General features: G+C 36.9%; 4 protein-coding genes and 1 long non-coding RNA gene across 19 annotated transcripts; 2 read left to right on the forward strand and 3 right to left on the reverse strand.

Annotated features, from left to right (window-relative positions):
* Positions 1 to 1,063: 1,063 nt before the first annotated feature.
* On the reverse strand, positions 1,064 to 14,253 carry cip2a (cellular inhibitor of PP2A). Of its 2 annotated transcripts, none has more exons than XM_051882368.1 (21): positions 13,818 to 14,253; positions 13,012 to 13,159; positions 12,812 to 12,927; positions 11,914 to 12,008; positions 11,018 to 11,114; positions 10,780 to 10,902; positions 10,497 to 10,642; positions 10,335 to 10,410; positions 9,155 to 9,382; positions 8,549 to 8,708; positions 7,947 to 8,088; positions 7,327 to 7,426; positions 7,114 to 7,232; positions 4,046 to 4,235; positions 3,790 to 3,864; positions 3,594 to 3,704; positions 3,199 to 3,395; positions 2,938 to 3,051; positions 1,992 to 2,074; positions 1,742 to 1,860; positions 1,064 to 1,574 (listed from the first exon to the last, which is right to left on the reverse strand). In XM_051882368.1, the coding sequence occupies exons 1-21, from the start codon at positions 13,917 to 13,919 to the stop codon at positions 1,422 to 1,424; spliced, it is 2,694 nt and encodes an 897-aa protein (XP_051738328.1). In that variant the 5' UTR covers positions 13,920 to 14,253; the 3' UTR covers positions 1,064 to 1,421. The 2 variants fall into 2 exon arrangements, with proteins under 2 accessions (XP_051738328.1, XP_051738329.1); XM_051882369.1 differs by having other exon boundaries at positions 12,812 to 12,924; positions 13,818 to 14,252.
* A 4,977-nt stretch (positions 14,254 to 19,230) lies between these two features.
* On the reverse strand, positions 19,231 to 30,596 carry si:ch73-264p11.1 (uncharacterized protein LOC100000923 homolog). The gene is made up of 4 exons (XM_051882715.1): positions 30,078 to 30,596; positions 21,196 to 21,259; positions 20,840 to 21,020; positions 19,231 to 20,498 (listed from the first exon to the last, which is right to left on the reverse strand). The coding sequence occupies exons 1-4, from the start codon at positions 30,209 to 30,211 to the stop codon at positions 20,455 to 20,457; spliced, it is 423 nt and encodes a 140-aa protein (XP_051738675.1). The 5' UTR covers positions 30,212 to 30,596; the 3' UTR covers positions 19,231 to 20,454.
* A 3,502-nt stretch (positions 30,597 to 34,098) lies between these two features.
* plcxd2 (phosphatidylinositol-specific phospholipase C, X domain containing 2) lies at positions 34,099 to 42,787 on the forward strand. The gene is made up of 4 exons (XM_051882066.1): positions 34,099 to 34,598; positions 36,645 to 37,111; positions 39,978 to 40,219; positions 41,466 to 42,787. The coding sequence occupies exons 1-4, from the start codon at positions 34,499 to 34,501 to the stop codon at positions 41,617 to 41,619; spliced, it is 963 nt and encodes a 320-aa protein (XP_051738026.1). The 5' UTR covers positions 34,099 to 34,498; the 3' UTR covers positions 41,620 to 42,787.
* Positions 42,788 to 46,437: 3,650 nt separating this feature from the next.
* phldb2b (pleckstrin homology-like domain, family B, member 2b) lies at positions 46,438 to 89,902 on the forward strand. Of its 13 annotated transcripts, XM_051881998.1 has the most exons (25): positions 46,438 to 46,750; positions 54,504 to 54,566; positions 54,635 to 54,758; positions 56,718 to 56,900; positions 62,094 to 62,213; positions 64,332 to 65,488; positions 68,806 to 69,147; positions 70,836 to 70,973; positions 72,227 to 72,364; positions 75,313 to 75,441; positions 76,816 to 76,971; positions 77,226 to 77,336; positions 77,452 to 77,541; positions 77,842 to 77,976; positions 78,599 to 78,772; positions 79,268 to 79,444; positions 79,523 to 79,666; positions 80,493 to 80,598; positions 80,734 to 80,748; positions 83,000 to 83,198; positions 85,782 to 85,872; positions 86,213 to 86,359; positions 87,988 to 88,207; positions 88,287 to 88,372; positions 88,581 to 89,902. In XM_051881998.1, the coding sequence occupies exons 1-25, from the start codon at positions 46,727 to 46,729 to the stop codon at positions 88,719 to 88,721; spliced, it is 4,410 nt and encodes a 1,469-aa protein (XP_051737958.1). In that variant the 5' UTR covers positions 46,438 to 46,726; the 3' UTR covers positions 88,722 to 89,902. The 13 variants fall into 13 exon arrangements, with proteins under 13 accessions (XP_051737958.1, XP_051737960.1, XP_051737959.1 ...); XM_051882000.1 differs by lacking the exon at positions 75,313 to 75,441; XM_051881999.1 differs by lacking the exon at positions 80,734 to 80,748 and having other exon boundaries at positions 46,439 to 46,750.
* Positions 50,923 to 59,354, reverse strand: LOC127505973 (uncharacterized). Of its 2 annotated transcripts, XR_007927857.1 has the most exons (4): positions 59,222 to 59,354; positions 55,023 to 55,213; positions 53,937 to 54,057; positions 50,923 to 52,380 (listed from the first exon to the last, which is right to left on the reverse strand). It is a non-coding gene; the product is annotated as an uncharacterized LOC127505973 (long non-coding RNA). The 2 variants fall into 2 exon arrangements; XR_007927856.1 differs by lacking the exon at positions 50,923 to 52,380 and having other exon boundaries at positions 53,699 to 54,057.
* Positions 89,903 to 101,822: the final 11,920 nt, after the last annotated feature.

Here is a 101,822-nt window from a genome sequence, read left to right on the forward strand (position 1 = left end):
ACTCAAATGATAAAGGAAATCATACCTTTAACCTGAAACAGAGACACACCTCCAGCACAAAGATAACAACAGTGTTTCGAACTCTCCATCATACGATTAATGTTAAAAATAAATCAGAAATAGGTGACGGAAAAATTATTCTTCTTAAATTCTATGAAATCTTTTTTTTAACAAGTCTAGGAAAAAAGTCTGAGTTTATACCCACAGGACATTGTTTTACAGGAAGCTTTTCACTCCAAATACAGCTTTAATATTTAAGAAAATCTGTTGTTTGTGGTTACTGATTTATCAGTTAGTGCTCTGAATCTGAGAGTATGTTCAAACAGAACTCAAGTAAGATTAACACATGTCTCTTAAAGAAACTTTCACACTCAGTTGTCAGAATATCTGTCAAAGAGCCAATGTGTGGTATGTAGAGCACAAACACATGGCCACATCCATCTGATTGGATGACAAAGTATGTAAGTATGTAACAAATCAGGTTCTACCAAAACAGAAAGTTAAAGGCTACACTGAAACTAATGTTAAGTGTGAAATAATATTAGTTTTAGTAACATTTTATAATTTCTGAGCTGAATCAAGTAATATGCCATTTTTTGTTTTTCTATACACTAAAAAATATTTTGCAAAGTTGTAAATAAAAATTTATTGGAGAACATTTTACAAAAAACAAAAATACTATTTCAGTCTTTCATTTCAGAGTTTTGCATAAGTATACCTGCTCTTGTTCTCATTTATATGCACATTATGTTGTTTTCTACAATGGAAGAGTGCACTTATGAATTACACAGAAATTCCTAAGTGTATTTTTCCATGCCTAAAGGATGATTTCATTTTAACAAGGAAGTCATGCCATTGGAATGGCCCTAATAAAACACGTACTTTCTGCTGTAAAACATTCTTATCAAAGTGAAACTTAGAGAATGATCACTAAACATTTTCTCTGTTGCCCTAGACGTCTCACCATTAACCCAATTTTGTAATCAATCGGTGTCAAAACATATTTAGAAACAGAGGTCAGGATACCTCTGACAGACATTCTACGCTGATGTGGATAAAGCAATAAGGGGAAAAAAAATCTTGTTTATTGAAAAATAAAAAGGGGAAAAAGTTTAAAATAGTGTCTCAAAATCTTTAAAAAGTTCATACAGTGCCCTCTGGTGGCCAAAGATTGACATTTTTAAATTCTACACATTACATTAATAGCTGAATAATTTCAGTCTAAAATAATTTCAAATGAATTTAATCCAAAATGGAAGCAGATTAATGTTCTGTCGACAGTTCATTCATTCATACATAAGCACATGAAGGTAAGAAAACATACAAAGTGTACAGATTAAAAGTAACAAAACAGATAAAATAAGTTATTTTCATTTCATTAAGCATGTATTTCATGGTGTGTACATGAGAACGTGTGCATATCACAGAGAGAGGTTGGCGGTGACGTCGCCCTTGAGTTTGCCGCTGCTGAGACTGTGTATCATGGCGATCATTTGCGTGTGTTTGCTCAGCTCTTCCTCCATCTTCTCCAGCTTGGCCTCTAGCTGGGACTTCTGCAGCTCCAGAGAGGAAGCCTACAAAATGAGTGCAACAACAGAAAACACACTGGATCATTATGTGGCCTACATGATGTTTATATAGCAGGTATAAAATATTTAAAGCTAAATTATGACTGTTTTGTTTAATAGTGAAAGTATTAATTGAGACTGATGGGAAAGGTTTGAATGAGTGTTGATGGCACCTTGATGCTGGTGTCCTTCCTGGCTTGCTCTGTCTTATTAAGCTCTTTCTTGAGAATTGAAATATTCTCCTCCATCTCATGAATCTGCTCTTCTTGTCTTCTCATCTCATTCTGAAGACCTGATATAGCACAGCAAGACACTCAAATGTATACTTTACACCAAACACACACGTGTAAAACTGAAACAGCACAAAGTTCATAAAACCCATGTGACAAGCTAATTCCACTGCTGCTTAAACCTTTTTCTCACCTGCTATATTTTTGTCTTTCTCCAACACGTCTGTCTTTAGGCCCTTTATCTGCTGTTCTTTTTCTGCAATGTCTGCAAGAGTCCTGAGCAGATAGAAGACCAAAGATTTGAAGATCATTCAATCATTTTCAAGTTATTCATTTTCTATCAACAGTCAAGTTTATTATTATTGTGGGTGTAGTAATACAATTTTAAAACAATTTGTTATATTAATATATTTACACTACTACTACTACTACTACTATAATAATAATAATAATATTTCTGACTCATTTGGGTTGGTAACCAACTACTATTACTATTATTATTATTATTTATTATTATTATAATTATTATTATTATTTTTATTATTATTAACAACAACAACAACAACAATAATATAAATCATTTAGGGCTGGTAACCCAACTCCCATTAATAATACTACTACTACTACTACTACTACTACTACTACTACTACTACTACTAATAATAATAATAATAAATTATTATTATTATTATTATTAATACAATGATACATTATTATTTGTTTTTTATTGTGAAAAATATAACAACTATTAATTATAATAATATTAATTATTATATTGTCTAATATAATAATAATGATAATAATAATAATAATAATAATATTAACTTAATAATAATGGCACAATCTAGCTTCAGTGAATAATAATAATAATTATTATTATTGGAGTTGGATTATGCTTCATAATATAATTTTACATACTATTACTACTAATAATATTATTAACTCATTTAAGGGTATCATAAAGCATAGTCTAACTTTAATAATAACTAATAAAACAATAATAACTAATAAAAACTTTTTAATAATAATAATAATAGCAATATTTAAAAAATTATGATTATTATTATTATTATTAGAGTTGTGTTATGCTTAATGAGTAAAAAATGCCTGACATTCAAACCACCGTTTCAAACACTGACCTCTCCTGTTGGAGTTTTAATCCCTCATTGGTCTTTCTCAGCCCCTCGGCCTGCTGGGTAAGAGAGATATGGGCAGCCTGCAGTTCCTTCAGCATCCCTTCACTCTTGTCATACCTAAAAAAATAAATAAATAAATAGTAAAAATAAAAAAAAAAGGACGAGGAGAAAGTAGAAGTTGCTTATCTATAACAAATCATTTGACAGATCCATTCCAGAAGGGCTAAAAAGTATTATTCGAGTGTGAGAGAGAGGGACACTGACCTACTGAGCAGCTGGTTGTAGGTGCCCTTCAGCTCCTGATGCTGGTCAGCAACTGCCTGCAGACGGCCATTGTGCTCCAGGAGCTGCTGGCTGTCAGATTTCAGCCTCTCGACCTCCAACAGCTGATCATTCAACTCCGTCTGCAGATCCTCTTTCCTCCGCTCTGTGTCTTTCAGTAGAGAGGCTAATTTACGTGCCTAGAATGGGGAAAAAAGATTAAAAGAAATTAAAACTTTGAAAAGAGGCAAACAGCAAGAGAATAAGACAGTTGTACAAATAAAAATATAGTCAGTTAAAATAAATGTGCAACTCAAAAAAACATGCATAATTAAAAGTGGTGTAGAATGTGGTCAGCGCTGTAGAAAGAAAAAAAAATATATATCTTCTTGTGAAACCTCAGCTTCCGCCTGAGCTCTCTGACAGCGGTACTGGGCAATAAGTCGATCAGCCTGTGACAGTGCGAGTGCTTTGGCCTCCAAAAGATCCTGCAGACGGCTCTCTTTACACTACATAGACAAAAGTACATACAATTACAAATGTCTGCATAAGTTACATATACACAGGAAATTTCTATGTAACTTGGTCACTTACCGCTAGTGCAGAGAGCTTCTGCTCATACACCTCAATGATCTCTGACATGTGTACATCTTTCACTTTCTCCTGTAACTGTAACACCACAACATTAGGAACAAAAAATGAGTACCTCTGACGATGTTTGGTTCATTAAATCAAGCAAGCCACCCACTTACTAGCATGTTTCTATTGTCAATTCGGAAATACATGCAACTAAACCCACGATGGAACATCTGCGGATATTGTGGTCACAGATCTAATATGTTATTGTCACCTCTACTCCGTTCTGAAGCTTCTCAATGAGGCTGTCGATACTGTGATAGGCAGAACCAGAGGGTTCGGCATGCGTCATGGGGAAACTCTTCCCTACGAAGGACACATCTTCACTAGCAGAACTGCTTCGGATCGACAACTCGCCGTCCCTCTGACGATATGCATTATTGGCAGCAATACTGTCCCCTAGACTTAAAACAATAGCGAAAGAGGAGCATAAAAGGGTTAGCTCACCCAAAAATGAAAATAATGTCATTTATTACTCACCCTCATGCCGTTCTACACCCATAAGACCTTCGTTAATCTTCGGAACGCAAACTGAGATATTTTTGTTGAAATCCGATGGCTCAGTGAGGCCTGCATAGCCAGCATTGACATTTCCTCTCTCAAGATTAATGCACTAAAAACATTTGGCGCACCAAAAATATTCTCGTCGCTTTATAATATTAATATTAAACCACTGTACTCACACAAACTGATTTAAATATGTTTTTAGTACATTAATGGATCTTGAGAGAGGAAATGTCATTGCTGGCTATGCAGGCCTCACTGAGCCATCGGATTTAAACAAAAATATCTTAATTTGTGTTCCGAAGATTAACAAAGGTCTTACGGATGTGGAATGGCATGAGGGTGAGTAATAAATTACATTATTTTCATTTTTGGGTGAACTAACCCTTTAATATTCCAGGATTTAGTATCAGTGTTCTAAATACACTACTGTTCAAAAGTTGAAGAAAATAAAAACAGTTTTATTCAGGTAGGATGCATTACATTAATCAAAAGCGACTATGTATAGACAATGTTACAAAAGTTTCCTACTTCTATTCATCAGTGAATTCTGAAAAAAAATGTATCATGTTTTTCAAATCAGCATATTAGAATGATTTCTGAAGGATCATGTGACACCCTCTACGGACACACTGAAGCTCAAGTCGCCATTGGCTAGTTTTTTATTTTACTCACCAGACTTCTTACATGGAATGCAAGAACAATGCAAATGAAAAAATTCTACATAAATATAATATAAATATAAAACATACATTTCAAACACTATTAAAGTCAAGTATACAGTCTAATAAAATAAGAACAAATAATCAAACTACAATACTGTATCAGTGTATAAATTAAATATAGATGAATACTTAAAGTTACAAAACGGATTCAGTCAAGAGCATTGAGTGATTTTTTGCAACTAGTCTGTTGTTTAACATTAAAAAAACACTGTCACTTTAAGACATAATGCAAGGATCCAATATACTGATACTGTACACATGCATTTTCTTTTTCGACTGTTTACGTTTACTTAAGATATAACCGACTATGTTTACTATGATGCTCGCCAAGACGGGCATTTTGACAATTTTGCGTTAAAATTGTCTGTTCACGTGCAAGAATACGAGAAAGAGAGCTCAATTCAGTACTCACCTGCTGTCAGACGTAGCTTTCTGGGCGAAGTGCAGTTTGCGTTTACAAAACTTCTCAAATAGTGTGCGCGAGTTATCTTTCGCATCTTCTTGTGCTTCGTTAAATTGCCAAGGCTTAAAAACGCATGGAAATGATAAACTTTCATGACGACGCAGCACTGGCCCAATCAGGACAGTCACAGTTCTGTCACCGAGCCCTGCATGTGCTCTCTTTCTCTCACGTTGAGTGTGCGTGTGTAAGAGAAAAGTGACAGATGGTGCGTAAAGCTCAGCAGGCAATGAGCATAAGAGATTTCTTTTAAAAACATTAAAATATCTTACTAATCCCACTTTTAACTGATAGTGTACAATTTGGTTGCTGAAGGATCTAAAGATTTTCAATAGCAACCTTTGTGTGTTACTTTAAGGGTTTTTTTAATGATTTAATTTCATCTATCATTTAACTATTTTTTTCATTTATATCATTTATTCATACTATTATTATTCATTTACATCATTTAACCATTTTATTCATTTATATCATTCATTTATTCATTGTTATTATTCATTTACATCTTTTATCATTTATTCATATTATTATTATTATTATTCATTTATGTTTTTTTTTAAATATTTTATATTACTCATTTCTTTTCCATTGCTTAAACCTTAAGACTGTGTGGTCTAAAGGGATGTTTGTCTTCACAGGTAGGAGATAAGAGAATGTCTCCATTTCAAGGTTTTTAATGTCACAGGATGATGGTGTGAAGCTGTAATTTTCCATTGTTTTCCCCTTGGCATAATAACACTTGTTGGAATTGTACTGGCCAGACGAAGTCTGAGCATTGATCCATACGCAACTAAGACTATTCAATAAACTATGCTCTTTTATTATCATTACTTCGTCTCCTGCTTCTGCTCTTCTCCTCTCTGGCTTTACAGTCAACTCTCAGGCTGATAAAAGACTGTTAATAGAGTTCTTGAGGTACCAGACAAGACTTTCTGTTGACAGGTTTGCTGGGTTGCATACACCAGACAAATAGATATCATTTGACAAGATCCGGCGTCCAGGGCTGGATTTTATATTTCTGACGGGAAGATTTCATCAGATCTAACATTGCTAAACAACATTAATACATTTTTTGATGAAAACATAGTACTTGCACATGTAAAAATTTCCCACCACAACGCTAGGTGCATTGTGGGCGGTCACCAACAAGTGGTTTCTAAAAACTTCTCAGTGGTTTTTAGCATGTTCCTATGTACATTCAATCATTAGGCAGATGCTTTTATCCCAATTTACTAATAGATTATTAAAATCAAGAGTTGTATTTGTTAAAATTAGCTAATGCACTGTGAACTAACATGAACAAACTATGAACAGCTGGATTTTTACTAACATTAACTACATTACATTAACTAACATTAACAAAGATTAACAAATACAGTAACAAATGTATTACTCATGGTTAGTTTAGTGTTAGTTAATATATTAACTAATGTTAACAAATGAACCTTAATGTAAAGTGTTACCAATGAAACAATTATTTTACTTAGTCATTAAGGTGGCGGTCACTATATTTTGCACTTCATATAGTGGACTGATCATTTTAACACCTCAAAGAAGTAGTTCACACTGTGGCAATGTGTTCTGTTTACTCACATGACAGAAGGGAAGTCAGGGAGAGGGGCTGCTTCAAATAGTATGCGAAGCGCTACCTGCACATGCTCTCTGCAGTTCGAGGTCAGAGCTAATGAGAGAGGTGTCACCATGCGCTTATCCTGCATGCAGTGCAAAAGAGGTCATGTATAAAAAAGAGCTATAAAATATAAAGTGATCAGAAACTCTGAGGGGAGGGCAGAATAAGTCTAGCACCTGTAAGATTCTGTAGAAGGAAGTTTCCATGTCTGGCATCTGCTGCTTGAGGTGGCTCATCAGTTCTAGAGTCTTCAACACCACTTCAGAGCACAGCTGACTAGAGATACACACGTTGACAACTTTAAAAATCCATTATACCAGCAATATAGTGTTTAATGGAAGAAAAAAAAAAAAAGTTTTACATTTTTCACTTTCACTCCAAAAAGGAAGGTAAAAAATTACTTCTTTTATTCAGCAAGGATTCATTAAATTGATCAAAAGTGACAGTAAAGACATTTACATTGTTATAAAAGATTTCTGTTTCATCTATTTATCATAGAATCCTGAAAAAAACATTGATAATAATATGAAATGTTTCTTGAGCAGCAAATCAGCATATTAGAACGATTTCTGAATGGTCATGTGAAAATTTAGCATTGCCAACACATACATAAATTACATTTTAAAATATATTAAAACAATATGTCACAATATTACTGTTCTGACTATTTAAATGCAGCCCTGGTGAGCATAGGAGACTTCTTTCAAAAATATTTAAAAAATTAAAACATTTTGATCAGCAGTGTAAGTGTCAATACTTTCTCACAAATGGTATTACTTCCAGAATATGTAATTACCTGAACTGGTGGTTGGAGGTAGTGCAGGTGGACCCAGCAAGGTCCTGACAGTATGATACCAGAAGCTCCACCTGTGAGACACACACTTCAGGACTGAGCCGCCGGGATACCAGCATCCTCAGAGCATCATCGCCGCAAAGCAGTGAAAGAGTCAAGGATATCTCTACTATTGCACACAATACAATCACATTGTTACAATACAACTATAAAATTACTGATCAATTCATATATAAGCCAGGATAATAAATTAGCAGATATCTGCCATTTTGAGATTTTATATCGGTAAATAACTGTTCACATACTGTTATTTCTAAGTCCAGATTTTCTGTCCTGACAGCAGATTTTTGGTTGTAATTATTCAGTTGACTAAATATTCGAATTTATTTACAAACTGTCTATACATTTTCGTTTAATATCAGTAATTTTTGGCATGTCTCATCACTATATTTGCCATCGGCTATTCTGCTGTTTAGATATTGACACTGGTGGTCATCGAAAAGCCCATATCGATTGGCTAGTACTAACACTATTAATGGAAACAGAAGGCTTGATCTGTGATGTGTGTTGAAGTGTGATTATTTGTGTTTAATAAGTGAGGATATCTAGCAGAAAGTCAACGACACGGCCTGCACGCAGACAGTGTTTCTTTAGCAGCTGGTCTCCTTCAGTGGAGTCTGGAGACTGCAGCAAAACCAACACTTCCTGTAGTAGCAGCTCCACAAACGACTGAGCTGAGCTGCACAGAGAGGAATCAATCGCCTCCTGGATGAATACAAGCAAAAATTAATTAATTAATAAGATGGAAAGTCTCTAACATGACAACAGGTCCCAATCAAACTATTTGAATTGTGCATGGATTCCTAATTTATTATAGAAAAATATGAAAGAAATGAATAGAAAAATATCATTTATATACAAAAAAAATATTCTTTTAAATGAATGGCATGCAAAAATGTAATTAAAAATGTTGGCTAAATTATATATATTCAAAATACCATCAGTCTATTCTTTTTGTATTAGGGATGCACAAATTTTTAAATTTATCAGTAATGGTCAAAATTGGATATTTAATCGCGCATGATCATTTCCCTTGTTTTTACACTAAGACATCTAAAGGAGTTCTTTGTAAAGGCGGTATTCTTTGTAAAGCTGTTTTGTAACAATAAGTATTTTTAAAAAGCATAAACTGCATTGAAACACCAGCATACTTCAAAAAGCTCAGTCAGCAGGGACAGAGCCTGCATGTAGCACTGATCTGGACCATCCAGAGGTGAAGTGACCCAGTGGACGAGTGCTAAACTTGGTTCGGACCCTCGAGCCTGGACACCTTTTCTAGTACCAGGCTGTATTCGAGGGGCTGGAGGTCGGAGCACCGTCTCGCAGACGAGCTTACGCAGGACAGGGACTGAGCACAGAGAAACCAGCAACTCCATAACCTGCACAGAAAAGAACTTATTATTATCGTCACCAATTAGGACTAGAATTTATGACTCTCATTAACCCCTTTCACACCTGCAGTCTTTATTGGTAATTTAAATATCAGTAAATCAGTCATGGCACTTTGTGGCAATGGCAGCTGTAACATTACCTGTATGACACTATGTGTGAACTTATGTGTGAACAAAGAATAGGATTACTGGTATGAGCAGGATGTGCTGACGTAAGAAGTTTTCTTTGGGCCAGTCATAAAGCTCGTTGCTAGTGTGAACAGCACATTTGTGTACTAAAAAAGTCAATCCGGTACTTTATGGTAATTTACTGGGTTTAATCAAGTGTGCTGCACACGTTCTGAAAAGTGAAGTCAAAACATTTCAATCTCCTCCGGTGGCTGGCTGGAGTATAGGTCATAAACCCCGCCCCCTGCCATGTAATCCAATGGGATACAAGCCAAACTAAAAAAAATCCAATTACACTTCAAATAATTTTTTAAGAAGATGGCTTCTGTCATTTTAGGTAGTCCTTATCATGCTAACGTGTGCTCAAGTGTTAGTTTTTCCAGTAAGGTTATTTGATGTTATAAAAATGGGGTGTAGCATCATGATTGACAGCTGTGCTTGCGATTCAGTCTGCGGGAACGGGACTATGGGCGGGACTTCAATAACGCGGCACCAGCTCAGGCTCACTGCTGCGCAGACTCAGGCTCTAAATGATGTTGCTTGGATATTTTGGCTTCAGTTTTCTACAGTGGAAGGAAGTGGAGACGGATTGTGCATCTTTTTTTTTATATAGTCTGTGGGTTTAATGTGTAAAAGGGGCTATTTTCTTAAAGACCTTTTAATCTACAAGCTAATGTCTAATGGCTTGAAATTAAATATACATTCTGCATAACAAATGTATTTCTTGACAAAACTAAAAATTAACAATAATGATAAAAATGGCGTATTTCACCTTTGACGCAGTATCAGGATCTTTGCTGTGTAAGAGCCCGAGAACCTCAGACAGACAGACTGATAGGTGTTTATACCTACCGTGAGAAAAAAAAAATTTGTTCAGACAATGCTACTATAAAGCCATTTCAAACAGCGCCATCAAACTCCCATTAACACATACTTGGTCAGGTAATCAGCAATTTTAGGGTTTTTCAGGAGATCCACTAACAAGTCCACAGCATAATTCCTGGTTAATGTGCCATCTCCGTTGACTGTGATATTAAAAATTAGCTGGAAGGTCTGATGGATGTTCTTTGCATTAAACAGCTGCAAAAGAAAAAAACACAACCTCAATACCACACATGGAAACAAGTTTCCATCCACAAGACAAGATGACGAAAAAGATAGGTGAGCTAACCAACAACAGCTTTCTGTATCTCGAACAGTTGAGCATCTTGACCTACCTTCTGCCCAACCTCTTCATTAAGAGTCAAACTTGATAAAATGGAGAGCGCAAAGACGACCACAGTCAGACAGTTATGACCCAGGAAATTAATCAAGGCTCTGTAGAAAGCCTTCACATTACTCTGCAAAAAAAGAAAAAGAAGCAGCCATAATATTCATCAGCAGGTTTGCTCACTAAAAAAAATATAAAAAAGTTAATTTTGAGAGTTTATATGCAGAGCTAATGTCGATTCTTACCTGAGATTTGATGTGTGACTGCACTGAAATGTCGTGTCGACAGAGGTTGGCCATCAGGCCCAGGCATGCCTTTACAATGTCATCATTACTTGACTGGCTAAAGACAACCATAAAAGCATTAGGATTTCAGTATTTTTTTTTATTTTTTTAGTTAATAAATATAGTAGTCAACATTTGAAGTGGATCAAAACCTTTCATCAAAGTTGTCCTAAAACCTTCTTCTTATGACAACTTTGACGAACTTTTTTGATCCACTTCAAATGTTGACTACTGTACATACTTAAAAACAAGTAAAAAGGAACAACCCGTTTGTTTTAGTATAACTGCTCTAGCGTGTCAATCTCACAATTCTGTGAATTTTTGCATGCATAAACATTTTTGTGCTATAGTTTATTACATCTTGCAAGTTATAAAGGGCACTACTAGACAGACAGCCTACTGTGATTAAAAGCTAAAACAATGCTTCAGTTTAGGGTTGTGGTTTTCCACTACACAAGCCCTCGCATGCCTGTTTCCTCTTAACGAGACACCCAAAAGCTATTCACAGACAAGTATTGTGACCACTTGTCAATATCATGATTTTATTTGTGGCTCTTATTGACAGCACATCCCTCAAACATGATTAGCTTGTTGCCTGAAAAATTATCATAGTACCATAGAAAGTATTGGCGTATTACTATAAAAACGCCTCATGCTGAAAAATACATTGCTTTTTTCTGGAATTGTCTATTTCACCACTAGTTTTATTAACCCCAAACTTTTGAACAGTAGTGTAGTAATATACACCATCTGTACCTTTATAAACATGAAGACTGCTATGCTAAAAAGTATCCAAGCCATCTACATCACACAAACATCAACACACAAAGCGGAAAAGCGAATGTTGTGGTTCTTACACGTGATGCATCAGAAAGCTGATGAGTTCATGGATGTGAGAGGCACAATGCAGAGTCCTCACGTTGTAGGTCAGTCGCTGCAGCACATTAAGGCACTGTGGAGACCGTTAAAGACATTATTCACATGACCAAATAATCTTTTTTTTTTTTTTATTCCAGTCCGTTTGGATAACTTCAATTAAACAACATGAAATAAAACCACCTTGGAAAAACATCTGTGCAATTACATGGCATTTAATAAAGTGATTCACCATTCAAAAGTTTGGGGATGTGTTAAAAGAAATGAATACTTTTCAATACTATTCAGCAAGGATGCATTAAACTGATCAAAAGTGACAGCAATTATATTTACATTGTTACAAAAGATTTCTTTTTTACTTTTTATTTATCAAAAAAAAACAGTTTTTGACATTTATAATGAAAAGAAATATTTCTTGAGCAGCAAATCAGCATATTAGAATGCTTTCTGAAGGAACACTGATGACTGGAGTACAATGATGCTGAAAATGTAGCTTTGCCTTAACAGGAATAAACAACATTTTAAGATGTATTAAAATAGAGAAAACTGTTATTTTAAATTATAATAACATTTATAATAACCTATTACTGTTTTTACTATTTGCACTTTGGTGAGCATAAGAAACTTTTTTCAAAAAAAAAAAAAAAAAAAAAAAAAAAAAAAAAACTTACTGACCCCAAACTTTTGAAAAGTAGTGTAAGTCACATTAAATATATGGGTCAAAACACAATACTGGCCTGATTGTCCATGTTAACAACAAGCCAAAATTAGTATTGTGTTATGAGTTATAACTCATTTAAAAGTTTTTTTGACCCTTTATAAAAAGTTGCACTTCAAAAGTCATGGTTGGTGAAGTGCAGACTTCATCAGTACTCTCACCTGCAGCACAAGAGGCTCTTCTGGTGTGGCTCTGTTGCAGTGAATTATGGATGACAGAGTGCCAGTGAAGTTGTAGCTGCTGTGAAGAGCCTCTTTGGCCTCACCATCAGAAGCTGCTGGGCCATTAAGAAAAGTACATGCACAGGTAAACAGTGGGTGACTATGCAGCGACTGTATAACTATGTTAAAGAGTTTAGTACCAAACTGTGCCAGCAGGGATATAATGGTCCCCGTCAGTGTGTGATTGGTGTTGGGGTCTCCAGCTACCTCCATGAGTCCACTCAGACACTCGCTGGGCAGCACCTGACCTGAGAACAGCACTCCACCACATTTCAACCCACAAACATCCTGCAGAATTAAAAAGAGAGCAATCAAATATAAACTTCCTTTTCCAGTTTTTTGTTATTACAGAATTGAGAGTGCATTAACACAGAGCAATTTATAGAAAATCAAATATCTTTTTAGAGCACAGGTTTTCAAACTGTGGCCACAAGAAACTGCTAAGGGGTCTGTGGGTGTAAAAAAATAAAAATTAACTAACAAAAAAAATGTGATAAAAATAAATAATTTAAGTAAAAGATTTAAGTAAGTAAATAAATAAATAAATAATGCATCTAACAGTACAGTACTATAGTGACTAGAAAATAAGATACAATAGATCAATAGAAACTAAATATTATATATACATATATATATATATATATATTATTTTTTTTTTTTAAACTAGAAGAAAATTATAATATTAAAAAAATTATTTATGTCCTTCCAAAACACTAAAATGATTAATGACAGCCTCAGCCACCATTCACTTTCATTGTATGGAAATGATGAATGAAAGTGAATGTTGACTGAGACTGTCATTCCCCAGCATCTCCTTTTGTGAATTAAAAGGAGAATTCATGTGAGTGAACATCATGTGGGTGACAAAATGATGACAGAATTGGACAGATTACACGAATAAAACAGATTGTTTTGAATAACCGCATAGAAAAATGTTCTCACTCACTTCAATGTGTTTCTGCAGCTGTGATGCATTTAAAGCGCTTTTGTTATTTCTGTACTGACGGATGGCCAACAGAAGAGACTTCAAACAGGTCGATACATCCATCTTTACCCACAAGGACGGTCAGTGGCGGCCTTGAATGATCAAATAACTATCTGAATTGTTTAGGTTTTGTAAACATACAGTAGGCTATGCTAGTTGATAATAGACGATGTTACTGAGATTAAAAAAACGGATATATCTTAATCTCTTCCATACAGCTTTTTCATCAAGCATTAAGGTGTCTTATATTTTAAAATGACATTTTCTAGTATTTTATTTTAGGTAGTATTTACTCAAAAGTTTATAATAAGTTCCCCACAGCACTGTCCGCTTCAACAGTAACTTCCTCCCGCTAACACTTCGAATCGCCGGAAGAGTTCATTATCCGAAAGGGGTAGGGGGGGGATGCTGGCGACATTTACAAATGTCTAAATATTTACGTTTAAAATATAGGGTTAAACATTTCACGAAGTAGCAGATAGCTAAATGAATAAACTATTGGATTATTTTTATTTTAATGTTTATAATAATCTCTTTTTTAAATGTTCTTAGGAAATCTCACAACCCCCAATCTGGAAAGAATGGTTAAGAGCCAGAATGCGACGTCGCACTGACGTAACTACGTTCATTGACCCGTGTACGTCGTATTTGGATATAGAATTTACAGGGGTTGAACAATGAAACTGAAACGCCTGGTTTTAGACTACAACAATTTAGTAGGATGGTATAGAGCCTCCTTTTGCGGCCAGTACAGCATCAATTCGTCTTGGGAATGACACATACAAGTCCTTCACAGTGGCCAGAGGGATTTTGAGCCATTCTACACCAGTGGCCCGTTTCTATAACAGATATAATATAATGTTATAACAGAGTATAACATTTAAACTCTGTTATTATTGCATCCTATTCATGTACAACAATACTGAGGTTGTACATAGTATGGTGCAAATAGTATGGGAATGTATCTGCCAGTATAAAATATAAATAGCATCTAATTACTATTTACACTTATTGCAAAGAACTGCTACTTTTAGCCTGCATGGTAAATAGAACATAATTTGCTAAATTAAAAAAAAAAATTCACTTAAATTATTTTTTTTATTTTTTTTTATTATTATTATTATTTTTTTATTATTTTTTTTTTTTTTTTGCATGTGGGATACCATGAAAATGAATAGTAGTTCAATAACTTACTGTTCTGTCAGTTTTCACCTCTGATATTACAAACCCGATTCCAAAAAAGTTGGGACACTGTACAAATTGTGAATAAAAAAGGAATGCAATAATTTACAAATCTCATAAACTTATATTTTATTTACAATAGAACATAGATAACATATCAAATATTGAAAGTGAGACATTTTGAAATGTCATGCCAAATATTGGCTCATTTTGGATTTCATGAGAGCTACACATTCCAAAAAAGTTGGGACTGGTAGCAATAAGAGGCCGGAAAAGTTAAATGTACATATAAGGAACGGCTGGAGGACCAATTTGCAACTTATTAGGTCAATTGGCAACATGATTGGGTATAAAAAGAGCCTCTCAGAATGGCAGTGTCTCTCAGAAGTCAAGATGGGCAGAGGATCACCAATTCCCCCAATGCTGCGGCGAAAAATAGTGGAGCAATATCAGAAAGGAGTTTCTCAGAGAAAAATTGCAAAGAGTTTGAAGTTATCATCATCTACAGTGCATAATATCATCCAAAGATTCAGAGAATCTGGAACAATCTCTGTGCGTAAGGGTCAAGGCCGGAAAACCATACTGGATGCCCGTGATCTTCGGGCCCTTAGACGGCACTGCATCACATACAGGAATGCTACTGTAATGGAAATCACAACATGGGCTCAGCAATACTTCCAGAAAACATTGTCGGTGAACACAATCCACCGTGCCATTCGCCGTTGCCGGCTAAAACTCTATAGGTCAAAAAAGAAGCCATATCTAAACATGATCCAGAAGCGCAGGCGTTTTCTCTGGGCCAAGGCTCATTTAAAATGGACTGTGGCAAAGTGGAAAACTGTTCTGTGGTCAGATGAATCAAAATTTGAAGTTCTTTTTGGAAAACTGGGACGCCATGTCATCCGGACTAAAGAGGACAAGGACAACCTAAGTTTTTATCAGCGCTCAGTTCAGAAGCCTGCATCTCTGATGGTATGGGGTTGCATGAGTGCGTGTGGCATGGGCAGCTTACACATCTGGAAAGGCACCATCAATGCTGAAAGGTATATCCAAGTTCTAGAACAACATATGCTCCCATCCAGACGTCGTCTCTTTCAGGGAAGACCTTGCATTTTCCAACATGACAATGCCAGACCACATACTGCATCAATTACAACATCATGGCTGCGTAGAAGAAGGATCTGGGTACTGAAATGGCCAGCCTGCAGTCCAGATCTTTCACCCATAGAAAACATTTGGCGCATCATAAAGAGGAAGATGCGACAAAGAAGACCTAAGACAGTTGAGCAACTAGAAGCCTGTATTAGACAAATATGGGACAACATTCCTATTCCTAAACTTGAGCAACTTGTCTCCTCAGTCCCCAGACGTTTGCAGACCGTTATAAAAAGAGGGGATGCCACACAGTGGTAAACATGGCCTTGTCCCAACTTTTTTGAGATGTGTTGATGCCATGAAATTTAAAATAAACTTATTTTTCCCTTAAAATGATATATTTTCTCAGTTTAAACATTTGATATGTCATCTATGTTGTATTCTGAATAAAATATTGAAATTTGAAACTTCCACATCATTGCATTCCTTTTTTATTCACAATTTGTACAGTGTCCCAACTTTTTTGGAATCGGGTTTGTATAACAGTGATAAGAATTAAACTTGCATTGACTCTGAAGTATGCGGACGTCTTTTTGTCTGGTGCTGTTGTCATGGTGAATCGAAATGTCGGAACTCCATTGATCATGGCTTTTCATAGTCGTGGTGCACGCGCTTAACTCAGGCTGCGTTCCCATCCACTTTTAGACATGCACTCTCAAACTTCCCTAAGCACTTCCCCTCGGGGGAATTCCTGCCGCCATTTTGAAGTGCGTTTCACCTCGTGAAGTGGACAAGGGAAGTTTATATGGACAGACCCTCGCTCCCTCGTTTTTGACCGATTTTGTTCGAGCACATGAACTTTAATGACATCCCATTCTTAATCCGTAGGGTTTAATATGGAGTTGGCCCACCCTTTGCAGCTATAATAGCTTCAACTCTTCTAGGAAGGCTTTCCATAAGATTTAGGAGTGTGTTTATAGGAATTTTTGACCATTCTTCAAGAAGCGCATTTGTGAGGTCAGGCACTGATGTTGGACAAGGCGGCCTGGCTCGCAGTCTCCGCTCTAATTCATCCCAAAGGTGTTCTATCGGGTTGAGGTCAGGACTCTGTGCAGGCCAGTCAAGTTCCTCCACACCAAACTCGCTCATCCATGTCTTTATGGACCTTGCTTTGTGCACTGGTGGGCAGTCAGAGTTGGTTGAACCTCCTTATTGAAATGGGCCCCAGGTCACTATGCTGGTGGTGGACATTTTTTGACTTGCTCCCCTTTTGGCTCAAAATTTGTCCACAAATTATGACATAATATTAAAAATGCAATAACATGTTTTTCTCCATGGTATCAATGTCAAAACTGCGGCCAGTGAAAATGCTGAGTGGCTAGGTAACTTTGGAAAACCACTAGCCACAGTGGATGGTGAGCAAAAAAGTTAATGTCAGCTACTACTACTAGCCTACTGCCATTGGTTGTGGTTCATCCTACATGGCGGTATGCCAACATTACCATGGATACTATCAATACACCACAAAGACTTGCTGTCCTGCTCACTGTCACTCCAGGCCACACATATAGATGTGAAACCAACACTATATTTGCCAGTGTTTCAGTTTCATTGTCCAGCCCCTGTATTTGGATGCTATATTTGCAGTCATCAGTATTTCAGATCCTCAAACAAACTTGACTGTAAGAAAGACAACTGTCTACAAATGAGAGCGGGGCACAACCAAACACTTTTTGACTTTCTCAGTTTGTGTAAATTCATATGTGGTTCAGAGTATTTATTTTTCCCCACATCCATTTCACACATCTAGTACAATTATGTGGTATTGTTTCATTAATACAGTGTATATTTTTTTCCTTCATTTACCATTAAAGAACATACTAACATCATAGAATAGCATAGTTCTAATAGGGGCACATTGTAACGCAATGTTACAGAGTGCCCCACCTGCGCAACTGTCGTGCTATCAGAAATTTGATAATTCCCACTTCTGAAGTCTCGATTACCAGCTTTTTGCATTCAACATTCGAAATGGGAGGGCATTCATTTGCAATTTAAGTTCGGCCTAAATGCACTTCTCATTTTCATGCATGTTCATGTTAGATGCATTTTAAATTATATTTGAAGATCTAGCTGGCCTTCAGCACTGTCATTGTTAGATAGGCTGCTTAGATAGGCATGCGTGTTGGTTGTTTCACATATGCATTTGTTGGGATTGGGGTACATGTAGATAGTAGCTTCATACACTCTTTAGATTAGTTTACCTAAATTTACTGCCTGTGAGTCATGTAACATTTGCAGATGCTATTTCCGTGAGGTGGCATTGGGTACTGGGAACTGTTGATATGGCAACTAGTAAATACACTAAGGCCTGGTTTCACAGACAGGGCTTAGATTAAGCCAGGATTAGACCTTAGTTCATTTAGGATATTTAAGTATCTTTTATAAATGTACACTAGAAAAAAACATTACTGGTGTACATCTTGAGACAAAACAATGGCACTAACATATTTTAATATGTCAGTGTAAGTTGCTTTCAGTTAAAACAGCTCAAACATGCATTTTAGTCTATAGACTAGCTTTGTGTGTGAAACCGGGGGTAAGTTTGTCATGCTGACATATGTGGAAACTTTTAAACCACATGAGTTACAACTAGCCCTGCGTTAGGATGTACGCTCACCCTTCAGGAGGCTGCAGTTTCTACACACTGTCAGTAAATAAATTTGTCTTCATTAATAGCAGTGTTATTGTGCTTGTTTTTAGTCGGTTTAAACCATTAATATAAGCATTTAGATCAGACCCACACCAACAAATATTATGCCCTATAATTATCTAATAAATCTAATTAATAAACTTAAGTTATCTGTGGCTAGTAGCATTTTTTTCTTTAATATTGGTTGTAAACTTAAGTCAGTTACAGTTACATAAAATGTAATCAGTTAAATAAAATCTGAAAAGTCTGCTAGTTGCTCAGACTAGTTCTTAAGGCACGGTCTTAACATGGCTGTGCTTATGCAACTGGCCCCTGCTCTTTTTAAATAAAATCTTTTTTAATTTATGAGAAATTAAGCACTTTGAGAAATACATGGCAAACAAGTTGAGATATTTAAACTGATTTATTAAAAGACACCAACCAACCAACTTAACCTTAGGCTGTGACATCAGTTAACACTTTATATGGAACAGTGCAGTGGAAACTGTTCTTATGTGGGCCTATCTATTTTAATTGGTAAAGAAAATAGTATATATATTTACATGTAAAAATCTCAAGACAGCACATTCATTTGGAACAAAACATTTACACAGCATTATAGACTTACAAAAATAAAGATTTTACTTATAACCTGTACATATATTAAACAGATAAACATCTAACAAACGTTAGATGTTTATCTTACAAAAATTTTTACAAGATTTTTTTTTTTTACAAAAAAAAAAAAAACGTTTGCATAATCAAAAATCTTATGGAAGCCCGTTTCCACCACTAAATAAAAAAATAAAAACAGTAATTGCGACTTTTTATATCAGAATTCTGACCTTTAATCTCGCAATTGCGAATTTATATCTCACAATTCTGATTTTTTTCTCACAATTGCGAGTTATAAAGTCAGAATTCTGAGATATAAATTCGCAATTGTGTGATATAAAGTCAGAATTGTGAGATATAAATTCGCAATTGCTGTTTTTATTTTTTTATTTAGTGGCAGAAACGGGCTTCCATACTTTCTTCTGCTATTAGCAGGTCATCAAACACAAAATATGAACCTAATATTTCTTTCCCAACCAGATTAGTATTACAGTATACTAAATAGCAAGACTTTATTGGCCAAGTACATACAATTAACTTAAGTCTGTGGCTACATTGAAACTTTGAGTTCAAAAACTAAAATTCTAGAATGTTGTGAAATAAATAATATTTAATATTTTGCACCATTTCTAGATTTTGTAACACTGACCGTGTGCAATCCTTCATATATATTAAAACTTTTATCATTAAAGCAAAATGTAGCACACATTAAGACATTCTGGAAACCATGTTAATTTTTCAATTCAACTTTTCACTCAAATAATTATGATCAAATCCACAATATCACTGAGTTTCATTGAAATTGCATTGAAATTCACATCCACGATTTACGCATTTACCATGCACAAAATCATACGCTAAAATGGGATTCATGTAATGCGATTCCACGCCCAATTCCCATATCTGAGGTGAAAATGCTCAGAAAGTTCTTGGAAACATTATGAGAATTTCACAGTTATATCCTTTGTATTGCCTGATCCAGTTATCCAGTCCATACGTCACATTGTGACTAAATCAGTCTGGCAGAACAACAACATAGTCCCCTGTGCACTCAACATCTGAGAGAGAGAAAAGGTTCACAGTTAGTTTGGATAAGGGAACAGTTTTGGTTCTAATTCAAAGATAATTCCTGCTAAAATATGACCAGTGTTGGAGAAAGATACTTTTACAATATTGCATTACTCCCTAAAGCAACTTGCATTACTTATTTGAAAGAGTAACTTAGATATTTTGTTGTAAATGTAAATGCATTACTTTACTAGTTACTTAAAAGAAAGAAAGTAATCTGATTACCTAACTCACATTACTTGTAATGCGTTGAAACCCCAACACTTGACATTAATGACAAGGCAATGTCTCATGATTGCTAATCTCTTAAATTGTAACAGTCGAAACTCACTTTCATAATCATTTTCCTCATCAGGCACTAGTGGTTCTGGACATCGCAAAGGCTGTTCTTGCAGTGTTTTTCTTTTCAGCGAACGGTGTAAGTGTGTTGCAAGTCCTTGATTCTTTTTCTTGTAATGGCGAATAAGATCCTTCAGCGTTGTGAAAAACTTCTCCTCTACACCTGAGCTAGCCTGAAACAAATTTTGTTATATTTTAATGACTTGTAAATTTTTTTAATTTACATATTTCTTCATATCATTTAATGCTAAATCTTTTATGCAAATTATTAGTTTAGGTCTGTATTGTTATGCCAATGTTATCCACCAAAGTTCTTATTTCATAGTGTAGAAGTGAAAAGAATCCTACCTGTAAAGTGAAGGATCCAGAGTGGGTTTGAAGGATCCTATATGTATAGACCACTTTTTGTTTGCTGTAAAAATGCATAAATAAAGTCACAATGAAATCAAAATTGACCATTCTTTTTTATAAATATATATATATATATTTTAACCATGCAGATCATTAAAAAAATCCATGTGCCCTTATAATCTTTTATCACCACCCAAGCAGTGACATAACTTCCAGAAAGCAAGTTTCATTTACCGTCACATATACCCTGAACTCTCGGTTGATTAACCCAAACCTTGTTTACTTGAGGTATGCTGGTTCCAAAACCGTGGTCTAGCGCACCATTCTTTCTTTTTCTTTTGTTTAATGCCGATTTACATTCTTAGCGCATATCACCATGCACCTACAGGGCAGTTGTGCAATCACTTTTTTTAAATCTTATATTTAATCTTTTTTTGTTTTTTTTTACTGTGAACAATAATTATATTGTTTTATGCTCATTTTTAATTTAAAAAGAAAGATTGATTGAACTAAAAAACATTTTTTTAATATTTTGCTTCCACATTCCTTGTAAGGTGAGATGTATCACATATGTATTTTTATTATATAAATATATTATATATAAAATGTCCCATTGCAAAAAACAAAACAAAAAACAAACATTGATTGCAGAATGAGATGAGAATAAATTAATAAATTAGAGTAAAATAAACATTGCTATATATATATATACATATATATATATATATATATACATATACAGTGGGTACGGAAAGTATTCAGACCCCCCTTAAATTTTTCACTCTTTGTTATATTGCAGCCATTTGCTAAAATCATTTAAGTTCATTTTTTTTCCTCATTAATGTACACACAGCACCCCATATTGACAGAAAAACACAGAATTGTTGACATTTTTGCAGATTTATTAAAAAAGAAAAACTGAAATATCACATGGTCCTAAGTATTCAGACCCTTTGCTGTGACACTCATATATTTAACTCAGGTGCTGTCCATTTCTTCTGATCATCCTTGAGATGGTTCTACACCTTCATTTGAGTCCAGCTGTGTTTGATTATACTGATTGGACTTGATTAGGAAAGCCACACACCTGTCTATATAAGACCTTACAGCTCACAGTGCATGTCAGAGCAAATGAGAATCATGAGGTCAAAGGAACTGCCTGAAGAGCTCAGAGACAGAATTGTGGCAAGGCACAGATCTGGCCAAGGTTACAAAAAAATTTCTGCTGCACTTAAGGTTCCTAAGAGCACAGTGGCCTCCATAATCCTTAAATGGAAGACGTTTGGGATGACCAGAACCCTTCCTAGAGCTGGCCGTCCGGCCAAACTGAGCTATCGGGGGAGAAGAGCCTTGGTGAGAGAGGTAAAGAAGAACCCAAAGATCACTGTGGTTGAGCTCCAGAGATGCAGTCGGGAGATAGGAGAAAGTTGTAGAAAGTCAACCATCACTGCAGCCCTCCACCAGTCGGGGCTTTATGGCAGAGTGGCCCGACGGAAGCCTCTCCTCAGTGCAAGACACGTGAAAGCCCACATGGAGGACTCCAAGATGGTGAGAAATAAGATTCTCTGGTCTGATGAGACCAAGATAGAACTTTTTGGCCTTAATTCTAAGCGGTATGTGTGGAGAACACCAGGCACTGCTCATCACCTGTCCAATACAGTCCCAACAGTGAAGCATGGTGGTGGCAGCATCATGCTGTGGGGGTGTTTTTCAGCTGCAGGGACAGGACGACTGGTTGTAATCGAGGAAAAGATGAATGCGGCCAAGTACAGGGATATCCTGGACGAAAACCTTCTCCAGAGTGCTCAGGACCTCAGACTGGGCCGAAGGTTTACCTTCCAACAAGACAATGACCCTAAGCACACAGCTAAAATAACGAAGGAGTGGCTTCACAACAACTCCGTGACTGTTCTTGAATGGCCCAGCCAGAGCCCTGACTTATACCCAATTGAGCATCTCTGGAGAGACCTAAAAATGGCTGTCCACCAACGTTTACCATCCAACCTGACAGAACTGGAGAGGATCTGCAAGGAGGAATGGCAGAGGATCCCCAAATCCAGGTGTGAAAAACTTGTTGCATCTTTCCCAAAAAGACTCATGGCTGTATTAGATCAAAAGGGTGCTTCTACTAAATACAGAGCAAAGGGTCTGAATACTTAGGACCATGTGATATTTCAGTTTTTCTTTTTTAATAAATCTCCAAAAATGACAACAATTCTGTGTTTTTCTGTCAATATGGGGTTCTGTGTGTACATTAATGAGGAAAAAAAATGAACTTAAATGATTTTAGCAAATGGCTGCAATATAACAAAGAGTGAAAAATTTAAGGGGGTCTGAATACTTTCCGTACCCACTGTATATAAATATATATATATACATACACACACATATATATGACCCACATATATATGAACACAAAACCAGTCATAAGTCGCACAGGTATATTTGTAGCAATAGCTAACAATACATTGTATGGGTCAAAATTATCCACTTTTCTTTTATGCCAAAAATCATTAGGATATTAAGTAAAGATCATATTCCAAGAAGATACTTTGTAAATTTCCTACTGTAAATATATCAAAAATTATTTTTGTGAGTGGATATGCATTGCTAAGGACTTCATTTGGACAACTTTAAAGGCAATTTTCTCAATAATTTGATTTTTTTGCACCCTCAGATTCCAGATTTTCAAATAGTTGTATCTCAGCCAAATACTGTCCTAGCCTAACAAACCATACATCAATGGAAAGCTTATTTATAAATCTTAATTTCAAAAAATTGACCATTATGACTGGTTTTGTCATAATGTATATATATATGTGTGTGTATATATATATATATATATATATATATATATATATATATATATATATATGTGTGTGTATATATATATATATATATATATATATATATATATACACACACCATTATGACTGGTTTTGAAATCTACACACACATATATATATATATATAATATATTATATAATATGTGTGACCCTGGAACACAAAACCAGTCATAATGTATATGTATATATGTATGTGTATATATATATATATATATATATATATATACACACATACATATATGTGGCTATTTACATGCCCTGAAAGTTACCTCAGGTTTGGAAACTGAAAGGTAAGGTTACAATCTGTCACTCACATCACAGCAATAACAAGCCACAACAATTAGCCAACATTTTTCCTGACAGACAAAATCAAGTCTCACTCTTTATTTATTCTTGTTCATGAAGCTGGTTCACTCGGATAGGCTACACATCACAAAAGGGAAGACTATTGCAACTTCCATTTCATGTAGATTTTAAATAAGAATTATGCAAGAATTTATACTATGACCATGGGGTTTTGATTTTATGAAAACACAGTAGGGCTGAGTAAATATGGGTAGAACTCTTTACTTCAGAAATCCCTATAAAAGTATACAGTCAAACCAAAATTTATTCAGACACCGTCAACATTATCACAGTTTATTCACTCTAGGTCAACCAATTACCAAGCAATGGTTAATTTTGTTCAATTTGTGGTGTAAAAAGGTCGCATTAGCAATTAAAGAAAAACACTTAAGCAAAACATGGTCAGGTCAAAGTGTCTGAATAATTTTGGTCCCAAATTTTTATCAATTTTAATGGTAGTTCACTGTATGAAGAATTTTTGGGTATAATATGTCACAGTTTACTTTATTTTGCTATCCTCACTTACATAAATGAACTATAGTGTCCTGCACCCACTAGTAAAAAAATATCAAATTATATCCGGTGTCTGAATAATTTTTGGTTTGAGCCGTTTACACCTCAATGACACATCTGTCATTTGCTTCACAGGACACATGTGCTTTCCACTACATATAATTTATGTACTAGTATGTTCTTACATGTAACTATGGTCTACTGATGCTACTGTTTACCACTCCTGTTTTTAAAACACTTTCAAATCCTCCTGTGCGTTAATCATTGTAGCCAATCATAGACATATCTGATGAGCATGTGAACACAAAGGTCAATCAGAGGTGTTTACGAATCCGCTCAACAGCGCTCAAAGCTTCACATTTTAAAACCCTCTACTGCACACGTTGATGGCACATGAAAAAAAGTATTGAGCCCCCACCCTCCCCAAAATGTTTTTTTGTTGCCTCAGGGCAACGTTGTGCAACAATGGTACAGAATCATAGAGAAAATTATCACCAAAATCAAATTTTTTTTTAAAAAATGTCAAGAAATCATTAAGTAAAAAGGGAAAAACACTTGAAAGACATTGATATATTGAATTTGATACATGCATAGGTCTGTATCATGTAGTGTGTCATGCCATATAATGTACTTCATGTAATAAGATTTCACTCCGTACGAAACTTCAAAAAGCACTTCTTCTCTGCTGTGAAATAGAGGTGTATGTTACAATTTTTTCACATCACTTTGGGTGTTTCTGCACACCCAGGAACCCTGCATCTTCCCTTCATATAATACATTATGGCCAATGTGAGGTATTGTCCAAAACATCCTCAATCCTTATCGCACAACGTTGCTCTGAGGCAACGAAAAGAAAAACTGAATTTCTGAACATGCAAAATAAAAAAAAACTTCATAAAACCTGACAAAAAGGCTTCTCTACACCTTCGTACACACACACATATTTTTTTGTACAGTTCATGTCATTTTAAATAAGATTACTAAAGCAAATTATCTTGCCGCCTTCTCACACCATGTGCTCCTGTGACCATGTGTCAGAAAAGGACGTCCCACCTTTAAATGGTGCTCGATAGTGACTCCAACACCTTACTGGACTGTTCTTTGGTACTTTCTCAAACTTTGAAATTGGATGTAATCATTTAAAGAAAAAATTACTAAACATAGGGCTTAAGAAAACTTTCCGTTGCCTGAGGGCAACGCTGTGCTGTAGAGGGTTAAAAATGTCAGTAACAACTTGGTATCACGGTCGGTACTTTTGACAACACTACTATGGTCTCATCTGACAGCTTATGAACTGAACTGAATGGTGATAAACTTAATAGAGATATTAAATCCTGACAATATTGAAACAAAGTTATAATGACTTTAGCTTATCTAAGCGTTCAAGTTAAATCCTGTTTTCCTATCAGTTCTAGGAAAGACTTTTACCTTTAAAGAATAACAACAACTTTAATGTAGTCAGATTAATTATATTGGAGTCAGATAAATAACTGAATTAAGCTGCTTTTTGTTCAATTATTGGTTCAAAATAGCAATCATTGGATCCTTTTTACAGCTTTTTAAAAGAAAAGTCAACATGGGTATAGTAACTTTGACATCATAACTTCTTGAGTAGGTGTGTAAATTCTTGATATTCACTGTCTTAGTAAATAATCTTCAGGAAATGTCATACTCGATTTGGGTTGCTAGAATCACTGATAAGCGTTTCCGTTCTCACTCCGTTGTTTTTTTTATTAGCTTTTAAAAAGCTTCTTTTTTTCCAATCCTTCTATCTGTCTACAGTACATTCTGTACACTATCATATATAAATGATCACTGCATCAATAAATAAGCAGACAGCTAAGATGTTGCCAACAGGAAATGTCAACATGTAAGGCTTCTTTACCATCACTGCTATATCTACATGCTTTACTGCTATTTTCAGAGTTCCAATACATACTGCTGTGTTATCAACATTTATTCACCATTCAAAGACTTCTGAGCAATTATGTTTGGAGCTAATTTCAGTCTTGGCATTTACATTCATTTAAAATATTCAGAACACACTCAAATTAGAAATGGTAACCACTGGATTTGTTATGCAACTGATATATAATAGCACAAGATGCATTCTTTTCAGTGCAACAGAATGGGAAAAAAAATGTAGGGGTCTTGAGACACATTTTTCTAACTTCATTAAATATGTGGCATTCACTGCATGAAGCCCAACTTCAGCAATTAAACATTAGTGCAAGCAGAATTTTTAATTTTTTGGGAACAGCCAGGGAAAAAGGTATTCCGAGGCCCCTGACTATACAGTAAATTGCTCTGGGCCCCTTAGATTTTTATACAGGAAGTTTAGAAGTCATTCCCAGTTTTAACATAACAAGAGACAGCCCTCTGAATGGCCCCAAAATGTGCAGTACTATTAGCCACTTTAAGATTCTTCTTTATAGTCTAAATTTTATATCTTGCAGTGTAAAGTCTCTATACTGTGACTGATTACATCTACCACTTCTCTTTTACCACTGATGTCTAAAGAGCTGCTCATTTCTCCTTTTTATGGAAGTACATTTGTTTAACATTACACTGAACCCCACCAAAAGCATCTGTAGAATGTAGTTTATAACCAATTTAGGCCATATTTAAATATTTTTCTTTTTTAGGAAGTTGTGCAAAATTGAGGAAGAAACATCTAAATATTTATTGTGTTTGTGTATTTCCACTAAGACAACTTCTCACAATGATTTGGTCATTATTTTCCACTTCATGTATGATACTAGCCCTTAAAATGTTTCAAAATGTTGGTACAATTTTTATGGAGGGGGGTCAAACTGACCCTAAATGGATTCAATAGGATTTACCATAAATCACACGATGACAAGCAAACAAAATTCAGATAAAAACTGCACATCTTTAATAAACTTCTCACACATTTAAAACAAATACACGACAACAAATGATTTTTAAAACTGTATTTAACTATTTAAAAAACGTGTTGATAGCAAGATAATAGGTTGTTTGCAATCAGGTGGTTCTGGTGACGCGCGAAATTAATGTGGCAAGCAGTGAAAATTAGAATGGAAGAGATGGAGAAAAGTCCATACTGTGCTGATTTAGAAAGGTATAAACAGAAAATCACAACATATTTTGGACGCGAACCTTATGTTATAAAAAGGAGCGATTTTTCTACTGAATTAAAAGACTCGACTGCCATCGAGGAGGTAGATGTAGAGAATGTGAAGCTGCCGTCACGTCGCGTTCAGTTCTAGTCTGGTTTGTTTATATCGTGCTGCCATTCTGCTAGTGAAGTTAGGGTGGTATTTTTGATTTTCTGTCGTGATTGTGAAAAATGTTGCCATTGTAGGTCATTAGTGCTGAATCGAGAATTGCAACAGGAGCTCACATCATCATTCAGGGAAAAAAACTGGACAGTGTAATACAATTTTCAAAGCAGGTTGAGGTGGTGACAGGGAGACACCATATAGCAAATCAAATAATGTCACTGATTGAACCCAATCCCTATCACTCAATAAAATAATCACATAGCTGAGTGTTTTTGAAAGTGTTGTATTTTTCATTACATTTGCGAGTATGACTCTCGCTCGGCTTGTGAATGAGTATAACTTGCACGCAGCCACTTCAAAACTGTTCACAAGCTTCTATGGGTTTGATTTTGGTTGTCATTTGTTGAAATAAATACAAAAAAAAAAACAAAAAAAAACAGTGTGTCGGTGTCTGTCATAGACTGTGAAAAGGGTGTCAAAACGCTATAAAAGGTGACAACTTTTAAAGTTAAAAACTACATAAGTTACGTAAATGATAAAAGCTCATTGTGGTTTCTCTATTTGATAGATTTGAGCAACCATAAACGATGCAAAACATAGGAATGACGTCATGTGCAAAAAACCTGTTGGTTTGATTCCCAGAAAACCAAACTGGCTTGAACTGATAAAAATTTGACTTCAATGCAATGACTTCAAAGTTTCTGGCAAATGTATAAATGTAAATACCCTCAGATGATATGAGAAACTGACATAAAATATGACAAAAAATATATATATTTTTCTTGTTTGGGTCTGTGCAGCTGCCTGAAATATGAAAAATATCATATTGACCCGCAAACATCGTAATCGTAATAGAAATTTTGTGTGCACGTTCCACAAAATATCAGCGTCAACGTTTTTCAGGCATTTTCATTACCTTAAATGATAAAAATTGACAAAATTATTTCCGTATTACAGTATTTCCGAGGATTTTAATGCATCAAATTGGTCAACTGGACCAATTTAAAAATAAAACTGGGGTGAAAAATGCACTTCTATATATATTGAAGAATTACAAATACTTGTATACAAATTACACATAGATTCACTGCTTCATTATCCATACATATTCTAGTTATAAGAGATAGAAGCTATATTTAAACATATTTAAAACAAAATATATTCCAATTTACAAGATACATTACAATTTACGTACCCTTAGTTTTGAAAATAACATTTCCACTTTGAATTTAATTAGATATAATCAGTATAATATTCCTAATATATCTAACCATGTGCTTTGATTTTCTCTTTATTTTATAAAATATATATGAATTTACATTATATTATCACTCACTTCCGCAAAAACCACACATCAGTTCATACAAGATCACATTTCACTAAAGTCCTCAAATAACCCTCGCTGTTTTTCAGCTCCGTTACATATTATTAAAAAAAATTTTTTAAAAAGGTAATATCAAAGTCAGCCTTCATTCTAAAAGACTGCGTTCCATATTTGACCTGCTACGAATAAAAATCACACAGGCTTTATGATGTTTTTCTTTGTTTTGTTGTTGTTTTTAAAATAATTTTACACAACCATATATCATCTCTGTCCAAAAATGTATATTATTTCCATAATTAAAGTAGGTATCTTAGTAGTAACACACATAGCTACTGCATTTAATACATGTGTGATATGCAAAAAATATAGCTATTTTTGTCAACACTGATGTCAAACATGATGGTGGTGACAACTCAACTAATCAGAAAATCAGTTTGAAGCATCCAGCAGTCTCAATTCATTCATTCAGTCAGTCATTGTGTGATTATACCCAAAAGAACACATATATCCAACAATATTCTTTGATAAAGTTCTCAATAACCAGCCAGTTCCTTAAAAAAGTGAATAAAAAAACAATATACTCACTATACACAGAGACAGAGAGCTCCCTGAATGGTCTCACTGTCTCGAATGAGGTATGTTCCGTCCTTTCCTTTCTTGCCAAGCAGCTCCTCACATCTCTGTTTGCTTATCGGCCCGTGATACGCTGGATGGTCCATGTTTCACATCGCACGTGTGAGGACCCTGTTCCCAGCGCAAAGTCACTGCTGTTTGCTCAAAGGATACCGAGACGTCACGTCTTCTCCCGCAAGTCCTCAATTAACTTAGTGGAGGCAATCTTCCTTGATGCCCACTCAGAAATTATGATACACCAAGAGACAGTATAAGCATCTTTCCATATTGAGGGTATGCAGACGCTGACGCGAACCTACTAATGTCACACAGGAAGTCGGTTTGTGTGCGTGCTTGTGCTTACTAGTAGTGGTCAAAGGAAGTGTAATTTGTCAAAAGCAACAAGTAACCGTAAGATCACGACTGTAAAAAGTATTTTAATTTAACTTACATTAAATTATTCGTCTTTGCTTATATATATTCGGATGCATAATTAACCCTGTACAGCACAGCGTTGCCCTAAGGCAACGGAAAGTTTTAAGCCCTATGTTTAGTAAATTGTTCTTTAAATGATTACAACCAATTAGAAAGTTCGAGAAAGTACCAAAGAACAGTACAGTAAGGTGTTAGAGTCACTATCAAGCACCATTTAAAGGTGGGACGTCCTTTTCTGACACATGGTCACAGGAACACATGGTGTGAGAATAAGGCGAGATAATTTGCTTTAGTAATCTTATTTAAAATAATCGAGGATGTTTTGGACAATACCCAGGTGTGGAAATAGGGGGTAACGCGGGGGGACGGCGTCCGGGGAGTGAATTTCTTGGGGGGACGGCGTTCCAGTTCAAATTGTTTCAATTTTTTGGGGGATTTCTGTATTTATTCTCTCAATAGCCTATGAAAACGACACTAATTTAGCACATAACATAGCGCAATAAAATTGCATGATTAACCATTAAAAGATAGCGATCTGGATTCAAACACCCACGCGATCTTGCTCAGTGCTCGAAGTGGGCCGGTAGGCACCGGAACTTCTATATTTATCTGTAGCGTACCATTTTTTGCTCATTGGCTGCACTTTTCAGATGTTGCAGGCACTCTCTAACCCCCACACCGAATCAGGCTATTAATTAATTGTATACATCGTGCTTTCGGAGCTTTTATAAGCATGAGCGGCGCGCCGCGCGCGAATCACCGTAGGCGCGTTCACCAGCGCGCACCAAAAGTGTGATAAGATTTGCGCGAGCCGTTCCTATGATAAAACGGTAACACTTTACAATAAGGTTCATTAGTTAAACATTATTTAATGTATTAACTAACATGAACTAACCATGAACAGTACATTTGTTACTGTATTTACTAATCTTGGTTAACGTTAGTTAATGATGTATTTTAATTAACAAAGATTAATAAATGCTGTATAAGTGCAGCTCATCATTAGTTCATGTTAGTTAACTAATGTTAGCTGCTTAACCTTATTGTAAAGTGTTACCATAAAATGTGTAACCAATTTGATTTCTATTGAGACTGTAGTAAAACGCTATGGAGTCAAACATGATCTAAAAACAGCCAGTAAAAAAGACTGATGAAAAGAGGGGAAAACATGATAAGGATCCGGCAAGCTTTTTAAACTTCTTATGACCACCTTTACTAGAATTTATCTAGTTCTGTTTTTATTGTGGTACATTTTAACTAACTTGTTGAAGAATTTATAAAATATAATCTGTTAAGGGAATAGATTTAAAAAAGAAAGAAAAAAAGTTAACATTGCCATAAGCATGCAATGAGGAGCCATCAATGTAATTATATCCTTATTGTAACAAATGCTATGGTTAAACAATTACAAGAACTACTTTTTTATTGGCCAAGTACAAGTTAGAATCAAGAGCTTTAAAGTATGGACCTTCTTGAATTATTGATTAAACAATTGTTTTTCCCCTTGTGTAAAATGTGTTCTGCTAATATGACAGAAATGCCCATTAGGAAAAACCTGGCTGTTTTCCAAGAGATGACAGGAAATTAACATGTTCAGTATAAGAAAATTTTAAGTAAAGATAGTTTGAGTTCCCATGGTACGTTGTAAACAAGTGATTGTTATCTATAGGCTATTGCTTTATTGCAGTTGTGTTATCAACCAACTTTGCATGTGTGGACCATTTTGCAAAAATAAAGCAACAAACAAATAAATAAACCTCACGAGAGAGTAAACCCAAACTACGCCGTAGCAACCGAGGGAGACAACCAGTCCCCCATCCCAAACGGAAGCAAACAAAATAGAGTAAATCACCCTTTGAAAGTAACTTGATACTTCAAATAAAGATTGCATCAATTACATCGTTACACCAGTAGGTGGTGATAGGTGACTGTTAAAAATGTAATTCTCATTGAATCATTCAATAAAAAGATTTGTTCCAGTAATAAAACAAGTGACATCTTTATAATTGAGTCATTGAATCATTTATTCAAACCGATTCTTTCAGAAAACTCCCAGCTTACAAGCTGTAATTACGAGCTCTACGAGGACGTGAACGCTTTTTACAAGCCAGAATCTCGTAGTTACAGGAATTACGATGTGGCGTGAACGCACCTAGAGTACCTCAGGGATGACGTGTTTTTGTAGGCAAAACCCGGAAGCGAGTTAGCATTTTAGGACTTCCGGTTCCATCGCATTTTTTGAATGGGTTTTTGCTAAATCACCTGAAATAAGGTCTGTGATTAACAAAGCCTCTAAATATTTTCATGTTTTGATCCATGATATATTTCTCATGAACAGCGCAGATCATAATTAGCAAGCATGTTTTTAAATAAAGTTTGAGGAAGCTTGGTGGTGGTGACGTTGATCCGCGACCATGGTGTGCTGTAGTCCATTTATACCTACAGCTTTTTATATCTGTCGACTTTAGGCTTCAAAATGTATAAATGTTGTGTTAACTTGTAAAGATTATCTTGATAGACAAAACGTGTAAGTGTCATAACCCTTTGTTAAACACAGAGCTTATTTTTTGCGATTTTCCAAAAGTCTATATGGGGAAAAATGCATAGGCTTTCGATCGAGGGAACCCTTGCGCCGCTAACTTCCGGGTTGGCCTACAAAAACACGTCATCCCTGAAGTACTCTATTCACCTCAGCAAGAACGTTCAAACTGTGAGCAAACAAGTGTATTCTATGACAAAGATTGTTTTAGTAGCTCAGTGTGTATTTTAATAATGTTTAAATGGTGTAATATTTGTGAATCTGATTATCAACGTTGATCATTTCCTTGCGAGTGCCGCCAAGTTTAATCTCTGGTGCAGTGCGAAATGTCGCGAGAGCCCGCCCACACTGTCTTCTGATTGGCTGTGGTTTTTGATTGATTGAACAAACATGTTTTTGGTAATCATATTAAAAATAATACTTAAATAGGATAATATTCAGACTTTTCAGTGCTGGAAAAAGTTGTGTGAAGAAAGTGGGACTATCTTTTTTTTTTTTTGAAAGTGGGACTATCTTTATTATTATTATTATTATTATTATTATAACATGAAACACAGGATGACAATAATATACTACATGCCAGGGAGAAGGAAAATAATATACCTTTTAAAAAGATTCACAATTTTTACAGCTTTCTTATTGGAAGAGTCAGAAATCAAATACATACACAATTTTAACTCTTCCAAAAAAAGGTTAAAGAAAGGCTTACGCTTTTGTGTAATTTACATTTGTGTAGCCTACAAAATATTTGGCGAGAAACAAAATAAGATTGAGTAAATAACATCTGATTGTTCTCTTTCAAAATGTATATAACCCAGAATAACATTTTCGTATTTCAATGAAATTTCAGGAATTATACCACAAAAAATACTCAAAATGAAAGTGGTACTATCACTTCCAAGAGAGAAAGACTGGATGACGTCATCAGGGTCTGTCATACCTTGGCTTTTGGTGAAATGATGCCACTGTCTCCTAGCTCTTCACTGCTGCAAATGCTGAAATTGTACTCATTGGTGTGGTCAATAAAAGGTGTCCATGCTCTTCAAACATTACAATAGTTACATCCACTTGCAGTACTGGAGGTTAAGTGTCCCATCTGTTACCTGTCTAATGGAGAGAGAAAGGGCGGGGATAATCAGCCCTGACCAAGACGTTAACTCCAGCAGGGAAGCAGGGAGGAGGATAAGGATTGTAATTTCGGTTTAAGAAGATTAACTTAGTAGAAGAGCTCGCTCTCCATCTGCAGTTTGCCTCACACATAGTGATGTTATAATGAGTAAATCATTGTTATCTTGATTTAAATCGCGCGTTGATTGTAATGATTTCGCGTGGAGTAACGATGATTGCTGGATTGGCTTGGCCTGGATCGGTGTTGAATTGGCATCGTGCATGTTAGCGCTTAAACGCTTTACTAGCGGAAATGAAGACGCGACCCACAGGCAGCACCTCCAACGCCGACTGGATGGGCTCTCTGTGCCCTGCCCTCACATCAATGCCCCTCAAGTACCTGGCGGTTCCAGGTGAGAGAACTTCTCTGACCTTTGACATTTAATTTATATTTATTTAGTTAAAAGAGTGATGAAATGAAAGTTTCCATGGTCAATAGTAGGCGGTTTCCTAGTTCTATTAAAAGATATGAGATATCAGTTTTGTCTTGTCCAAGACCAGTAAAACCTGTCAACAGCAAATATTGCCTGGTACCCAAAACTCTATGAACAGTCTTCTATTAACCTGAGAGCTTGACTGATAAAACTAGGGAAGAGCAGAAGCAGGAGACGAAGTGATCACAATAAAAAGAGCAGAGTTTATTGAATAATCTTGCATGTTTTTAAATTTTTCAGTACAAATCCAACAAGTTTTATTATTTTATCAATGTATAATATATATATATATATATATATATAAGTATACTTCACAACATCATCCTGTGATGTTAAAAACCTTGAAATGGATCTGTTACTAGTAAAAAAATATCCATTGAAACCATAAAGATTAAACAACAATAGCCAGCATTGCAAGAGCAAGTAAATAAGTAAAATAATTAGTATTATAAAACGTTTAGTTCCTGTCCTTGATTCTGATTGGTCAATATCTGTGTTTTATTCACGATAAAACACGGCTATGATCGCTTCATCCAACGGTTCTGTGTTTCGCTACACAACACCCTTAGCAACCACTTTTAGCAACGTAAACTGTTCTCAGTTGATATTGTTCATTGAAGCTTACTGTATTATGAAGAAGAGTATTGTGAGAAAGTATTCCCTGCATGCAGATTTAGCATTTTCCTTCAGGTCAGTCCTATTCATAATAAAAAATATGCTTAAATGTCTGCTGCAATATCTTGTCCTTTTAACAGTTAAAGGTTTTTTCCGTGACTGACAGCTCTAGTCAAACATTTGTCAGTTGTGTCTTGCTCAGTGTTCACAACAATTCAGTCTTTTCAATATAAAAGCCTTCGCTACTGAGTGACTCACTCATAAAGACAGTCTTTGCCGCCATCTAATGGCGTAATAATGTAACTTCTGTTGCTGTTCATGTCAGGGACTATTTTTTCTGGCGGAAGGAAGGCTTTTAGTGATTTTACTTCATGAAAGTTGCATTGATATTTTTTGGTTTTAATATTTGTATTGTGTGGTAAATAAAAGTGTGAAGTGTTGCTTCGCATTGTGCCTAACAACGCCCTTCAGACTTATTCACGATACAGCACAGCCTCTCATACCTTATTGCTTACATATAAAAGCACAAATAAAGAATAATAATAATAATAAAATGATGAATAAATTATTAAATTATAAATAATATAAATCTAATAATAATATGAATAAATGATAAATCAAATGACAAGTACATAAATGACTGATTATAAATTATTATAAAATTAAATTGAATAAAAAACACAGATGTATGGTTGCTTTCTTGAAGTAACATACACACAGGTTGCTATTGAGAATCCTTTGATCCTTCACATTAATTGTTCATTTTAATAAAATTTATAATTTAAATATACTTGTTTCATTTATATATATTATGTATTTCTACTCCCTAATCCCTCCCTACTCTCTATTATTTCTATTCCCTTTTTTATATATATTATAAATTTAATATTAATATATTAATAAGATATTACATAATGAAATATATTACATAATTTAGTTATTTTATGTTTTATTTTACTTTAAAGATTTAAAATCCCCTTTATTAAAACAATGTAAAAAAAAAAAAAAAAAGTTTTTTGTTAACTAAAAAAAAAAAAACATGGTCACAATGACAGCATAATCCTTTCAGGATATGAATGTTTTCCCTTTTTTTAGGTTTTCATTAGAGGACAGTCTTAAAAGGTCAGACCTGTTCCTGTGATTTTTTTTTTTTTTTTTTTTTTAATAGTCAGCAACTGATTATTGAAAGCTGTATTTTTTAAAATAAATCTTTCTAATAAACAACTTAGTGTCATGACATAATGGATAAATTAACTGCAGAACTGTCAAGCCTGTTACTTTTTTAAATGCATCGATATATATTAAAATGTTTGAATTTGTCTTGATGCTGCCTTTGTGTTCATGTTTTAGGGTCTCATGATTCCTTCAGCTTCTGGGTGGATGAGCAAGCTCCAGTCGGTCCAGACCAGAAAGCATATGTGAAGCACCTAGCTGCGATATTCCGCTTTCTTGCCAAGAAGGTGATGAAGAAGTGGTCCATGACTCAGAACCTCACTTTCAGGGAACAGCTTGAGGGAGGAATACGCTATTTCGACCTGCGTGTGTCCACCAAACCAGGAGAACCAGGCCATGAGATTTACTTTATACATGGGCTGTTTGGACACAAAGTACGTGATGGCCTTAATGACATCAACAATTTTCTGAACGCGCACAAGAAAGAGGTTGTTTTTTTAGATTTTAATCATCATTATGCAATGAGCGAGGAGCATCATCGTTACTTAATCAAGATGCTGAAGGATGTGTTTGGTCACAAGCTCTGCAAGATTGATGTGGTGGAGGAGATCACTCTAAACTATCTGTGGGAGAACAGGTACCAGGTGAGCTCAGGATGCCACGTTGTGCACATTAGACCTATCTGATGATAATAATAAAGGCTTTACATAAAGTTGAAATCTTAAAATGTGATTTGAAAATGTAGGTGGGGGAGTGAATAGCTCTCTCTTCCACCCTCAATACCCACGACTGAGGTGCCCTTGAGGCATGTGACCCCCAATCGCTCCTCAGGCGCTGCAGCAAATTGTTTTGGGTGTGTGTGTCCACAGTTTGCAGTGTATGTGTGTTCACTACTCACTACTCCTAATGTGTGTGTTAAATGCCACACTTGGCCTTCACATCAAGTCTCTTTCACTTTTTCTCAATGATGCAAGAGTGGTATAATAATCAACAACTATATAGATACTTGTGATAACATTTAGGGCCCTTTAGATTGGGGAAAAAACAGTGACACTAATAAGAAGAGGTTGACTTTTTTTAACACTTTAAAAAAAGACACAAGACACAAGACTTCGTCATAGAGATTAGGCGCTCAGTCATACTGAAACTGACCTAAAATGAGTTGAAAAACAGCTTTTCCTGTTACTAATACAAATGCCAGCACAACAAATGACTATGGAAATAAGTAGAAATTGTGTGGGTTTGCAGTTTGCAGTTCAGACTGTTTTGTTACCAACTTGTGCCTGAATTTGTGCTTACGACTCTTTGTGTGTCTATGGTGTGCTGCACCAGAGGTCAGCAGCTATTCCTGCTGTGTACTGACCCTAATCGTTATAGGATTAATGTCTCACTTCCACTCTGATGGAGACAGACAGGTGTGCAAATGGCAAAAACTGGATACCCTTGTAAGCACTATGCTATTTGTGAACACCTTCAGATTAGCACATTTTCCTGATAGTCTTTGTGGAAATAACTGATTCTGCTTAGTAACAGAAAAGGTGGTGAACTAAGATCTTAAATGTTCTAATATTTGCTGTAGCTGTTGTTTTGCTGAGTTGCTGGTTACATATGTAGATAAATATTTTTACATCTACTTGAAAATGTGAGTGATGTTTGTACTACTGCTTGCACAGTATTAACCACCATGAATGAAGGAAGTGGTTCTCAACAACTAAATACTGTAGAATGCAACAACAACAGAAGTACGCATTGACAAGCACTTGTTATGAGATAGCTGCAACTTTAGTTTAAAAGAATACAAAGACATTTTTATTGGTCATAACTTTCTAAAGCACATGTGTCGGAAAAGTCATGGGACCATCGGATGAAGTCAAATGGCGTTGGAGTCGAAAAGGTTGAGAAACACTGCCCTGGGGTGTTGTGGATAGTTGCTTTATGGTTGCTAAGCTGGTTTTACCAAGTGGTTTCTAGGGTGGTTACTAAGTGCTCACTTGCTAGAACCCACCATCAAGTCTCTAATTCTGGGGCCAGTTGCATAAACTGCTAGGATTAGTCTTACAAGTTAGCCATATTTTTTTCATATAACTTTTTTTCAAGTCAGTTACATAAAAACATAAATTGGTCGAATTTGATACCGAAAAGTTAGACTGATTACCCCTAACTAACTGCTAGTTGGTCATACTAGTTCTTAAGACAATCTTAACATAATGGCTATGTTTATTCAACTGGCCTCTGGTCCCTAGATAAAGCTTAAAGGGATAGTTCAGCCAAAAATGAAAATTCTGTCATCATTTACTCATCCTCAATTTGTTCCCAACCTGTATGAATTTCCTTCTTCTGCTGAACACAAAAGAAGATATTTTGAGGAATGTCAGTAACCAAACATTTGATGGGCCCAATTGACTTCCATACTATTTTTTTCCATACTATGGTCCCCCAACAGGCATTCTACTGAATATAAGTAACTTTGCAATTCAACTTATTCAACTTATTCTACTAACCCTAACCCTACCAGTCTACTAATACTCTAATGAGAGTTAGTTGAAATTTAGGTGCAAGTGCAACGTTACTTATAGATAAAGGGTTAGTTCACCCAAAAATGAAAACAATGTCATTTATTACTCACCCTCATGCTGTTCCACACCCGTAAGACCTTCATTCATCTTTGGAACACAAATTAAGATATTTTTGTTGAAATCCGATGGCTCAGTGAGGCCTCCATAGCCAGCAATAACATTTCCTCTCTCAAGATCCATTAATTTACAAAAAACGTATTTAAATCAGTTCATGTGAGTACAGTGGTTCAATATTAATAATATAAAGCGACGAGAATATTTTTGGTGCGCCAAAAAAAACAAAATAGCGACTTATATAGTGATGGCCGATTTCAAAACACTGCTTCGGAGCGATATGAATCAGCGTGTCAAATCATGATTCGGATCGCGTGTCAAATCGCCATACTGCTGAAATCACATGACTTTGGCGCTCCGAACCCCTGATTTGACACAAAAGATTCATAACGCTCCGAAGCTTCATGAAGCAGTATTTTGAAATCGGCCATCACTATATAAGTCGTTATTTTGTTTTTTTTTGGCGCACCAAAAATATTCTTGTCGCTTTATAATATTAATATTGAACCACTGTACTCGCATGAACTGATTTAAATATATTTTTAGTACATTAATGGATCTTGAGAGAGGAAATGTCATTGCTGGCTATGCAGGCCTCACTGAGCCATCAGATTTCATCAACAATATCTTAATTTGTGTTCCGAAGATGAACGTAGGTCTTACGGGTGTAGAACGGCATGAGGGTGAGTAATAAATGACATTATTTTCATTTTTGGGTGAACTAACCCTTTAATATAGATTGTTGTCTAAGCTTAAATATGAGTCGTAGCAATCCTTTTGGAAGCACCACTAATAATATTATCATCATTAGAGTCTGTCATGTCATTTTGACTTCAGAATAATGGCTCGTTCATTTTCTAGTTTGTGTTTGGATTCACAGGTCCTAGTGTTCTACCATCATCCATCTGCCGAGGGCTGCTCTGTGATGTGGCCTGGTAGTAAAATTCCCGCTCCCTGGGCCAATACCACAGACACCACCAAGCTCATCCAGTTCCTGGAGACGACGCTGGGTGAACGAGCCAAATACGGCAGCTTTCATGTATCTCAGGCCATTTTAACCCCACGTGTCAAGACCATCGCCAGGGGCCTGGTACGGGGGCTAAGAAACTACCTGGTGGAGAAGTGAGTATTTAGGTAGAGGAAACATTTTCATTTCGTATAAGCATAAGTGTGTTCACACTTGTAGTTCAGTTCTCTTGGTTCTTTTGGTCCGAATCAAAAAAAGAAAACAATACATTTATTCCTGGTTTGCGTAACATTCTCACTGTCATTTTTTAGACCAAATCTAAAAATACAAAAAAACTTATTTTGCAACGGAACTTAACGAACATCCAAAACAATGGATATTTATTTATTTATTTTACTGTGTATATATGTTGGAATAATTTTAAAATCATCCACTAGGTGGCAGCCCCACATTTGGTAAGTGTTAGGTCCAGATTTAGGAACCCTCATTGAGCAAAAACATAATCTGTCATCACAATGACGGGGTCCTCTAAGGTCCTAGCCTACTCATTTGACCCAGGCTGAAGGGGGCCCCTCATAAATTTAAAGCTGGCTTTTGATCTATGCATAGCCTACAGAATACAGTATTTGCATATTATGTACAATACATATAGTATACAAACTACATATTGTATGCTATTTCGACACAGAAGTATGGAGTCTCGTGCTGTGTCTTAGCGGACATCCTATTGAGACAACCGTCTCGGAGGAAGCTGTTTAATTCTGCCTGAGTGTGGATGTTGGATTGTTTATTATTCCAGGAAAAACACAGTCTGAGCTTCCCATTTCCTGGTTTTGTCCTGGCTGCTGCTGTAGATGACTGTGGTGCTTGGGAAGTTTATTTCTAGTCGGAGCTGACTCGGCTGACCTAGAACTAACTCTGTGAATAAAACGACTTCAACAGCTACTTGTAGACAAGTGCAGTTGTGTTGATTATACATGCATGCGTATTTATATAAATCTACATGTATACAACCTCAAAAGTGTGCGGTCGGTAGTATGAAAGAAGTCTCTGCCAAGGCTACATTTATTTGATCGACAATTGCAGTAAACCAGTAATATTGCAAAATTTAAAATAGCTGTTTTTCTATTGTAATATATTTTCACATGTAATTTATTCCCGTGATGGCAAAGCTGAATTTTCAGCATCATTACTCCAGTCTTCATACTGCCACCAAACTTTGAAAGGTAGTGCACATGCTGTTTTCGACCTATTATTGAAGAGATAAAGTGGAAAATGAGTGTAAATGCAGGCTTAATTTGTGCATGAGCACCATAAATCAGCATGTTTATTAGAATATGCACTATTCAGTGCATCCTTCACATCTGTTCTTACATGCACTTCTGTTGTTTTTTGTCACAGGAACCTTCCAACCATAATGACATGGGTGGAGGCACAAAAGCCAGGCATAGATGGGGTCAATATCATCACCTCAGACTTCGTAGAACTTGTGGACTTCGCAAGCACTGTTATTAGATTAAATAACCTCCTCCTTCAAGATCGACAGGGCACATGACCTTTTCTTTGACTGAAGATGTGCTGACCACAAAGAACTGGGATCACATGGAGGTCACTGCATGTGATTATCAAGAGGTGACGGATACCATATAAGTGCCATTAGTCTGATACCCATGTTTTGCTAATTTCACTGTAAGGTTTTTTTTCTTTCTTTTTAACAGCACTTGTTTATGTACATTGTGTATTGAAAAAAACTAATGTGTGTAATTATTTATGATTAATTATAATATTTTAGAACACATTTGAATAAATATTAAATGTTTAGTCTGTCATATAGAAAATACCAATGAATAACTTCTTACTGGTACAAAAATTAAATTATAATTTAAATAAAATGTTCCATTTTTTTCCATTGTGACATTATAAATATAAAAATATACTTTTGATTTTAGTGTGAAATATGACACAAGCATGACACTCTTTGTGAGATTGACCCAATTAGCCCTTTAAATGGAATGCTGATATTCTTTTTTTTTTTTTTTTTTTAGAATCAGTAATCATCTTTAGCTAATTTCAGTTTTTTTTATTGCTCCTCAGTATTTAAAAAAAACTGTTCTTAAGAGTATTCACAGAAATTATGTGACCGGCTCCACATCCAGGACCCTGCAGAGCGCAAGAGGTTCATCCACACCTGCATTTCCATGTGACCATATCCACATTCCAGTGACTGTTTTCTGTGGACTCTGGGATGGGAAAGCCATCAGATAATGACCAGGACCATGTGAACGAGTCCACACAGAGCATTTGAATTCAATAAAGGAACAATTATGTGCTCAAAGCATGGAGGTATTTAGGAAGAGAGAAAGAAAGCGGAGACAGATCTAATCAGCACAGCTGCTCTCTTTGGCTTTAAAATCACAGGTTTCGTTCACCGCCGTTATCACAAAGGGAATGTTTCCCCTGAGTTACATATATTCATAATGAATTTTTAAGTGAGAAATGATGTCAAGTTTTGAATCAGAAGACATACCATAGGGTCTGAGACTACTAGTGCAAATACTGCATTCTATGCAATTTTTTCATTACAAATTATTATTAGCATAACAATCGAGTGAAGAGTTACACTGGGTGTCTCTGAACTGAAATAACACCTGATGATCATGTTCTCCAGCATGATTTGAGATGTTTTTAAAGAGCATAATCTTCAGTGGAGGCAAGAACATCTGACAGTCTGTACAAAGAAGTCACATGATCAGTTTCATAAATTTGCTAGTTTGATTAGTGACCTAGAAATAGTGCAGAATGTTCCATATTTCTTATTTATTTTCATCATACACTCTTAAAAACAAAAGTTCTTTATTGAATAACCTTTAACATCCATGGAAACTTTCCATTCCACAAAAGGTCCTTTACAGTGGTTTCTTTAGATTAAAATGTTCTTCACAATAAGAAAAAAAATGTTCTTTTAAGAACTGTTCATTGAAAGGTTCTTTGAGAAACTAAAATGGTTCTTGTATGGCCTTTATGAGATTTCAATGATTGTCGGTTTTATTCGGGTGCAAGATCTCAATGACGGTCGGTTTTCGGTGTCAGTCGGTTTTGTTCTGTCATGAGATTTCAAAGATGGTCGGTTTTGTGCTTTTGTTCTTTTATGAGATTCCAAAGACAGTCGGTTTTTTTCGTTATGAGATTTTTTTTCCGAGATTTCAAAGACAGTCTGTCTTGTTTCGTTATGAGATTATAATGATGGTCAATTTTGTTCAGTTACGAGATCTCAACGACGGTCGGTTGTGTTCCTTTGTTCCGTTACGAGATGTCAATGACGGTCGGTTTTCAGAATGACGGTTTGTTCCTTTGTTCTTTTATGAGATTTCAAAGACAGCCGGTTTTGTTTTGTTATGAGATTTCAAAGACAGTCGGTTTTGTTCGGTTACGAAATCTCAATAACGGTTGGTTTTCGTTGTCAGTCGGTTTTGTTCTGTCATGAGATTTCAAAGACGGTCAGTTTTGTTCCTTTACGCAATTTCAGTGATGGTCGGTTTGGTTCGGTTACGAGATGTCAATGATGGTCGGTTTTGTTCGGTAACGAGATCTCAACGACGATTGGTTGTGCTCCTTTGTTTTTTTACCAGATTTCAAAGACAGTCAGTTTTGTTCGGTTACGAGATCTCAATGATGGTCAGTTTTCAGAATGACGATCCATTTTGTCTCTTTACGAGATTTCAATGATAGTCGGTTTTGTTCGGGTACGAGATCTCAATGACGGTCGGTGTTCGGTGTCAGTCGGTTTTGTTTTGTCATGAGATTTCAAAGACGGTTGGTTTTATTTGGTTATGAGATTTCAATGACGTCTGTTTTATTCGGTTACGAGATCTTAAAGATGGTCAATTTTGTTCCTTTACAAGATTTCAATGACGGTCAGTTTTGTTCCTCTATGAGAATTCAGTGATGGTCGGTTTTCAGCATCAGTCAGTTTTGTTCAGTTACGAGGTCTCAATGACGGTTGGTTTTCAGAACGACGGTAAGTTTTGTTTCTTTACGAGATTTCAATGATAGACGGTTTTGTTCGGTTACGAGATCTCAATGATGGTCGGTTTTCGGTGTCAGTCGGTTTTGTTCTGCCATGAGGTTTCAAAGACTGTCGGTTTTGTTTCGTTTCGAGATTTCAATGATGGTCAGTTTTGTTCCTTTACGAGATTTCAGTGATAGTCGGTTTTGTTTGGGTACAAGATCTCAATGACGGTCGGTTTTCGGTTGTCAGTTGGTTTTGTTTTGTCATGAGATTTCAAAGACTGTCGGTTTTGTTTCGTTACGAGATTTCAATGATGGTCAGTTTTGTTCCGTTACGAGATTTGAATGATGGTCCGTTTTTTTCGGTTACGGGATCTCAATGACGGTCGGTTTTCAGTGTCAGTCCATTTTGTTCTGCCATGAGATTTCAATGACGGTCGGTTTTGTTCAGTTACGAGATCTCAATGACGGTCAGTTTTTGGTGTCAGTCCGTTTTGTTGAGTTAAAAGATCTCAATGACAGTCGGTTTCCTGTGTCAGTCGGTTTTGTTCTGTCATGAGATTTCAAAGACGGTCAGTTTTGCTCCTTTGTTCTTTTACAAGATTTCAAAGACAGTCGGTTTTGTTTCGTTTTGTTTGGTTACGAGATCTCAATGATGGTTGGTTTTCAGAATAACAGTCAGATTTGTTGACGTTTTGGAAGCTTTATTTATAATGAAGCCAATGTTTCTTTGTTTTAAATGTTCCAAAATATAAATTAGATTTTGAATACCTGTATTTTAGTAGTCAGACTTTTGGACCCTTCTATATCAATGATTTTATATGGAATTCCAAGCCTTAAAAAACATCTTGCCAAAATTTTGATAAGCTCAAAACATAGTGACCTGGCCAGCTGCATTTTTAAACTATGACATTCTTTGTTCTTTCAATGAAAGTGTGCACCAGTGGTCTTTTAAAGGCCTTGACAAACAAAATTCCTTTTCTCCATCCTCTCTTTCACACTTTAGGCTCTCCCTTTTTTCACTCCCACTTTATTTCTTTCCAGATCATGAAAGAATGTCAGGGGTTGTTTTTTCATGTCGGCAGCAATGCAGTAACTTAAATAAAGGGACACTAACTGCAGTGTAATTACACACCGCTGTGGCCTTGTGGGTAACGACTGCTACAGTGGACATGCTGCAATGTTTTCTCTAACTCACTTAACGCTCGTAGCTTCTGCCTTTTTGTTTGAGGGTTTTGCTGGGTTCTCCTGGGCTCCAGGGTGAAGAGAGGCTGTATGGGCAACACTGACCATCTGTGAACTGACCAAAAGTCATCCAGTTCTCCATTCCTTCTGTTTGTGCAGCTCATTTGGGGACTGTAAAGAGTAATGATGCATTTTTTGGTGGAGTTTTAGGCAAATATACATGCAGGTGATTCCAAGCATAACAGCATCTGAAACTGTATAAAACAAAGCTATTATTCTAACATTGCAGACAACCTTCACATGGAGAGCTTGCTTATTTAGTAAAAGGCATTCGTCCCATTTCTGAGATAAGAAAAGCGTGGATGAGCGTGCACTGGAGCATCCTGTTTACAAAAGAATTCAGCCACATGTGACCATAATCACAAACTGGATGTAGGGTGTAAACGACGGTGGGTGAGAATTTATGACACACATTGTAGACTCTGTATGTTAATTAAACAAATAGTTCCTCAGTGGATATTTTGAGTTGACAGCTGTAATTAACTTTTAAATAGAGATGAGGAAGCTGGTTGATTTTATCATTGTTTATATCTTATTTGATTGTCTATTTTTATTTGTAGAATCAGAATTAGATTTGATTTATCTTATTTGGCAAAGCAAGGTACACTAGTGTGTGTGTGTGTGTGTGTGTGCGTGCGTGTGTGTATGTATGTTTTTTTTTCTTTCTTTCTCAGGAATAGGCCTACCCTACATCATGGGAATAAAATGTACCCACAAAGATGGCAATATCCAAAATCCTTGTCCTTGTGGGGACATTTTTTCAGTATAAAAATCATCATGTCTATGGAATGTCCCCACAAAACCCATGTGTGTGTGTGTGAGAGAGAGAGAGAAGTTTAGCCTATACTGAATTATGGTCAGAGGGCAGGTGGGATTGGGGTTAGTAGCGAGTGTTAACATATTAATAAATTAAACAGAAAACATTAAATTGCATACATTTGTGTTAAGAATATACTATCGATAATCTATCAATTTCATACTTGTTTTTTAATGGCAGGTGAATGTTTTATCCTTTTTATCAACAAACAGTACACTGTCAGTACTGGCTGAACTGCACGCGCCGGGGGCTCCAATGCGCACGCGCACATCAGCGTACGGTCTAGTTCCAGCTGTTGCGCATTCCAAAGCACAGCGGAGTCGCCGCTGGCCAAGAGCGACAGGACAGCGCCTTTAAGTCACCAAAGAGCCACAGGACTTGTTTAATATCTTTGGAAATTAATTATTAGGATCAGATTGTTTCACTTGTTTTCGTTTTTATCAATAACTTTCGGCGGAGAGTTGGAGTTTTTAAAGAAGGGGAAATATTGGATAGGCTATCTTTTCTTTCGGTCATTTGGAAGCGCGCAGGATATTTGGCGAAGAGCGGTGCGCACCTTCAGTAGTAAGTGTCTTTGGAGTTGACTTTCAGGATGACAGACATCGTTTCGACAATGGTAAGACTTTTTATCATTACACAAATAAACCTTGAAGTAAACTTTTATTTAATGGAAGGTGACATTTTATTTGAAGTGTAATAACTCAAAATAAGCGTACACTGTCTCTATCTATAGTTGATTCTTAAATTATGGACATTTACTTGAAATATTGGAAGATGAAACTTCTTTAGTCTATATTATCCATCTATGTGAATACATTTATGGTATTTGTGATGGATTTTTGTTATTGCAGTGATAGTGATAGTGACGTCTAATGAAACTATCTGACTAGTTCGGTAATCAACAAAAAAAAAAATGGTAACCTATAAAAATAAGTCAATAATATTTAAAATATTGTGAATCAACTTAAACAAAATAATGTATACCAACAAAATTATTCCACCATAAACTTTAAAAAAAAATACTGTCTGAAAAACTGCTTGGTGTGATGGTAAAGACAGCAGTATTCTGAGTCTGTCTTCTCTATAAAAAATATACAAATACCAAATGAATTTAAAATATTTTCTTTGTCAATTGTCCCTAACTGAAGAATCACCCAGTACCTGTTTGCTTATGCCTAATGGTTAAATAAACTATAAATATGATAATATTTATTTTGGCAGCAGTCTCTAACTTAATCTATGATCGACTCTTGGCACAAGCCATTGGCATGTGTTTTGTCTTTTGAATTCAAGATGGGCACTGAATCGTGACTCTGAACTGAGAGATTGGCATCATATAAACATCAAAGACCAGAGACAATGAAATAGCCCACTTTTGAAACAACCTGAAAGAAAACAAGTAAAGAACTTGTGCCGTGAGATGTCTCTGACAATGAAATTGAATCAATAAACAATGAAAAAATAATCAACCAGATTGAACAAACTATTGAAGGTTCATAGTTGTTTTTGTACATTTTTTTTTTTTTTTACTTAAATGACCCATCTAGTGTGTAAAAACAATAGCATTAGAACCCTCAAACCAGATGTTATGGTTGTAAAAACACTATGACACTATGTGTCTATGACACTCGGCACACAGTTGTTACATGCATAAGAGGAGCAATTATTTCATGAGTCACTGCGAGAGGATGAAAAGAACATGCAAACAGACACAGAGAGGGATGCTAGATGCTATAAGTGAACCAGATGCTATGCTTGTGAAAACATTGGACCTGTCACTCAACACTTTTACAGTTGGGCTAACCTGTGATCTAGCTGACTCACAGAGCTCTCACTGATGGACAGGTGTGAAATCATTGTTGAGTATGGTGCAGATGTTATAAAGCATGTGTTGAGTGATGATTTTGTCAATCGACGTAACCCTTGCGACAAGACAAAAACAGAGTCAGGTAATTCACTATGGACCAAACTCTTGGTTCCAAAACAAGGGTTTCACAACAATGCCATAGAAGAACCACTTTGTGTTCCTCAAAGAATAGGTTCTTTTGGGTTCTAATTCTTGGGTTCCTTTTACTGTGAAGAGAATTTTAATAATCAAAAGATCCTTTTGTACAGTGGAAATGTCCCATGGATATTAAAGGTTCTTTATGAAACCATAGATGCCAGTAAGGAAACCGGTTTCACAGACAAGGCTTAAGCTAGTCTTAGACTGTTTTGTCTTAAGATGCACATGCAATAATGTTTTTTTTTTCTAGGGCACGTTTATAAAAGCTACTTAAATGCCCTAATTGAACTAAGGCCTAATCCTAGCTTAGTTTAAGCCTTGTTTGTGAAATCGGGCCTTAATTTTTTTTTTAACCCTAAAAAGACTTCAGTCATTTTAAACAGAAATTTTTCAAATTTTTACTTCATCTGAATGGTACGAAACTTGGTGACATAAACACACACACAAAAATATCTGGACATGAAAGGCTAAATGGTCTTACAATGAAGTAGTCTTTGATTATGTCTAAATATATATCCAAATGCAAAACCTATTAAAAATAAGTAATTATGTATGACAATACTATTATATGCAACTATAGGGAATACACAGCCGTATTTATATTTATATACAGGGCTATGGTATTAAATTTGCTTAATTTTTAACTTAATTACTATATAAATTGAAATCAATGATATTTTTTCTAATATTTGTATTTTATATAGAAATGGTGCATAATTTAGTAATCTAGTACCAAGAAATCCCCTCAAAATACAAAATATTAAAGAATAAATATTATTGAAACAAAATATAGAACATTAATTTTACTATATTTCACTATAATTATCGTCATGAGGGCAAGTGGATTTAGTGAGTGTTAATTTAATGTCAACATTTTCATAAAATAAACAGATAAACATGTAATCATTAGTTTCAATTTGTACTCTAGTCAAGTAAACTGACCTATTAAAGTGGCCTTACATGTAAAAAGCTCTTCATATGATGGTAATGGCTTCTTCAAAGAAATCTGTGCTTGAGAGGAACAGTGTTAGAATAATATTACGTAAGCTTTTGCAGCCTAATGTGGATTTCCTTATGGTTCTTATTCCTGCAGCCAGATGCAGCTGTAACAACATTCCACACTCTTTCATTTGTTGACTTTGGAATTTGGGGCTAAAAATTAAAAAGTCTTAATATGTTTTTTCAGACAAATTTAAAAAATCTTGCATTATAATGTGCAGGCGAATTATTTATTCAGTTCCTCAAGCCGTTAATTAAAAAAGCAAAATATCTGCAAGTCATGTTCACCCTACCGCCACAAACTGTTCCAAATAGCTGTTGTAATTACGGTCTTTATAGCTAATTATTGTTATTTTTAAACATAACAGCATTAATGTCACCCTGCTGCAACATAATGGCCTGATAGTCAGTGAAAGACTAGAAGGGGAGGAAACTTAGAACAGAGAGTGGTTTGTCTACCTAACAGATCTCGCATCATTGAGTGTGTCCAGGGGAAGCAAGGGGGCTGCTTCAACCCTTCGTAAATGAGCTGCATGCCATGAAGGGAATCCCATATTAAGCTGAGGTCTAGGCACAATGAGATCATTGTCACATGTGACAGAATGGACTATATAAGCAGCGCTGCTTCGTCACCTTTGAGAGATCAGATGAGCTTTCTATGCTGATATTGTTAAAGAGGCGAGTGTGTGACCTTTAATCAAAAGATAATGACCTCTAATAAAAGGTAAGCATGTCATGGCATCTCTTTAACATGACACTATAAATTCAGAGCCGGCACAAAGCCTGCATTCATGCCGTATATCTTGTATCTAAGGCTTTATTTTCAGAATGGATATTTATGAATATCCCTTCATTTATTCTCTGCTAAACAAGTTATAATCATAACTTGCAGTTCATTGAGTTAGACGGTGATTCAGTAACCGCTGTAATGGTTTCAGTTCAGTGAAAAATCTTCACATTGAACGCAGCTCAAAAAATCAGAATCAAGGACCAGAATTATCTGTTTTATAATGTGCTATAATGCCTTAAATTTTGAACAGCGGTGCCATAAAAGAACCATTTTGGATTCCAAAAAAACATTTCAGTGAATAGTTCTTAAAAAAGCATTTTTTCATAGGGTGAAGAACAATTATTAATCTAAAAAAACTTTAGTGTAATGGAAAGGCTCCATGGATGTTAAAGGTTCTTCATGGAACCATCAATGTCAACAAAGAAATTTTAGGAGTGGCAGTACACAGTAAGTGGTTAGTATTCCATTCTGAACATAGCCCCTATACGTAGGACAAAAAGATGAACCCAGCTATCACAACCCGAGATCAGCCTACGCCAAATGCATTTGGAAATGACATGGAAAGCGTCCGTGTTTCTGCCAGAGTTCTTGTTAGATCTGATGAGGGAAAGGAATGAAAACAGAGGGAGGCTGACAGACAGTTTCCCATTTTAAATCTCCCATCCGTCCGCCGAAACGCTAAACTTGTGTGTGGCTGTCACCACCCGTCCTGGGTGAGACTTTGAAATGTGTGATCCCTCTTTGATCGTCCCATGTGCGTTACAGCTGAGATGATGGAGTCGCCAGGAATGTCCTCCCACATCATGTCTTGCATAAAGCACAAGGACTCAAAAAGCCCTTTGTGTCAAATTTTGGCCTTGCCTGCTCCTTCTGTTTCTTCATCATAGATCTGACGTCTCAATGATCTCATAACACTTCTGTCTTTCTCTCCACAGTCTTATCTTTCATCCTCTCTCAGTGGCTCATAAAACAAATGTTGTTTTCAAATTAACACTCTCCCCCTTTTCCTTCCCCCATTTGATTTCTTTCCTGCATGTTAATAACCCACTGCAGTCTTTATGAAAGGTCTGGCCTCTTTGTTTGTTGTAGATGTCTGAACATGCCTGAACATTGCAGCTTTTACCTGCATCAAGAGGTCTTGATGATTAAAGCCATAGTCAGGGTCATCTAACAAAGATCCACCAGTGTGTAAACAGCAAACCTGCTCTTATCGCCCCACAGCAGCCCACATCTTTAATCCTAAGAGCTGATTGGACAGAAAGGTGCTAGAGAGGAATGTAGCTGGTATTTTCATCCTGGGGTGACATACCTAAGTAGTTCTCAAAAGCAAAACACTGGGACATTCCTGCAGGAACACGTCTGTCTACCTGTCTGGAAAGAGGGCAAAGAAAGTTGAGGAAGGGGTTTATGGTTCATGTGCAGTTGTTGTTGAGCTATAAAATAGGTCATGTTATTATCAAGTGCCCTCTTGGGATATGGCCAAACGTGAACTTAGGGTCTTAAAGTTCTTAAAGGACTTAAAAGTTGACCTTTTTTCAAGGGAATTAACCTTAATTTGAAAGCAGTGAATGCAGTACTGTTTCATTTCTGTTTACTTTAAATTATTTATAGTATAAATAACCTTATCTACATACACTATCGTTCACTACAGTGAAATAAATTAATACTTTTATTCAGCAAGGATTATTTAAAAAAAATTTGACAGTATAGACATTTATAATGTTACAAAATATTTCTATTTCAAATAAATGCTGTTGAACTATCAAAGAATTGTGATAAAAATATAATGGTTTCAACAAAAACATTAAGAAGCACATGTGTATTCAACATTGATAATAATAAGAAATGTTTCTTGAGCACCAAACCAGCATATTAGAATGATTTCTGAAGGATCATGTGACACTGAAGATGTCTGATGAAAGTTACAACATTCTGAAATATGCTGACAGAAACTGTTATTTTAAATTGCAATAATATTTCACAATATTACTTTTTAATGTATTTTTTAATCAAATAAATGCAGGGTTGTTAAGCATAAGAGACTACAAAAATATAAAAATCTTATATAAAAAAAAATCTTATAAAAACCAAACTTTGAACAGTATAGTGTACCTATGCAGGCCTAGAAAGTTTTACACATTTCCCATTCCTTATTTGTTTGATAAATATTTTATTGAGGCAAATTACATTTTTATAAAGTAGCTTTATTAGTGTGCTAAATAAAATGCAATTTTATGATCACTTTAAAAAAAAAAAAAAAAAAAATCCCATGACAAATCTAACAGATTCTGTGTAAACTTACTAGCAAAACTGTACTGCTAACATGTTGGTTAATATGATAAAGTAGTATATAAGCATGGTTGTAGGTGCAATCTGATTGGACCCAGGCGTGTGGATTGGAAATGAGGGTGTTTGAACAGCAGTGACCTCATTCAGGAAGTCAGTTTTGTATCTGAGGAAACAGAAACAGCGTGAGGCGGTAATGGTCAGATGTTCCTCTCAGGCTGAGCGGGAATGGCACATCAAACAGAGTATGGCAAGAACGCAATGGCTGTTATCAGTATATGGGCACTTAAGGAACACTTAAATGTATTGCAAAATATAATATAAATATAATATATATATAATATAAATAAGCTCCTGCTCATGTTTCTAATGCATTGTAAGTAATACATTAAGTGTGTCTTTAGTGTCCAAATACATTTTTGGGGCATCTGTATACACGTGTATGTGTCTGTATGGGTGAGTAGGGTTAGTATCTGGGCCCCTCTCTATGGTAACTGCAACTCTAGGCTGTCAAGGCAAGGGCCATTTCTCACTACATCTCCAGTGGCATGGTATGCCAAACACGCCCAATGGCTCGTGGGAAATAGTACACATGGAACATTCCTGCCTTTTCCTCCCACTTTCGTTTCTGCCCCTTTGGAATTGTTTTTCACACACATTCCAACCTATGTTACGTGTGGTGGCTGGATTAGAGAGTGTGAGTATATTCATTCTGATGTTTATGGCCCTCAGGAACTGTTTGTGAGTGTCTATGTGGTGTCTATGTGTGTTACTGGAGTGCCATTAAACATAATAGCCTTTTCCTTACCTGGATACACTCAATGGTGTTTAAACTAGAACTGAAAGATAACCAGCAATTGTTTGCTAATGTTGTTTGCTAAACCATCATGTTGCAGTATTATTTAAAGGGTTAGTTCATCCAAAAATGAAAATTCTGTCATTAATTACTCACCCTCATGTCGTTCCAAACCTGTAAGACCTTTGTTCATCTTTGGAACACAAATTAAGATATTTTTCATGAAATCTGAGAGGTGTGTGACACGTCCATAGACAGCAATTTAACCACCACTTTCATGGTCCAGAAAGGTACTAAAGACATCGTTAAAACAGTCGACGTGACTGCAGTGGTTCAACCTTAATTTTATGAAGCGATGAGAATATTTTTTGTGTGCAAAAACATCGTTCAGCGCTTCCAGGTTCTACGTCAGAACGCCGAATCATTATTAGCTGGCTCCTGCGTCAGCATCACACGCATGCGTCGTCAGCCACTACTGAGCCGGTGTTTTGACATAGAACCTGGAAGCGCTGAACGTAAACAGCATAACAGAATGATATTGTTGAATAAAGTTGTTATTTTTGTTTTGTTTTTGCACACAAAAAGTATTCTCGTCTCTTCATAAAATTAAGGTTGAACCACTACAGTCACGTCGTCTGTTTTAACGACGTCTTTAGTACCTTTCTGGACCTTGAAAGTGGTGGTTAAATTGCTGTCTTTGGACAAGTCATATACCTCTCGGGTTTCATCAAAAATATCTTAATTTGTGTTCCGAAGACAAACAAAGGTCTTCCGGGTGTGGAACGACATGAGGGTGAGTAATTAATGACAGAATTTTCATTTTTTGGGTGAACTAACCCTTTAAGTAAAATTCTCTAAACATTACAGAGAAGTATAGTGGATGGACCAAAAAAAAAAAAAAGATAATTTTGTCATTATTTACTCACCTTTATGCTTTTCCAAACCTGTATTTTATTCTTCCATCCATGGAATGCAAACAAATTCTATAGAATGTTAATGTTGCTCTTCTCCATATATGAAAGTTACAGGTTGCCATGCACTTTTGAGCTAAAAAAAAAAAAAAAAAAAGCACAATATACAAATATTAATAAAATATCTATAAAAGTACTCATGCACTATATTCCAGGACTTCTGAATCCACAGATCTAAATTGAAGTCCATATTGACAGAAAAAATCTTTCCCTTCCACAAGAGCTGTAAAATCATATTCACATTTACTTCATATTCAGATATGCCGCATTGGTTATCACATGGAATATAGAAGGAATTTTGGGGTCAGTTTGGGTATTTTAATGAAATTAATACTTATCCTTATCTACATACACTACCATTCAAAAGTATGGAATAGTTTGGAAAAGAGTATTTGTGTTCCACTTATGAAACAAATCAAATCTCTAAAGTCTATAAAGCCACTGACGATTACCTTCAAAGTTATACAACAAGTATGTGTATGTTTAAACATATCACAACTTTGTTCTCCTTGTGTGGTACAGGATACAGAGCCAAACTCCCCAGTGAGTGTCCTCGAGTCAGATCAGAGCCTCGGTTCTCCTAAGGTTAGTAGACCATTTGTTCAGCTTTTCTTTGAGGTCAGGACTGTTAATGCTCTAATGCTCTGTTTTAGAGTCCGCCACTGGACCTGATTGACACAGGAAAAGGACTGAAGGTACAAACAGCGACCCCTCACCTAGTCAGCCTGGGTAGTGGAAGGCTAAGTGTGGCCATTACTCTCCTACCTCTAAAAGAGGGTATGTGCTTTTCTCTCTGTTTGATTTTACCTATCTCTCGATCTCCCTCTCTCACACACACAAACCCAAATAACCATGAACAATGGCCTGCAAAGAATAGATCTGTAAATAATACCCTCTGTCTATGCATGCCTTCATGAAACAGTGGATGCATGTGGCTTTTATTGTTAGTGCACTTCGGTAAGGGAAGAGGGTGGAAGAATAGGGATTTTCTGATGCAAATATTTCCAAAGCCGGAACCCATACATCTTATTTAATCTTTACCTTAAAGAAACGTAAGAAGGCAGGAAGACAGATCCACCTGTCTCCGATAACACACAGGTGTCTGGCTTGTCTTAATGACACCACATCTGCAAACATAAAACTCCCGCTCATACCTCGCCCCTCTTATCATGGTCACCATGGTAAACGCTGGAATGCAATCTCAGAATGGTGCAGGAAATGAAGTGTGCAACCTATCAGAATAGAGACAGGACAAGGAGTCAAGCCGACTTCCTCCCAGTGGGACTGAGTAATAAAGTCACAAGCATTACAGTACCGCCATAGTGCTGGACACACACAAAGCCTGATTTAAACTTGCTATTTTAAGGCAGTCTAATTATGTTTGATATAAAAAGAGCAAATATTTGACCATATTCATTAGTAATAGACTGTGAGGTGTTGAAGTAAAACTGAATGGGGGCGATTTGCGTCACTGGTTGAGTATGTGAGCCAGCAGAGGTCAGAGAAGAGTGGAAATGTAAAACAAAAACACATCATTCATTGGAAAAGTACATCTCCATGCCAGCAACATGACACCAGACTAAAATTGGCACAAATGCGACAAATAAAACATAATTTACGTTATAATTTGAAATTTAGTAGGCACTGGTGACAGTGCAGAAGATTTTGTATGCATCTGTATGCATTGCAGTCAGTGAATTCATGAAGTGGCATAGTTACTTACAATTTTAGAGCTCGAACAAGCATATCCTGCATATGAGAGGAAAAAATAATATTTCAATCCTTTGCATTTCCTAACAAAACTTTTGCAAAGTTTCTCTGGGGAATGCAAAAGATTTGTGAGCAATAATTTTTCTTCCCATGTCATATTTTTTCCATCATAATGTCCCCTTAAGGGCTCCCGTAATATGTACTTAAAGGGATAGTTCACCCAAAAATGAAAATTATCCCATGATTTACTAACCCTCAAGCCACCCTAGGTGTCTATGACTATCTTCTTTCAGACGAACACAATCGGAGATATATTTAAAAAATATCCAGGCTCTTTCAAACTTTATAATGGTACTGAATAGGGGTTGAGATTTTGAAGCCCAAAAAATGCATCCATCCATCATAAAAATAATCCATACGGCTCCTGGGCATTAATAAAGGCCTTCTGAAGTGAAACGATGGGTTTTTATCAGAAAAATATCCATATTTAAAACTTTATTAACTATAATAACTAGCTTCCGGCAGACACATCGATTTGTGATGGAAGAGTAACCCCTGACCCGACGCATGACGCAATGACAAATGTGGAAGCGCAGAGGATAGAGCAAAACAAAACACCGGTCACGAATTAGAAGTCTAAAATGAGAAATTTTCAAGAGAAATTATATAAGAGAAGAGGAGCTTCAGCCATATTTGTTTAAACCATGAGAGGCATCTAAGCTTACGATATTCATACATCGCGTCAGGAGTTACTCATTTGGCATAAGTCGACTTACGCAGTATGCATACAGTCGTCTGCCAGAAGTTAGTTATTTTAGTTTATAAAGTTTTAAATATGGATATTTTTCTTATAAAACTCATTTTAGAAGGCCTTTATTAACCCCTGGAGCCAAAGACAGAACATACTGCATAACTACAAATGTATTTATTTACAGTCTTTATTTCTTACACTTAAGATTATTTTAAACCAAACTCACAGCAGCACTAAACGCTTCATACTTCATATTTTTTTGATTTTTATTACAGGAGTGACACGCATAGGCCGTGACGATGCCCCTGTACCTCAGGACATCACTATTGAGGGTCCTGGCATTGAAGCAGAACACTGCAGGATTGAGAACAGAGGAGGGGTCGTCACTCTTGACCCATGCGGACACCTGTGTTCGCTCGATGGAGTCCCCGTTACCAGACCCACACAACTCACGCAAGGTAACCACAACAGAACTATTACTGCGTTTGAAAAAAAGTGCAAAATGCATTTACGGCAAAGAACCATCATGCATTGCATGCATGTTTTTGTTTGTTTGCTTTGGAAAACATAGGGTCTGAGAAAATGAAAAGGGGAAGAGGTTTATGACCTGGGAGTGAAGTGTGTTATGTATTGGAAATGTGTCTTTGCAGCAGGGTTTTGGTTTTGGATGTCACTCAGAGTTTAATTGGTGTGGTTTTGGATCTTTTCTTTAATGCGACACTGTGACTCAGAGCTTCCAGAAGCGTTAGAGTAAGCTACCGAGCTCAGCTTTTCAACCCAAGGTTGTATTTTCCCTTAATTCCTGCATTCTTTAGCCTCACCGAGTTCCTCAGCAAATGATCCATCATTCTCTATGCGCTTATTTTCTTTCACATCTCAGTGAGAGCGAGTCAGATAAACATTTACCAGACTTATTCTGACACTCTTCAGTCATGAACTGCAAATATTGACAGCACTGCGAGATGTGTCCTCAACTTCTGTCTTAGTTTCTGTTGGAGGGAATGTCAACAGGCACGACTGTGATGCAAATGAAGACAAATTTATTTTCGTTTTTGAATGTTTTTAGAAGAGAGGCCAGTTGTGGAGGTACTAATATTATACATCTGCATTACAACAAGCAGCCACATGCTAGTTAAAAGGATGCTCTGTCAATGAGAAAAAGAAGCATATTTGAGGCTAACCTCCCCTAACTCTACATGCTTTGAACACAGAAGTTATAGGGCTGGTAATAATCAGCAGAGCTCAGTTAGAGGTCTATTCCACCTCCAACACTCGCTGTGACGCAACAACTGTCGTCATGTCTGCCCGGGCAATTGCAAAACTTCAATTGATTGGCAAATTCTTGATTGGTGTCAGACTCAATCTATTATTAGACTGTTCCAGACTATGTAAGTCTGTTGGGTAGTTATCTAATCCTGACTAAGGTGTCTGGTATGTAAACAGCAGAAACCCTATTATTGAAAACAGACCGCTGAGTGCATGTTTTTTATGTCTTACTTTTAAGAGTTTAAAAATATATATCAAATATATAGGCATATACTTTGTAGAAAAAAGGTTGATTTATTCAAAATGTTCCTTGTAGTCAATCTTTTGCTAAAAAACTATTTTTATTTGTGTTGTAGCTTTCTAGAAAGTTTTTCTTCATCACTATCTTCTTTAGTTTGCACACTGGTTGTATGGAATTATTTTTTAAGAACAATATTTATTACGAAAAGTGCTATACAATTTTTTTTTTTTTTTTTTAATTTTTCTCTTGTATTCTAATAATAATATTTTTTATTAATAATTCCAACCTGATCACCTGGGAAAACGTTACTATGTTACGAGGAGGCGATTTCATATCAATTTGTACTATGTGAATCATACAAAAACGTACAATTATTAGGAAAAAATTAAGCATGAAGGTCAACCTTTAACCCTACCCCTAAACATAGGGCGTGAGAAGATCATTCAAAAAAAATTTACAAATGAGATTGTACAAATTCATATGAAATATAGCCACCAATTCAGCAAAATGTAAAACAGTAACAAATTATCATGAGATTATGTTGATAATTACAAATAATTTCAGAAACAATATATTATCTTACACTTTTTTTTACTTTTTTTCCACAGTATAAATAGGTCTGTATACTGTACAAGAAAATATTAAGATGCATTTATATTTTAGAAAGGGTGTTCCTCATGTCATATTTTGGGGGTTCTTGTCATTAAACGTTTGAAAACCCTTCTCTGTTTTATACATCATTTTATACATAAATCATAAAGTTTGTGCAACTTACTTGAGCTAGACTGAAATCAGATTTCTCATTGTCTACACCATTATGACTGATGAAGGCTGGGAGTTTTGTACTGACATCCCCATGATGATGTGGAGAGGTCAGAAAATTAAACAAGATTATGTTCAGTCTTGAGCAAGAGGAACAATTGATTTCTGTTTCAGTCAGAGTTGCACAAATGATTACTCAACAAGCAAATTCTGCAGAGGGCAGGAAAAATATCTTGGAGAAAGTGCAGAAAGTGTTTTGATAAACATTTTTGATTCTATAATTTAGATTTTATATAGTGTTTCTTCTCCTCTAAACATTCCACAGTGTTTCTCTCAGGTAACTTTATCTCTGAGTAGGTAGACAAAGAAAATGGAGGGGGTGGGGTTAAGTCACCCCTTTCACTAACATTTTAAGCGTTTGCTTTTGCTTTAACAAACAGAACAAATTTCAAGATTACCAATGTTCATGTTATGCATCTTTGAAACGCTTAATTAAAAGATTTGACTTACTTTCAAATACGAGTTACAACTTCAGTGAAATAGTTGGACTTCCCTCTTATGTTGTACTTGTGTATGTAAAGAGCACCACCCCTTTAGGTTGGGTTTGGAGCGTTTGCTTTATTCTCACTGACCTCAGGAGAAGAGGAAAGTGAAGCGGTCGCGTGAGACGCGCGCGCGGTTGTCACAGTGAAACGCACCCGGGTCATGGCTTTCGGCGTGAAACACTAATTGACTGCAAAACTCCGCTCATGCTTCGAGGTACTAGCTCAATGTGACTTCCTGAAAGGTTTGTTTTCCTTTCTTATATCGTTTTCTTCCAGCAAATTGATAAGATATGTGGTTTAGACTTTTACATTGAATCTACACTGCAGGTCAAGGACACGAACGCTGATCAACGAAGCCGCCTACGTGCTAGTTCACGGCATCGTAGTGTCACGTTATAGTGTCACTTATTAAAGTAAAACTTTGTTTTTGGATTTGCTTGTAAGCGAGAGCCTACTAATATTTATCTTTATTTTTTTATGATGTCATAATTAAAAAATATTTACATGTAAATATTTAACCTGTTAATTTATTGACATGCGTGACCATGGAGTAACACTTTTTTGCGCTATGTGTATCTAGCTTTTATAATATATATTTATATTTTTTATAATTTCCCACATTTGTCTGTTACAAATAAAAGTAGTTTAGAAATCCACAGGTTATCTCTATATGTAAATGATTGTCAAATACAAAGAATGCTGTTGCTACAGCCTATCACACTGTCAGTCAGGGTGGGTTGTATTTTTTGAACGAATTTGTGATAATCAAATTAAAATATATTTAAATATTTTTAAAAATAATTATGCCACCCCCGTTTCAATTTAGTTTAAAATGGAAAATATGTAGCATGTATAATTATTTTACATTAATGAAGTTTTTGACGCCATTCCAAGTGTGATGAGGCCTACTGCATGCATACATGCATACATTATAATTAAGATTTCCTCAAATTGTTTTAGAGTATCATATGGTTGTGTGCTGTTGAATTTTTGTTTTCTCTTAGTGATATTTGCATGTCAGCACATGAACTGTGACCCTTATGTTTCCTGAACAAAAGGTCAGATATGGTTTCCTCCTCCTTAATTATCAAATAACATTTACCTAATATCCGTGCTATGATCTTAACTCTTTCTCCCCTCTAATTTATAGCATTAACAGATGTATTAAATGTTTTATTGTACCAGAAGATTGTTTCCTTGTGGTGCTGGGTTAATCCAATAATTTGAGCAGGAAAGTGTTCATAAAGTAGCATGCACATTTGATTATACGATCAAAGGGATCTTATTTTTAATCCAAGCCTGACTTTAAAAGAGAGAGTTTAAAAGATAAAGCAGCTGTGTTTGTGGATTCATTTGTGGGGCAGAAGGGCAGGAAAGGACTTGCTATAAACTACAAGTGTAAACTTTCATGAAAGTCTTGGAAACAATTTTATGAACCTACACAAATGTATTCTGCATGGAAGTAGATGAAACAGATTTGCAATACAGTCGCCTTGGCTGCCAAGCTTAGATGTGTACATCTTTATTCTTTTGAAAGTGTGTTTATTTAGCCTTAGGAGCACAGCTGTGTAGACTAAACACTTACGAGTGTGTGCGCACGCACACGTGTGCCTGTTTATGTTTCTTTTTCATGACTGCAGAGTGTTGCTCTGGACGTGTTATGCCTATGGAAGTGACTGACTCATGGTTTTATTTTCCTACACCTTGTGTCCATCTGTTGTTATGAAATCAGTGAATCCCGCAGATCAAGCTGTATTAGCCCATTCTGTGACACATTAAAGGGAAGTCCAGAGAAAGCTTTGAAGGAATGTTCTGCCAGTGTACCAAACCCTGGAATGTGTGAGGCAGATTTAGAAGACTGAATGTCAGGGGTTTGGCATGTTAATGACACAAAAGCCTGGACATTTGTAGCATCAGTGAGTAAAAAGTGCTCGACAAACACATGCACTGTAAAATATTTCCACCTACTTCAACTTAAAAACTTAAGTTCAGTTGCTGCCTTATTTTTAAGTGTAGTCAAATTGGCTGTACAAGTCATTTCAACTTTTTTTTTTTTTTTTTGTTGAATCTTGTATATCGTAAATTTTGAAATAGGTTACTTTAGTTTGATTTGTTAAAGTAATGGAAAAACATGTCACCATGACTTATTGATCACATGTTTAACAGTGTGGAGACATTCTGTGCACAACTGGGCTGAAAGCTACTTCTGCAAAGCTTCTCACACATTGAAATCCATTGATAATTTACAAACAGTTCCCATTCAAAATCCTTGTTTTGTTGGAATTGTTTTCTTCGTAAGCTCAAACAAGTTCGGTCTGCTTTTACATCCTCGCATCCAGCAAAAAAAAAAAAAAGACCACTGAGGCAAATATTTTGGGGTTTCGCTGAGGAGGAAAAAGAGGTCCTACATATTTTCCATGAGCTGTTATTCCTCTTTCTATGACTTTTTTCCGGGCTCGCATCCATCTGCTGTTCTGTGGTCTCTGATTTCAGATTAGTGGAAAGAACAGACCCAGACCCTCACGATGTAGTACTGTATACTAAAACAAAATGAGTAAAAAATTGATGTATAAGTCGGTTTGTATGATGAAACAAGCTTTTCAAATTCAGTATGTGCAGCCATGTTGAGTAAAAATATCAGTAATTGAATTATAAAGTTGAAAGATTCATTTAAAGTGGTTCAGTGTTTTGAAGATTTCAGTGTTATTTCACATTTTAGTTTCCCCGTGTCTTATAGTGCTGTCGTTTTTTAAATAGACTGTGGATTTGAGTGACATGAACACTAATCTTGTCTATCTCATTTTGATCTGCGTGTGTTTATTCTCCTTTCTCTGCAGGTTACACGCTCTGTCTGGGTAAATCCTATATCTTTCGCTTTAACCATCCCGAGGAGGCCAACCGTATGAAAAGCATGCTTCCTCAGAAGAGTCCCGTCTCTCCGCTGGTGTACAGCACAGGTATCCTCTCCTTCTTCCAAGTGTTTCAACTTATACCATCACTATCATCTTTCCTTCATCTTTCTTCTTTAACTATCCATCTTTTGCACCTAAACCCCCTCAGGAACTGAAACCACTGATCTTTTGTACACACACATGGCCTGTATACCATATCACCACATGCCAGCTCATCATCCATGGTGAATCTTCTCTGTCTGTGTGTGTGTGTAATACATGGTTTCAGTTACCTGTCACAGCTCTTTTTTTTACAGTCTGCAATAGTATCCTCTAATCCTTTGATGTAGCAGAACTCTTTTAAGAGTGCTAAACGTCTATTTCACAGACAAGGTATCTTTACACAGCCGAGTTAAGGCTGCTCGGAGCAATCTCTGCTCCAATTTCGCTGTAAAGATGCACATGTAAAAGCAGTAGTAAAATATACCAGCTCTGACCCACCTCAGCCCCTAGTATCAGATAAAAAAATTGATTTTTTTTTCTATTTCACAACATGTTTTCTGAAAAAATGTGCAAATGCCTTCAAACCTGTACATTTAAATCTGTTTTTTTAATTTCCTGTTTTTTTTTTTTATCATAATCATATAGTAATATTTAAAAACTATTTCAAAAACAATATTTTTGTTAAAATGCATTTATGATTTGTGAATGCATTTGTATATTTTTATTTTATTTATATTACTTGTTTACAGATTTTTTTTTATTTTTATTTTTTTATTAATTTAATTTCAATTGCTGGACTAACTCTAACCCAAACACTGAACGAGAATTTATATTCATATATGAATGACTTTTACCGTTAAGTATATCCCCAAGGAAAGTTTTGCCAGATTTAGCTAACTAACTCTAGTATATCTAAGTAAACCCAGGGAGCCAGTCTGTCTCATGGAATGTGTGATCTGTACACAGATGTGGTTTGGATTCACCCTGCTGATTGATTGAACGTTTTGAGTGAGGTGTAGAGCGTGACATAAATCATACCACCTCCTCTCAGTCTTTCTCTGGCTCTCACACTGTGTTGCTAGACAGCAGGAATGAATCTTCACATAAACAAATGTGCACCCACTCACTTAAAGTGCATCGTACATAGTGAACCTGGGAAAAACAAACACTCTGGGACTCACTTTGCTCACTATAGTGGTATAAGGTAAACTTTAACCCTAGTTGGTTTATAGTGATTAGGGTTTACCAGTGTGGCATATACATCAGCATGCATCAGTTTCTTAAGGTAGCCATAAAAAGTGAAGCTTGTTGCTAAATGGTGAGCCAGAACCTCTCCATGTATGGTCAAAGTTTGTGTGATCTTGCATGCCTTTCCTTTAACCCTGTCATCCTTGTAATATGTATTTCAGTTTCTGCTCTATTTCCTTCGTTACCTTCACGTGAGAGATTCTTCCATGATTTAAGCTCTGCTCCAGCCAAATGTACGCACACGCGCACCTTAAAGAGATAAAGGGATTTTTCTTGGCATGTGCAGGTTTATGTGTTTTATGAGCATTCACGTCAGTCATCTGAAGCGGGATTTCTTTGATCTTCGCTCTCTTGGCACGTGGCGGATTGAGCCTTACCTCTCGTCCAAAAAGCAGATGAGAAAAGTGTGTCTGTGAAGGAGGTAGATAGAATAGCAAACCTAGAGGCCAAATCAAACAGTGCCGTCTTTGCACTCCTGGCTTAACTCATTGTGCAATATTTTGTATGGAGTGGACTTTAGTCAGTTTCCGTTTCTGTTTCTAGAAAATTTTGGACTTTGGTCAGTATCTGTTTTTAGAAAATGTCTTAACTGACTAGGTTTATGTTAGTTTAAGCAGTAGAGCAATGTGAAATATTTTGACAGCAAGGCGGATGGGCTTAATTTTTTTTTTTATCCCTAAAGGAAAACTGAAGATCTTTTTGTTCCAGGTCACTGCAGGTCAAATGAGTCTCAGGTACATCAGTCAGAGCTCCCTGTACTCCTGCAAACAATTAAAGCAATTCCAAGAGTTAACAATGGCCAAGCAGACAGTTATATAACTCCACATAACCACTTTCTCATGCTTGTAATAGTCTGACCTTTTCAAAAATGAAGCTGCTAGTAATAAACTCTTATTTATTCTTCTGAAGAACCTTTCTTGTGATTATTTTTAGATTATCTGAAGTTCAGCAGTGACTTCAGTCACTGTCTTGGTGGCTCTGGCTCTAGAGGGATGCGCTCCGTGTCTGAGCTACGGGATTTGATGGACACTTTACAAAAAAAGAAGCAGGCATTGGAGAACAGCTTGCGAGCCAATGGGGACTCAAGCCCCTCCTACTTCAGCATGACGCAGTCTCCACCCACCACACCCAATTTGCTGTCACCCGTCACCTCATCCTCCCCAATATCGTATCAGGAACAAGCCCGCCGATTGTACAGCCCTGAACGGCCACCGCTTGTGGCCAGAGTGCCGATGCATTCATCCAGCAGCATGCCTCCGTCTCCTCGCTGTTCTGACCCTCGAGATCGCGACGCATCACTTCCTTACTCTCGACCCATGAGCCGGAACCAATCTCAGGATAGTCTACTCCACAATTCGTCAGATAGTCGCCATGCTGCAACCTCAGTCTCAGCGCTCTCAATGTGGAACGGCTCGTCCACCAGCGCGACTGATTCCCTCCCTCCAGCCCCAGGGGGTGGTAGTGGTGCAGCTAGCATGCCTTCCAGTCCCCGTCTGGCTCGCCGATTCCACACCCCAGATACAGGACGTAACGGTGGACTCGAGCCCGTTCCAAGGCAACGAAAGTACTCCGCTGGGTCACTTACAGGAATGAGCTCGCACAGTCGCTCCCTACCACGCCTCTATCGACCCGCCGACACCCAACTCACCCTTCCCCCAAGCTATCGGTCTCCCGACGGCCATCTTTCACGCCCAACTGGTGCCTCTGATCCCAACCACCAGAATGGTCATTCTGAAGTAGTCTCCATCTCACTGTCCACCAGGCCTGGTACCAAACCCACCGTAGCCCCTCCGGATGTCACCATGACATCAGGAGAAGCCACCAGCCCCCGGCAAGCCAAGAAGGTGAGTTTGACTTCCACCAGCTCCTACTCAGAACTGGACAGGCAAGCCATGCGTGGTCCCTCACCAGCTCTGGAGATCGGTCTTGGGGAAAGGAGGCAGTCTTTCGGAAAGGCAGGGCTGGGTCCGCCGAGTGGCTTCAGGGAGAGAAAGGGCAGCATCAGCTCTCTCAGTGGAAAGGAAGAGCTTCAAGACTACCATCAGAGACAGAGGGATGAAAGACTGCGGGAACAGGAAGTGGAAAGACTGGTGAGAATTTTTTTTTTCACTTTATGTTGTTGATGTATTGCTTTAAATATATTTTCTAAATGCATGTTATTGATCCTTTGGTGAATTAGAGTTGTCAAAAGTACTGACTTCGGTACTTTTGACAATTCTGATAGACGCCTGCTTTTAAACACTCCCGCTCCCGCTTTCAACATGCTTTCAAGGTTAAACACTTCCGTGTGCTTTCAAACGCTCCCATGCGTTGATCATTGAAGCCAATCACAGACATATCCGATGAGTGCGTGAACACAATGACCAATCAGAGGTGTTTACGAATCCGCTAAACAGTGTTCAAAGTGTCACATTTTTAAAATTTCAGTACCGATTGGTACCAAAGTCGGTAATTTTGACAACTCATCCATGCATTTGTTTTTTTGTTTTAATTTTTGTTGAGCTCATAATTTTTAACCAGTGTCATGTGACCTTTGAGTGAAACAACAGACTTCACTTTGGTGATGTATGCAAGACTTTTGTATGTATCCGCTTAAACCCCACCCCTTGCTTACAATCGACAGAAAGCTCACATTCAGATCTGCCTCCATCCAATCAACAACCGGTCGATTGAACCAAGACCCCACCTTACATTTGTTTTCTTTTCGATAATCCGTTTCACTTGGATGTACGTCACAATACAGAAAAAAATATCTGTTGCTACTTCCATTAAATCACAACTTTAAAGTCAACATGAATGGCGATTAATGCTTATCTAATGAATTACTGACTCAATTCTGTGATAGAACGACCACCTTTCAAAATCCGATCAATTCCTGATGACTTAAATCCCACCCTACTTTTTTTCTTAAAAATCTTGCTTAACTCACAAATGTCACATTACGTAAGTAAAATGGGCTTTAAATTCTGTTTTATGTTGACTTTAACACAAAATACACATTAATTATAGAAGAATTCAAACATCTGCATGTCCAATCATCTGTTTCCTTTTCATTTTTGTTCTTTATAAGCATATATCATTCTTCTTAAGACTCACCCAATATAAAGAACATATGACTTAACAGATTGATTTCATCTAAAATATTTAACATTCCTCCTCCATGACCCTGTTTTCTTTTCTCGTTGTGAGGGGTATCAAGCAAAAAGCTGGTGATATTTCAATTCTTATTGCAATATGGGATCTTGAGTAAGCTCAGATACAGGAGATCCCACCTGCAGCATAATTAATCTTCCCGCCAAACTTGCGCTCTGGCATTCCTCTCAGTTATAACAAACAGACCATATGCAGGAAGGCCCCACTCGTTCTCTGTAGTGGATGCGGTGGAAGACCCAAGCAGAGGTGTGGCTGCATAAACCTCCTATTAATAGACAGCTCGACAGCCCAGAACCACATCCACTTTCATTGAACCCGGCCTCCTGAACACACTCTCTCTGGGAGGCCGCCCACAGCTGCAGATGATCCTGGCAAATTGCCAACGCTAACATGCTCCATTCTTGCTTCTCAGCTGCTCTCAGTGGGGTTCAAATGAAAGGCATCAGATTTTTTGTACTCTGTGGTAAAGGGAGGCCACCTGTGGCGCCGCCCTGCTGGGCAGAGGCCAAACCATCAGCGTTGGCCGCCCACTCATTAGTTAGCACCACAACTACAGGCTGGTGATATTTACAAGGCCAGAACTGAGTGAAAACAAAGCCGCTACAGGTGCAGATGTATATCCACACATAGACTTTCACATGGTTTCTTCGAAAAACAGGAATGTAATATTACAGACTTTAGCCCTGGTTGTACATGATCAAAAAATGCATTCATTTAATGATGGCACACAGTTGCATAGCATGTGGTTGTGTGTGTGTGTGTGTGTGTGTGTGTGTGTGTGGTTTTTTTTTTTTTTTTTTTTCCTCCCCTGTTTCAGACCCCAATAAGGTCTAAAATATTGGGAGGAAACTATACGTTAGCATTTCCAATGGCAGCAGCACTGGAAAAATATATGTATAAAACTTTACTTCATGCATTTGAGATCTATTTATATATTTACTGGTAATTAATATGTTGCTTGCAAAGATTTAGTATGATTAAACAATGACTTTGAATGGACTTTTGCCTGCTTGTAAAACATGCCAGCTTCACAATATAAGGGTGCAATAGATAGAGCCATTGACGTTGAATTGATACAAAGATTTGTTTAGGATAATTTACATTGCCCATCATCCATGGTAGGGGATCCAGTGAAGTTTTGCCCCTCTCTCATGCATTAAGGCTGATAGCGTGTCATGAGTAAAAGCGAACGGATTGAATCGCACTGCTGCTATTTGTATATCATTTCCCATCTAGTGCCAGCAGTTTTTATTGGGTCCAGTTTCACTCCCTGCCCAGTTCCTGAGAGCACCATCTCCCTCTCTCTTTCTCTCTCCCGTTCGCAATCTCCCTTCCCACTGGCTCATCGACCTCCCATCAGAGGGTTTGTGTTTCTGACACTTGCTTAGTGTGGCGCTGATGTTGTTGAGTTCATGTCTCTCTGTAATTTGTGCATACTGTGCTGAGGAACTTAACTGAACCTAGCATCTTTTTGACGAGGGCATGATGATCTCCTGTGAGGTGGAGGTCACCATGTGCCCTCTCACTTCTTGAAATGTTGACATGGTAAGTAGAGCTGTCTGATAAATAGGACCATGCAAATGCGTAAAAATGCTGGGCTTGTTTTGTGGATCAGGTTTCGATTTACAAGGAAATGTCTTCTTTATGAATTTAATAACTGTTAATATGCCTATGATGCAGGTCAGGGTTGTTCATTCACAGTTATATGAACCTGTGTGATCATTTTTCTTGGCTCTGGAAATGCTCGCCTGAACTTGCTGTTTGCATTTCCATATCAGTTGATAAATACAGGGTTTTTTTAAGCCAAGTGCACTCCCTCATAAGCCAGGGTTGTTTTTGGATGTATATGCCTGCTTGTCTCCATCTGGTCTTTCTCTGACCACAGCTTGGGGCTGTCAGAAGTGCTTTTCCGCCTTTTTTCATGTAAACAGAATTGAATCAAAGATGCTTGGATATTGGACCTTCTTGAAGATGTTTGAAGGAATAGCAGTAATGTTCTTCCTTATGTTGCCCATTGGCTATTAGTGTGAAATGTTTGTTATTTAGAGAAAAATCTCAAGCAGACATGTTCAGAACTGCTGCAGGTAAATCTGTGTGCATCTCAAAGGTGAGAAATATTTCCAAACTTATTCCCTCCAGCTGTCTGGTTGCATTTTTTTCATTTTGAGTTTGATGCTGCATGAAAATGCATTTTGTCAAACTGGTTTTTTTTTTTCATTTTTTAAATTTTATTCTCTTTCTGTCTGATCCATAGGAACGTCAGCGTCTGGAGACTATCCTCAATCTGTGTTCTGGGCTGGGTCGCGCAGAGCAGGACAAAACTGGCTTGGCTGTCGCAGACTTGCAGAAGATCAACAAGGAGCTGGAGAAATTACAGGTGTCAGATGATGAGTCTGCATTCTCAGACTCTGCAAGTCTCTCAGCCAGCATTTCTGCTGAAAACGACTACGGGCTTAAAGCCCGGGAGACCCAGGTCAGCGAGGAGAGACGGGTACGGCAGTACAAGAACAGTGGACACAGAGAACTTAGGGCGGAGACAACAGCTGTCCTTGGCTCTGCCCCCATCCCTTCTCCTCGGATGACACGGATAAACAAGGTAATTGGTAAAGCCACTTAAGCTAGGTCTTAAAAATGTATGAATGAGAGGAACTGACTTCATGCATCTATCAAAAAATCACCTTAATTGGGACCATTTGGCAGTCATTGCATTTGAATTGCATCAAGACATTTTAAATGTCCAAATATACATTACATTACATTACATTGACCATGGACTCTGGTTTCGTCATATCAAGCCTCTACAATCATACTCTGAGAGGACCTGAAGTCATGTGTTTGTTTGATTGGTCTGTGCCGTTCAGATGACCTTCAGCTTTACTCCGACAGATTGTTTTCCACTATGGCTTCATGCATGAAGTCTTTTCTGCATACAGTGTGTGTTTTAATCTTGTTAGGTAATTGAATCGTTTGTAAATCTATGCCGTTTCCTTACTGCTAATTCCTGTGACCTTTTGGAGAGGTTATAAGAGTTTCCCACCCTTCCACACAACCTCATGCACACTTTAATCCATGAAGGAATGTGCGGGTGTCTTCCCTTCAACTCCTGTATAGACTAATCTAATTAGTCTTCCACGCAGGAGTAGCAGTCATGCGTTGGTTCTGTTATTTATCCATCTACAGACACACAATATGACTTTAGAAACCAGTTTATAGAAACTATAAATCTGTATTAGCCTCTCTCTCCCTTCTAGACCGCACAGAAAGAGCCGAAGCAGCTCAGAGATGCGCCCTCCATAGTATAAACTGTGATGCAAAGATATAAACATCACTGTCCAAATATAGCAGGGTCATGCGCATTGTGTTTGGTTGATCTCTGCCTCACAGAATGGAAGAATGGCAGTCTCTTCAACCATGTTCTGTCCTGATCTTACATGCATGTGCATGTGGATTCGTCCCGGTCACAGGTTAACTTGTTGCTTATAAAACTCAAAATAAGCAGATCGCCTTTCACGGATATTGAAAATTTAGATAAATAATTGGTTTAGGAAATTGAGTATGTATCTCCTCCCCTCTGTTCCTCTAAGTTTCCGTTGGACCCATTCATCATTGGTGTTCATTCAGTGAATCCTGTTTCTCAGAGCTAAAGATCAGTGCAGCTGCCAGAAGGGGGCATGTCAATACTATAGATGGACTGCATTAAAGGGCTTTACACTACTTGCATTGACATCTAGCCCAGAATACAGTTCTAAATGTAGCGTTAGGGATCAATACAAAACCCAGCATTAATAAAAAAAAATGTAGTTTGGAAGGTTAAACATTCATTAATAGCTGCTGAAAAATGTTTACATACCTGAACAAAGGAGAAATGCATATGATAGTTCTGTTCTAAAGCATAGTGAGCTGCCTTGGCGTGTGCTGTCTACATTGGCAGCTATCTTTATTCAGGATTCTAAGCAATTTATTCATTGGTCTATAATAAGGGAACCTCCAAAAAATTGTAGCCAATAAAACACTGATGAGAATGATGAATGACAAATTTAAACTCCTACCTTCAGGTAAATGGTTCAGCATTCCATACTGCAAATCAAACTGATGATGTTCTCCCAACATCAGTCAGACACTTCCCAAATCTGCGAAGAATACATGTGATACTACCTTAGAAATTGGCCAAAATTTGATATCTTAGAACACCGTATGGACCTGAGCTAAGTTCTTTTATAATATAATTCAGTTCTTACTGCATTGTACAGTATGAGGTTGCTTACAGTATCATGTCTTCAACAGGTTTCTGAGGACGACACACAGCTGAAGCTGGACGTAAGACGTATAGAGGAGGAGAGGATCCAAGTCCTGAACAATATGGAAGAGTTGGAGCTGAAGATCAAAGACCTGGACAACCAGATGGAGGAGTCCATCAGAGAGGTACAGTAGGTCATAGAGGGCATAGATCAGGGATGGTGGGAGTAATGGAAGAAGAGTGTCTATAAGGGAGAGTTGTGCATGTGGCGAAGTAATCAGGAGCCGTGATGAGGACTGCAGCTAGACAAGGAGATCTGGTCTGCCAAGCCTAAACCTGTTTTACTTTCTCTCACTTTAAGCCTCACTTTCTCTGTTTTTCCCTTTAAACTACATATGTCATTCCTGATTTGATTTCAATATTTTAATGCTCCTCCATCTTTCTGCCATCCACTGTAATGCACTTTCCCTTCCTGTCATCTTCATTTCTCCTATTTGCTCCTTTCTCTTTGTGAGGTTCTAGTGAGGTTTGAAGGCCTAGGCAAGTTTGCTCTTACTGGTCTTGCGGTTTGTCTACACAATTTTTCAGTTCTTGTTCAATGTACAAATGTGTAAGATGTCTTTAGCTGTTGCAGTCAGTCTAAAAACAACAGACCAATCAGAAGAAATTTGGGACAGGACAAGCAACTTTAGGTGTCAGAGAATGGATGTTAAAATCATGCACTGAAGTAAACAACACTGGATTAGAAGTCTCTTGAAAGTAGTGTAGAAAATGTTTAGCCTACTTTGATATCTTGAGACACCTGTTCTGTTTTTCAATGTCAACTGGTTTTGAATGTACATCATATTAGAATGATTTCTGAAGGATCATGTGACATTGAAGACTGGAGTAATAGCTGCTAAAAATTCAGCTTTGTCAGAAATCTTTTGACAGGTAGTGTTAGAGAGTATCCTGTTTCTATGCACCCTTAGACACTGCAAAGTTATTCATAAAATCCAAGGTCCAAAGCACAAGAGAAAGCTATTGCTATGTTGGCCTCGACACAGAAACACTCATCTCTTGATTAATGATACATAGGTAGCTTGGTTCCTGCTAAGTCAGCTAAGTTCCATTAGACTTCCATTCAAAAAACCCATAATGTCAGTTTTGTGTTCTAGTTTTATGAGGTTGGGCTTTTATGGGCTCAGAATGTGGGCCTCTTTTTATTTGTGTGAAATGAGGCACCTTCTAGGTGGTCCTGAACATAGTGATATGACATCAGTTTGCCACAAAAAACCCATCAAAACAATTTAAGTCGCTGACAGTAGCTACAGCAATGTATTCAGTAATCATTGCTGTAGTTACTGTCAGCGACTTCAATTGCTTTGATGGTTTTTTTTTAAATGTAGAACTAAAAAAAACATTAAGTACAAGTGTGTGTGTGTGTGTGTGTGTTTAGTTGGAAATGGAGCGGGCTCTGTTGGAAGGCGAGCAGGATTCGGAGACGGCTCAGCTACAGCAGGAGAAAGATACTCTGGAGCAACTTAAAGAAAAGATGGCTGACATAGAGAACAAAGCGCAGACAGAAAAATCTCAGGTATGTGGCCATGAAGTCTTCATCAGTGTTGAGGAGTAGCTATCTAACAGTAGTGACACTGTTCATTTTACTCAAATGTGCTCTCCTAAACTGTCCTTTCTTTTGGTATACAGTATTGGTAAATCAGATTTGGGGTCAGTAAGATTGTTTTTGTTTTGTTTTTTGAAAAAAAAAAAATAATTTTGATCAATTTAATCTGTCCTTGCTGAATAAAAGTGATAGTTAAGGCATTAAGGCCCAGTTTCACAGACAGGGCTTAGACTAAGCCAGGATTAGGCCTTAGTTCAATTTGGGCATTTAAGTAGCTTTTATAAATGTGCCCTATAAAAAAAACATTACTGATGTGCATCTTGAGACAAAACAATGACACTGACATATTTTAAGATATGTCAGTGCAAGTTGCTTTCAGTTAAAACGGCTACAATATGCATTTTAGTCTGGGACTAGCTTAAAGGGATAGTTCACCCAAAAATGAAAATTTGATGTTTATCTGCTTACCCCCAGGGCATCCAAGATGTAGGTGACTTTGTTTCTTCAGTAGAACACAAATGATGATTTTTAACTCCAACCGTTGCAGTCTGTCAGTTATATAATGCATTGAAACGGTAACACCATCTATGAGAATAAAAAAAAAAACATGCACAAACAAATCCAAATTAAACCCTGCAGCTCGTGACGACACATTGATGTCCTAAGACACGAAACGATCGGTTTGTGCGAGAAACCGAACAGTATTTATATAATTTTTTACCTCTAATACACCGCTATGTCCAACTGCCTTGCGCATCCGGTTGGTGAGGTCTGAACGCGCTCTGACAACGGAAGTGATGTCTCGCACTCATTGAAGTATAAGCGCGAGACATCACTTCCGTCATCAGAACGCGTTTTTAGACCTCACCAACCGGATGCTCAAGGCAGTTGGACATAGTGGTGTATTAGAGGTAAAAAATTATATAAATACTGTTCGGTTTCTCGCACAAACCGATCGTTTCGTGTCTTAGGACATCAATGTGTCGTCACGAGCCGCAGGGTTTCATTTGGATTTGTTTGTGCATGTTTTTTTTTATTCTCATAGATGGTGTTACCGTTTCAATGCATTATATGATTGACAGACCGCAACGGTTGGAGTTAAAAATCATCATTTGTGTTCTACTGAAGAAACAAAGTCACCTACATCTTGGATGCCCTGGGGGTAAGCAGATAAACATCAAATTTTCACTTTTGGGTGAACTATCCCTTTAAGCCTTGTATGTGAAACTGGGGGAAAGATTTCTAAATGCTGCTTTTTTTTTTTGTTGTTGTTGTTGTTGTTGTTTTACTTCCTACTCATCAACTAATCCTGAAAATGTATCACAGGTTCCACAAACATATTAAATAGCACAACTGTTTTCAATATTGATAATAAGAAATGGTTCTTGAGCACCAAATCAGCATATTATGATTTCTGAAGGATCATGTGACGCTGAAGACTGGAGTAATGCCATCACAGGAATGAATGATATTTTAGAATATATTGAAACAGAAAACAGTTCTTTTATATTGTAATATTTCACAATAATATTTGTAATATTTCAAATAAATGCAGCTTTGGTGAGAAAGACTTGCAACAAAAACTTCAAAAACTGACCCCAAACTTCTGAACAAGTCTATATGAACCATCCAAATGTACAATTTACCAAAAAGAATCACTGATTCATTTGATGCCCTTTATGTGGATGTCCCTATGAGGCATTTTGTGGTTAAATGCCATAGTCGCTGTTTTTGACAATACAGAATTTAGCAAGTTTTATTAATAGTTTTTATTGCAAGTTTATTGATGTCACCCTAATTGAAACTCTCATTTGTTGTGTGCCAGATAAAATGCTGTTAGGTTGTATTATCTGATGGAATATTATCTGATTAAGTTGTATTTTCTGATTAAAAGCTTTAGGGAAGTTGGCTGCTTGTTTTTACAAAGGTAGTTTAATTTAAAGTTTTGCGAAGATGCAGTTTCAAAGTATCTTTTCCAGCACAAAATGTATATAAAATTTTAAATTTTACAATACATATTACTTCTGAAATATCAGTTGTAGAGCCTCACACTCATTTGCATTTTTCTCTCTCTCTCTCTCTCACTCACTCACTCACACACACACACACACACACACACACACACACACACACACTTGCACTTGCACTTCCTGGCAGCCTCTCAGTCCATGTCACAGTTGATAATCCCGAGTCTGCTCTAAATACACCTCTGCTAAACTGAGTATGACCCCACATATTGATGTGAGGGATTTCAAAGCTAGGATGTGGTGTAAAACCTGGCACCTGCGTCTCAAGTTCAGCCTGACTTCCTGGTCATTTCATTTAGCCTGGCAGCTGCAGAGACACTCGATATACAAACCCTTCAGCTGAAGGTCCATTTTATCTGTTGGAGGATGGTTGATTTGTTCACTTATTAAGTTCCTTTCTTGCTAGGATGCTGCCTATGTAGGCAATGGAGCAAGAAAGCTAACAAGGTTTTGAAACAGAACTATCAAGTGAATACTAAATTGTGTTTTGTTGCTTGGCAAACATAAATTGCCTACAGTTAGACAATATTACTTGGCACAAGTAATTTATTGAACATTGGTGTCTTATCTTATTGCTGTTGCTCCCACTTGAGGCCATCCTTTGCAGTGAGTGTTGTTTGCATGCAAAGTGGCCATTTGTCAATTGCAGTTCGGTTTAAACTGATTGCCGAGGTATTTTTCAGTTGTTTGAGTATTTCTGTTGATTACATCCATTCTAAATGATTATTTTCCTGCATTTTCATGTTCTCCATTTAATGCAACCCCTCCACATCCATCATGCCCCACTTGTGCTGTTGCTGACTTTATGTAGTAACTAACCCTGCCCACCCCACCTGCCCCAGCACTAACCCTTCTCTCCTCTCTCCCTGCATCCTTTGCGCGTGCGTGCAGGACAAAGCCAAGCTAGATGCGGAGCGTGTAAAGTTAGAGCGACTGGCGCATCTGCTTGCAGAGCAGAAGACTCAGTTGGACACCTGCCCTGAAGCCTTGAAAGAGCAACTTCAACTGCAGCTCTGCAGGGTCAGTACTCACACACAGCCTTCATCCTCTTCTTCCTCATAACCGGGTCCTTCTCCTCTTCATCACTAGTGCTTGCATCTGTCTCACTTCCCTGAAAGACATTTGGGCTGTCTTGCATGCGCTTCCTGTATGTATTAACTAAATGTATTGCGTAATATTTTTTTGAATTAATATTTGATTTTATATAATCAAAATGTTGTTCCTGGCACCAATGGGTAAAGTCAGGGTTATATTTCACCCCAAAATCAAACGTGAAAAAAATTAATACATTTTAATCATATTAAAATATGAATTATTAAATAAACCACTTACGTTTAAATGAACAATTTTAAGCCAACATTTTTAAAGATTTTTTTGCATGTGACAATATTAGGCACAAATTCACATTACTGTAATCCAAAAAAAAAAATCTCATTCTCATATTGTAATGCATAGAAACAAAAAATCATTTTTAATGTTATATTTTCTGCATTACAATATGAGATGCAAAAAAAACCATCTTCATTAATTAAGAAAATATATATATATATATATATATATATATATATATAGAGTGTGTGTGTGTGTGTGTGTGTGCATGTTTTTTCTTCAAATTAATGAAGATGGTGTTTTTTGCAATATAAGATATGTATATCTCATATTGTAATGCAGAAAAACGTTACTTTAAAGATGATTTTAATTCACTAATATAAGAGAGATATGCATAAACTACTTTGCAAATAAACAATTTACTGAATTAAATTATTAAAATGTTAAATTACAATATTGAGAGGTGGTAGTGGGGAGCTTAATTGTCATGAAGATAATGTAACAATGCTAAAAATCTACAAATACAATTTCCTATTTGTCCCAAATATGTTGTTGAGAAGTTTCATTTGATTTACCCTAATTGGCTGGTGCACAATCCCTGGTAGTGACCACATAAGCTGTTAATTAAGTTAAAGGAAGGAACAAGGTTATTTAAAGCTGGTGAGCCTTGAATGAAAGTGTGGAATACGGTAGCTGTTTCTGTAACCGAGTGGAATGGCTGCTGAATTTCTTTGTCGCAGAAAGTCATGTTATGTGAGTGTTGACGTGATTGATCTCTAAAGGTCAGTGGTCACGGGTGAAAGTTGTGGCAGGTCCTCTGTTCACTGGCATGTGGCGGCTGAAGGCTTGTTTATAGCTGTGATTGGCTTGAATCCAGCAGGGTGAAACTTTAACCCCTGTCTCCATCCCTGGGGAGGGTGGTGGAGCAGAAGGGATTTGGTGTGAACTGCTGTTGGTTTCTTTGAGGCTGGTTGAACTGTGAGAGTATGACAACTTCAGTTCCTTTCCACTTTGAAGATATGGATCTAGCACAAATGTCGACATTCATACTTTTTTGTGTATCAGGATGCCGAGACGCTAGAGGTAGAGACCAAGCGTTTTGAAGACCTAGAGTTTCAACAGCTGGAACGAGAGAGTCGTCAGGATGAGGAGAAAGAGACTCAGACTCAACACATTCTCAGGGAGATCGCAGAATACCAGCGGAGCACCGTCACGCGGAAAGTGAGTTTCCTGGACATGCATTCATCAGCTTATTGGTGCCTTCAAGTCATCCAGGGAAGTTCTTATAAGAATAAGAGCTTATGTGCGTTCAAAAAATTTGATAGGATGGGGACTTTCTTTTATTGACAAAAACCGGAAGATTTTAAGCACTTGTCCAGCAAAATAAATAGCAAAAGATGTGTATTAGGTGTGTAATTGCGGTTTTAAAAGCTGTGTTGTAAATATGATCATTCCAACACGTCTGATACCTTTAGGAGAGGCTCCTGGCCCTAAAGAAACAGTGTACCCAGATTTCCCAGCAGACTCAGAGGGACAAAGACAACTTTGTGAAGGAAAAGAACAATCTTCAGATGATGCTACAGCGGGTATGTCTTTGTAATATGACCAAATAACCATGCTGCAGTGCCTTTTGGTTCCTTTTTTGCACCCTTTATTGAAAATCATTTGAACCATTACAGTCTTTCTTGCTTTTTTTCCCAGGAAAAGGAGAATCTCGTCAACTTGGAGAAGAAATATTCCGAGCTCACTGGGGCATTGGGTTTCCCTCTCAGTCCCATCAGTATGAAGGAGGTAAGCCTGACAGGATTGTATCTTCTCAATGTATTTAAGGCAAATCTTCTTCATCTTGACATGGACTATGGCATCCTCTCTTGGACTACACATGTGTTATGGGCCTGAGCACTTCAACCATGTGTGGCTGCCCCAAAAGGTTACTGTAACTTAATGAACTACAGTAAATAAGGAAGTCCTCACTTTGATCGCTTTTTCGCCCATGCCCTTATCACAAACCTTGCAACCTGGAAATCTTTAGTTGCAGATGGTTGTTTGTGATTCCTCATCGTGGAAACGGGTCTTTTTCCCGTTTTCCAGGACTGCTTCCAGTTGGCCGACGTATGTCCGCCTCATAGTGAATTTTGCCATGCCCACAAAACCCTGTCTCCACTTCCTGCTGACCTCCTGATGTTTTCTTCTCTTCTTTCCTCTCTGTATATCAAAAACGCTGAGGTAACGCACTAGCAATGTGCATGCAAGATAATGTTTAGTGCTCATTTCCTGCTTTTCAAAATACCTCCTAACATGTCACTTCTCCGGGTAGTTAAGATTAATAAAGCTTTTGATACTGAAAGTAACATCCTAATTATTTCCTCTTTTGCTGTTTTGGGGCTTTTGTTTGGATCCCTTAAAGGGGTAGTTCATCCAAAAGTTGTCATCATTAACTCACACTCATGTCTTTCCAAACCTGTATGACTTTTTTTCTACTGTGGAACATTAAAGAAGTTATTTTGAGTAGATATTTTGAAAAACAATTTTGGTTACCATTGACTTCCATTGTATGGACATAAACACTTTTTCTCAAAATATCTTTTATGTTCCATAGTAGAAAGAAAGTCAGGTTTGGACAAACATGAGGTTGAATAATGACAGAATTCTCATTTTTAGGGTGAACTATCTTTTTAAGCATTAACTAAATTTATTTATTTATTTACTTTTTAATTTCATTAATTTTTATTTTATTTTAGATTCATCTGTTATTAATTTGCTTATTAATAATTTTAACCTACTTAAATGTCTTTTCCTTTTCAACCCCTTACCTCTCCCCCCATTTTCCGAATGGTTTGTTCCACAGGGCTATGTTACAGTCAATGAGATCAATGAACTGTACTCTCAGCTGGGGGTAGACCCCACCCCAGCCCCCCTCCCCACCCAAGCCCAGTCCTCCCCTGACGCCCCTGCAACAGGGTCTGACCCCAGCCCTGACCCCAGTCCTGCAGAGAGCACTGTCCCACCAGGAGAGGGTGAGGTGTGTGATCAGGATGGTTTATATGTGTTCGGAATTAAGCATGTCCAGGATTTAGTTGCACATGCCAAGTACTGGAAAAATTGAGTATAAGGTCATGTGACATGGTCACTATGGGTGTTTGTGTGTGTTTTCGTGATTCTAAAGAGGTCATATCATACTACTATATAATGTGTGTGTGTGTATGTGTATATATATATATATATATATATATATATATATATATATATACACACTATATATAATATTTATATATATACACACTATATATAATATTTATATATAATATATAATATTTATATATTAATAATAATTCATCCAGATTTCAGGATGAGCTGCCATCTTAGTTTTAATGACTATATTTTTGCTCTTTTATTGTAAAACATCAATCAAATTATTTTTTCATTATATGACCCCTTTAAACCAACTATCCTATTGGCCTACCTTCTTCTGGCATCCTTATTTTCATATTTTCTTTTTTTCCTCTTTTTGTCAAAGCTCTCTCCCTCTTCCTGTCCACTGTCCTCCTCCATCCCTTCTTCCTCTTTCACTGCATGCTCTCGTCCCAACTCTAAACCTCCCTCTGTGCACTGGCCTGAAGACATGGTCACTTTTCTCAACCCTTCTCCTCCACCTCCTCCGCTACCTGCCAAAAAACAGCGCCGCCACAGGCAGGTAAAACTTGTGAGTGCGTATGTACATATGAGTGCATCTATCAGTGACATTTCTTACCTTTAACCTTCTGTTCTTCAGCATTTCCGCAATCTAGAGGAAAGAAAACGGTACGGTAAGGAAGGCGGAGCTCATCTGAGTGACACTCTTCCTCGGAAGAAGACCCAGCCCACCATAACCCCACAGTTCACCTGTGCCACCCTGGGTCGTAACATACCCTCTAAAGTAAGAATATGTTACACATTTACATACATACATAGCAGTCTCTAATGTGCATTTTAGAGCATTTACATGCTGTATATTTTAGTCTTAAAGGTACAGTAGCCAAAAACAACCCATTTAATTCATCATAACAAACTAAATATATACTTATAAGAGGGCTGGGTGATATACTGAATATTTACTATATTCAGTATTTTGTTTGCAATTATAAAATATATCCAATATTTGTGAATGTCACATTGATTTTACTCTTTATTTGGCCATTAAGTTTCCCAAAGACTGTCTGGTTTTCTAACAAATGTGTGGTAACTTTTAAGTTCCTGACCTGCTTTAAAATGTTTTATTAAAAATATATTCTAGGTAATTGTTGCTGTTTATTACTATATTGTATTGTTATATTGGTGCATTTAAGTAAAAAGGATTACATAATTCTTCCTTGTTTATTTTGTTTAAAAAAAAAAAAAAAGTGGAAAATATGCTTTGTTTTAAAATGCATTTATTTATTTTTTTTAGCTGTTTTTTACTCTTTTAAATATTAAATATCTACTTGGCAACAATGGTTAATATAATATAATATTATAATTGGGGTGAGTAAGATTTTTTTTTTTTTTTTTTTTTTTGAGTGAGTAAGAAATTAATACTTTTACTCAGCAAGAATGCATTAAATTTATTAAAAGTGACAGTAAAGACCTTTATAATGTTACCAAAGATCAAATAAATGAAAGAGAATTCTTTCAAAAACTGTTAAAAATCTTACAGACCTCAAACTTTTGAATGGTGATGTATGTATGAAGTAAAAGCCCGCTCTAACATCCCTCCCTGTGTTTAGTCTCATCCACCTTTAGCTCAAAGCTCCAGCTGTGGGAGTGTGTTGAATCGAGCCCTTGCCATCTCCCCTAAAGAGACGCACATGGATACACCCCGCCTACACAAGGGTAGGGCTCTCCACCTCAAACACACACTGTTTAAAATATACAGTGTTATTATGTAGAATTACATCATACTCATCAAAAGTGGTGCTTTATAAGTCAAATGTTACCTAATTTCTAATTACTTTCTCTATCCTGCAGGCAAATCTAAGAAAGGTACAGTGGTCTAGATGTGCCTGTTTTAATTTCCTTTCAAATAATATCAAAGTCTTTCTTCACTTATTAACCAGCGCCTTTTATGGGTCTTAGGGATGAGGTTGAATCTTGTATGAAATAAAGCTGCTATTTTATACATATTACAAAGGCACGAAATGATTTATTTCATACAATGGTATGATGTTATTTTAGTAATTCAGTTCTGCATGATTAGGTGTGTGTCTTCAGTCATTTGTTTTTTTTTGTTTTTATTTCTATTCATAGACTCTAATTGTTATGTCACCCTGCCGTTTATGGACTAGAGGGCTGATGGTGGGTGTTTATGGGTATTTTGGCTGGTATGAGGCTTCTAGAAAATTCTTCAGAGTTCCTCTGCAGAATGCACATCGGCCATGGTCACATTAGCAAAATTTCTGTGACATTTTGCAGGCAAATAAAGGCCCATTCTCTATTGCAGTAGTGCAGCGTTGTATGAAGCACAGCTCACACAGAAGTCAAACCAAGCAGCTTTCTGTTGGTCAGTGCTGGAAATTCGTTTGACCGACTTGAACCCATTGCAAAATCTGTACAGCGAAATCTTTCGTCCTCGCACAAAATTCCCAATCGTATGGAATCCTATTAAAATGACTGGATTTTTGCCTGCAGAAATTCGCTAAACAATGGTAAATGTGACCATACCTTTAGATTTCTGAAATGAATAACTTTGGGTTTCGTCAAATACCCAGCATGCAACAACACCATGGTCACTCGTAGTGTTGTGTAGTAACTCTGTAACCAAATTAAGACTCTCTGGACCACTGAAACAAGCAAATCAAAACTTAAGTTTAATTAAAGTGAATCTGCCTTAAAAGGCATTGATGTCCTCAAATAGGAGGTTTTTATTGGAACTGGGTGGAAACTTTTTGTATTTATTTTTGTTTTGTAAAGATAGTGAAAGAATGTTGGGAAGATGAAGAACAGGAAGTGCTTCCATTTTGTTTCCAACAAATATCTGCATTCCTTTTCAACCTGATGAGTTTAATTGTGACCTTTTTCTTTTTAATTTTCATAATGTTAATACACTAAATTGTTTTGAATATGTGAGAATTATGACTTTACTAATGTAGGTGGAAAAGCTTGACTTTGTTGTATTCTTGGATGGTTTATCGGAAGGTCTCCTGGGTAGGATCATCAGAGAGGCGGGTCTCTGCTCTTTCTCGTTGTGGTTGATGTTATCAAGTTGTTGTGGAGTTGAGTCTCATCCGCTGCACTAATTCTAGTAGTACTTGATGTTCTACTTACAAGTTAAGCTGTGCATCTACATGAGACGGCAACTAAATGGATATCAAGTGCAAATATATCAATCCATCTTTTTATTCCGGACTTATAGCTGAAGAAGGACGTCATTAGGGACATGGGATCCAATCTGTGAATCAGAGTAAGGTCACATACACAACTGTTCAAAACTTTGGGGTCAGTAAGGTTTTATGTTTTTGAAAGAAGTCTGTTATGATCAACAAAGCTACATTTATTTGATCAAAATTACAGAAAAGCAGGAATATAGTGAAATATTATTACAATTTCAAATAACTTTCATGGGAACATAACATTTTCTATTTGAATATATTTTAAAACGTAATTTATTCCTATGATGGCAAAGCTGAATCAGCCATTAAACAACCATTACTCCAGTCTTCAGTGTCACATGATCCTTCAGAAATCATTCTAATATGCTGATTTGGTCTTCAAGAAACATTTCTTATTATTATCAATGTTGAAAACAGTTAAGATTTTTATGGAAACTGATTAATTTTTTTCTGGATTCTTTGATGAATAGAAAGTTCAAAAGAACAGCATTTATTTGAAATAGAAAACTTTTGTAGTGTTATAAATGTCTTTACTGTCACTTTTGATCAATTTAATGCACACTTGCTGAAAAAAGATTTTTTTTTTTTTATTTTGTTTTTAATCTTACCCCAAACATTTGAACAGTAGTGTAGGGTGTCAGGATATTATTGCACGGTGGCTGGTCTTTGTGAGCACAGTAAAGGGCCCCAGGGTGCCCTGGGCATTGCCCAGCCAGAGGACACTGAGCTAGGCAGCAGGAATGGAGAATCTGCTCCTGGGAGTGATGCTGCTCTCTCAGGTAAAGCAGAGTTAGCCCTGGAAACAGGCAGGAGGACTCATGGGATGCTTGATATTGAATGGTGCTACTTCACAGTGTTCATTATTGCCGAATAAATTGTTTTCTTTCATTGGTTGATATTCTTAGGGCACAGTCAGCAGCACATTGGCGAGGAGCACCGAACGAGGTTGAGTGATCTCGGTGGCCGCGCGTCCTCGCAGAACAACGTCTACCTAGACTCCTATGGTTACCAAGACAACGGCCGAGCCTTTGATACGTTGAGTATGGACAGCTCGGACAGCATGGAAACCAGCATCTCCGCCTGCTCGCCCGACAATGTCTCCAGGTGAGGGAGTAATTCAAGTATTTTTTTTGTCACCGATTCTATCTGGGTATATGTGTGCCCTCTAAAGTTAGATAAATCTGACAAAACCTTTGTTTGGTGGCGTCTAGGGATTTTTGTAGTTATATTTCTTTTTAATTGTTTGAGCTTTACAAGCAACTTCTGAGTGAAAACTGTATCTACGGCAAAAAAAAAAAAGAAATAATAATGTATAAAATATATATAAAAACTTTCAAATAAATGCTGTTTTCTATTCATAAAAGAATCCTAAAAGATGTTTCAACACTGATAATAATAAGAAATGTTTCTTGAGCAGCAAATCAGAATATTAGAATGATTTCTGAAGGACCATGTGACTGAAGACTGTCACAGGAATAAATTGCATTTTAAAATATATCAAAATAGAAAACAGTTATTTTAAATTGTAATAACATTTCACAATATTACTGTTCTTACTGTAGTTTTGATCAAATAGATGCAGCCTTGGTGAGCAGAAGAAGAAAACATTAAAAAAAAGAATCTTACCGACCACAAACTTTTGAATGTTAGTTTGTGTTTAGTTATAAATGGAGTAATAAACATAAAGAGTATTTGTATTTATATAAAAACATCAGAAGTCTATGCTATGTGCCCATTTAGATTGTATTGTGTGTTTCCAGACCTACAGCCGGATCATATAAACTCTTGACACATACCATGTCTTTTTAATTGAAAACATCCCCACAGCTCCTATTGTAGTTCAAGCCAAGAGTTCTGTCTGGGGTAAAAGGAATGAAATATTGAGGACAAGGGCAATGTGTGAGGAAAGAATAAAGAGAAAGAGGAACTGAAATCCAGGAACTGTATTTGAATGGGTGGACGTTTTTTGTGTAGGTTACCATAAACCTCAAATCTGTTTGAGAGTGACTAGTTAAAGACTTTAGTGAGAAGACTTTGACAGATGAGACCACACAAGGTCATTTCTCAAAATGATGTGTGTTTATGCTGCATGCATATGTGCTGGAGGCAGCAGATCGGTGCTTGTGTAATTTGAGTGGTTTGCTTGAATAATGTGAGTTCTGAGGGGCCCGACAAGGACCGTTGGTACCCCCTCCTCTGCTCCGGGGATGGATCCACTCAGGTTACAGCAGGAACAGTTAGAGGAAACCGATTCAGGGTTTTTTCCCCCCAGTTTGAATGTAATCAGACGCAGAGCGCGGGTTCGGGCTGTTCTTGGGTCTTTGTGTAGTATGTTCCACTTCTCTCTGCTGGATCTTTGGGTTCTAAAGCAAGAATGACCTCTGTTCATCTCCGGCATCACTGGTAAGATACCATAAAGATGAAAGAACTCTTTGATGAAGGACATGAGGGGAATACAATGTGTGCAAGGGAATAGAAAAGATGGAAATAAGGTGGCCAGATGTTACCGCTTGGTGATCAGAAAGAATTTTGTTTTGTTTTAAATCTGTTATACACATAATGCATGGGTTTGATGTTTGCATGATGGGTTTGTCTTGATTTGCATTTTGGATCATCTTTGAATTGTATCTTAAAATGTAAATTAACCAATAAAAAGACTTTAAAAGAAGATTCACTAAGACAAAATTCCTTTTTTGATACTATAAGAACAAGAAAGACTTCTCAGTCATGCATGCAGAGACATCTTGTTGATGATTGACAGCTGTCCATCATCGTATTCCAAGACTAAACCAATCAGTTTCAGCTTTAGACTCATCATGCATAGCTTGTTCACAGAAACATCTAGAAAAAATCGAATTGTACATGCAAGACTGGCACTGTTATTTAGAAATTTATCTGACAGCTATGATGTCATCAGTATTCATTAAGTGAATTCCAATTGGTCTTCCTTATGTTCATTTGCATACAATATTGATTGGTCTTATTTTTTCTTAAATCTGCCAATTTGCACAAATACAACTCCTAAACAGAGTTTTATGCACATCTGACAGAAATTTATTTGCGCAAAACAAATTAAGCTTAAACTTTGCTTTTTTTCTTTTGTGGTTCGCATTGCAACCATAGCCATTGTCTTCATGCAGATATATTTAGAAACATCACAAAAGCATCTGTTTGTTGAAAGCTTGTTATTGGAAGGTATGTTTTATGGACAGTTGTTGTTTTGGGAATGCCAGTAATGACAAATGGGGCAATATGGCATTTGACATGGACGATGATTCCCATATATTCTTTACAGGTGAAGATTTTAGGCATAATGTTGAGGAGCCAAGCAGTGAGGTGAAGGTTGTAGGGGGAAATTTGAAGTTTTACAGAAAGGAGGGGCTGGTCAGATCTATTCCACGTGTTCTTTTTGAAGTCTAAATGGAAAGCATCAGACGTCAGACTGTGGGCCGCACTCTCAAGCTCTCTATGCCTGGATTGTTAATGCGTTCCAGCGCTGACCAGCTTTATTGGTTCCTTCTGTGTTCTTCAGCATATATACATACATGCCAGTGCACATACGACATGTTTACATTTGCAAGTGCATGCATTCTTTTGACCGTAGGTAAAATGTTTTAGTGCCCAGTTTGGATTTTTTTTGTTGTTGTTGTAGCATTCACTCTGCCTCATCTCATATTTTTTCGGCAGCGCCAGCACCTCCAATGTTTCGAAGATGGAGGAGATGGAGCGTCTTCTACGGGAGGCTCAGGCAGAGAAGCACCGGCTCCTGGAACACAGGGTAATGAAATTACCACACAAACCTGCCACTTCCTGCTAGAGTTGACATCAAGTTCACAGTCCAGGCTTTCAACACGCCATAAACCCACATGAACTCCATTTGGCTTCACGGATCTTAAACCGTTAGCTTGTTTGCTCTGTTAGAAGTTTTCCGTTCAGCCATGAACACCAACAAATTCAGCTTGAAATGCAGGAACACTGTGGGAATCGAGTCGTTCTTCCTGTTTCTGATGTTGTTCATGGGAGTTTGTGCTGGAACAGAGAGTACTAATTGTGTGCAGCTTTAAAAAGAAACTTGTTTCAGTGCGTATCTGTGCAGTACAGTGTTATTTGTGTTTCAGGAGAGAGAGATGGAGAACAAGAGCAGGGCCCTTGAAGAGGAGAGGAGACGGCGAGAAGAGCTAGAAAAACGGCTGCAGGAAGAAACCACCAGGAGGCAGAAACTCATTGAGAGAGAAGTGAAACTGCGTGAGAAACAGCGAGCACAGGTGAGTGCTGTGCTAAGACATGCATCACTATAGAGTGCAAGTGCAACCGTTGAGTTTCGTAAGTAAAAATTCTGTTAATTTTTCCATGAGGAAATTGATTTTGAATGATAACTAAAGACTGACCTACTGTGAACTACGAGGTTGTTAATCCATGTTATTTGCTGCTTCTGATGAAGCCATCAGGCCACATTATTTCAGCTTATTTTTTTAAAATAATTGTTTAAAGGGTTAGTTCACCCAAAAATGAAAATTCTGTCATTTATTACTCACCCTCATACCGTTCCACACCCGTAAGACCTTCGTTAATCTTCGGAACGCAAATTGAGATATTTTTGTTGAAATCTGATGGCTCAGTGAGGCCTGCATAAGGAGCAATGACATTTCCTCTCTCAAGATCTATATTTAACCAAAAATATTCTCGTCTTACGGGTGTGGAACGGCATGAGGGTGAGTAATAAATGACAGAATTTTCATTTTTGGGTGAATTAACCCTTTAACAGTGGAATTCCTGGTGAAAAACTACATTACCCATGATGCTGTACAGAAAATTAACCAATCAGAGACTTGAAAAAAGCAATACGCTCCAAAATAGCTCTTTAGCTCCACCCACTCCCATGAAGCAATGCGAATGACAAAATCGAGTCGATCTCTCTACGCTTTCAAAATACTAAAATGTTATATTGCAATAAAGTTAAAATATATTGTTTTATACATATAATCAACATTTTTAAATGAGTAGTTTTATATTTCTCCATCACTTTTAATTTGATTACGTTGTTTGCAATGCTTCATGGGATTGTAGTTCTTTCCCTCACTAAAGCTGTTAAGTACACAGTCTTGTACCTTTTGTATTTTTGTCTGATTTTCAAAAACTTTTTTGCTTCAAATCAAAGTTTGTAGCGTTGTGATTCACCTCGTAGCTGATTGGCTTAGTTCATGGCTTATAACTCTTTTAACGAAGATTATATTAAATCCCTATGAGAAAAATGAATGAAAAAAATACCTCCGGAACCAGCGCTGCTAAAAAAGGGGGCAGGCACTGTTGCACTCTATTACTAATGCTCATATTTAGGGTTAGAGATTAAACAAATGCCTAACCTTAAATATTAACTTTGTTTTGTAATTCGCCCCATTACATTTCAGACACGAGTGATGCCTAAAAACACATAAGAATACGCTAACAACATCATAGTAAAACGTTAAAACACTCGGAACACATTAGCAACCACATAAAAATGTCCTAGCAACTACAAAGAAACATGCTAAACACATTAGCAGCTACTTAAAAATATGCTAGCAACTGCTTAACTTGCTAAAAACACTCAAAACACAGTAGCAACCACATAAGAACAATCACAACACATTAGCAACTACTTAACACCATAGCAATTGCACATAAACATGCTAAAACACTCAGAACACATTTGCAACCACACAAAACACCCTAGCAACTGCATAGCAACATGCTAAACATCAGAAACCACATAAAACACCTTAGAAACTGCATAACAACATGCTAAAACACTCAAGAACAGATTAGAACATTTAAAAATTATTCACAATACTTTGAATTTCAATTTTTAAAAAAATGGCTTCTCTGTAACGTCCTACATGTCACCCTGTCGCAGTCTCGTCCTCTGACACGCTACCTACCTGTAAGAAAGGACGACTTCGACCTTCGTGGCCACATAGACTCGGCCGGCCACAACACGGAGACTTGTTACCACGTTTCCATCACAGAGAAAACCTGCAGGGGCTTCCTCATTAAGATGGGCGGCAAAATCAAAACCTGGAAGAAGCGCTGGTTTGTCTTCGACCGTAACCGCAGGACCCTGAGCTACTATGCAGGTCAGGTGATTATTCACTTATAAGGATGGTCGATTCAAATGACATCAGTATTGACTTTTTGTACTTTTTGTGGTTTCAGATAAACACGAGGCCAAACTGAAAGGAGTGATTTATTTCCAGGCCATAGAGGAAGTGTATTACGACCACTTAAAGAGCGCCCACAAGGTACTTTTCCTCATAATTTCATAATTTCTCATTATGAATATAATAAGCTTTATATTTATAGTAATAATTGACTTTAATTAATAAATTATATAAATGACTAATTCGATGCTTTATTGACTTCAAGTTTGTAATAAGACAATTGTATGTTGTGGTGCTGCCCCCTAGAGGCCAAACTGTAATCTTCCGTGTGTCTCTCTCTCTCTTTCAGAGTCCAAACCCTTCCCTCACGTTCAGTGTGAAGACTCACGATCGGGTCTACTACATGGTGGCGCCCTCTCCTGAAGCTATGAGAATATGGATGGATGTTATCGTAACAGGGGCGGAAGGATACACTCAGTTCATGATTTAAACGTTGTCTGCCTGCAGAGGAATAATATGTGCAGTGTGTGGATTTAAAAACCACCGGACTCAATCTGCACTCTTTCACATGCTGGTTTCAGTATTGACTCCTGGACTGAACTTTTGTTATTAATTTTGCGTTTGTGTCTGTTTTTCGATCTCAGTCCACAGTATTGAAGCTTTTATCTTCACTGCATTTATATTTTTTTACACAACATGAACTTTTATGGAATGAAGCACATATCCTATAATTGTGTGTGTGTGTATGTTTGTGCTTGTGTCTTTTGGTATTTTGTCTGTCCGTTTGTGTGAAGAGAGAAAGATGTGTTAAATGATATTCAGTGCCAGTGTGCCATGTTGTGTGGTCTGTTTGCTACTTTGTGTGCAGGGCCTCAGGGACACACACATTATGATATAAACAGCTGTTCTGCCAAAGATGAAATTCACATTTACCACACGCTATAGAGTTTATGTATAGATGTGTGTGTTGGTATTTGCCACAGTGCCTTCAGTTCTATATTATACTGAAATGCTTTTATACTCAACATTCAGATTAATAGAAGGTGCTATAAGACATGCATTTGTGGTTTAACACTACAGTTACTATTCATTATAAAAGTTTCACAACTTTCAAAACAATAAAGCTGCTTGCCATTCAGGTATTACACAGATTCTAAAGGATAAAACGTCCTTTGTTTTGAATTATGCCACATAGAAACTAGGTTTTTAGTATGTTTTATAACACTTGATCATTTTATCGCAATGTATATGTAAGATTTTCATTTTTATGGTCTGTATTCAATGCTTTTGGTCCATTTTTAGACTATGATTACATTATATTTGGGTTTGGCCACAAATAAGACATCAGAAAAAAATGTATTTGGCTTATTTGTGGCTATAACATAACATATGCTTAATTTCATAGAGATTGTGTAGTTTTATTAGTACAAGTCCATTCAGACTGATACGGAAGTGTAATTTCACTACCACTGACTAGCAGAAGGCGACAGCCATCCGACATATTCACATGTGCTGAACATGGTAGCCATAAGCTTGCATCTGTGAATTAGCCAGCAAGTAGTCTGTTTTGAATATTGTTAATTCTCATTTGAGATGAATATTTATACTTTTGTTTACCATGCATGCACCTTTATTTTTACATATGCCAAAATAAAGCAGATATATATTGTTTATGATCTTTGTGTACTTTATAACCATGCTAAACCTTAGGTCCTGTCAATATCAGGGTTGCCAGGTTTTCACAACAAAACCCACCCAATTGCATTTCAGGTGGGGTCCCCCAGTAAAAAAAATCGCCTGATTGTAACACTTTTAAAATGACAAAGAGCTTAAATTCAAATTACGTCAATATTGACTTTTTGCGGTTTCAGATAAACACAAGGCCAAACCAAAAGTGATTTATTTTCAGGCCGTGAAAAAAAATGCACCCTCAAACTTTTCCTCTGCTGCTAATAATTCTGAAAATAATAAGCTTTATATTTATAGAAATAATTAGCTTTAATTTTAATTAATAAATTAAAATAAAATAATTTATATTAAACAGTAGTAGTAGTATTAATAGTAATAATGATATTTCTATAATCAATCAATTATAATTTAAATATTTCAATATTAACTTAAATTAACTTTTTATATTTATTTTGGTTTTATTATTTAATATTATATATTTAACATTCAAAAATGATTAACAACATAACGTCTTTGATGACGTTTATTATTTTGATAAACTTTTTTTCTATACATATTTTTCTATAAATGACTAATTTGCAACTTTGCTTTGCTGACTTCTAAAATAAAATTAGTCAAGTCTGTGACAATTGTTTTTATGTAATAATTATTAAATAATTAAAGAATATATAGATTTATTTTCCGGCGCTGCCCCCTAGAGGCCAAATAAATCTGTTTTATTCTGCTCCTCCTGAAAGTACACTAAAGGACACACGCAGAAGAGGTTACGCAGAAGCCCCGCCCACATTTAAGTTCATATCTTCATGAATGAATGCATTTACATAGAAAATGAAAATTATTTCCGTCTATACGCTGCCATTTACAAGTCCCACAATTTGAATTTGCACATGGATATTAATTACATATTTTCATTTATTTTAATGATGTGACATAATTTAATGGCCTAAAGGAAAATGTTAAGATCTGTTCACACAATATTTAAGTTGCACGGTAACCTGAAAGGTTAACAAACTATTAAACATGAAGAAAGGCGCATGGATGTTAACCGCTTTTGTTAACCAATTTAGCTCTAATTTTCAATTCAATTTTTTGACAAGGGCAGCAGGGACGTTCTGAGAATGTTCATCACATTTCCAAATAAAATATGGCTCCCTAAACGTTCAGAGAACATCCTGAATGTTCTGTAAAAGTCCGCCAAATAACGTCCCCCAAATAAATTATGGTTACCTAAAGGTTCAGAGAACGTCCTGAATGTTCTGTAAAGGTCCCCCAACCCTTAAAAGAACTCCACATTGTGACTGTCTCGGAACGTACTTGGAACGTTACTAGGCAACGTCCTTAACACCAGTGGGGACGTTCTGAGAACGTAAAATTTCTAGCGATGTGTGCCACATTGTGTGTGGTCTGTTTGCTATTTTGTGTGCAGGGCCTCAGGGACACACACATTATGATATAAACAGCTGTTAGTGGCAAGTGGTGCTCACTGCAGAGCCAAATGACATCCAGCTCCCCCTCTCTGGATGTAATTGGTGGATTAAAGTGTTGCTGGACCTTCAAGCTCCATCCATTACATCCAGAGAGGGGGAGCTCCACCCATTGGCTCTGCAGTGAACAGCCTCTCCTCCTCAGCTGTTCTGCCAAAGATGAAATGCACACTAACCACACACTATAGAGATTATGTATAGATGCATGTGTTGGTATTTTGCAACAGTGCCTTAAGTTCTATATTATACTGAAAAATCTTTATACTCAACACTTAGATTAAGGTGCTATAAGACATGTATTTGTGGTTAAAAACTATTTTAACACAGTTATTTATTATAAAAGTCTCACAACTTTCAAAACAATAAAGCTGCTTGCCATTTAGGTATTCCACTGATTTTAAAGGGCAAAACATCCTCTGTTTTGGATTATGCAGGTTTTCAGTATGTTTTATAATACTTAACTCTATGCATATGTTACATTTGCATTTTTATGGACTGTATTCAGTGCTTTTGGCCCATTTTCAGCCTATGATTACTTATATATTTGGTTTGGAAAAACAGCAGTGCTACAAATAAGAAGAAGAAGAAGAAAACCAAAGAGAGAGAGATTTTCTTGATCCCTAGAATTTAGCTTCAGCCAGTGCTACAACACAACAGGTTTTTAATAATTTCATACAGTTTGTGCAGTTTTACTAGTCCAAGTCCAATCAGACTGAATTTGAAGTGTAATTTCACTACCACCAGCAGGGGGCGACAGCCATCCGACACATTCACATGTACTGAACATGTTAGCCATGTTTTGAATATTGTTAACGCTTATTTAAGATGATTATTTATACTTTTGTTTACCATGAATGCACATTTATTTTAGCATACAGCTAAAAAAAGCATATATATATTGTTTATGATCTCCTGTGTACTTGATAAGACCTTATGTCTTGTGAGTATGTGGTCGTCCATCTAGACGTCTTACCTCGCTCCCCGCCGATAAACAAGGCACGCTGGACTGAAAACAAATTAAGGATTTGAGCAATAACAGGGTGGTGAGTAGATTAGTCGGGTTGTTTGGGATTACTGCATAGATTGAGTGTTCTTCCTGGTCTGATTATTAAACTCTCTTCTCCATGTTACTCCAAAAGACGACAGATAAACAGACGTTCTGCAGTTAGAATATAGGCCTATGTGCATTAACATCTGAGCAGGCGTGTGCGTGAGTGTTGAGCCCTGAAGGGCTGCTCTCATTTTTCATGTACAGCCTTGTTAGGATGTGAATGTTGGGTTTAGACTGTCTGACATCATCCATGCTATGATTAATGTCCTATATTTGGTTTTCTTTTGTGGGAATACTGTCCTTTACATGTCCTTCTTTTTGAGAGAATAGCCTACTGCGTGCACAGGATTCTCCAAGGAGGAGGTGCAAACTCGAGCCAAGCAAATCATTTGTCAGTTTCCTTTAAAAGTGTACTTTCTTATAAAGGTGTCTGGGCCACAGGCGTTCCCAATAAAACATCCTGTTTCCATCTACGTCCTTTGTGTAGTCCATCATCTCACTCTTTCATTTCCCCCAGTTTCTCCCCTTCTCCCTCCCATTGTTTGGGAACTGTCCATCTTGACAGCACTTATTTCGTTCCTCCCCTCACTTTCAAGAGAGGCGTTTGGCATCTCAAACAAGCCTAATGTATTGAGCGCATCCTCATATATTAGCAGTGGAAGGCGCAATTGGGCCCCATGTTGTCAAGCGTCGACCTGTCTGTTTAAAGATAATTGATGCTAGAGAGATTCTGACTCAAACGCACTTACGGCTGTCCTCGGAGAATACACATACGGACATGTCATTTTCCTCAGGGTTGATCCCGAGGGAGTTTCCACATGCATTTTAGACCCCCATCTGCAGGTTTGAGGATGGCAAATACATGACGTGCATCTTTGGATACCGCCTGAGTAGGTACTACATTTAATGAGTAACGAACTTTGATTGTACGAATGTGTGTATTAAGAGTTAAAGGGTTAGTTCACCCAAAAACGAAAATTCTGTCATTAATTACTCACCCTCATGTCGTTCCACAACCGTAAGACCTCCGTTCATCTGCGGAACACAAATTAAGATATTTTTGATAAAATCCGATGGCTCAGTGAGGCCTCCATTGTACTCCAAAGTATTCTTGTCACTTCATAACATTAAGGTTGAACCACTGTAGTCACATGAACTGTTTTAATATGTCTTTAGTAGCTTTCTGGGCATCTGAAAGTGTTAATTATCTTGCTGGCAATTGAGGCCTCCCTGAGCCATCGGACTTTATCAAAAAATATCTTAATTTGTGTTCCGAAGATAAACGAAGGTCTTACGGGTGTGGAACGACATGAGGATGAGTAATTAATGACAGAATTTTCTTTTTTGGGTGAACTAACCCTTTAAATCTGGATGTATTACATTAGCCATGTTGTCATTTGTCATGTGACCTGCAGCATCAGTTATGTCGCTTCGTTGTCATTCAGTATAAGTACTTTTCACCTACTGTTTTACAAATACTACAAATTCTGGCACACTAATCACTTCATCTACTGTTTTTCGCCTACTGTATAGTAGGGAAGTATGCATATTCAGACACAAAGCTGAATTCTAGCTATGCTAGCAAAATGCGTCATTGAGATATGAAATGTCAGAATTCAATTAGTAATTCATTTGTCATTAGTGCAGTGTTCTTTAGTCAGTTTGTAGTAGGCTACATCCAAAATTGCTACTCTCTGAGGTACTTCTTTTCAATAAGTAGGCCTAATTACTTTGTGACTGTTAAAAAAAGTATGTTCTATACTAGTATGAATGTGTGTAGTATGAATGTAATCCGAATGTACTATATTCATCATGTCTTAATCATGTGACCTACCAGTGTATGAAAGGAGCATGTGTGAGCTGAGCGTGCAGAGTAAGCGCGGTTAGAAAATTTGACTATGATGATTAAATTTACATCGTGTGTACTGTACACATACCCTATTGTTTGTCTAAAACCAAAGTATACCTTAAAAAAAAAGCTATTTTAAAGAGATGAACCCTTTAATATTTTCCATATTAGCTTCCTGTTTCAACTGGAAATGTCAATACAAGAAACAAAACTGCTCATCAAACCATTTCATGAGGTCAGATACCTGTACATGAATCTTGCTATTTGACATATTAATAGCTAGCTAGTAGCTACTATAGCATAGCTGAATGGTACAGACATTTAAAGGTATACTCCTTGATTACTGGAGTCTACAGTAACACACTGACCAAGTTTGTAATGTTTGTACACTTTTGTAATTTGAGTATGCTGATGTACATTGACCTTGTGAGCTCTTGAGTGAGCCTTGAGTGACTTTCACACAAATCATGAATATTTAATCTGGCTATTTTTAGTTAATGGTTGAAGACACATTACGCTTTAGCTGGTGAAATTACAGGTTAGAGACTTGCGCTTGGTAATGACTCAATGTCAAAGGTGTCACAGCTGCTATTTTGTGTTCTTTGCTCTGTAGGACTATCGTGTGTACTAACTTCAGGCAGTTCATCTGCAAGTGAACATGACCTCAAGCCTTTGTATGTGTGTGGCAGTCGTTTTTTGAGGGGTTGACTTAGTGGGGGAGGGTCCACGGTTAGTAAATGTATGGGTGGAAGGAGTGTAATTTAGCCCCACCCTCGTTTTTTTGCATTTTCGTGGTGGTCCACATATATGGTGGGGGGCCCAGCTGGCGTCCAGCTGCAGTGTCAGATAAGCCTTTCCCTGTCCTGTCCTGTCCTGTGTGGGATCATGATTGTGTTTGATTGGTGTCTGCTGAGTGGGTATTTTCTGTAGACAGTGATTAAGCAACTACGACACCAGCAGACAAGCAGCACTTTTCCCTCAAACACACACAAAAGCTACGTCCAATGTCACAAGGGGGAAAAGAAATTGGCAAAAAATAAATAAATAAATAAATGTGAACAGAAGCGTCGATTTATGATCCTTTCTAACTTTTATTTCTTGAGATCATGTGACCTTGAGCCTCCACGTCAGTGGCAGTGATAGGAAACACAATGCTAACTAATCTTGAGTGAATTACTGTTCCATGGTTCATTTATGTTCATTGAACCGTGACGGGGATCCATCAGTGACACTACTGAGGCTTCTTTTGTCAAAAGAACATCACATTAATGTCTGTGATGGTGCCTGTAAATTGACGGTGCAGCACAATCAGGTTAGAGATTAACCGTTTGCCCTTTCATCATTTCCATGCCCTTTCTCTCTCTCTTTCCAGAATGAGGGATGTAACGATGTTAAGTTGACAGAGCAGATGAGGCTAATTGATAGTGTATTGATTATATGGATTTTAAAAAAAAATGATCCACCTCAGGAGGCTTTCCTCCTCAACTTCACGCTTGAGTGACTGTGGTGTATATCAGTGGCTCACACCACAGACAAGGCATAATTCACAAGACTTTTCACTTGCAAACTCGTGGAAAAACGTCATTTTGTTCCTGCTGTTTCAGAGATGGAAGACACGGCTCAGATAGAATGAATTATACATGTAAAGTTTGTGAAATGGATTTATTATTGATGCTGATAGAAGCTTGGGAAGAAACAACGACTGTAAGGAAAGGAAATGACATCATCCACTGGGTAGAGATTGTCAGAATTGGTGTATGTGAAGAATGAAGTAACAGAAAGTGTTGTTTTCAAAGCATGAAACTGAAGAGAAACTAAAGGGTGTGTTATTCTCATGAGGTTGCAGCAAATCAAAGAGTGTGAGAAATGAGATTTGAGTTTCCCAAGTGTGTGAATTTGCACAAACTCACACTGCACCATTCTCACTCCAATCAGTGTCCTCAAAACTCTCCGTCAGCCGCGCGTACCCCCCACCCCCCCAGGCCCCACCTCCACCTCTCATTGGATGACCTACTGAGGTTGCCATGGAGATTTGTGTAGTAGGGCAAGCGTGTGAAATGAAGGGTGCAGATTTTGAATGGCCAAACCCCCTGTGATATTATTTCATATGCACAAAAACACAGATTTCTGATCACGCAATCCTAGTATGTACAGTGATGCAGCCAAACCAACAAATCTCACTCTTAGGTTTTTTTTTTGTTTTTTTTGTCCATTCCTGATGGCCCGATGGTGTCATCTGATCTTTTCTAAGAGGGTGGTCTTGGAGCTCACTTGGTGCCCAAGGCATCATGACCAAGAAAAAAATAAATAAATAGACATCTAAAAGATATTTATGTATATACATACATCTCACTGTTTAGAATTTTAATGTAGTTTAAATTATTTATTTATTTTAATTTTGTAATTTTTTTAATTTTGTAATTTTCTTGGATTATTAAAATAATTATTTCTTAAATTTTGAAATGGCAAAGCTGCTTAGCATATAGTAATGTATATGTTATTATTATTAATAATATTAATCATAGTTATTATATAATTGTATAATATACTAACTAAATAAATATTTGTAAAATATAATTTTTTTTTTAACCAAAACCTTGATGATTTTTGGGGGGTTTTAAACTTAGCAAATTACTCAATTATGTTAGTGGCCAGTTATAACAGTTTTCAACTAAAAATGGAAGAAAAAAAATGTATGCGTTTAGGCTGTTCATTTTCATGACAATGGCATTTTGGGGGCCAGAAAATGCAAACTTTTGAAAATTAATTTCATAGTGCAAGTTTTTGAAAAACGATACCGCTATCGTCTACAAAAGTAGCCTAAAAAAACGTGAATTTGTGAAAACGGTGACATCATGTGTATGCGTATTACGTGTTCAGTCTAAAGTTTTTTTTGACAGCGCCTGAATTGTGGGTTCTGTCGCGTCGCTTCACTCGAGTTGCTTGTGGCAGAAGTTGAAGATTTCTCAACTTTTCAAGCGCCAACGCAGGCTTCAGCCATTCAGATCACCTTATGCAAACACTCTAGAGCAGTCGCTAGTCAATTGCATTCATGCAACACCGGAAAGTAATGTGATTGGCTGTTATCACTATAACGGTCGCGTCAACACAAGCTTCAGACACGCCTTCCATCAAGCGTTGACGCTGACGCCCCGTGTGACGAACGCAATTGACTAGCGACTGCTCTAGGGTGTTTGCATAAAGCGATCTGATTGGCTGACGCCTGCGTTGACGCTTGAAAAGTTGAGAAATCTTCAACTTCTGCTGCTTGCAATGCGAGTGAAGCGACGCAACGGAACCCACAATTCAGTTCGGCAACGCATGACGTCACCCATTTAAAGTAAACGAGAAGCGTTAACGTCGATGCCCCGTGTGAATGCAGCGTAAGGCATTATACAGCATTTTTAATAATTTTCGCGGATCCATGTGAACGGGGATCCTTATGCAAAAAAATGTATACAAACTTTAGTAAAGCTTAGTAATAAAGCTTTACTTTAGTATAGCTAATAGGCTCAGTAGCTTCTGCGGCACGAACACAAGCATCTAGTCCACCATTGTTGTTGTTGTTGTTGCTGTTACGTGACGTAGCGGTGTCTGACTAGGGTCGAGATGTGGGGTGATGACATCATCGTTTCACAAAATATACGGATTGGCTATACACACGAAATGCAAGGGTGTCGTTTTCAAATTTATCCACTCTGGGACCCGGTTTCAAAAAATAGAAGTTTCAGGCTCCCAAATCGCTGGATCCGTCTGGACAAAACGCCGATACGATACAAAATTTTTACGTATACAGCTAAGCGCGTCTCCGTGTGGATGGGCTCTTTGATGAGCCAAATTTAGGCATGTGAATGAGTGATTTCAACTATAGCATTTTATACAAACACTATTTTACCTAAGCATTCAGCTTGAGGATATAAATAATTCTCTCTGGAAGTTGTATTCAGAATCCACTTGGCTTGGAATTTTCTCTGTGTGACAGGCTTTTAGCAGGGAAATAGAACGGAAAAGAGGAGAAAGAAAGGAAGCAGAGAAAGCATATTAGAGGTCTAATGTTACGTTTACTCCATATCAGGTTATGTGTCAACTAAAAGCAGTCAAACAGGAAAAACAGGGAGCATTTCACTCACAGCACTTCAAGTACAAAACAAAAGTTCAGTCTTGGATAGCAGGCAAACCCTTGAGAAGTTTTAAGCAACCGCTTCCAGTTTCCCCTGGAGATGAAGGAAAGAGTGTTTCTGAGAAAAGAGGGGCGTGAGTGAAACTATCCATGGACTTTCAACTCGAGTTGTTCAGAGAAATGCTGTCCTATTTGTCCTATGTTGTGTATTTCTGAATTATTTAGCTTTTTGGATCATAACAGCCCACAAATGTAGTATAGTGAGATGGCTTTTTTCACCTCTAAGAGCCATTTGACATTTGGGGTTTACTTCAGACAATCCTCCACTCAGTCTTGAATATACAGCACCCTTTCTCTTCCTCTCTTTCACTTGTTTGTGTAAATGTGCTCGTATGTATCTTCTCTCTGTTCATTGTAATCAAATTCAGTTTAATTCCACCCAAGCAAAGCGTCTTCTAAATAGACCCCCTTGCTTACACTCACTCCATAACAGAGTTTTTTTTGTCTCTGCTTCCTCTCTCTCTCTTTTCTGTTCTCTCTCACATTAGCACATGGCTAAACAAAAGCCACAGGATACAGGATGCAAGCACAGAGAACAAGGAGATGCCGTAACTACAATATTATGTGGGCAAATAGCAACAGTAACAGTAATTGACAAATATTTCATTATATTATAGTAGATTTTTTAGACAGTTTGGCAAATTTATGGTTCTTAAAACTATGAAATGTACGTATTTTTACTCTCTGCTAAAAAAAAGTGCCTATTTTTTAAAAACAACCTAATATATATAGTACTGTTTAAAAATCACTAAAATGCATCAGTGTAACATTGAGTAGCACAACTGTTTACAACATCGATAATAATAATGTTGCTTTCAAGTCATGACGGAAAGATCATATTTTCGAGTTGAACTTTCTTTAAGCCCAGAGTTTCTGAGTTGGGGGCATGTCAGTTAAAAAATATGGGGGATGCAATAGATGCAGCATTGATGGTAAGTTTTTTTGAAATTAATGAAATTATTATTTTTTTTATTTACAATAAACGTAACTAAGTTGCACATACAAAATATGACGGTATTGTACAATTACCAGTATACATAGATTTAATTTACAGCACCTTCATAATTTTAATAAATAAAAACATAAAGCAAAAACACGCACGCGCATTCTTTATTCAGCATTTTGTAGAAGGAGAATTACATTTTTTTGTTGCTTTGATCAAAGTGACTTAACACACCTGACATGATAATTACGACTTACCAACTCGTAAATACGAACTTCGAAGGACTTGAACATACCATAAGAACAATATCTTAAGCATTTTAGAATGATATCTGAAGAATCGTGTTGCATGGATGCTGAAAATTAAGCTTTGGAATAAATTACATTTTCAAATATATTATAAAAGGGTTAGTTCCTGTCCTTGATTCTGATTGGTCAATAGTTGTGTTTTATTCACGATAAAACACGGCTATGACCGCTTCACCCAACGGTTCTGTGTATCACTACACAACACCCTTAGCAACCACTCTTAACAACGTAAACTGTATGTTCTCAATTGATATTGTTCATTGAAGCTTACTGTATTATGAAGAGTATTGTGAGAAAGAGATCGAGTGAGCGAGTTTATTACCTGCATTCAGATTTAGCATTTTCCTTCAGGTCAGTCCTATGTTCATAATAAAAAATCTGTTTAAATGTCTGATGTATTATCTTGTCCTTTTAACAGTTAAGGGGTTTTCCCGTGACTGACAGTGTTAGTCAAAGCATTTGTCAGTTGCGTCTTGTTCCTTGTTCACAACAATTCAGTCTTTTCAATATAAAAGTCTTCGCTACTGACTGACACACTCATAAAAACAGTCTTTGCCGACATCTAATGGCGCAATAATGTAACTTCTGTTGCTGTTCATGGTCAGGGACTATATTTTCCGGCGGAAGGAAGGCTTTTAGTAAAAGTTAACTTCATGAAAGTTGCATTGTTACATATTTCTGGCTTTAATATTTGTATTGTGTGGTAACCATTTTATAAAAGAAATAATGTACTCGAGGCTAGTGCTGTATCGTGAATAAGTCAAGGCTGACTCCGCTTCACGTCGTGCCTAACAACACCCTTCAGCCGTGACTTATTCACGATACAGCACTAGCCTCGAGTACATTATTGCTTACTTAAAATAGAAAAAAAGTGTATTTTTGTACTGTATTTTTGATCAAATAAATGCAGCTTTAATGAACACAAGAGTTTTCTGAACACCCAGGGTATACCATGAGCATGGCTACCGAATTGCCACACTAATGATTATGCCTCTAGTCCTGGTTTTGGAACAGATTCTGAGCTTATTAAACAGGCCCTCTAAGCCCCTGTGGGTGTCAAACCGAGGATAGAGCCCTGGGGTATCCCATCCGGCTCCCAGGTGCGATGAGAGCTAATGAGAATATGATCTCAGGGATCATCAGGTTAAACCACCCCCTTCCGTCAGCCACATGCTGTATTACTGAGCGTTGATACACCAACACATTGTGCCACAACTGCCAGATCTCCTGTCTAATTCGAGCAAGTATATGCATTTATTCTACTGTAAGCACCGTTTACATATCATTACCATGTTTTTTGGACATGCCAGTAATACCATGGTATTCTTTGAAGTACATAGCCTACACAAAAGCAAATACTGTTTAAAAATTGTGATGTATGAATATAAAATATCATGGTATACCAAAGTACCGTAGTTTTACCATCGCTGTAGCATAGTAACGCTAGTGTTTGTTGTTGTTTTTTTTGTAAATAAACCATGTTTCTCTCCATTTGACCCTGTTCCCTATCTCCCTCATTCACAGAATCAGGTCTTGAAAACTAGGCCATCCAACCATTAGTCACACATACACACTCACAGTCAGCTCTGCTTATGCATACAGCCGTAATGTCTAATTTTCTGCTCACACACACACACACACAGATAAAACACATTTTAAAGGGTAAATCCAGATGACCCAATTACAGTGCAGTCATAGCTAATGCTAACTAATTCTTTAGACCATGGCAATTAATAGCTCTGCACACATAAACATACACACATTCCAGCAGTTTTCTCATGTGTAGGGATGATATCAGAGGGATATGTTGTTACATAAGACTTTTACATAAGAAGCCACACTGCAGTGAGAGCTGCTCAGGAGTGAATGTTTTTCGCTGCACCATTACTGTTGGGACTGCACCAAATCCCCCCTTCAGAAACACACACACAAACACACACACACATATCCATGTCTTCATCCACTTGGCCTTAATGAACAAGCACTAAATCGAGCATAGCTCTTTCTTATCTGTATTCACTCCACATGCACTTCCTTCTTTCACCTCACTCTCCCAAAACCACATCAATAACAGATTCATGACAATG

Source organism: Ctenopharyngodon idella, chromosome 23, assembly GCF_019924925.1.
Source record: "Ctenopharyngodon idella isolate HZGC_01 chromosome 23, HZGC01, whole genome shotgun sequence".
Classification (NCBI taxonomy): Eukaryota; Metazoa; Chordata; class Actinopteri; order Cypriniformes; family Xenocyprididae; genus Ctenopharyngodon; species Ctenopharyngodon idella.

Coding starts and splice junctions, on each gene's coding strand:
- si:ch73-264p11.1 (XM_051882715.1), bottom strand. CDS start 30,211: ATGGACCATCCAGCGTATCACGGGCCGATAAGCAAACAGAGATGTGAG. Junction 21,260..30,077: donor GCTCTCTGTCTCTGTGTATA/GTGAGTATATTG, acceptor GCATTTTTACAG/CAAACAAAAAGTGGTCTATA. Junction 21,021..21,195: donor CTGGATCCTTCACTTTACAG/GTAGGATTCTTT, acceptor AATTTGTTTCAG/GCTAGCTCAGGTGTAGAGGA.
- plcxd2 (XM_051882066.1), top strand. CDS start 34,499: ATGAAGACGCGACCCACAGGCAGCACCTCCAACGCCGACTGGATGGGC. Junction 34,599..36,644: donor CAAGTACCTGGCGGTTCCAG/GTGAGAGAACTT, acceptor TTCATGTTTTAG/GGTCTCATGATTCCTTCAGC. Junction 40,220..41,465: donor AGAAACTACCTGGTGGAGAA/GTGAGTATTTAG, acceptor TTTTTGTCACAG/GAACCTTCCAACCATAATGA.
- cip2a (XM_051882368.1), bottom strand. CDS start 13,919: ATGGATGTATCGACCTGTTTGAAGTCTCTTCTGTTGGCCATCCGTCAG. Junction 12,928..13,011: donor ATCCCTGCTGGCACAGTTTG/GTACTAAACTCT, acceptor TTAATGGCCCAG/CAGCTTCTGATGGTGAGGCC. Junction 10,903..11,017: donor AGTCACACATCAAATCTCAG/GTAAGAATCGAC, acceptor CTTTTTTTGCAG/AGTAATGTGAAGGCTTTCTA.
- phldb2b (XM_051881998.1), top strand. CDS start 46,727: ATGACAGACATCGTTTCGACAATG. Junction 70,974..72,226: donor TGGAGGAGTCCATCAGAGAG/GTACAGTAGGTC, acceptor GTGTGTGTTTAG/TTGGAAATGGAGCGGGCTCT. Junction 77,977..78,598: donor TGTATATCAAAAACGCTGAG/GTAACGCACTAG, acceptor TTTGTTCCACAG/GGCTATGTTACAGTCAATGA.